A 140,964-nucleotide genomic window follows, 5' to 3' on the forward strand; every position below is an offset into this window, starting at 1 on the left:
GAGTTAAGTCCCTAGATTTCAATGACTTTATATCTCCAACCCTTCTGTTTTCTGCAGTGGCTCTTAACAGATGAATTTTCAAGGGTTAGCAGTGAACGGAGTTCAGTGACTGATCCCTTGGGAGTCTTTTCAGAATCTCAGCTCTTAACAGTGCATGGGTGTGTTTTTTGGTTGAATGGTTTTAGGTGTTCGGGTGTTTTCCTTTGTTTTGCTGTGTTTTGCTTTTTTGTTTTGTTTTGAGGATTTTTGCCAGAAAGATACAGAGTAATTAATTGTACAGTTCATCAGTACAGCTGTGAGACTGAACAGTCAGGGTACACTTTATTATCCTTCCTCTAAGAGCAAAAACCTGTAAGCCTCAACTTCACTTTGCTTACTCCATCTACGTAAAGTCATTGCTTTCACTTCTGGGCTATTAAGGAATGCTGGAGTTTTATATTGGTGGAACATAGTATAAAGGTCCTTGATTCTTTTTGTATTTAAAATGTGAAAAATATTCTAAATGTTTTTATACTAACAGGTAGTTGCAATCTCTGATCATTATCTTTATGAACTTAAATGGTCTAATATAAAGAATTCTTTTGCTTTGATAGCTTTCATATTCTCTGATGAATAATGAAAAGCTGCTTACCAGAACTATTTATGACAGCAGAGCTGTAGTGAAAAATCTGACCCCTGGGACAGAATACATTTTTCAGTTATGGACAGTTAAAGGTTTGGATTCCTCTGTGGCTGTGGAGAAAAAAGTCATCACAAGTAAGGAAATACCTTATAAATTGTCCTTTTGAAAACCAGTATATGTTCAAAGACATTTAAATCATCATTTGTAACTGAAAAAGATCACAGAGCTCAAAATGAGACTTCAAATTTGGGAGGAAAATTGGGCTTCTTCTTGTGATAGTTGTTTAAATAGGAGCCTTGTACATGACTTGCTGAATTGAGGTTGAGGAGTCTAGACATGGCTGGAAATAGCTCTTTGAAAAAAGCTTCCAGTTCTAACAAAGTAATATCTTGCCAGAATAGCTTCCTATACTACTTTTATAATTACCTTGAATTTTGTTTACAATTGTTTTTGTATCTCCTAATTTCTTGCAAGTCCATGGTCTCAGATTGCAGTACTGCTCCTGTGCAAGGACACTGAATGTTTAAGACAGTAAGAGGAATTGTGCTTCAGAGAGCTTAACAAAGTCCAGAAACCAGTACCTTGCACTCATTTTCTGTCTCTGAGCAAACATGTATTTTCCAATGCTCCTGTGATACAACATAAAAAAAGAGGTAAATTTATTTGTGGCATAAATTAGAAAAGATTTATATTAAATTCTGGGCTTCAAAAGCAGATAAAAAGAAGCTAGTTCTAATCAGAAAATCAATCAACTCCCAGATTTATAAATATGCATGTCACAGACCTCTTCTCTTTGATGGATGTTCTGTGGCGTTTGGACTATAAGTCCTTAACTCAGTTAATAGTCAAGGAGGCTCTGCACTTAGTTATTCAAAGATAAGTGAATCTCTGAAAAAAAAACCAGAACAAGTCCTGCAGATTCTTGTGAATGAAACATGCAGCAGAATATTCATTATCATGTTCCTGAAGATGCTTTTGTTCCTCAGATAAATATTTTCAAGAGAATTGTGGATGGGTCCTGAGTATGCCTAGATTATAGAAAGTATAATTTTATTGGTAAACCCTTAGGATTTTTTTCATGCTGAGTAATAGGCATATGTTAATTATTATTTTTCATAAAGCTTCAAGCAAGATAAACTAATTATGTTGGAGATTCACTTTTTAGGGGCAATGGAAACATTTTTCTTTCCCAAGCAGCTGTGCTACACAGATAAATGGAGATCTTATTAGTGAATTATCTGGGATTCTAGGAATCTTCATATCATAAAAAATACTATTTAAAAAAGAAAAAAGGGATAATCCCTGAGACTGTGCTATTTACTCTGTCCCTAAGTAAACAGATGAACAGTTTTCTAAAATTATGTGACATCTAATGTATTAGAAAACTTCAGAGTGACCAAAATCTCTACTTGTGCTTACAAAGTGTTCCATTCTCATCCTGTTGTACCAGTGAGCAATGTTACTGTTCTTAGAGAAGACCTCATAAAATTGAAATTTTCTTCCATAGATTTCGTTATGTACACAGGAGGTACATCCCCAGGTTTTATTTACCCTGTGCAACATAGTGGCACTGTTTTCTATATATCCATACATAGAGTTCTAAAATTTATATACATATTTCATGGTGTTTTGAAGTCTCAAAACATTACTTTAGGTAAAAGCTACTTATTTTTAAAAGCTGCGATTGTCTTAGGTTTTAAGTACTAAGAATTAATCTTTTCTTTATTAATCTCAATAATTTTTACCATAGAACCTGCTGGGATGTGTGGTCTGAGATTAAAAATGGTAACTACTTCCTCTGCAACTGTAATGTGGAATCCAACCAAGACTAACTTCACTTCTTATAAAGCATCTTTATCCAACAACACCTTTATAGAAAAGTTCAGGATCCCAGGAACAGTGACAGACTTCAGTGTTACAGACCTGATAGCTGGGGGCATTTACAATTTCACACTGAGAAGACTAAAAGGAAATATTGAAGGATCTTCTGCTTCCCTTGAATTTGTAACAGGTCTGTATGGTTTCCTGCTTCCTCTGCCAGAGAATGGTGCCTGTCCCTAACAGTGCATGTTTATCATTGTGCATCTCGCTCAAAATTTCAGGAGAGCTTAGATGTAATAGTTTGCTGTCGTTGTGGGCATAACTTACCAAGCATATTATTTGTACTCTATTCAAGCTGCACGTAGGGATACCTGTCAGAAACATAATGTCTTTATCTGTGCTGCATTTCTTTTGACCATTTTTAGTATTTTGGATCTTATCCTGCAAAGAGATGCACACAAGATGAATTTTACCTTATAATTATTTCAGTAGTTATTTTTTACAATGGGTGAAGTTAAATGCATTTAGAAATGCTTGTAGAATTAAGATTTTAGATTGTAAACTACATTCAGAAATTTATTGTGGGTCTGTACAAAAAGACCTCTATATGCCTAAAATCCAGCTTTAATGGAAGTTGAGATTCATGCAAATAATAGGACTGATGAAAGCAGTAGGACTCTAAACTTATTAGAGTATATTAAAAGGAAGAACTTATGCTCTCAGTTAAACTTGCACAACTCCACATATATTACTAAGATTTTTTGTTCTGTTAGTGTTAAAACCATGAGTAAAAAACCCCATACATATAAGACAAATACAGATGGAAAGTAAAATCTGAAGTTAGTATTTGGATATATTAATATTTCCAATTATTTGATGAACTGGAGTTATCTGTTTGAAACAATTATGCAACTTTGTATAGTCTGTGTAAAGGGTTCATCAAAGATACATAATCTTAGCGGACTTACAGCAAATAAGAAATGAATGGAAATCTTTCAGAGTTGAAGCTATACATTACTCAGGCTGCACAGTTTGATACCAATGTATAAACTACTAGAAGATTTAGTCTGAATTCAGAAGAACCATGTTAGAAAGGCAGACAGAGGACCGAGTGCAAGGGTGAATCTGAAATGAGGTGAAGAGCATCACTGACTGGGCTTGCTCTGAGAGATGAGCATGGGGAAAGCTGATAGTTATATGTGAATTCTAAAGTAGAAAGAAAACAGATGAACACAGCCAGAGATTGTAGAGATGAATAAATTATACAGTCTTATATGTAGATGACATTTTAATGATCTCCTGAAGAATTTAAAATCTTAATTTTTCATTCATTATTGATTATGAGGCTTAGAGTGAATAATATGCTACATTAAAGTACACTAATTTAAAGATGCATTTAAAAGTGGAAGAAAATGTGATGTTGTGACATGAGCAGGTGGATATTTGGCTTTAATAAAAGGAGTAGACTACCCACATTTTGGGATCTTAACTGAGTAGAGTTCAGGAATTACTGGGATTCCAAATACATGAAATGTATAAAATAGTTACCAGCCCTGTGGCAAGCAGCAGGGCAAACACTAGCTATATCTTGAATTTCAACTGTAGCAGTAGTTATGTCAGCAGTAGTGCTAAGATTAAGGCTGAGGGCAGCAGAAAGCCCAGGACTGTGCAGAGATTTTGTTGTTAACTGAACACTGTGCAGAGACACTTGAGCTTGCTCTCTGTGAACGAGCACCCAGCACAGCTGAGAGGCCATAGACCAAATCCCAGGGGTAGTGTAGCAACCATAGGATCACATGCTGCCATATCCAGACTAATCCCTTGCATAGCAAGTAAACTCTTCTTTGATGCTTTTCTGTTCAGTTGTAACTACTAATATATTTTAAATGGAGCTATTTAAGTGAAAGTCTTTTATTCCACAATTCTCTTTCAGAACCTGCAAAACCAGAAAGTCTGAAATTCTTCAATGTTTCATCTCATTATTTTTCACTGTATTGGAGACTACCGTATGGACTTGTAGACAGATTTCATGTGGCTCTTGCTCCTGATCATGCTTCTGTTGTTATCCTAGATCTGGGAGTTAGGGAGTATCAAGTAAGTGCTTTTATTACAGGACTTGCAGGGCTGGCTTTTCCTTATGTGCTGTGCTGATGAGGAATTCAAGCTTTCCTCCTTAGCTGTTTAATGCATATATGAATGTGAAAGTATTAATGAAAAATTGGTGGGATGGGAGCAAATTTCAGCACCCAGAGTTTGCTGCCTAACAACAGGTAGTGAACTTACTGGCTTTTTAAAGCCTACTAGAAGGACACAGACCGTCATCCAAGGATTCATGAATAGTTTAAAGAGGGAAGGGCAGAGCTATTGAGTAGTACAGACTCATTAATTGTGTACTTGCCAGGAGGATCTCTGCTTAAATCATTAATGCAGGCAACATTTCACTGCTAAGCTATCCAAAAGATATAGGAGCACTTTTTGATTCTGCTCTCTGGAACATATAATATTAACAGAAATAATGGTTGTTCTGGATGTTTTGCTTTTGTTTTTCATTGGAACTGCAAAGACACAGGTATTTTATATAATTTCTTGCTAAAAAAGTTAATAATTATGCTTACTGAAAAGGATGGGCTAGTTTAAGGGTCAAAAACTTGTTTTTCAGGGGTTTTTTTGTTCATTCTTTCAAAAAGGAGTTTTATAATGCTTCATATTTACTTTGATAATGATAATACAGAAAAACATCTATAGATTCATTGATAGGAGACTCTGGGATAAAATTAACTATTAATTTTATTGTTCTTCTATATTGAATGTTGCACACATCTTATGAAGGGTAGTTGACAGCAAAATACTGTATCTAACAGATGTAGAAATTTAGTTATGAATTGCTCAAAATTTCCTGTGGTTTTTTTGTGCCTTTTTTTTTTGGTTTTGTTTTTTTGTGGGGATATTTTCTGTTTGTTTGTTTTGGGTTTTTTTTGAGAAGAGAGGGATTCATTTTTGTGATTCTTCATAAAAGGCTTAAATAAAATGATGTCCTATTTCAGGCTGATTTTTCCAATACTGTTCCTGGAACAACATACAATGTTACAGTTTCTGCAGTTTCTTCGTCAGTCTATAGTTCACCTGCAAGTAGAACTGTGACAACAAATGTGACAAGTGAGTTAAAAATGACTCATAGAAATTTTTTTCATTTTTTAAACTATGCTTTCTTATATTTTTAATGTGCACAGTAATGTCCAAAAAATTCTAATCAGTTTTCAACAGCCATTAAAATTTTTCATCTTCTTTTATTATTTAAAAATATGCTGAATTGGAAGTGCTCTATGAGAGCTTAAAAATTTACAAGCTTTTGAAAAATTTTCTATTGTGTCATGTAGTAATATCCAGACTCTGATTTACACCTATAGTGGTACATAAAGAAATGTTCAGAGCTATTTCCAACAAAATGTAGCCAAAGCAGATGTGCTTTTTAAGAGAGCACACTTTAATTGAGTGCTAGAATATGTGAGATATTAAATTGGCATTAAACTCTGTTTTTAAACAAAGTTCTTGACCAATACATTTTTTTACATTCTTACAGAATAATGTTTCTGGTGTTTCAAAATTGACCTAATAATTTCTAACAGGACTGTAGCAAGAAAAAAAGATTTTTATTCAGCAGTACATCAGTTTTCAGTAGTTTTATGAGGCTATGCTGGCAGATGATTTAATTTCTCTGTAGAATCTGTGAATGTGTCTCCACTCTCATGAATCTTAATTAAAAATTGGTTTACATGTGTGTACTTGTGTGTGTGCATATGTGTGTGTGTGCACACATATATAATTTTTTTAAAATTTATTTTTAGATCCTGGGCCACCTGTGTTCCTTGCAGGTGAAAGAGTGGGTTCTGCTGGGATTTTGCTCTCATGGAACACACCCCTCTATCCAAATGGGAGAATTCTATCCTATATTGTTAAATATAAAGAAGTCTGCCCATGGATGCAAACAGCTTATACACAGGTCACAACAAAGCCAGACAGTTTGGAAGTCCTTCTCACCAGTCTTAACCCTGGAACAACTTATGAAATTATGGTAAAGGCTTGACAAACACCTTTCAGTATTTTGAATTCTGATTTATTGTAAATTGTGTGAGTTTATAATAGGTTCCTGTAGAGTTTTCTGAGGGACCATGTTATTTACTGTTGCCATATAACAAAATATATTAGCCAGATATTTTTTTAGTTGAGTTTATTTGAGTAGTGTTTTTAAAATCTGCTTAAAAATGTCCCAGTCAAACTTGCACTGAAATATACCTGCTTCTACTGATATTGGAATTAATATATGGCATTATGTGGTAAAACATAAGAAGAAAAGGGTAGAATTTTTGGGCACATCTAAATCCTTCTTTATCTTCGTAGAGATTTAATCTTTCAAATTACTGGTGTACTTTGCATATTACATGTAGGTTACTAAGTCATCTCAGCCTCTCAGCCAGATCCAAAAAAGCATGTCTTCCATATATAGAACTTGTTTGCACTGAGAATAGGCACTCCTGATCCATCTCTGAACTCTTCAACAATAGATGACTTCAGGTGGGCAGAAATTCACTTCTTCTCTCTTGGCAGTATTTGCCAAGCAATTATTTGTCTGCTTTACTCTTTCATAAGAACCTTGGAGAGGTTTCTCTTTTCAATACCAAGAATTTAATGAAATTATGTGTTGATTTGCTTCATTCCATTCTGTTGCCTTGAAGCTGCACATATGAGGTAGGGGTTTCCATGTCTGTCTGAATGCTAGTTTTGTTTCTGACCTCTTTCTACAAGAGCTACCTTGAGATGAGGTGATAAAAACAATGTTTAGGTAAGGACATAGTTTAAGATTTATATGGTATAATTTAAATACTGTCAGAATTTCCTGACTGCATGTCAACCTGTGAAGATCTTCAGTCAATTTCCTCAGCTATTGCAATTACTTCATCAGTTTCTAAGGATGTTTCAAGATTGTCCCTGTGAAGTGCAAGTAGGTGGAGTTGGCTGTAGTCATGGCGTGGGTGTGCATGTGTTTGTGTGGCTTAGGAAGGAGCTAGCCAGTGACACAGGTTCTTCTTGTCATCCTAGATTGTCTTTGATGCTACCTTGTATTCCTTTACGGTGTTTGTCTGTTGTAGCTTTGTCCTTTTGTTTAATCTTTACAGCGTTTGAAAAGCACGTTGTTTAGTGCCAAGAAGTGATTAGAGCAAGTTTCCCTTCCTGGCCTGAGGCCTTCTGTTTTCTTTTGTCCTTTGCTACTCTCTGTGCACTCATCTCTCACCATTGCTGTTGGAATTTTACTCATATTTACCTTTTGTTGTCCCTTTTACTTATTTTCAAAAAAATAAGTTAGAATTTCTTCCTCTTTATTTGTAAGTACTGGATGCCATGGCCCATCACTGAATTGAATTGTCACCAAACCCTATATTGCAGAGCAAATGACATTGTTGTTTTGTTCATCCTCATAAATTTTACCAAAGTTTTGATATATTGCTCTTCTGTGGGAAGACTTGTCCATGATTGTGAGCACTGAAGCATTTCCATCATAAAGTGCATCTACACTCTCCCTGACCTATTGCCTTTCTGCAAAAAGTTATGCTTTCCTTGGGGTTCTGCTTTGAGTAAGGTTGACCTGCTCTCACTAGCCTACAGGAGACAGAGAAATAAAAGGCAGCCTGTTCTCCTTTTTACCCCTTTAAATTATAGCAAGTAAAATAGGAATGCAGAATCTGGAGTAAGTGTATTGTGGTAAGAAAAAGGAGTGTTACTGATGTTATTCTTGTTGTGGATTTTTGCATAAAATAGGGACCAATAAAATAGGGATCCTCTTTTCATGTGTGGATATTCATATGTGGTTTTCTCAAATTCTTATGCTGCTACATACTTTTTCCCTTTTATTTTTTTATATTTAAACATTGAGTATAAATTATACAACATGACTATAAAGGGCATGTTCATCTCTATATTTATGGTTTAAAAGCTAAAAGCTCTATCTCTGTGTATCCTTAGGATTTTCATATTCCCTGAAACTGTATATATTGTAGATTTTCTAATGTGGATCCTTTTTGTTTTTTCCTGTAGGTTGCTGCTGAGAACAGTGCTGGTATTGGAGTGTTTAGTGATCCTTTCCTTTTCCAGACTGCAGAAAGTGGTAAATTTAATAAAGCTGTCAATTATTTTGATTAAATTTGTTCTAATTTGTTCAAATAAATTTCCATGATGAATTTCATACTTGAACAAATTTCAATGCATTTAGAACAAAATCCTTAGTCTTATTCTGTCACTCAGTGACAAAGTTTCATTTAGTTCTATTTGCTAACAATGCCATTTAGGGCGTGCCCATAGGGGTGGTTGTACACAAAGTCTGTTTTTCTTGGAGTTTTTCTATGCTAGTTTCTAGGTAGGCAGCTTCCAGAAAGCAAGGTATTAGCAGAGCACAACTACCTATCAAGTGGATCCATCTGTTGTTGCCTGCAACAATTCTAGGAGACAGACTTTGTTGTGGGATCATCTCTGCCATTGTCTGCTAAGTCAATCTGTATTTGTTTAGTGATGGATTCTAAGAACTTCAGCACAGAATGTATTTTATTAAATTTTTATGCATTGATTCTGAAGGTAAAAAAAATCTGAAATGAAAATTTGATTTGGTGGTTTGATTTGGAAAGTTTGATTGTGCAAACTCAAACATAGTCTGAGTTTGCACAATTTTTACTAATTTAGTGTTTGTGGTCTTGCTTGTGCTCCAGGAGCAGTGTGCCTTGGCTGATGAGCTTGTAGCAGTGCACCTGTGAACCAGCCTCAATGGAAAACAGAGCTTGTGCTGCCAAGGCAGTGACTGCCCATCTGGGTTTAGGCTGCTTTCTCTTTCTGTGCAAACTGCAGACTGAGATGTCTTTATTAATGGCAGAAACCATCACTCTGAACAAATAATGCAATAATTTATGAACCCAATATAAGGAGGAGTAGTAAACTTGCCACATGGATCTATGTGAGATCATTATTCTTTACTATTTGTGTGCTATTGATGGTAAAAAATCTTATTTCTGTGAGCTTTATTATTTACTCATGTTTGACAGAGGACAGCACTATCATTTCTCCATATGAGAACATGAGATTCTATTTTTTGAATAATTTCTATCTACATTTTTATTAAACCAAAAATGCTGCACTATAAATGTAATTGGAAGGTTTCTTCAAATTATAGGTGAGTTGTTTGTCATTGGTATAACATTTATACTTTTCTTTCTCAACTGTTTTTTTGTTCCAATTCTTGCTTTATGGCTAAGGAAAGCCAAACATCTTAATCAACATAAAAATGGGAAGTTTAAAGGGAGAAAGTTAGCCCGAAGATAAAATAATTTAAATATAAAGGTTGAATTTTGGGAGGAGGGGAAAAGAGGTGAAAGATGCGGAAGAGATTTAGCAAGACTGAAAGCACTAAATATGAGGCTTGGAGGAGCTGTCTCAATTCACCTGTGGAAGGTCTGTAATTGTGGAATGCCTTTTTTAAAAAGACTGTGAAAAGACTTTTCTCCTTGGTACTACGACAGCTATAGCAGAACCTGCTGCTAACTCTGCCACATGTAGGCAGCACTAAGAAAGGGCCACAGGATTTTAATTCCCAGGAAATTTCAGCATATAAAATAGCATGTAAAATCTGATTTCAATGCTGCATCTCCTTCCTTTGTGCTGTGATTAATACTGATGCTCTGAAAAAGGCCACAGAAACTGTCACCGATACAAAGAGCAGCATTTATGCAGCAATAGTGAATATTCCAACTTAATTGAGTTACTTAAATCTATGTGCAGCAGAAAAGATGATGCAGGTAAAGTGAAATAAAACACACAGTGTTATCAAATGCTCTTAACCAGAAAAAAAAGAAAAAAAAGGCAACTTTTTTCTGTTTCTGGAACAGTAGATGACTTTCTTCTAAGAAGAAAATTTCTAAGTTGACCAAACCAATTACTACATACATAATGAGACTGAAATACTTATACTTCTCACTTAAACCAAATTGAAAAATAGCTGGTTGTAGATCAGCTACATTACATGTGTTTGTGAATGTTTTTTATGTGTTTGCTTCAGAATTTGGAAGCTAGAAATGGCATTTAAAAAAAAAAAGAAATATTTGCTACTTTTCAGTGCTGAGAAGAAAAGTTTGTCTCACTGCTTTTGTTTGTTTTGTTTTCAAGCTCCAGGTAAAGTAGTGAATCTCACAGTTGAAGCCTTAAATTCTTCAGCTGTAAATCTGATCTGGTTTCTCCCTCGGCAACCAAATGGAAAGATAACTAGTTTCAAGATTAGTGTGAAACATGCAAGAAGTGGAATTGTAGTGAAAGATGTCTTGGTTAAAGTAGAGGACCTTCTGTCTGGGAGGTTACCAGAATGTAATGTAAGTGCTATAAACCTTCTAAATTAGAAGTAGACTCAACCCACAGAATATAGTTTTACATTTAAAATTTGAGACTTAAAAATGTAGAGCTTTACTTTTCAGAAAGATTCAAAAACCTTACAGATTTGGTCCCAAGACAGGATAAAATGGATGAAGAAAAGCCTTTCTGTTCAAAGTAGTTTAAATTGAATACTTTTGCTTGAAAAGTTCAGTTTAATCAAAGTAAAAATGTTATGAAAGGTTAAGTTTGGCATCCTTTTAACAGAAAATAATGAAATAGAAAATTTCTGGTTTTTTCAGCTTTCAATTTTTATCTTTTTATTTTACACACAATTCAATTAGAAAAAACCCAAGAATTTAAATGGATTTTTTGTTCAGTGAAGACATACAGTATTGTTAATATCTTATTTTCTATATAGTATGATATTTTTGATATAGTGTGATATTTTTGTATTTTAGAAGTATGCTTTATTCTGTGTTGTACGTTTCAGTATATTTAAAATACTTCTTATACCAAAATAAAAACTGAACATGATTGGCAGAGTGATTTTCAAAAATAAGGTTGCAGTCTGAATTGTTCTTATTGTTGAATTCAGACCTGTAAACATTGAATCCTTTTGGAATTTCTTGAAGAAAATTCTCTCTTCTAGAATTTTTTTTCTCTTTTTCCTCCTTACTTTGAGCAAAGTTTAGCAGTTACAGAAATGTCAAAACGTCAAGTAACCAAACTTTTTTCCTTTGACCTTTTTAAAAAATTTCTTACACTTAGCGCTTTAAAGAAAAGTGCAATTTTAAATTGCATAAATTAACATAAATTTGGTTTCAGTTTTTATTTGAAAGATCATTTTAGGCATTGCAAAGGTTCCTAACACCAGGCTGGTTTAATTCAGCTCTGAGAAAGCAGGCTGCCACCTACTGAACCATAAGCATTGGTCACCACAATGCCTAGCAATTTTTCAGAGTTGTCTCCTGACACAATGGATTAAGAAACTCCTGTCTGGTTTTATCCATGATGTGTGCATATATGTATGTTATGCATGTGTGTGCACATACACACATACAACATATAGGTGATGCAAAAGGACCTCGCTAGGGAACGAGGTCTCTAGCGTTATTTCAAGACACAGACTGAATGCTGAAAATGGAAACTGGGAATAATTAAATGAATCCTAGAGAGATGCTTCTGTTTAGTCAGATTTGAGATCTAGAATAAGGCAGGAAATTTTAACACTGTCACTAAAAGGATGCACTAGCACAGTCTGCCTAAATTTGGAAACTGAAGTACAAAGACGAGAACCAGTTCAGAGTAATTTTTTTAAAAGATGGTCAGCCTTTTAAATCTATTTATTTACAATTGTTGATTATAGATGCACCTTATTATGTTTCTTATTTTTACTTATAGGATAAGAGTGAATCTTTTTTGTGGAGTACTACCACTCCTTCAACTACTTTTGGGAAATCCACAAGTCTTTCACAGACTACAGTGACACCAAGTGCAGAGGCAGCAAGTCAGATGAGCTCTGTTTGGAGTGAACCAATCAGCTTTGTTGTAACTAACCTCAGGCCATACACCACCTATCTTTTTGAAGTCTCTGCAGTTACCACTGAGGCAGGCTACATTGACAGTGCAATTGTCCGGACACCAGAATCAGGTATGTTAAATACATATCGCTCTAAAATGGCAGTAAAGTTCTCAGATTTGTGTGAAAAACTTCTTTCTGTTGCAAGATACTTCTGTCCTAATCTGTCTTTATCTGTATCATGCTTTTGTATTTTCATGATTACTTAATTTTACCTGATGGAAACAATTGAAAATGCATATATATTTATGTATCTAATAATGTACAGTGAGTGAGAGTTCACTTGTTGTTCGGAGTCAAAGATACCAAGAAACTCAGGACAGATCAAATTTTATGAAAAACTGAGGACAATTTAAGAACTGCTAATAATAGAATAATGGTAGAAGAATTGAAAATAAAGATGAAGGGTCATAACTGTCAGGCATAATATTGTAAAAGGATGTGTTTTGTGTACATAGAAATGCACTTTAGGCTTCTTTGCCTTTGTTGAGAAATACATTAATGAAGAAAACTCCTGTACTTATGTTGCCAATCTGCACCTATTGCAGAAAGTTGTTCAGTGTTGAAGAAATCTTTAAGCACCAGGTGAAGTTGATTTTTGATTACTTGCAATGCACTGAGAAGCTGGAATTGGAAGCAATGGTCCATGAGCAGCACTTTTATAATGGCTTAGGTAGTGGGAGCACTGTTAGCAGAGCTATACAAAAAAAGCATTCCAAAGGAGTGGTATTCTGGCTTTCTGTTTGCCAGTACATTATTCTTTTGCTTGATATGATTTGATGTTACTCAGTTCCCTTTCATACATACAAAATAGATAGCACTGTTCAGATAAAAAGAAATTTTATTTCCTCCTAGAAATGTTCAGTTGAATTGCTTTGATGGAATTTCAATAGCCTTAGTTTGCTGTTCTCTCAAGGGTTAATGAAATTTTTGTCAGTTTCTCTTCTAATGATTTCAGGGCTATTTTCCAGTTTATTTTTCACCTTTGTCTTTTAGAGATTATTTCCATTCTATCAACTCTCTTGATACCTTCCCTGAGAATTACCTTAAATTATAAATTAAGTAATTTAAATGATATACTTTTATGGCTGCCCTTCAGAATATTTCATGTTTATGTTTGAAATGAGTTGTCTGTTATGGGGTTCTTGGACATCCTAATATAAAGTATTTTATGTTCAAAGACTTTTCCAAATATTTTTTAAGTTCCAGAAGACCCACCACAGAATTTTGCCAAGAGCAACATTACAGCAAAGTCTTTCTCAGTAATGTGGGACCCACCGACCATAGTAACAGGGAAATTCAGTTACAGAGTTGAGCTGTATGGACCATCTGGTAAGTCAGAGTTGATGTTACCATTTCTTTTGATTTTTTTGTGATTATTTTCTTACACATTCTTTTGGGCCTGCCAATCAAAAGTGGATAGTCAAAAGCAGTCTTATAGATCCCTTTTTGGTATTATATGTTTTAATGGTTTGTAGATTAATTTTAAGGGAAAAGGAAGAGTATAAAGTTAAATTCACATTAGATGTTCCTAGGAATGGATAAAATCAACTTCTCCTCAGTCTTTCAGGAGATGCACAGGTTAAGCATAGCTGAATCACTGTGCTTATATATCTAAATCTTTACTTTTTTCTCTTTCTGTTAAAGATTTCTTGAGAATGTTCATTCTCATGCAGTATGCAATCAACACTTTAAGTCTGTTTTGATGTTTTTGCGTTTTTAAAAAACTCAGACATATATAAATACAGAAGTTATAGAACTGTCTGTAGTTAAGTAAGACATAAGCATAAGCTGCATTCTAATGTTTTTATGAGACCACACAGGAAAAGTAAGATGCATTTTTTAAAATCTCTTACTCTTAAAACTCACACCTCCTTGAAGTGGCTTGTTTGGTTGATTGGTGGATTGATTGGTTTGTTGTTTTATTCCCCATATATTCAGCATTATTCCACTAAAGTTGATTCTTGATTAGCCTTTCCCTGAACAAATTTGTCTTTTCATTTGTTCATCATACCAGAAAGTAGTCATGGGCTGTTTCTCTTTTAGACCTAAAATCTCTTTGTTTTTAATTCCAGGTCATGTTCTGGATAACAGTACAAAAGAGCTGAAGTTTGTGTTTAGTAACCTTGTGCCGTTTACAACCTATGATGTGTACGTCAGTGCTGAGACAAGCGCTGGGGTGGGGCCAAAGACCAACCTCACAGTTTTCACTCCTGCAGATGGTAAGCACAGAGAGGCAAAACAAATGGATTGAACATGATAAAGGGTTTCAGTTTACCCTTCAGAGCCTTTAAGGTACTTTACAAAGGAGAGAATGGATGTAAGAGCCCTACAGGAGAGGAAAAGAATTCAGCTGAATATTATTATGACATTTATTTCTTTGTTTTTGTTAAGTTCATACTCTGTCAGTACATTTATCCGCTATCAAAGTCCTTCAGAGATTGTGAAAGAAATGTAGTGTCTTTCTAACAAAAGTAATTAATTTTAGGTACAGTAATTAAGTTGCAGGGCCCCCTCTGCCCCGTTAGATGGCAGCAAGAGGAAAAGAAAGCGCAGCCCAGATTCTTGCTGCTGGCTCGTTCAGCCCCCTGTTCCGTATGAAATCTCCCCTTTGACTCATCCTCACCAAATCCAGGACCCGTCTATGATGGAGCCACCCTCAGCAGTGAGACAGGCCCCACATGGAGGGCTTGTCCCAGTACAAGTGGCTGGTTCTGCCTCTGAGCCCTCGGTCCTGTGGAATTGTGGTCCCCAATGGCCAACTCACCAGGCTGGAATCCTTGACTGCACGGAAATGCAGATTTATCTCACATATATGTGAGATTGTGCAGGACTCTTGGTCAGCATTTGAGGATGCATGTGGGAAAAATTGAGAGTTGCTATGTAATAGAGAGGAAGTTTCAAGATGGTTATTTCTGTCTTACTTTTATGCTGCACAACAAAAATTTAGAAAATCTCTGCCTCAGGGATTGCTGGCAGTGTTTCTTGTCAAGATGTAACACTGGGAGAAAAACTTATCTTTATTTATTTATCATATTTTTTCCTGAATGGTCTTCTTCAGGCAGCTCTCAGAGACAATTTCCAGAGATTACCTACCTGAGTACAGGTGCTCATCTTTTGTTGAAATGCACTGACAGAAGCCAAAGGGAATTTTGGTGGGTTTGGGGTAATTTTAGCATAACACAGAGTGTCTTATTTTAATGCCAAATCTAAAAATCCTCCTTATATAAGCAATTTCAAAAATGTCTTTTATTGATGTGTATTAGGAAAAAAAAATCTTTTTGTATCAAATCTGAATATCATTCTATTGAATATAAATGTATTTTACCTCTGGCAGTCCTATGGAAGTTACAATATAATTTAGACTGAAATTTTAATGAAAAAATTATAGAAATTATGTAATTTCTATCTATTTTATATATATATATATTTACACACCTCTATAAAATATATAATATAAATAAAATTATATAAACCTAAATAAAATTATATAAACCTTTTTTAAAAGGGAAATTAACAAGCTGTATCACATTAATTTTTTCCACAGCTTTTTTACTTGATTCTTCTATGGCTTTGATGATTTTAGAGCTAACCTTTTATTTTCAAGAATACTTAAGAGTACATATAGGAAAATAGCAAAGGCCTGCTTGATTCCAACCAAGTAGACCTCAGTAGAGCAATCCTGGTTTACATCATATTAGTCTCTGACCATACTCATACATGTCTTATGTGTTTAAAAAAGTCTGCATATTTTTAGAACTGTAACTTGTTTGCTAAGAGAACACGTGAAGTAAGGCTCTACCCTGCACAGGATCAACTCAAAAGATAAGGCTGTGAAATTGGATTGTCTATTGTACTTTGTATACAGTGCTGAAAAACCTTGTAAAAATCCCAAGTGTTTAATGAACTGAAATTTCTGCTTGGAAATTTAGTCCCAGGTGCTGTATCAGATTTACAACTAGCAGAAGTGGAAGCCACATATATAAAAATTACATGGAGAAAGCCGCAACAACCAAATGGAATCATTACCCAGTACAGAGTTAAAGTACATGTGCAGGCAACACTCGCCACTCTGGAAAACACTGTTCTTGGAGACAAAAATAAGGTATTATTTTCTTTTTTTTAATATGGATTTTATGTTAGATTAAATTTGCTCTCTGCCTTATCTGACATTTACAGAATGAGCTAGCTCCTACTGATAAGTTGTCAGTTTTTTTAAAAGCCATCTTCCTCAGTCCACTCTCTTTCTCTGACTGGCTTTCAAAACGATTCCAGTAATACTGCTTCCACAACATGAAAAATTAAATCATTCTGATAAAATGATCCAGCTGCTGAAGGCAGGAAGCCACAGCCCACAGTCCTTGGGTTCTTTGCAGGCCAGGGTGGCCAGACTATTAAGAGTAAAGAATTGGGTGCCTACACTGATACACAGCCATTCAGTCAAACCTCTAGAAGACATGGGTATGAACCCTCTGAATTCAGCAGAAGTATCCAAATGCTAGCTAAGTGTTTTACTAGCAAGGCAGACAGGCTTAGACATTTCTGCCTCCTTTTGTATCCTTAAATTCATGTGTGTGATGCTACATGCTTAACTCCATGCTGTGGTTGCATAGTAGGGATATCTGTGCACATCTATGGGATCATATCTCTGAGGGGACTTAGGCTGTCAATCAGTCTAGCTTCTGGATTTTGGGTGCTGATGTGCTTTATGTGCTTAGAGCATCTCTGAGTATGCAGCACGGAACTGCAGACCCCTGGCAAATGTTCAGCTCAGGATTTAATTCTTTCTGGGTAGGGCTTTTTGGGCTGAATTTTGGAAACAGGTGCCCAAAGTCTGCATAATTCCTTATTTTTTCAGGCAGTGATGTCTTTCACTGGATCTGGATCTAAGTTTTTGATGTAGGGCTCAAGTTCACTTTCAAGTTGAATGATATACATTAAATAGAGCCCTGGAGTCAAATGTTAAATAAGGAGCAAGGGGAAAAAAATTAGGATAAAGATCCATTCATTAAACCAGACAGGCATCCTTGGAAAAGGAAAGCATATAACTCTGTAATTAAAGATTGTATCATAGTCCAGACACAAAAAATTAAAATATTGTGCACAAAAATGTTTTGGTGATGGAATTTCCTAATTTTTGAGTTCTTAGTGCAGTATCATTGCTGCTTTATTATAATTTATAGAATGTATTTTTCTAATTAAAACACAAAGCAAGTAATAAACAACCTTGCTTTATCTAGAACCGTGCTTAGAGCAGCTACAGGGCTTGAACTGACAGACTCACTGTGCTAATGGTACTCAAAAACCAATAGCAATAAAAAGCTGTTGTCTTATATGTGGAAAATCCTCAGAACCAAAAAGAATTTCCATGTGGCCTACTATTTTGCTATAAAATGCTGGTGAAGATGAATCATGCACAGTTTTTACCTCCTGGTACTTAGGTGAGATTGGTGCTCTGTCTGTGCCTGTGGCTAATGTACCTCACGTTAAAGGAGTAAAAATATGGCTTTGCCCTTTCTCTGCCCAGAGTCCTTAGGGAAAGGACTAATGTGTATTAGTTACATCACTGTAAAAACATGTCTTTCTGGCAATGAGGTGGGCCATATGTGTGAGTGGGGAGTGTTCCAGATGACAGCAGAACAATTCAGAGATACTTGAGTCCTGGATCTGGTCCCAGATTTTGAAGGGGCATGAAGATCTGGTACTAACACACCATTTTGTACCTATGCTTTAGCCTCTCTCTCTTTTCTGCTTTTGTTTCTCCTCTCTTTGTTGTTGTTGCTGCACTTATATCTGCTGCCATCCCTTTCCAACATTTTTTTTTTTGCATCTTCTGTCTTATGGGCCCCTATATCACGTTGCCTCCCCTACACTCTCCCTTTTCATATATATACACCCTTATTTTTCTTTCCCCTTTTTTTCATCAGCTTCTGGTTTTCTCCCTCTCCTCTTATTCCCTCTCAGAGATTTAGTCAGCCTGCTAATCCTTTCCCTGAGGGACTGGAAGGATCATCTGAAGTCCTTGTGTTTTCAATGCCTGCTGCCTTCTTTCAGGAGATAGTACAAATAAAATCTCCCAAGTTCAAATGTATATGTATTCAATATAGCTCTAAAATTATAGCTGTAAAATTAAAGGCCTTACTTTAAAATTGCCACATTATTATAAAATACATATTTTAAGAATTGTTTTTAATAAAAAAAATTGGTGGTGTTTGATTAAACAATAACCAGAATGAAATGTTGTAGGCTACTGGCACCTGAACATTTTTATGACAAAGCTTATATTTTAAAAATTATTCTAATGACCAATAATGTTTGTATGCTAAAATTTATATAGTATTTATCTGCATGTACAAACGTACAAGCATCATTTCTATATTATATATAAATTCAATTATATAATTTAATGATGACTAGGTTTGTGCTTTATTTTTATATTTCTAAATTATAGCATCTGATTGACTCTTTGGAACCATACACAATAAATGAAAATATCCAACTTTCTTCTACCCCTTGGAATTCAATGGAGGCAGACAATGATTTATATGAAGGTTCAGCTGAAATGTTTTCCAGCATTCAGACAGCTTCCCCAGTAATATTTACAAGTGTATCTGGTGATAATTTGCCTGATATAAATGGAGCTACAGAACTACATTCTGCTTTGGGTAAGATATTTTAGGATGTTTTTCTACCTGCTTCTTTGTGCTGAAGGACCCCAATCACTGTCCCAGATATGATCTTTAGCACATGGTTCAAGCAAATTATAAATGGGTCATTTGCTGGAGTCAGATTTTTTTACTACCAAATAACCTTCTGAAGCAAATGGGAATGCCACACAGGCAGGAACCAGCCCCTTGTCACCCAGCTGACCTTCTTCCTAGTGAAAGGAGCACCCGAGAGCCATCAGCCAAGCTGCATAGACAATCGGTTATTACAGTTGCCAAAGCAGGTGTGATTGTCAGGGATTAACATATCTCCAAGCCCTTCAGAGACCTTGATTTTTCTAAGCCTTTTGACTAATAGGTTTTCAAATGTCAGTGAAGGTAAATAGGTCAAAAAGTTACAACTTTGCTGTATGGGTTACAAACAGGTGGAGATGACCCCGTGACATGGTGATGTCGTTAGTGAGGACACTTGTTCTGTATTATCAATGGACCACTGTTTCTTTACCAAGTATGGATATTTACAAATCATTAAGCAGCCCTCAGCTGACAGGCAGGGATTTCAAATATCACTCAAAGTTTTTACAGTGTTTTGGACAGTGGGGAGAAAATATAGGTTTTGTTTTTTAAAAAATGATTTAATTAAGTCACTGAATTCATCTATATGTACCAGTGTCTAAAACCAGAATTTAATCCTTTATTTTAAACGACAGTGGATATTTTCTGTGCTATGTTAACCCTGAAGAATCTTCTTTGTTGTACACAGGAAATGTACAGCATTTTAAATGTAAATCTTCTTTTTATGGCCTCATTCAGTTTGAGGTATTGAGTTGCTAAAAGATGTCTGTGCTGCTGAAAATTTATTTCAGCAGTGTCTCTTGTGATCTACCATCCAAGTATTGTTTTATAGGAGTTATTATAGTAGTTAAAGCTGTTGACAGCCAAATTTTCAACAGCTGATGTTTTTTCAATGCCCTTATTTTAATGCCCTTCTCACTGAATTCTGAGCCTGATATTCAGGTATGTGAAGTGCCCACACCTTTTCATGTTGCACTGGCATAATGACTATTTTTTAGCAGATGGTTTTGGTTAACACAGTTGGATTGTGGCTGACTTTGAACTTTGAGTGCACCAAACTCTCTTTGTGGGCATGCATGGCTTCATCATTCTACTGACCACAACTCTTCTGGTAAAAATACCAGCGTGAAGGGATCTGTGAAGGCAGCCTTTCCAAGTGTTGTTGTTCTAGCACCATTGGGAGAGCAAGGAAGATGGAATTTGTCTTTCTTGATTGAAACTATTTAAAACCCCTCAAAAGCTCCATCAGTCTAGGAACCATTGCTCTGAAATCACTGGAGAGACTAGACCTTATACAAAAGTACCCTTTCCTAGCTTCTAGACGATTACTCACAAAACCTCACATTTCTACTCATTTCACCTAAGCCTACCTATCTATTGTACACATGAAAAGGGACTCTCCTTTGGGGAGTTAAAAGGTTGAATGCAGACTTTTCTTTTTATTTTTATAATTGACATGTAAATCAATTCTTTGAGAATAAAATAGTTCCAGGTTGCCATGCCAAAGTGAGTTTAGAATGAATAAGAAATAAAATTACTTTATGAGTAAGCAACAATTTCTCTCTATTGACTCATAGATATTCAATATAACATCGACATTTTGGCTGAAGAACTGTCTTATGTTATAAAGGGCCTCACACCTTTCACAGATTACACAATTAGTGTGTCTGCTTTCACTGCTGTTGGAGAAGGACCACCATCAGTTCTTACAGTCAGGACAAGTGAACAAGGTAAACTGAAACTGGTATTACCAAAGTTGACATATATTAATTACTTATTTCACTGAATGTTTGAATTTTTTTACTTATTTGTTTACTTACTGTATTTCTTGTGTTTTTAAGTCCCAAGCTCAGTACAAAATATATTTTACAAGAATATTAGCTCCTCCTCTGTCTTGCTGTATTGGGATCCTCCAGCAAATCCTAATGGGAAAATCACTCATTATACTGTTTATGCCATGGAACTGGATACAAAAAGAGCATTTCATGAAACAACTTCAAACAACAGCTTACTTATGACAGGTACAGTGTCATTTAATTAAAAAAATATAAAAATTTAAACTTGCAAGTAAATTTTACAAACTTATTTTTTCTAATTTTATATTGTAGCTTTTTGAAATATATGTGGATCAAATCTCACACATTCACACACGTCCACACACACACAACAAAACTGTAAAATGTAAAAACAAGGTTGGGACACTACTCAGACTTGTCTACTGTGGAGGAATATGTAGGGTATGTGAGGTGGGAGAAGAGGGCTGGTTAAGATAAACAGTAATTTTTTAAATGGTACAAGCAGTTATCTGTGAAATGGATTTCTCCTTGGAATATTTGCCTCAGTCTCCTGTTTCCCCATAGGAAAATATTCCTAAATCAAGTCTTTTTCAGATTTACGGTTTTTTTCACAGTATTTATCTGACATCAGTAACAATTTTCTTATTTTAAGGTAGTATTCTTTATAGTAATTGAAGCAAACACATTCTAATAGAGTTTCACTTATCATTGATGCTAATCAGAATAATGCATACTGATTAAACCCCCATATTTGGATGTTCATATATGCATCCTTTGACATACTTGACAAATTCTTTAGGCTATTTATGGGGTTGAAGCTGCCTGACTTACTTCAAAATCTGCTGATTTAACTGCATACTTGTTTGACTGTCACCAAATAAACAGTATTGTACATATTGTTTTAACATGTATCAAAAACTCTCAGAACAGTATCCAGTACTATAGTTTTATAGGTAGCTATGAGAAAAGAAGTCAACAGTCTTGCTATGAAGTTAAGAGTCAAGATGTTTTAAATTAATCTTTTCAGGTTTAAAAAAGTACACAGATTATAAAATGAGAGTCGCAGCCTCTACCGCAGTTGGAGAAAGCGCTTTGTCTGAAGAGAATGAGGTGTTTGTGCGAACCCCTGAGGACGGTAATACACTGTTTGCAATGATTTATTTTCTGTACTGAAGTTTGTGTCTGTTCAAAAAAAAGACTAGCACACACAAAAAAAGGGGGAACAAAGTGTATAGATAAAACCAATGTTGAAATTATTAGTCTTCTATCAGGCAGTGACTTCATTCAGATAATTTTTAGGTAAGTGCTAAAAAAATAGTAATGAAAGCTGCGGCATGACCTGCAATCAACTAATTTCAAATGTGATAGACAAATGGAAGGAAAGCTGCAGAGCTGAGGCTCCCTCTCTCAAAACAATGTCCCTAGCACTCATCTAAATAATAATCTTTGTGATTCCATTTTGTTGTCTTTTTCTTTTTATCATGTGTAAATTAGGTTGGTTTTGAAGCATATGGGCATTTCAACAATTCAGAGACCATATTTCTATTTGTAGGCAAAGATGCTGATAAAGTGAAGATTTTTTTAATGCTGAATATAATAAGCAGTTGTTTTTGTATAGGTTTTAATAATTTTAGGACTGCTCAATAATTTTAATGTCAGGTCTAATACTACATTATAAAGATTTTTGAATCCTCCTTTCTTACTTGCAAGGCAGTTTCAACCCATGAAGGCACTGGGGCAAGAGCTGGAGTTGTCATTGGCTTCTGCAAAGAAAACATGGGAATTTGATTTGCAGAGCAGGGCCATGAATGTTAGTCTTTTCTTGTTTGCATCAAGTTTGTATTTTCACTGGTTTCAGCAGTTATTTCCAGGTTTACTGAAGTAATCCAGAGGGTGGTTTCCCAATTTTCATTTATGTCTATCATTTTCAAATGTACTATAATACAAGAAAAATAATTGAGTGTCAATAAAGGAGAGAAAACAACTACAGGATTAAAAATCATGGGTATTTTGGTAGCTTAGGTGACTTGAATAACCACACAAAATATCAGATTAAATGCTGAAACTTAAAATAGTTGCTAATCTTTTAAAAAATTATATTCTCCCATGCTTTCAGTATTTTTACAGAGGAAAGGCATATCACAAGAGAAGAAAATTACTTATATCAGTATTTTTCTCTCTGAAAGCTTACAATCCCTTGCCTGAGAGTGTTAAAGAAATTTTTCTTAGTAGAGTTTCTCTGTTCAGAGCCAACAGCCAGCTGTTCATTCATTCATAAAAGAGCCATGCAGAGCTTGAGGAAACTAGTGAGAAACCCACCGAGAATTCTTGCCTTTTTATAAGGCTATCCATAATTGTTTATCTTCTTCTTCTTGTTTAGCTTTCCTGAAGTAATTCAGGCTGAGATTCATGTGTCCTAATTTTAGCCCAGAAACAGAAATTTGTTTGACTCTTGAAAGGAGAGATGCCTCCAAATAAAAGATTCACTACAACTGTCTTAGATAACTTGCATTAGGATGGAAGAAACTAGGCTGTTGCATTTAAATATTTTACCATGCCAGATAAATGGCAAAATACATTTAAATTAAAAATTAATCTTCTTCACATGGGAAATATTCATGTGGGCAGTCTTGTCATCCAGAGAGCAGTGATCTGTTACAGTTAACACTTTCATGTGCTCAGAAATCAGGAATGAAAATGATTTGTGGGACCTTTTAGGCAAAAATATTCATAATGAATTCTGAAATATCTTCAAATGGATATTTGTACAAAAACTGAATCCTATGATCCTGAGTAGGTAGTATATTTTCATATTGATTTTACAGATTATTTCAGGGGTAAAGTGGTGAAGCCTTCAGAGGAATCAAAATTGACATTCAGAGCTGATTTTATTCATAAGTGCAGCCCACTCACTTCTTCAACACTTCCAAGCCTTATTAGCACACTGGAGTCACATGAGCTCATACATTGCCAATAGATTTAACCACACACCACCCTGGAGCTGGACTTGCTTAGTGCATGACCTTCACACCAGAGTGTGCAAGATTTACACAGGGTTCTCTAAATGGAATTTAGTTACTCTGCATGGAGGCCCTCTCTTGGTTCAATAGTTGATTAAGTACTAAGGGTGGTTATTTTCAAAGAAAGCAGAGGACATTAATCCAAGTTTAAAGAACTAAATATGAGGAAGACAATGAGAGGATTTGAAGGACCAGTCTGCATGAGACTAGTAGAGAGAAGAAATTTTTTTTCATAATAAGTGCAGTTTCAGATAGATTTAGAAGTGGATGAGAAAAGAAATTCCAGAAAAGCTAAAGTGTCATAATGCAAAAAGATGCCTAATTTTATGGGTAAAAAAGAGACATATCCAAATTAACTAAGGTAAAAAGTGGAAAGGCTTTGAGAACAAAATTGAGAAAATGAGCGTAGCTCTTTTGTTACAGTTAGGATCCAACGCCAGGATCCAATAGGTTTATGATGTCAGCTCTGTATTCTTTATTTGAAAAGGTTTTTTCTGATTTTTGTGTTGCAGAACCAGATTCCCCACCTCAAAACTTAGAATTAATAAATGTAACTGCAACAGAAATAAATCTGAGATGGTCACCACCTGAGCAGCCTAATGGTCTCATAACTCACTACGAAGTTCTGTACAGCGATTCCAACAATTTTTTTATTAAAAATGCCTCATCTACAAGTATATCACTAAGTGAAATGAAGCCATATACTCTCTACAACATCTCAGTAAGAGCATTCACCAGACTTGGCTATGGGAATCAGTCATCTTTTCCGCTTCTGGTCAGAACTTCTGAAACTGGTGAGTACTTTTTAAAGAATGAAAAATTTTGACAAGAAGTTGCTTCATGATAACCTTTGATGTCCAGGAGATAAGTTTCAATAATTTAAAAAGTATTTTCTTACTTTGCCAGGCAGTGAGTTTGAATCCCATTTTTCTCTTTTCTATACAAAGCAAAAGAGCAAGGCCAGGTGCTTGGTAAGGGATGGGGAGCCAAGAGCCCCGGGGTTCCTGGGCCAGATGAGCAGAGGTGTCACTAGCCAGGACTTGTCTCACCACCCTACTGCAAAGCGCATGGAGCAGGCAAGGTGCGGCAGCCAGGGCCAGTCTGGAGTGCCGAACACCTCCTGCTGATGCAGCGGGTCTGAGGTCAAGCCAGGAAAGAAATTTCACAGGTTCAGTGACAATAACCAAGGCAGACAGAGCCCAGTGCCAGTGAGGCAGGCCTGCAGTGGGGGAGCCAAGCTGAGGCTGGGCTGCCCTGTCAGGCAGGGACTGGATCAGTGGGACCATGGCCAAGTGCAGCCATGACAGTGATGAAGATGAATTAAGATGATTTCTATATTTTTTTTTTAAGACTTTGTTGGTATTGTGTGTGTGTAAGTGTTTTTGATCTTCAAATTCAACCTCTTTAAAAATGTATTTCATTAAAAAAATAGGATACAAATCTGAGTCTGTTTAATTGAAACTGGTTTATAAGAATTCTTTCCAAATCAATGAAACGGACTGAAATCTTCTAATTTTTTTTCTTTTAGTTCCTGCTTCTGCACCAGAAAACATAACCTATAGGAACATCTCATCCATGGAAATCGAATTATCATTTTTTCCACCATCCATTCCCAACGGAATCATACAGACCTACACAATATATCTCGTGAGGACTAATGGGACTGAGCAAAGAGTTATAAACACTACCCTTCTGACACTACGTATTGCAGGCCAGTATATAATGATCTGGAACTTAGGGCAACTGAGTTTTTCTGGGAAGTGTGCAACAGACAGAGATATCTTAGTTCATTGGTTGGACCTGATCCTTCTTGCCCTTACAGAAAGTTTTTTGCTCCCTGTCATAAAAAAATAACTTGTGTCCTGTCATAATGTGGTGAAATGGGCCTCAAATGGTGGATTCTAACATAAATTTCATTGTATTTTAGATGGTTAAAGTACAAGGAACTTCAATATCATTGTAACAAAGGAAACCCTCAAGTCACCTGCATATCTTTCTGATCTTATTCTGGATAAAAAAATTCCTTTTCCACTCAGCTTTGAATCTTTTCCTAAGTTCTGTCATTATTGCTGAGGTGTGGCACAGCAATTAATGCTGGGAGCTCAGTACCCTCACTGCTACATTTTCAGACTGCAGCCAAGGACAAACTGCAAAGCATTCTAGGAATATGAAGTATAAACTGGTAATTAGGGCTTTGACCCTTCTTTTGCCAAGATTTTGGTGTTCCAAGCTTTCCCAATGCTTATTTCAGTCTCTAATGACACAGATCAGTGTGATAGGCTTATTCACCACTTCAAAAATACTTGCAATCCATTAAAAAACTAATTTGTTCCATTGAATCATTGTTTTATCGAATTATTCTTTTTTGTTTGTTTAGATTTAAATAAGTATACAGAATATACTGTAGAAGTGTCTGCTAGTACCACAATGGGAGAGGGCGTTCGTAGTTCACCTCTGCATGTACTAACTGAGGAAGATGGTAAGTCGGAACAGAAGTTTCAGTGCATCATTTTCTACCTGTATTCTTAATTTACTCTTAAACTTCATGTCAGATATTTTTAAGTCTTATGAATTTTTGTTGGAAGTTATATCTCTCCATTTCTATCTGTAACTATGTATCTACACACAAACATATTTATCTACCTATCCATCTATCTACCAATATATTTATCAGGACAAGCTGTATGAAATGCTGCAATTGCTGTGCCTGGACTTTTAATCTTACCAATATCTTATGAATCTGAAGTATCTTAATTTACTCATACTATTTTAATCTAATACATGACATGGTAGAATTATTCTATTTGCTTTTTCAGTCATGTGAGACCTGGGGAAAGGGAAAACCACAAAAATGCAGTTTGGATCGTCCAGGGACATTTCTGTGGGGTTTCTTGTATTATTCTAAGCAGATGCACGTACAGGTACACATAGATAGCTATGAAATTATTAGTAATATGAAAATGCCCAAAGTACATCATCTGTAGCACTGGACTTCCAAATTGAGCTGGGGCATGTGCAGGCTGAGGATAGAACACAGTTGTTGCAAACCCTGCTAATTTTTACAGTGGGTCACAAACCAGCAGAGGAACCTTAAAATTATGCTTGTACTTTCAGAACATGATGTTGTAGTGCAAAGTTATCATTGGTCACCTTTTGAGTTTCTGCAGGGGAATGCTGAAAAAAAATTCATAGCAAAAATCTTAACTTAGGTGCTGTGAGTGACATTTTGGAAAAGGCTGTGTCTGTTCCCCTCCTTTGCTTCAGTTGGAAATCTCTGGGAACATATCTAAAGGGGCATTGACACAAGCAACTCATCAGCCACACTGTCAGTAAAAAAACTTTGCTCAAGAGTTATTTTGCTGGAGCCGACTGAAAAGAGCTAGAATGGATAAATCAATTCTTTTAGCAGAGATTATTTTTATTTAGACAAATGTAGTTTCTATTCTTTAGAAAAAAAAAATTCCCTGAACAAGAATTGTAGAATTAACTAGACATGTCAAAAAGATGACACTTGCCATATGACAGATCTTTTATTGTATAGTCACTGAGGATAATATAACAAGTAAAACACAAAATACAGCTGTCAACATTTTTCACCAGTAAATACACTCACTGAATGCAGTGAACCTTTGTTCATGAAAAAATATAAAATAGTTTTTCTGTAATATAAGGAGTTATAAAACCTTTATGCCAACTTTCAAGATAGTGAAAGGAACAAGAAGTGAAAAACAACAATATTTATAATACACCACATGTTCCGTATTCACAGGAACACAGTGTTCCAAGGTTCAGACCAAATGTTTCATAGATTTGCTAATAGTTATGCTCATATTTTCAATTTTCATGCATGACTACAGCTATGACCTGAATTTTTAGTGCATGATGCTCTTTGGTTTAATTTGAGAAAAACAAATGTAATTCTAATATTACTTCATAGTGATGCATAGGTCCATGAATCAAGATGCAGATAAAGATTAATTTCTCAATAACATGCTGATAATAAAGCAGTATAATTTATGCATGCATTAGTTATTTGTCCTCAGTAAAATTAATAAGAACCTTTGAACAAAGACAAACGTGGTCTAACATTTTCATTTATTTACAATGTTTCCCTGCAGAGCTGGGGTATGGTGTCATCTAGGGATCATCTTAAAATTAATTTTAAGAATCTCAGTCAATGCCTACCTTTTCATTTGCCCTTGCAACACGTTAAATCTATGAATGTGGTCCTTGCTTGATGGAGTGAATAGATTTTACTGCTGTCTTCTATCCCACAATTTTATCATCTCTCAATGCCATGCTTATCCACTTTTCCACCTTTTGGCACTTCGTATAATTCTTTACAGCACATTCTTTTCCTCAGGGGAACTATTATGCTGTATTTTCATGTGTTCATATCTATAAAGCTCTTGCTTTTATTAGAAGGGGAAAAAAATTACAGCAATGTACTTGGGCAGTAGGTGAATCACTGTGACCTAGCCATTGCTCTGTTTTCTCATGAAGTACTTTTTCCATTGAATCACAGAAACAGATGTTCTAACAACACCATGCAAAATCTTCTTTTATCATCTGTCAGAAAAAGGAAAAGAAGCTGTGCCTTAACATTAGCGGATGGATACTGTACCAGTGTGGTACAAGGTTAACTTTCTATCACAAATAATTCAAAGCCTAATTAAGGATGCTGTGTATCCCACCGATCCTAGCTGTTTGACAAGGTGTTGTGTCCTATTCTCTCATTTTACAGCTCCAAGTTCTCCTCCACAAGCCCTCTCTGTAAAACAGTTGTTGGGTGTCACTGTGAAGTTGTCATGGAAACCTCCACTGGAGCCAAATGGAATTATCCTCTATTACACAGTTTGTGTCTGGTAAGATTTTTCTGGAAGTACTTCTGAGGATAAATGTTAATCTGTAACCTATCAGGAATGTTAGGTTTTTGTTACACAATATGCTGAATACATGTTTTGGTAGAACAAATATCCATCCAGCACTTAAAATACTGGACTTCTTTATATGAAAATTCAGACTAGCAAAAAAATGGGGGAAAAATTTCAGCATTTCATAAGCATTTCCAACATCTTTTTCCAAAGGTTATGCTATAGTAAGTGAACTCAGAATTAGACTAGAGCATGGTGCCTATTTCCATTATATTCTGATTAGGTCTGCTGCAAGGCAGGGTGCAAACCCATGCTGAATTGTCAAGGAGATTTGAAATAGGCTTAAAATAGAGAAATATTGCCTCCTGTTATAGACAGTGTGTAAGAGCCATGTTTAGAGTTTTTGTATGTACTATCAATTATGCCTACTGTTATATTTTGTATTTATTACATTCATAGCAAACACATATTTTTAACAGATAATTTTCATTTATTGTGTTCTAGTTTTTTCTATCTAACCATTTCTATTATTTTTTTTTAGTCCTGTCATATTTTTTCACCTTTACACAGGAATTTTGATACTTTAAAACTTGCAGTTGCTAGTTCCTATTCCTTGCAAAACATAGTTTGGTCTATCCATGTGACATCTCTTCAAAAATCTATAACTTCTACTGGAAGTGAAAATGGTTTTTATTGATCACTTTTAATATATTGCATTTATGTTTTACCATTTTATTGCCATTGCTAAGGTGCAGGAAGCAAATACTAAAGTGCATAAGACACGAACTAGATGTGCAAATCCTCAGTTTTTATGGACATACTGCTCTTGACCTTACATTATTTTATTTTTATTTGGGGTGGGGTTTGGCCTCAGTTACTACTTTTTTTTTAAAATTATAATTTCTAGTTAAGTTGATGATAAAGTGAAGAGGAGAAAGCTCTTCTTTCCAGAAAAGTTGAATTTTTCTTCTCTTGTTAGTTCTACTCTACGGGGAATGTCTGTTGCTCTTTAAAATAATGACTGTCCTCAAGCTAGGGAAGAGTTACTTTATGATAAGGGCTATGGTTTTGATGCACGCTATGTTCAAAGACTTGAGGTTATGCAACTTTGCATCCTTATGTTCCCTTATAACTTACTGCTTTTATTACTGTAAAAAAAGATTTAGACAGAATTATTTTAAAAAAGAAACAACTCTTAAATTATCCCTATTTCTAAATATTGCAATTAAGCAACCACATAACTTCTTGCTGTAAGCCTTGCCCCTATTCTTTTTGCTCTGTCTTGTCTTTCCTTACTATGCCATACCTAAATTTAGGCTTTAAGTATCATGTTAAGGCAAGGACATTGGAGAAAAACTCCCTTTGCCTTCAAAGGGGTCATAACTTCACTCCTTCCTTGGCAGGGAGCGAGGGGTGTGGAGGAAGGAGAATAATTTTAAGTATTTAAAAGAGTTGTCTATACAGTTTCATCAAATGCCTTGCAGGGGGAGATTTAACAAGGCAAATTGTCATGCCATATAGTTGCTGCTCTTGGGAGGTACTCAATATATTTTGGAGGAGACTGTTAATCCCAGTGCTTCTCAATGAAGCAGAAAGAAGAAGGTTACTACAATTGTTAAATAAATGTTCCTTCACTTCATTAAATATTTTGCAACAGTTATAGAGAATTTGGTAAGCTTCCTTTAGCTGATTTGGAACAAGAATACACAATCAATAGAATAGAAAGGGTGATGTTTGCAATGTTTTCAGTTATAGTTCATGGAATTTGTCAGAGGACAAGGTGATTTTGGGTGCTAGTAGATAGTAAAGCAAATTTCTTCTTTCCTTGAACCCAAAAACTCATACTCCTTTAATGTAATTTTTGAGTATTAAAGGTGCAATTAACAAAATTGCTGAACTTGTATGTAGCTATTGTTTTTTGACACTATCCTTTTCTGCAAATTTTTGTGAGATACTTATTGACTAGGTCTATTTGGAGGTATAGATTTTTAAGACAATATGGTACCTGTCTTTGTCAAGTGGAATTTTGCAATTTCTTAGAATCTGTGTTGTCTCCATTTTTGAAAAAAAAAAAAAAGTATTTTAAAACCTTATATTATTTTTTTCAGTAAAATTTCTTGGCATAACTTATTCTGCTAGGTACTTCCTCACTGTCTGCGAAGGCTGCACTCACTTTGATCAGTGTTTTCTTATTTTTATTGCAATCTTTGTAGTTTCTAAACAGAATCAACTTCCCTTGAAATACTTCAAGTTTTTTCTCTTCTTTCCGTGCCTGGTTGTGGAAATGTTTTTTGGCAACTCACATGTAAGAATGCAGTTACTCAGAGTAGAAATGTTCACAACACTAAGCTGTGGATTTTCTTCTTACTTAAATTATAACCAGATAGGTATTTCCATACTAAGAATACATTGGGCAAAGATCCAGGAAAAAATGCCCTTCTTTGTATAGAGTTTGATAACTGCAGCTGCAATCTCTTGTAAATTTTAGTGACTATTAAAAATGTCCGAAGTTTGGGAAAAATGTAAATGTTAACGTTCTCTGTTACCAAGAATGTTTCCCATGTCAAGTGACATTCCACTCAAAATCTGAGGGTTAGGAAGGATTTTTTCTTTCTTTCTTATACATTTTCTCATTTCAGTTGTTTTTTAATGTAATCTTATTTCAGATATATTAGATGGTGATCTTTGCTAATGGGACAGTCATTCAGTTATCAAAGGATGAAAGTCTAGTAATTTTGAATAATTTTTTATTTTTTTTAGTATTAGAACACATTGTCATTTGTGAAGAGTTTCACGGTGATTTCTGGAGCAAGATACTTGCTTTTAATTATCAAATTATCATCTCTGTATGAAATCCTATTAGAGACACAGGACACCTACTCATACAGAAATCTTTGAAGGAATGGAATGTTAGATTTTTATTTTCCTCCTATTTCTTTCTTAAAAGATTATGTTAACTTTACAAGGAATATAACACTTTGTGAATTCAAGTTAGCTCTTTCTGTACCTTATTTTACTTTCTGATAATCATTTCATACCTATGCTAATACCAGTGTTTTATTAATGTTACATCTTGCAGTCTTTCTAGGCGGGTTTTGACCTGACTGGAGTTCCATTCTGATCCTCTGCTACATTCCACCAGAATTAACTCAGCACCAGCTAATTCCTGTTCCATATCATCTTCTATTATTCCATTTATAACTTCAGCCTTCTGACCAATTTCACAGAGTCATAGTAGGGCATGCTCCCTGCTATAATCTTTTTATATTTCGCTATTCCTGTCCAGGGAGACAGTTTAGTTATGCCCTACTGTGTCCTTCCCAAGGGTAACACATAACCATTTGAAAGCAGTTAATAGATACAAATACTTCTCCTTAATATTTCATGTAACCATTGTCTTTGTTGATGTAATTAGCAACCATATTTCTGTGGGTTTTTGGGGTGTTATTTTTTTTAAGAAGCAACATGAAGAGCCCTACTGTGATGCCGTGGTACGAAAGTTAGTTTTTCACCATAAATGACAAAAATTTATCCTAGCCTCTTTTAAAAACCTAAATTACTTGTATTTAACACAATATTGCATTTTTCATTTTTGTTATAAATGCTGTAATTATATATAGAGAGAGAAATGATGTGTGTATATATAGAGAGAAATGGTGAATATGTATAACTAATAAAATAATTTTTCTTTAGGAATAAAATGTCAAAGAGGAGTGTAAATGTAACAGAAACATCACTGGAATTCACAGACCTAGAATATAACTGTGAGTATAGCGCTTACCTAACAGCAAGTACAAGATTTGGAGATGGCAACATAAAAAGTGATACTATAACATTCAGAACTTCTGAAGGAGGTAAGCTTATATACAGTATGAACCTTTATTTTCATTCAGCCTTAAAATTCTGTCAGCCTTTTTAAAGTTAATAAGTCCACTGAAGTAGAAGTGACATTTGACTTGTAAAAGACAGACATTCTACCTGTCTCTGTGCCTCTATCTTTGTGTATACATGTATCTCTGTGCCTCTATCTTTGTGTATACATGTATCTATGGCTCTATAAAATTATGATAGGTATCGCTACTAATTTACCGAGAAAAAAATATTTCTCTTTAGGACAGACAAGATCCAAATAATTTCTTTCTAAACTTTGAAATAATTAATATTATTTTTGTAATATATTTTAATGGATCCTTGCTTTAAGCAGCTGTGACACAATTTCTGATAGGGAAAATACTTCTTAGAATATCACTCTTAAGTCTGCAATATTTTTAATTTGAAAATGAACACTGTCAGTGTATATTTCATTTTAATTATTTTATACTTCCAACATGGAAAGTGACTTTTATATGATCATATGATATACTGGAAGTCATTTGGAAGTCATTCAGTTTAAGTTTTGTTTCTGGTTTTCCATCAATCATATTGCTATAATCTGTTGCAAAACAGATAGTATGCAGGCATACTTCAGAATCACCCTGCACAGATATCAGCAATTCCCCAATGCACAACCACTGGCAGGACAGCATCTATCTGAGCCATCCCTCCAAAATCTATCTACATCATCAGGTTGTAGATATTCACAGTTGCTGTTGAAACTGGTATGGGAATATAATTTTACTTTATTGGGACAGACTTTAGGGAACTGGTGCTGGGGTTCCCCCTCCAATTAATATTTTAATATTTTACACAAACTAGAGCAGCACAAAGCAAGAGAGATACATAACTCATAGTGTTCAGTACTCTACTGCAAGTTCTGTAGAGCACTTTCTTGGATGGTGAGAAATATGGATTTAAATTCTCCTAAGCTATCTTAAGGAATTGAATTTAACTCTCCTACATCACTGTGTTACTGAGACAAACCATATGCTGCTATTCTTTATAAATAGGAGAAGGGACTAATGGAAGAAGGCTTACAGAGGTATTTCTGCACATTTAATAGGATGAGAAAAGAGGAAAAAAGATAAATTATCATACTGTTCAAGCTTAAGTAACTTGTTCACCTACATGAGTTGGGAGCCTAAATTCTGTTTATAATCAGAGAGAAAGAGGCTTTAAATTTAGGTTTTGTGAAAAAAATCACTTTTTTCCCCCTACTAACTATATTTGCAGTATAGACACGTAACTCAGTCAACTTCCATGGCTACAAATTAGATTTTCTATGTGCACAAAGCAGTAAGTACAGGAAAAATTCTATAAGAAAAATCTTATCTGTTTAAAAATGCAGCTAAATACAAATATGATTGAAAAAATGTTTTAAAAATTCATTTCACATATACAGTTTTAGTTCATTATTTTGTGAAACAGTTTCTACACCATAATCAGAAATACATTTTATTTGCCATAGGATGTTGTAAAATCTACTACAGTGGATGAACCTCCGGTATTAAGTGTAAAAAACCTTGAGGTACAAAAGCTTAAATTTTGCTAAAATTAACATTTTTGCAGCACCAAGTGATCCACCAAAGGATGTTACATACAGAAACCTTTCTTCCACATCAATAATGCTATTCTGGTCTCCTCCTCAAAAGCCTAATGGAAATATACTGTACTACTCAGTTTATTTCAAAAACAACTCAGGAATATTCATACAGGTAAGCGTGTTTTTATATTCTTTTGTAGAAGTAAATTAAATGTTCTAATAATTACTTAAAGATGAAATCAGTTTTATAGTTATCAATAAATTGCTCTTTCATATTTCCTTCACTATGATGTAGATTTTAAACTTACAAAGACAGAAGTACATCTTGTAATCATATGTTTTACATTGTGCATCTCACTGAGCATTCATATCATGTAAGCATTAATGCCAATAGGTTTCGTGTAATATTCCATTATGCAAAGTTTATATGTACATATATATATATATGTACACATACACCTAATATACATACACACTTTACATATGTAGTGGATAGACTCAAGACCCACTACATGCATGGCACACCCCCAAGAGTGTTCTTTAAGTCTAATCTATCAATTTCAGTAAATTTCTGTTTCTGCTTTTACTTTTTAATACATAATGGTATAGTATTGAAAATATGGAGGTAATGTGAAAGTAAGGAATGCTTTTTTTTCATATTTTTCTTACTCTCAAAAGGAAATTACTGTTTAGTATATTGAAGCAAAGATTGTTATTCTGAAGTTAAAGCTTAAAAGACAAAATCCTGTAAATAATATTTTGGAGATATATTTTAATTTAATTTTTTTTCCTGATGCTGCTTTCATCCCTAATTATGCACTCCACTTATTAATTGTATATAGTCTTTTTATTCTACTTTCTGTGAATATCTTATAGTACAGAAATATAATAAGAGAAATAAGCCTCCTTTACAGTTTTTGGGTCACAAGTTTTACACACATGGAAGAAAAACAAGAAATATAAATTCATTTAGAAAATTATGGAAAACAACCTTGACTGCATAAATTTATGATCAAGATATATTTAGGGTGAGGTATGCACGTTTTTGAGGATAACTAGAAAAAATATTCACAAATGTTAGACATAGCTGTGAGTGAATAATTGCTGACATACTTCAGTGTATACACGTCTCTGACTTGTGTGCAAGTATGTAGTTGCTGGGCTCTGCATAGTTTCAGGTGCAAGCAGGACTGTGCCATGAATTCACATTCTGATGAGATTAAAATCAGGGCTACAGTTCAGATCAAAGACTCTGTTTGTGCACACTGCTATGGCAACAGCTTTTTTCTTAAATCTCTTTAAGAGATTTAAGAGGTAAAGTTGACAAATTTAAGATTTAAGTGGAAAAACTTTACATCAGTGCATCACCTGAACCAGCCCATCCTATGAAGGACACTTCAAGCAATTTTAGAGGAGGACTATGGACTTGGACTATTCCTGCCTCTAGGAAGGTGTAACTCTGAGATGAATGAGTAAGGCAAAGCTGACACACTGAGAGAGGGAGAGAAAGAGAGAGGGAGATAAAACCCCCCAAGATGTGCCCAGGATTCTGGAAATAAAGGAAGAAGATAGGGAAGACGGAGCACAGTAGCATTGGCCCAGGAAGGTGAGGGTCCAGTTTTATTATCGTGTGATCTAGTTAGGCCAGGAAATGATGGTGGCACAAGTGAAAGTTAATGCTGCTTTGGCGTATTTTGTGTTGTCAGGACAAAAGGGCTGACATTAGTTCTGTCAACTACTGCTGACAGTAGTTTTACCTCTGTGTGTGGAACCTACCATTTCCATCCTTTTGACTTTGATTTCTATTCCATCTCTCTGCCCTCAGAAGATAAGTTTCAGCTGCTGTTGCATCTGTCTCTTACTGCCCTTGGGATATGAGCATTAATCTCTCAAATAATGATCAAATCTTAATCTGTCTACTCCCTTTAACTCCTTATGCCCTTCACATCGTGTCTGCTCACTGTTTGTCTCGGCACCTACCAAATCTACACTACAGTCCTAATCTGCATTCCTATGGATGCAAGACAGATTTCAAACAGGTGAAAAAAAGCCAGCTCATTTCTGTCAGGTATTTTATATTACTCCTTTTACAACAGAGAAATGCATGTGTGAAAGTCAGCCTGATGTGTGACTATATATATATATATATATGTATATGATATATACAGACTGTTGTAAGCTGCATGAGTATGCATACATATAGCTTACAGCTTTCTGTAACTTAGAACTATAACCATGTAATTGCAGGGTCTGCTGCTAAGTTTTGTATTGCACATATTTGGAAAGAAAGAATCCTTGGCTGAAATACTCTGTGTCAAAGCCACCATTCTGATTATATTTAACCAAACTGTACTTTCAGTTGGAGAAATTAAACAGGAGAATTGAAAAAGTGGGTGATCTTTTCACATTTCAAATTTTCACATTGCAGGCAGCCATTCTCTACCAGTCTTTGCATCTTTGTCAGGACATAATGCCAGAGGTCCAAGTCTTAAAGCATAACTTCTAGATGCCTGAATAAACACACTTGCTGAAGAATATCAAGCAAATTAATATTTCCCAATGCTCTCATAATCTGAAATAGATACAGAAGTCATACTAAACTATTGTGTTGTCTCAATTTATCACTGTCTGTGCTATTCTGTTGTCTCAATTTATCACTTCTCACACATTCTCAAAATGCTCAGGCATATTAAAACCTAATCAACATAAACCACTGACTATTAATATGTTAAAACTAGGAAGTTAGTAGTTGCATAGTGAAGCATTTTGTTTAGGGAAAAAATGACCAAATACAAAAAAAGACCTGAGATAAAAGATACAGTTTACTCCCTGACATGATGCAGAAATTTGAGTTTTCTGTCAAAAAGGGAAAATTTATGTACCCTCTTCAGTCAGAAAAATAATGTATAGTTTCTTTGCTTTACTGGTCTACATGAAAAATAACACTGCAGCTGTCTAGTCAGAAGGCCTGGGTTGCTCAGACCCAAGGTTCAAGACGAGAATAGCAGAAGGAAATATTTAGTGATGGAGATTAGATTTAAGGATTTTGGTAGATGAGTGGACTGTTTCTATGGGGATGCTGACAGTTGTAAAAGAAAATGTGTCAGAGAGGGTGGAATGGCTGGTAGCCAACTAGAATAAACCATCACCTGCATTAGGCTAAGTTCCAGTTCAGCATTATCTTTCCTCTTCTGCTGTCATAGGCCTAGGGAAAATGCTACTTCATGGTGTATACACCCTGTCCCAGTGCAGTAAAGATCTGACATGTATGCTGACAAAGAGTGCTTCCTTCACAGATGACATGACACTGTACCTCTTCCTCACCTCACGTCTCTGTGACACTGCCGGGTTCCTACAGTTTAAGATTTCACTGTTTGCAATAGCAGCTTTGCAAGTTTTGCTCCACGATGCCTTGCCTGGTGCTTGAAGCAATCATAGTGTCCATATTCTCAGTCCTATCCACGAACTAAATCAAAGACTCAATGGAAGTAACTTTCTCATGGCTAAATATGAATCTATGAAAGATATCATTGGCTTGAATGAACTCCCTTATTCAATCTCTATATATTTCTGTTTTGATTAGCAAGAAAGTGGAAAGGTGCTAATTACAAACATAAATATATGCTTCAATAAATTTCCCCAGTGTAGGAATTTCAGTACAGATGAAAGCTGTCCTGCTCTGACAGACCAGAAAGGGGAACCAGGGGCAAGGACTGAAAAAAAGCCCATGATCCTTCTAGCAACTGAATATCTGACCCAAATCATCCAACCTCTACCTGAAGCCAAGCAAAATGGATATGACTGGATACAGTTCAGAGTGAAATTCAACTTGGTCTACCCCTGGGATCCAGACAAGGGGTGCAAACGATGTACTATAGTACTTAACAATCAAACATTTTCTTCACCTGTATGACTAAAGTAGGGATAAAAAGGGGAACGTCTCTACAATACACCGCAAATTTTTAAAAAGTTGGTCTCAGAATGGTACAGCAGACAAAATGCAATAACTTCACTTAGGTTTTTAATGGAACATTGAATATTCCACTCCTTGAAGGATGATTTGGATAAGCCTTCACAGTATCACCACTCTCACCTGATTCCCAGAGGCAAGTAAGTGATCCTCTGACTCACAACAAGAATGCAATAGAATGAACCTAAAAAAGAAAACAGAACAGAAGTAAAAGCTTAACAGTGAAGAAGAGCATCACCATGTTTTCCTTATACAGCCAACTACAGCTTTATGTCACTGGAAATGTCTGCCACTTCCTGAGGTGAAGAAGATACTGGTTTCTGCTGACACTTTCATGGCTTGAGTGTATTGCTTACACTTAGCTGCTTTTAATAATCTGATACTTTGCTATGTCAAAACTTCTTTCATGTATGGATGAAGAAAGGGACAGAAGGAAGAATTTCTTCAGCTGTAGCCAAAGATCCTAAGCTGCTTGCTTTCATCTACAGCCACAGTTAATTGTAAAACTTCCTAAAGTGTTCTATCCCCAGGGTACAATTAGTACAAGTTTCATCTTTTCTCGGTTTGTACCCACACAGCTCTTCCTGCTCACTATTACTCTTAATTATGTGCTCCTTTTTTTTCCTGATATTTTGGAATTTACCTAATATTTTTGCCTAATATTTTGTCATATCAGTAGTTAGAGATATCTCCTTGGGGTCCTCACTGTAAAGAAACTACATCTTAAAATAGTTTTTGTTGACCCACCAAAACCCTGTTATTCATGTTGGTTCACTGAGTCCTTAACTGCCAGACAGCTGCCTAAATTGTAAAGGCCTTTTTAAACTAAGAGTTGAATTTTCAGCTGTTCATATCAATAAACTCCCATTAAATCTAGGATCAAAGCTTGATGTGGTAGCCTTGACATTTTTACCTTAAAACTCAGGTAATTATTTAAGGTCTTATTTTAAAACAAATCTGATTATTACATGTTGTTATAAATTATTAACTTTTGCTAACAATAATAATAATAGTAACAAAAAGAGGATATTAGAATGCTTCCTCTGGGCCAGATGATGTTTTATGTCATACCCTGCTTGAGTATCAGTGTTTAACTAAATACCTTAGAATCTGATCCACTGTTTCCTGTATCTTAACTTACCAAATATAACACAAAGCTCTTTCCAGGCTTTTTCAGTTAGGTGTGCAGCTAGTATGAAATTCAAACTACTTCTAGAAAAAAGTCATATATTAAGGTGGAATTTTTTTTGTATTTTGACTGATGTTGACTTAACTTAGTCTATTGGGCAAAACTAACAGTGTGTTTATCGTCATTTAATGAGTGGATACTCACACATTAAAAAAAAAAAATTATACTCGCAATTTGTGCAGCTTCTGTTCTGCATTCAAAACAAAGGCTTAAGTTTTCATTGCCAAACTGTTTACTTATTTATGTTATGTCAGTACTAGTGACTGCAGGCAAAACTAGGTCTTCAAATACAGATCTAAAAGTCTCAGGGAAAGTAATGAGAGTGTCATCTATAGTTTTCTGCAAAAATAAAAATATTTTGCTCATACAAAAATTGGTGAAGTGTTGCATGAGATATATAAATTGATATGTGACAGACATTACTGACAGACATAAAGATTACATACTGAACTATCAGTTTGCACAGTATGGATTCAACTGTGGAATAAAGCATATCAGGGTGACTTCTTCAATAAGAACTTTCCTTATGAGAAATGTAATCAATTTTTCAGTGTGCAGTTTTAGCATTCCTGTGCTTATATGTGGTATTTCTAAATTTCAATACCCAAATATTTTTGTTGCCTTTCTCTTGCTTTAGTAAGTTTGCTCTTACAGCCTCTGTTTTTCAGAAAAAAAATTTCCTTGAAAGCTAACTTGCCTTTTAAATTGGAGGGTGTGGATTTGATCTAACACCAAAAATAGGGGCCAGATGAAATAGCTGGAATTCATCAGGAGGTTGGACAAAATCCATCTCATCCTGAAAATATTTCTGTGTAGAAAAGTTAGGATTTCTTTGGTCCTGAGAAGTCCTGCCCATGCCATTTGCTCAATAGGGCAATGTGGCTGCTGGAGAGAAATGCTACTGGCTCTTTGAATCAGCACTGAAGATTTGACTTGCTACCCAATGCTTGAGCTGAATATGCTGATGGGCTAAATGACTTCTCAACAATTTTCAAACCATGAACCAAACTGTGTTGGATCATCTAAGTCAGGTTCCTGTAAATCAGTGGATGATTCAACACATTCAACTTCAACTGATTTGAACTTATGTGGTGTAGCTGAACTTACATAAATAATAGCCTTTATATTTTGTCTTTTCATCTTCCAAAATTGTTGATTCTAAATAGGAATGGCCTCCTTAGAGGTGCTGATCTGAGCACTAACTTGCTGTTGTAGTCACAGTATTAATTTTTTTATATAGTTCAAAAGACACTGGGACTGGGATCTTCTCCTATTCTTTCTGTAGCAAGTAACTGCACAGAGGAAAAAAAAATTCTGTTCATGCCTTCAGTTTAACATGAGTCCACTCACTATAGACATTTCCTTAGAGATAATGGCATGATGTTACTGCAAGGGACAACTAGCAAAAGGAACAGCTCATCAAGGGGTGAGGTGAGATCTCTGCCACTGAAAGATTTAAGTTCAAAATCTACTCTCATAAAAATAGATTAAAGAGAGAGACGTCCTTTTATTTGATTAACAATGATCAGCCAAGGCATGTGTGGTTCATATAATCTATAAACAATTAGAAGATGCTGGGTTTTTTGTTAATTTTCTTGATGAAATATGGATAAACATACTGCAATATTACAGTTTTAATCTCTGAATTGGCATTCAACAATTACAAACAATAGAAGAAGCCAATCATGTACTCTGTAGTACTTACAAGGGGTATAAATAGACATCATAAAATCAAGTATCTCAGAAAAAATCAGTACTCATTAGGAGTCAAAGCATAGGCTTATGTCTTCTGAGTGCTATGGTGAATCATGTCTGCTGCTGGTGGTGGTGATGGCTAAATGGGGAACTAGAAAAAGAAATCAATGAATAAAAAGCATTTTATGTGGTAACATTTTCTTTTATTTCTCTCTTTAGAATTTCACAAGTTATGGTAATGACAGCAATGTCAGTGTAGTGCTGGATGACTTGGCAAAATACAGCCATTACACTTTGTGGTTAACTGCAAGCACAGCATTTGGAGATGGAAACAAAACCAGTGAAAAAATAGATGTGTATACAGATCAAGACAGTAAGTTAATAACTTTTTTAGTGCTCATTGTATATCAGGGTTTTTATTAAATATTTATTAAATATTGTCTAACTTAAAAGTTAGTTTACTGTTATGATGGCAAAGTTAAAAAAATACCATTAAATGTAGTTTTTGATGCTGCAATATTTATCTTTGCAAGGAAGGCATTTTGATCTGAGTCTTTCAAACTCTAGAGCACAGAGAACATGGAGCACAAGCCTCTGTGGATACAAGCAATAAAATTATTGTCTTAAGCTTTCATTAAGACTCTTTTCCTAAACAAATTTAACAGAAATGATTATTCATATATACCTTCAACCATTTTGCTTTTGATATTGAAACACAAATTATTTTTAAAAGTTGTAAAAAATATTGCAACTGACTCTTTCAGATTAATTATATTTGAGCAGTTATTTCTGGTTGGGGTTTGGATGTTTTATTACTGTAATCCATGCATTTAATTTTTTGCTTATTATCTCTCATAGTCCCAGAAGGTTTTGTTGAAAATCTGATCTATCAAAACATTTCCTCATCTTCTGTAAATGTAAGCTGGCTTCCACCATCCCAGCCAAATGGCTTAGTCTTCTTTCATGTTTCTCTAAGTTTAATGCAACTGGGAACCAGTAAGATATTATCTTTCCTTACTTACAACACAAGCATAATTTTTGATGATCTGGAGAAATACACTGATTACATTCTGAAAATCACACCAGCCACTGATAAAGGATCTTCTGAACGGCATACTCTGAGTCTTCACATAAGAACTGATGAAGACGGTAAGACTTTTTATTAATTCCTAAAGAAATTATTAAAAAACCCAAATAGCTTTCTGAAAGAAAAAAAGGGTTTATTTTTCTTGTTTCACTGAGTGTTTTTGTAATACAGTGACACAAACAACTGCTGTACATTTCTATTTTAAGACTGTGAAATAGAATTTTTCATTTCATATTTTTCTGAAATTATAGTTGTTTTTCTCTTTCTTATTTCTTCATATAGTCCCAGAATCAGCACCTGTAATGAAAACATTTTCAAATCTCTCAACTACCTCAGTTATGCTTTCATGGGACCCTCCTGTTAAGCCAAATGGTATTATAATACATTATGATTTAAATTTGTTTGGGCCAGAAAGGAATAGCTCATTCTCTACTACCAATAATTTTATCATTTTGGAAGATCTTCTGCCATTCACATTGTACAGCATTTATGCAGCTGCCAGAACAATAAAAGGACCTGGTCCCTCTGCTGTGCTTCAGTTCTACACAGATGAGTCAGGTGAGCAAATTCAATTGTAAACAACTTCAAAATACCAGCTCTATTACAGCATCCATCTTAGATCTGAGCATCAGACCTGTTGATATGGATTAATATTCCATTGGTCTGTGAGTGAAGAGCTTTCAGGCAAAGGAAGCACTGCAAGGCAGGTGTTTCCTGAGGGCTCCTCCTCCTGCCACAGGGCACAAGAGGAGGTCACATTCTGCACAGGAATACAAAAATAACCCCATAAAGAAATATCTTTTGCCTTTGGAATGTGTTATGGTTTGCAAAGTGTCAGAGATTTTGAAGCAAACAAGAGTACCTTTCTCTTCATCCCCCATGTAATTGAAAAATGATAAAACATGGAAATATTTCTGACACATTCACACAGTTCTCCTGTACATGGACCTCCTCTCCCCTGCATGGTAAATTACACATCTTTTAAATGTATGATGAGTTGTGGTCCATATATTGTCAGAGGAAGTAAAGTGTATTGCATTCCTGTTATATATGTAATGTGACTTCTGAGAAATGTCTTAGTTCTGACAGCAGGGATGTTTAAGTGATTAATAGATTTGTTAGATCTCCAAGAAGATCCCTTGCTGACTAAACATGTATTCTGGATTAATTGAATTTGTTTCATGTCAAAGAGGAAGAAAAAAGATTGAAATAGAAATGAAGTACTGTTAGCTTGAGTTCAGATACAAATGTTAACAAAAGTGCCTATGTTCTCCTGCATGTACTGTTTTGCCTGGAGTATTTGTCATTTGGTACTCAATAGAATTTCTCTTTTGCAGTGCCATTAGCTCCACCCCAGAATTTGACCATTATCAACTACACCGCAGATTCTGTGTGGCTAAAATGGGATCCAAGTCCTCAGTCAAATGGTGTTATTATGAGATATAATTTTAAGATTTATCAAAACAACACTGAAAAACTGGGTTTTTGGGTATGTTTATAATTAAGAGTGTATAATCTTTTAAAGTATTTTTTCATGCTTTAGGAAAAAAAGATATGGCAAATATTTTAAATGTCTCTTATGCTCCTAGAATTTTGAAGTGCCTATAAATTCCTATTTGCTAAGACAGTTTATTTTCCTTCCCACTGTACCTGTAATTCAATTGTTCAAATTAAACAGGAAAAATAGTTTGGTTTTAACGTGCTTTGGGCTTCTAATGTTTCACTGACAGTGAGGTTTATTACTCCTACTTGGTCCTTTAGTGTAAGCTTGATGTTAGAAAATGACAGAAGTTAATTGCTTTGCGGCTACCTTTGTTTAACTATTTAGTACCTATGGACTTTCAAGATTCAAAAATTTTTACTACCTTAAAAAATAGTAAAAAACTGTCAAGAGGTCTTCATTTAAAAAAATATCAAAGAATAAGAACTGAGTAAGTTGTAACTGAAGTAGATACTACATAAATGTTCAGGGCCAGGCTGGGTGAAGCTCTGAGTAACCCAGTCTTATGGAAGATTCCCTGCTCACAGTATGGGGGTTGGAACTGGATGGTCTTTAAAGGCACCCTCCAACCCAAACCATTCTATGAATCTATAATTTTATGATACGCAAAATTTTAAAAAGGCTTAAATCTGATTGCTTGGGTGGCCTCAAGGAATGTTCCATGAACTGCAAAGGCAGCAAGCTGAGGTCAGGACTGCATCTCAAGCTTGGAAACTATATAGTGAGCCCTGTTCATCTGAGATACTTGTAAAAGCTGCAGGAAAAGACAATGCTCCAGTGAAGTCTGCTGTTATTCCCCATTGTGGGAGGAAGTTTCTTCCATAATGCCTGAAGGCCACTATGAGCATGTGAAAGAGAAACAGTGGATTCTACAGCCAGCTACTTTTGGGAACACATTCTTAGGGTAGTTTCATAGAAACCACCAAAGATCTGTAAGGAAGTAGAAGGTGAGAGGGGTTAATGTGAAGCTGGAGATAGTTTTCAGTATTTGAGAGCTACTCAGATTGGAAGACACAAAACTATGGCTGTAAATTTTCTGTTCATTTCAGTAGGTTCAAGGTGAAGGCTACAATGTTTCTAGAGATTAATTGTGTACTAATAATATTTCCTTCCTTAAGAACATTTCAGGTTCAAACCATGAGGCAAACATTGTTGGATTAGAACCATACAGCCCCTATTTTATCAGTGTCTCTGCGTTTACCAAGCTTGGGAATGGCAATCAGTTCAGTAATGCTGTCCACTTTACAACGATGGAATCAGGTTAGATATGACTTTTTATAAGCTGCAGTTCTGGCAGTTTTAAATACATTTCTATTTGTTTTCCTTGTATGATTGAACAAAAGTCTTCCTCTTCTCTCCAAAGAAAATATAACCTAACACTAACTCATTGTCTCTTGCCTGTGTAGCGCTGATTCACATTCCTATTGTAGACTAGGTTTGAAGTCTGATTTCGGAAGTGTAGAATTAAAAATGTCCTCATCTGAAATGAGAGGCTTACATGGCTACTATAAATCTTTTAATAGCAACACAGATAAAGGGAAGAAAATTAGATAGGTATCAGTCTTTGCAGATCAAAGCAATAATTCAGATCCCTGTGAAAATAACTGAAACATTAGCAGTATCAAATGCAGCTGGATAAAAGATTGGCAAATGAACTGGAAATTATATTAGACAAATAGAAATTTTTAAACTTCTTTTTTTTCTTTTTAGAATTTATTTTAGGAAGGAAGCTAGCCACTAAAATACATAATATTCACTAAAGAGAACCCGTGGGTTTGTGAAACTGGCCATTGTGCAAAACCAGTTTTGCACAACAAAACTCCTTTTCCAGGTCAGAGCAACCCCTAGGCTCTGTAAGAGCTGTCAGTGCCAGGGAACAAGCATGGGTTAGGGGACTCCCAGGGTCCTCTACACTGTTAGCAAAGGGAGGAGACCCCAAAATAAAAAGATCCCATATGATGACTACATGTCTGCTAGGATCATGCTTCCAGTGAAGACACTTTCCAGAACTAGTAGAGTTTCTGGGGAAGAGTTTTGCAGTTTATTGTACCAGAGTTACAACACCGTCAGAAATCTGGACCATCACTGAGGTGTTTCAGTTTGTCTGTTGGACTCGGGCAGCTGAAGGTGGTCCTCCTCAAAAGCCATGGTCATCCATCAGTTGTTTCATTTCATCACTGACATTCCATACTTGTGTTACTTTCTTTATTTCTCTTTAACCAGTTGTTCATAAATAATTGGTCTATTTTCAAAGTGATTGTAGTTTTTTCTACCTTCATTCATTTTTATGAGCATTTAAAAAAATCTTTTGCTACAACCAGCAAATAGATGGGAAACAATAAATTGAAAGAATTGTTATGAAAGCTCTGAAATCTGCCCAGTGACTTCTGTACAGAGAAAAGTGTAGAAGGGCCTGAAAGAACTAAGTCTGACAGATATATAAGAAAACAAATAAGGAACTTCTACTGTTGATGCTGTTGCTATGTATATGGAGTAGGTACATAGAGTATGTATACTGTGTATTTATAGTACACTGTGTTTAAAAACACATGGGGGAAATATGAGCAAAAAGTTGTGTTGAGGAAACAAAACTGAAGCCCACAACTAGGAAGAAGCCAGATAGATGCCCTCTTCTCTCGCAAGTACTAACATGAGTCACATTCATAGTAGTTGGAAAGGAACCATCTAACAAGGACAAAGCCATAGTTTTGCTCTTTCAATGTGTTTTTTTATTAATGTCTGACACTGCAGTGTTTGACTCTTGCTATGAACACCGTGTCTGCTTCTCTAATGATACTGCTGTGTGATTACAGTTTTAGTTGCATGTGCATGTTAATCTTTGGTGCCTGTGTGTCCTTTAAGTGCCAGATGCTGTACAGAACATTCGCTGTATCGCCACGAGTTGGCAATCGATCCTAGTGCAGTGGGACCCTCCTGCTTCTGCCAACGGCATAATTACACATTACATCATAGCAGTCGAAGGAAATTCTATAAATTTTTCATCTTCTGGTACACTGCATACTTTCAGAAATCTGCTTTCCAACGTTACTTATCAAATTAAAATAAAAGCTGCAACATCTGCTGGTGAGGGTGAAGAGCAGATATGCAATGCCAGTACACTTCCAGAGAAAGGTAAATAATTATTCAAGTAATTTTTTTGTTTAATTTAAATGATGACTATGAAACAAGCAGGCATGGAAAAACTGCTTCAATACAGGCAGTTAAATCATTCTGTTGTTTAAATTTCTTGCTAATAAGGAATGAAGAGAAACAGGGCTTCTTCTTTGTCCTGTTATAGAACACACCTAGGGATGAGAATAAATTGCCATTTTAAAAGCACAGTGCGAACATCTTTTTCTATGTGAGTTTGAATAGTTACTTTGTTCATTTAGATTGCTGTATAATATCTGCTTTGTTCCTAGAGTATTTATCATATTTGAGACTCTGTGTCTGAAAAAGTTTTTGGGAGTGAAATTTTTGTTGTTTTGCTTTTGATAACTGGCAGTGGCATGAATTCAATGGCAATAAAGCTGTTCAGAATTCAGGAAATTGAGAAGAATTTAGCCTCTACAAGCAAACTTTGTAATAACTTTTCATGGGTAGGATTTTTTAAAGGAAGAACTAAAATTGTGACCTAAATCCAAAGAAAAATATAGACAGGTTTTCTGGCATTGAAATGAAAAATTGTTACCCAAAGTCTGTCTTCCTTTTTCTCTCCACACACACACTTCACACTTCACCTAATCTTGGCAGTGCTTTCACTTGACATGTGGAACATGGAGATGATATTCTATGCAAAATAGAATTAGTTCCATGTGAATAGCTGTGTACCTATCTTCTAAACTGAAAGTGGAGAGGAGCTCAAATCTGAATCCAGGAAGCACAGGCCTGTTTCAGTCCTCCAGTCAGGGATAATTGTTACTCTTGAGACTATTTCTTGGGATTTTTTTCTTCTTTTGTGATAGTTAAATATAAAAATAAAAAACATTATGTTAAGCGAGAAACATCCAGATAAGATTTCATGTTTCTTCTAAATTACAGGATAAATAATTGCATTTAGCTCTTTTTTTGTGTTATCTTAAGTGAGATCAATTTATGCAATGGAGTTGAGGAGGTCTCTATTTCAGAAAAGCTGAGTAATTAGAAAACACAGGGGTGGGATGGAGGAGTGCTACTGTACCCCAGAGGCTTAGAAACCAAACCTAGCTTTTGTAATACTTTATTACTAAGTTTTTGAATAACTTTAAAGATGAGTTGCAGCACTTGTATATACTTCAACAGAAAGACTGAATTTTCTCAGATCTGTCAAATAAAATAAACACAAGACTCTGTGTCAGGAGCAGGGTTTTGGTTCAGAACGACAAATGAAGGGAAGCAGCTCGGCTGTGCAGACTTGAGTCAGACATTGCACTTGGGGGAGCTCAGACTTACCCTTACTCTTAGATTCCCTGTTGCTAGCTTCCTGAGTGGCATGCACCTCCACTGGATCCCTCCTGTGGATCCCTCCACAAAGCCTTGGTCTCCCATTATGAGCTTTGATTTCCAAATTTCTTAAAATTAGACTTGTGGATGTGCATGTCTGAATTAATCTAGACCTCGTCTGTGTTGTCAGCTGAACTACTGCTGCTTTGGTTCCAGATCAAATGGATGAGCTCCAAATGAAGACAAGCCCCTTGCTGGCATATTTTGGCCGGCATTGTGAAAATAGCCAGGGTTGTACTTTGATGACTGCCCCTCCTCATGATACAGTCTATCCCACTAAAGCCTGGCCACATCTGTTATTTGAACTATGATGTGGCACATTCATACACATTTCTGATGAAAATTTTCTGCCTAAATTGGCTTCCTTGTCAACAGTTCCCCTACAAATGCTGCCAGTTTGTGATCCCTGATAGTCCCCTTCTGTCCAGAGCCTTGGCAATTTGAGACTTATGCCTGGTTCATCTGTCCTCTGGTTTGCTCAGAAACTTCTGTTCATCAGCAGGGCTCAAAATCCAATTTTGAAAAGGCAAAGGCATTGTTTAAGTATTAGACATGAGCATACTCTTACTCAACGTTTTACGGTGTTGGCTAGAAATAATGTAGTGAGCTGAGCTGCTGTGCTCAATGTTAGATACGTGTTCCTGCATTTCTGGACATTTCACAAATGCAGTCAGAACACTCAAAGCTTTCTTTTACACCGTGGCTGCTGAGGAGCCAACTCTCAGAGCCAGAGCAAGACTGAACCTGGGCATGGAGTCCAGACTTGGAGATAGCTGCCTAGGAGGGATGTTACTCTGTGGTAACAGAGGAGAACAGGAGACTTCCTTGGATCTTGGAGGATGGGGGAAAGGCTTCTAGTGGTGTTAAAGAAGCCTGACACCTGAGAAAGTTAATTGTTGGGATTTCTGAGAAATTTGGGAGTGGATATTAATTAGTCTTTGAGGAAAGACTGAGAAAGCTATGGATTAAGACTGGTAGTGTCCTGTGGTCCATGTTATAAGGAGTTGTGCTAGCAAGGAGAAAAAAACCCCACTTTATTACACTCTTTATTTTGTAGCATTTGTTTCATGTGTCTTATCACTAGGAGCTTTCCTAAGTGAAGGATTTATACTACAACACATGTGCTTTTTGCCACAAGCTCTGCACTGACCCTTTCTTGCTTCGTTGTTGCTTAGTCATATTTACAGCAAACTAGTTATTATTAGGACATTTCCTTAGCTGTGTGTTTGAATGAATTGTTTTGTAGTGACTGGATACTAGGAATTGGAGATTCATGGATGGGAATGGAAACAGTTTTATAGCTGTTGTCAGCTTCTTATTTATGGTGGTCTAAGATTAGTCACAGAATATGTAGCCAGCACTGAGTCACTGACAATGCATTTATTTCTGACATAAAGTGAAATCGAATTTGGCTCAGTGTCTCACTGCAGAGCATTTGACCTTTAAATTCTTGGCAAGATTGTTTGCCTTTTTTGAGGTAAATTTGTTCATATCTGGGTACAATTGAACATCAATCATGAAACTTAAATTTATGAGAAGATTAGTAGTGTTTTTTGTCTAATCTAGCTCCATTGTCATGGTAAACCACCTTTGCTAGGTTGCAGTATGTTATAAAAGCTGTCAGCTTTGTAGTGGTAGTGTTAGTTTGTGATTAAATACATTATAAGGGATATGAAAGATAATATACTATACATACACATGCATAAATGAGTTAGGATTTTATGACTGAATATATATCCTTGGATTATTTTCAAGATAATGCACTTACTAAAATGAAATTTCATTAAGGGTAAAAGAATTTTTAGCAGCAAGAGACAGCCATTAAACAGTAGGAAACTTCTCCAAAAGGCACACTAAAGCTGTGAATATTCAGTTAACTCACAAATCTGGGACAATTGTAACAGTCATTCAGTTTACAATAAAAATAGAACAATTAAAAAACCACTTGAGGTATGCAAAGCTTGAATAATAAAAAGAAAACTGCTTCTGCTGTAAAGTTTTTCATTTAGATTTTGCTTTATAGACTTTTCACTGTTTTCTGAGAATATTAATCCTATTGATTGCAGTACTAAGACACAGAGAGTAATTTCCCCACTTCTCCCCCTTACTGCTAGTCATACCTGATATTACACCTGAACACAGTCTAAGAAGAGGTTGAGGCCCCCACTGTACTCTGGTGACAGTCCTTACCATTTGTTTTCTGCTAAACAGAGATGCATTCATGATGACTTGCATTTAAAAGAAATATGGCTAGAAATTTGCCCAAGAAGCACTTTTTCATTTAAACTGGGCTTCATTTTCCAGGCCATTAACTTGTAGCTTTACACAGAAGTATGCCTTCTAAATAAAGAAGAGCAGTGCCTAAAGGAATTGGTGATGGCAAAATTTCTCAGGTCTTTTGGTGTGGGAGTGGCAAATTAGCATCATCTTTTGTTATATGTGCACAAAATGTCTTTACACTCTGCACTCGAAAGGTTCTGGATTTGTATCTCCAGTATGCAGGTTCCCACTGGGAAATGTGGGCTTTTTTAATCTTTATGCTTTTGAGAAGCACAAAGCATAGCAAGAGCTTAAAGCCTTCTTCACATCCAAGGAAATGCTGTTTCCTTCACCATAAATCCTTTTCTCAGGATTTGGCAGTTCATGACAGCTCTGAACCGGAGTTACATGATTTTCCTCATTATGTAGTGAAGAAAATGACAGATGACCATGATGCACTGGAAGAATATTTAAACCCATGCCCTCAAGGGGTTCTTAGGGCTGCAAGTAGGATGTGCAGTGCAGATGATTTGCCCTGGTAATCCTGAGGGATCAGCCTGCTGAAGAGCCTCTGTATTGGAAATGGCAGAGCTTCAGTGTCCCCTGTCACTAAGGCAGAAAAGGGTGGTGTGTTTCACGTGTTCAACCCCTGCTGCAAGTTCACATTTTGAAATTGTATTAAAGTAAAATCATCCAAAAATTTCAGAGTGAATTCTTTGAAACATTTCTTTCCAAGATGGCTAATTTTTTTCCCAGATGTAATTTTCTTTATGTAATTTGGACTTTACATCTTATGATTAGTTGTCTGGTCCAAATTTAAGTTGATGGCTTTGAGGCTGATGGGAAATCTTCACTAGAAAAATGCAGTATCACTTGGTTGCTGCCAATGAAATTGTACTGGTGTGATTTTTATAAGAAGGTTGATAAATTAGATTATTCATATAGCATAGGATAAAGGAATTTCTGTACTTTTTGTAGGGACTAGGTCAACTCTGCATTACTATATAAGAAATGGTGGCATATATGTACAAAACTGACATGTATACCATCTACAGGTCAAATACAAATGTTTACTGAATAGCAGACAATGTTTTAGTTTAATGGAAAGCTGAACATTTAAGACTTGAGTACAGGTAGATTTTCATTACTCTTTTTAGCTTAAAGTAGTGCATTTCTCTCTAGATTTGCATGATTTTATTTTTCAGTACTTAGATCCCACAGTTGGACACTGAGTTTTCTAATGTGCTAAGCACAGAGAAACGTGGTCCATAGAGGCTCTTTTAAGACGTGCTCTCAACTGTGCAATTTCCTTTAAAGCATGTCTGATAATGTCAGTCCCAAGTCATGGGAAAAATATTCTACAGTTTTTTACATTTTTATGTTAGCAAAATAATTTGAGTCCTATTCATGATGTACTTATTCATACTGAGCAGGACTTTGTATCATGATGACTCCTCCTGAAGTAAGCATTCTGTACTAAATTAGTATTTAGTATGATCAGGGTTATCAGCTTAACCCATGGAACTCATTTGTGTCACTAAGCTTTCAAAATGTAATAGAGATAGTCAGTAAGAATATTTCTTTTCAGTTATTTCTATATTCTGAAGACTTTTTTTGCTGTTTGCCCACTACTGTCGGTTCTACTTTGTTCTTCACTTTCCTCCTATTGATGCTCTTAATACCAACAGACTTCTAGGCTGCCGCAGTCCTTTTAATCCAAACTCCAGCTACCAGCAGCTGTTCTGTAGGCAGGCTTTTTTTTATTAACTTTGTTAGGAACTATGCCATATCATATTACTGTCTTCTGTTCATGGCCTGTGCAGCTGTAGTTGTTGCTTTCTACAAAAGTCTCCACAGAACGCCATAATCTCTCTTTTCTCAGTAGATTTGTGTTCGTGTCCTTTGCTGCCCTCAGGTTATCTTTGCATTGTGAATAAGGTGTTTTCTACCACGTGTTTTTTGTTAGTTTAAACCAGTTCTGCTGGCCAATTTTAACTTGATACGAGTCTTTCCACTGTGCTAGTGCTTTTTCTACCAAGAATTTCCTTATATTTATGTTATCAAATAAAAACTTACTCCAGAGCAGTCCACCAGCTACAATTCTTCTACAATTAGAATTGTAGCCAGACAAGCATAGGGCTGAGATCTGCCAAACTAACTTCTATTTAGGTGTTTAACTTTCTGTCAACTTCAGTGAGAGTTCAGGCATGTAAATAGGTTTTAGGAACTTAATATCCCATGCGGATCTGATTTCAGTGACTTTGCATTGAAATTTAGGCATCATATGAACAATGGGAGATGAATCTGAAAATACCTCATTCCTCTTCCATTCCAGAAACTGAATTCACCAGCATTTCATGGTTAGCCTCTCTGCCAGCTCCCTGGCTGGCTTTCAAAAGCTGAATTAGAAGCTATTAAATGGAAAATTAGGTGGAGTACATTGCACCAAATGTTTCAGACTTAGAAAAACTCCCTACTCCCAGAGATAGTTGAATTATAGTAAACATAATACAATAGGGAAAGACTGTGAGATATGTGATGAGACTTGAGGGATCCTATGTATGATTCTTGGGAAATTTAAACTTGGAATTAGGACGAGAATTTCCACTAGCCAATCAGAAAACAGTCCTCAGCAATTAGTTTCTTACAATACCACAATCATAACCTTTCTCATGCCCTTTCTTTCTGTGCACCTTTCTGGAAATTTGGATTAATAATACAATTCCCATGAGGTACATATCAAATTGTCAGTGTATAAGAATCAATAATAAGTCTTTATACAGTTCCAATGTAACCTGAAATAATATTTGAAAAATATGCAGTTTCTGGCTTTCATAATTTTTAGTGTGAACAGTGATCACTTCATCATAGTTAAGTCATGTTTAGAAAATTTAGACAAGCTGCATGATTACTCTAGGAAGCATGGAATGGTTTGTTCAAATCAGTACCATCTGTGGAGAGAAAAAGTTGGGGGAATTTTAGTCATTCTTGAGGAATGGAAATCTGATTCTCCATGCTAGAGTAATTGTAATCCTCTTTGTATCTGTAACCCAATAGCATAGCAGTCTTGAAATTGTCTCTGAACGCAATCACCAAGTTCAAGAGACACTGTGCCACTGGGTGTCACTGCTCTTCACTGGGGCCCTAGGACCAAACGTCTTTGATCTGCTCCAGTTTCAGGTCACATCTTTTCATTTGTTCCAATGAGTGATTACATTTATGTTTGATTTGCCTAGGTAAGGAAGGAGACAAAGTTAGCTTGATTTTAAAGTGACTAACATTTAAGGCTCTGATTCCATTTTAAAGGTCTGTCTAGGGAATGAGAGAGAAAATTTTACTGTGAATTCTGCTGACTGACTCTTGATTTTTAGGTTAGAAATATTTTGTTTATATAGGTCTTCATAAACTGGAAAAAAGACAACAGAAAATAGTTATCCAAGCTTTTGTGTGAAAGAAGAAATGCTTGTCAGATTGTCTGCTATCAGGATACCTGCAAGTTTATCTTTTAAAAAAGTTGTTTTCATGTAGTGTTACTGGGATAATCCCAGGTGTTACCTTCAGCCTTCTGAAGATAATATGTATGGGCATCTTCAGCAGTCAGTTGGAAAAAGGGCAGATAGAAAGAGAAACATCATTTCTCCACCGTCCATTCTTCCCCCACTTTCAGTGAGTTTGTCTCTTTTCCAAATACAAGGAAGACTCATAGAGGCTGGATTTATTAGAATTTTGTTAGTCTACCAGAGAGCCCACAAATCAAAGCCACTACCATTTTGCCTCATACAATTTCTAGTTCTGTGAAAGCCAAGCGTCTTTTCCTTCTTTACTGCAAAATTGCTAACACTTGGTTATTTTTGATGTCATCATGCATGTTGAAAATAAGGGAACCGGGTACTCTCCTTAAGAAGGAAAGGCCTCCATGGTGTCTAGACCATGGGCATTGCTCTTCCTTTGTCTGTGACCAGCCTCTTTAACCTGCCTTATTTTAGGTGCAGAGACTGCAGCTGAGCCAGCCAGGGCTTAACCAGCTGCACATTTCAGCAAGTGAAAGTATATATTTCCACCTTCCTACTAACACCCAGCAACTAACCAGTTACTATCTGCTTTATGACAAACCCTAGTATCTGTATTGCTATGTAGCCCAATAGCAGTTTTCTATTCTATCCCACATTTTATCATTATCATATTTGAGTGTATAAGAAGTCAAATTTTTGCAGTATCTTAACAGCATACATTACAACAGAATAGAAGACTTATGGAAGAAAAATACAGGTATTTTCTACTAACCATGTAGTATTTCTCTGCCTTTTTTCCATAAAGTAGTAGTCAAACTAGGACATTTCTTGTAATTTACAAAAATAGCTAATACAGCTTATATAGTTTTTATATCAATATTGCAGTTATTTTTTGAAAGGGGGTAAATTAAGTATTACATCCCCAAATCTGAGCAAGCAAGAATGGTGCTGCACGTTTTGATATTTTTTCCTACTTTCTGCACTTATCTTCATGCTAATAGCAGCAGAGAAAAACAACTTTAATTTTGATAGCATGGAGTATAATGATGGAAGTTGTCTTTAGAAAAGATTTTTTTAATATAGTTTGGTTTTGTTCTGTGTCTGGTTAGTGTGTAGCAAGATGGGGGCCTATGGGGCTGTTGCATGTTGGGGTGCTTGGTACTTGTGCGTGACAGCTCAGTGGAAGAACAAGAGATGGCCCATGGTTCTCTGCCTACTCTCTCTCCTGCAGACTCCATCTGCTTTGGGTTCATTTGAAGGGATTTTAATTTCTCAACGTTTTCATCAACACATCTTTGTCTTATTCAGAATTTATATTTCTTGTTAAATATCCATATTTAGTGGAGAAGTTTTATCTTATTATATTGTGATAATTTTAATAAACAAATTGTTGCAGACAAAATCAAACATCAGATATTCCCCTAGGGCTGAAAGAAAAGAAAAAGGAGTGTTTTCTCTTCCCCAGTAACGTTGGTCTGGGATCCTTCTCCTCTTTATGTAAGCCTTGGGATTTCTTCAGTTTCAGTTTGAGGATGTATCATGTGTTTTTCTTTTACCAGTGATACCTCTTCCCCCAAAGACTCTAAAGCACTCTTTAAAGCTATGTGCACACAATGATTTCTGAGCTGATTTTTCTGCACAGTTTTTTGCCATAGAGAGTATTAGTATTATCTTACAGAGTCTTAGAGATAATATTAGCTTTCTCTATGACTATGTGATATAGCACAAAACCATATGTTCAACTGCTCTGTGAAATCTGGGAGCACGCTGCTGACTCAATATAGACAGGGTAAATGCGTGTACATGCATATGTATGTGCATAAATGCACTGCTTCTGTCTCATGGATCTGAATATAACTTCATACAAATAAGTGGAAGAAAAGTTTGTGGGAAGCTTATTTTATCTTTTATTCAGCTCTTTCTCTTAATGTTCTTGTAAAGCACTTCTATAATGCCAGAGAAACATATTGCATGTATTGATACTTTTCATTCAGAAGGTGAAACGGGAGATTTACAAAACTTACCTTGATGTGTTGTGTGAGGATTTCGTATATTAGCAAGAGAGAAGGAGATACATGAGTATTTCTAAATGAGGGCTGAAGAACCTCAGTTAGAACCCACAGTAAAACATGCTATGGGTTTTAGCATAGAAAAATAACTTTGTGTAATATTCCCTCCATTAGTTGAGACAGTGCCCCAAAAGTAGCAATAGAAATGTAACATCTCTCTAAACTGGTTCTACATCCCATGCCTGCAAGAATTTTTTTCTTTATTTAAAAAGCCATAGTTAACATATGCTACCTAAATATGTACACTGTGATTTATGCCATTGGAAGTATTGCTTCTTAAACATATTAATTTGAATCTTGATCTTTAGATATGCTTATTAAAATATGTTTTCAACAGTGGATAAAAGTCGTATAGTTGCAATCACTTTTCATTCAAATTAAGGTCTCTTACAAGTGTTTTAATCTATAGTTCCTAGTGCACCCAGAGATATAGTATTTTCCAATGTGCAATCAACAAGTGTGACCTTGCACTGGAGATCACCAAAATCTATCCTTGGCTACTTTCAAAACTACAAGATTACCACACAGCTACAATCCATCCACTGCAGTGACTGGGAGGCTATGGAATGTATTGAATATGAGATGCATCAGTATTTATATGAAAATGTCATGGATGACTGGATAGAAGACACAGTGTATGAACTGAAAAAATACAGATGGTACAGATTTGCTGTTGCTGCCAGTACAAATGCTGGTTATGGCAGTTCTTCACCTTGGATTTCAACTCAAACCCTTCCTGGCTGTAAGTACGGATATGTGATGTTCATTTAAATGACAAGAAATCTTGTTGAAGTTATTTCTTCATAGACCTACAATACTGGTGAAGTCAATAAGGATTTATAGCAACTCTTGACCTACTATATATATATATACATATGTGTATATAAAATATAAATTGTGTGGTAGGTATACATACCTAATACTGACTGATATTTCAATGTATTTTGTGTACTCTTTTATATTTACCGCTTATCCAACAGTATTTCAATCCTCAGCTGTACTACATGTGTAGACTTGGTAAGTCTGAATTTTTGCTGGTATGAGTTGATATGCCATTTTTCAGTACAATTTCACCTGTGGAGTGTGCCAATGAAAAAATTATTCTTTAAATTCTTTGACTAAAAGTCTGTTCATTAAGTTGTAAAACTTTCCTGAAATGCTGTTGTGTGCTTTTGGCAATGGAATTTAAGCAATAGTTTCTGAGGGATTAAGATTTCTTTCTAAAACCATATCCACCTACAGAGGTTACTAATCAGAGTAGCCATGAAACATGTACAGGATTGCCTTGACATATCTTAGAACTCTCATGCCTCTGCTGAGGACTTAAATTTCCAAGTAAGAGAAGAGGTAGTTGTCATAAATAAGTCAGCACAAAATATTGGAGAGAAGGGGACATGAAACATAAATTATTTAGGCGGTTGTCATGGGAATATACGATCTTCCCTACCAGTTTGCAGCTATCCTAGGACAGAGAATACCTGAGATCTGGCCTCTGTAGAACAACTGAGAATCACCAAGGATAGTCTGACTCAATCAGAGCTCTTTTAGTAATTTCCCCTTTCAAAATAATAATAATAATAATAATAATAATAATAATAATAATAATAATAATAATATAGCTACCAGGTGCTTAAAGAGCTGTGTACCAAGGACTACTCAGTGGTCCAGATATTTGCCTTGTCCCACTCAGGTTTTTATAATCATGTGATGTGTGGACACTGTGATAGTAAACATCATCACAACCTGATTTTTTATAAAGCTCAGAAGTAGTCCTTTGGATTGAGAAGTGCTGGAATTAGCTGCAGAGTCATTCTCATGTGCACTTACTTTCTTTGTCTGGCATCTCATGGGGAAGCTCTGCCTGTAAATCAGCGCAACATTTTGAATTAAGGGAAAGAAAAACCCAGCAAACCCAAACGGAGCAGAAAATAGATAACAGAAGTCCTCCACAACTTGAGCAACTCTTGAGCCATCAGCTCTGGGGAGATTTCTTACTATTAAAATGATAGAACTCAGCTGCTGATGCATGCAAATACTTAAAAAAAATTGTTGCGGAGTTAAAAAAATGTAAGGGATTTAAACTGGAAGGGGAAGCAGATAATGAAAACACATATAATTGCATACAGTTAGGATGCTTTTTATGATTTCCTCTTCAGAGAGTGATGATTTGGTTTAAGAGAGAGCTACTTTCCTATCCAGCCCCACTGAGAAGATGGTAGATCAAAGTATAACCATCTCAATAGACTGCATGAGCCCTTTCCATTCCAATTCAGTGCTATTCTCAGCAGCAGGTCCTCTGTGTGTTCTATTAGATGGTTTACAAGTGGTGGGGTAGAAAGTATAAAGCTTCCACCATTCTTCCAGCCCAGTGTCTGGGGCTGCTGGCCTGTATCTGTGGTGATGGAAGTAGGCAGCAATGAATTTCCTGGGAGTTAGGCTGGTGACACATCAGGAGATAAGCTGCCTATAAAACACACTGCTGTGGAGTCAAGGCAGCATGGCACTATTCCAAACGTCATGTCTGGGCACTGGTCTTTTTCTGGGGTAATGGCAATCAGCTGAGGAGGAAAATGAAGACAAAGGTGACATGACACATCTGGGTAGGCAGCTGGCAGCTCTGTCGTGCTTCAGCAGTGCTAGGAGCCTCCATGAGCACTGGCTGATCTTTAGCAAGGGCAGGTTTCTAGGTACCCCATACTTCTCAAAGCCTAGTTTTTAGAATTGCTGTTAAAAACCCCCTCAGTTCTGCTCTTTCTTTTGCAAAGGCTACAGCCTATAGCAGGAAAGAGCAATTCAGAATGCACCAAGCAGAATCAGCACTCTGGGCAGCCTTGTAACAGAAAACAGGTGTTGATCTCCCTCTTCTTTCCCTCATGAACAGGGCCAAGCATCCTCTGGATTAGCCTGCTGATACACAGCCAATGTACTTGGTCTGTTAGGGCTTAAGAGTGCTTAGCTGCTATGTAAAATACCCTGAGTACTTAGCCCATAAAATCAATGGGAGTTGTGTTTGCAAATTTGAGGGCAGAAGTTAGGCACTGTTTCACTTGGTTTTCAAGAAGTGCCTCTGTAAGACATTGTTCTACCAAAGGTAAAGTTACTTTTGTTGTGAAATAATAGTTAAAGGATTTTTTCTTCATAATTCATTGAGTTCTCAGAAATTTGTGTTTCTCTCAAGCCTAAAGAAAATATCCACCTATCATATTCAGAAGGTTATTTATAATCATATTCAAGAGGAGCATATAAGGTGAAAACTGTTAGACTCATTTCCCAGAATATAAAGAGAAGAAACCTCAAGAGCAGCAGAAATTACATAAAATAATTCCTAAATGTTTTTTATGAGTTCTGAGGATTTGATTGTTGTGCTAAAGCAGAAATACCTAATAATTCTGACTATCCAGGGTGTAAGGTGAGGATCTTAGCTGTTTTTTTCAGTTGTTCATTATGAAGAATAATGTAAGGCTATAGGAATTAGTTTCAAGATTCTCTAACTTATTTGCAAGTCTCAAACAAAAAGTAATGTCAGTGTTCTGTATTGAGAGTGGTTATAGAGGTACTCTGTGAAAATACTATGGATTGTTCATGCAGCCCAGTTCTCACATCACACAGAAAAACTATACAGCCTTCCATCCTGCAGATTAATCTCACAGGAATTGTCTTACTGTCTCATAAAGTAGTGTGATGGCACCATTATTACTTAGCTGATTGATTGCCCAAGAGCCAAATCTATTCTACAAGATTAAATATTTCCATCATAACTTAGATTTATATAGTTACCAGCACAGAAGATCACAGCATTGTATCACAGTAAGGGAAAGGGCAAGAAATGTTTTCCATAGCTATGGAAACTTTGTTCCCTCACCCCTACACTTACCCCAAGTTTCACTATTACATTTATGAGGAGAACAAGATTGGCTGAACTTAGGTTTTCTGAGAGAAAAGTAATCGTGGAGGGTGCTAGTGGAAAATGAATGACAGTGAGATCACTGACCTCATTTTGGATCTCATACAGTTACACAATGCAATGCTTTTTGGTAAACTGCCAAGTCCCCTAATGCCAGGATACACTGAGGTACAAAGGAAAATCCCAGATGTTTGAATGTCCCATCAAGGCCAGGACATACAAGCATGGGGCAGAGGGTTATGCTTTTCTTTTCAGCGCCTTCTTTTCCAATCCCTGCTGATACCCAGTTGCTTGGTACTATTAAAGAAATGTTTCTGTGTGATGAAAAGTAATGAGATTTCACATCTTGTTATGTGTTCCTTCTTCTGGAAAGCTTTGCCTGGGAGAATGTGTTTCTTTTTGTTACATTTCCTCAAAAGTAAACATTTGAAAATAATTATGGGCTAATATAAAATATAACTGCTCAAAACTACATAAAAATAACCTAGATGATTAAAAATTAAATAACTGAAGCACACACTTTATTTTTGCTGGAGAAAGGAAAAAAGGACCTGATCCTAATCAAACTGGCAAGCATGAATTTCTGTTATAAAACTGGAGTATTCAGTCTTATTTTTGAAGATTATGCTAAATGATGGGCTATCCAGACTTATCTTCAAACTAACACACTTAACTGCTGCCTTAGCATCAGGACACAGATGGATGGGAAAGATGACCCTGACCTCCATAAGACCCACATTCCTGTGCAAGGATAGAAGCATGATAATCAGGAAATGATGGTTATTAGTTACAGAAAATGCATTATTGTGAAAACCAGGAGAAAAGTGCTTATGAGAGGAAGTGATTGGATTATGGGGGAATGAGAGAATAAGACTAGGTCATTTCTCCAGAGTAAATTGCTGTGATTTATAAGAGAAAGGGGGTAGTGATATCATGGCTTCATACTGACCAGATTCATTTCACAAACAAACCTAAATCAGAATGCGGCAGTCATCCACTGAATCAAACACAGATTAAAAAAAGATGTTTTTTGTAAGACATAATACATGTCAGACACCTTTCATTTTCTGGTTTTCTCCCCAGTTATACATGTAGTTTCAGAAAATATTTCTACATTTCAGTATGATTTGGTTAATGTCTGATATCTTACTTTGCATAATGAAAATAAACCATGTATTAATATTTAGACAAGTAACTTAAATACAGCATACTCATTCAGAATTTTCTTGCAAATATCTACAAATACATCAAATATAAACTGCATATGGAAATTAACCATATAAGTAACTGCAGACTGTATAATTTGTAGATGAGATTATTTCACACCATCTAATGCATAACTGCAGAGTCCATTAGTTCTATAAAAAACAATGGAAAATGGTCTTTGGAAAATTGGTTTGTATGAAAACTAAGGCCCAAGAAGCTATATATATATGTGTATATATATATATATATATATATATATATAGTTTTATACTGTTTTTCAGAAATTTCCTTTTGCAATAAAGCTGATAAATATCATTGCCATAGTTACTAGAAGCATTGTTTACACTGAAAGGCTGTTTGGTAACAAGCCTGACATGCATTACCTGAAAAATAGAATTTTTGCTTATTCTAATTTTCAGGGACAACGCTTTCCTTTGTATTTTGTTTTAATTTTTGTAGCTCTCCACTTGACAGCCAGCCTGCTCTGAGCACTCTCCTCTTTTGCCACCCCCCATGTGCACTCACAGTTCATTCAGTTACACTCCATTCATTTGTTCCATGCTCTTCAGTATTTTTGGGGACTGCTTCCAATGGTTGAATTTGATCCTGCCTATAAAGTCTTGTATATTCCTGCTAATCCCAGCACGGGAATCTAATTCCTGTATCCAACATCCCAAATTCATTTTAGTACCTTACCTAATCCCAAATATTTCTCTTTTATTCTGCAACGATGGTGCCAAATTTTCACCTTCATAGTGCAAAATTTTATTATTTTCCTCATTAATCTTTCACACATAACTGCAACAGCTACATACTTCTTTCCATGTTCTTTTCTTTTTCCTACCCTGTTCTTCCTGAAGAACTAAGTAGCTTCTTACATCCTCCAATTTTTTTTCCTCATTTAGCCCTCTTACCTAATGATTAAATAGTGGAAAACTACATATTTATGTGTTAATCTTGTTTGAGAAAAGAGGCTGCATCTTCTGATTAGCATAGCTTTGATCACTTTAGTAATTTTTTATAATATACTGTTGACTGATATGGATATTTTTGTGGTAGATTGAAAAGAAGGCACAATGAAGTTAAGTTGTGGAAACATGCACAAATACCTTTTTGTTTTTTACCAGGCTGCTCAGTGATACTTTCCACAGTTGTCTTTTTTTTGTTGTGCATCCAAAAGCAAGGCACCCTGGAGCCAAGTTCTGTGATTATCTACAAATCTGTTGTCATTCTATTCCAAATTTAATTTCCCTGAAATTTAAATGGTTTTTATGAAAAAATAATACAATTTGCTGAGAATTGCTGAGTTGTTATTATGATTTCATAAATTTCGTGTTCATGAATAAGAAATAACTAGGTTAATTCACATATCACCTCAACAAATGGAAATTTTAGGGAAATCTCATTTCTTAATGTGAGCATTCTTGCCCACTTGCAATTCTTACCACTTCTTTTGTTTGGGTTTTCTGTATTTTCTCAGTATGCTAAGAACAAATTGAAAGGAAATGCAGAAAATTATTTCTACTTCTACTTTCTGATACTACTGGAAATTTTTTCTAGCATTCAGAATTTGATGTCTTTTCACAATTTCTTGTTCTTGGAATGATTCATTTGACATAAACAAATATATTATACTTGACTATTTCTATAAATATTTGCATATATTATGCTTGTGTCATGTGAAATACCTATAAAGAACTTGTATTTAAATAACCCCATAATCTCAATTTGAAATGAAGTTGTAGGCAGTCCATACTCTAGAAAAATTGCAGTGGTTATAATGAAAGATGTATTTCTAAATCACATGGTGTGACTTACATATGAAAAAAAGAGAAAAATTATAGTTATTTAAGAAGTGTGCAATCTTAATTGTGAGGTAAAGTTTTATTTTCAAACCTCTACTGGACATTAAAATTATACTGGGTTATTTTTTGTGCACTTTGTTGGCCATGATTCATTCACATATACTTTTTTTTTATCTACAGCTCCAGATGGTCCTCCAGAAAATGTGACTGTTTTAGCTACATCTCCTCACAGTATTAATGTCAGCTGGAGTGAACCTGCCGTCATTACAGGACCAATGAGCTACCTCATAGATGTTACCTCAGTAAGGCAACCCTGTTTTACTCAGTGCTTATACAGATGGTTGGGGATATCAATACCACAGCAACAGAAATGACACTACAGACATAAGTGGGTTGAAAACCATTCAAGTGTGTCTATTTCCACAGAAATTCCACATAAGAATTAATTGTACATTTATTCATTTATTAATAGGAGATAAAATCATTGGTTCATATTAAAAATGTGCTTTTTAAAAATATTTTTAAAAATAAGAGACCTTGGAGGGAAAAAAGTGTATCTATAAATGTACACAGGAGAATAGTAGTTGAGCTTTGCGGAAGTGGACCTCTTTTTAGCCATAATGACTTTTTCTTCTTCAGAGGAAGGAAAGGCTCATCACAATGATTTTACAAACCAAAGTGGAGAGCCTAGCAGAAGGAAATGACTTGTACTATGTTACACAGCGCCAGAGGGCAAACTTTAAAGTCAAGCTAGATTTCCCACTTTGCACTTGGTGCTCTGTCCATCAGATTAGTCCTATTTTGGTAGCACAGTAATAACACTTCTTTCTCCTTATCTTTATAACCAAAAAAAGCTGACATAAGAGGAAAACTCTGGTGGCTCTTCTCTTTTCATCCTCTACTGCACTTACAAAACTCCTTAAACCCACCATTAATAAATCCCATTTCCTGCCCTGTGGCAAGATAGGGATCTTTCGAAGTTCAAGACCATGAGAAGTAGAATATAAGTTCCATGTTCTGCCAGGAATTATACAGACAGGGCTGTAAGTGAAAATAAGAAGTAGCTTACCAGATGTTACCTAAGCAAAGTTGCTGTTTACAGTTTCAAAAATTTTGAATCGTTCTGTTTGATAGTAGGAAAAAATATTTAAAGTCTACTTCAAACTATTTAAGGCCTTTAAACACAAAGTTAAGTTTTCTGAGAAGAGAGTAAGACTATGTGTGTATACTTAATTTTTCTGAATCTGTCATAAGGATTACTGATCTGCTAATATATTAATGCTGAGCTATTTCTGCTATCAAAATGTCTAAGGATATTAGTAAAAAAAACCCAAATATTTTTAAGCTACTCAGAAAAGTTACAAGGGAGAGTAATGTGTAGTCCCGTAATCTTCTCTTCCTCTAAGTTCATTGTACAACATGCAGAGAGAAATCTGCTCAGTTCTGAACAGGCTTAGTGCAGCAATAGAATGGCAGGATGAAGGATGTATGACAAGGGGAGGACTTACAGGGATGATTATTTGGCCCAAAGGGTAGGTCACTAAAAACTACATAGCAAGTTTTATTTCCTCTCTAATAAAGTAAGAGAAGACTTCTTCCTTGTAAAAAATTCCTGTCATTTTTGACTAAGCAGCATTTTAGTGCATCAGCAGGAGAACATTTCATGGTTTTTATAAACTTAAAAATTAAGTTTTCAAAACTTGAATTTTTTGAGACTTAATATTTTATCAATTTGCATTGAAACGATTTCCTCTCTGCCTGATTATTCCAAAGTTATCAATGATATCATCTCAATCTACAATCTAAAAATACTATAAACACATTATCAATGTAAATTATAATAAAATTCCTGAAGGAAGATGATCTATGGAATGTTCTGTGTAAACCTGCCAGCATTTTAAAGGAACTTAAAAAACTGTTTTAAATCTTCAGTTTGCAGGACCAGTTTTTACAAAGTGAATTTTTGGGGGTTTTTTCAAAGTATATTTAAGATAACCAGGTTTATGTTTATGGATTCCCTGTAATTAGATGTTGTCAGTCTAATGACTGGCACTACAGGTGCCAGTTCTGGCAAATTTTAGTAGACAAACCTCTTTCTTCCTAAATATCCGTAAAGCTGTCCCAATATTTTTCAGTGACATTTTTAGTATATATTTTATTGTTCCAGTGGGAAAGTTTTATAAGACTCCAAATTCCACAAACTTCCAGTATGTGTAATTTTACTTGTTCTTATTCTCAGCTGAGTATCCTTAAATATTTATAAAAACAGCATAATGGAACAGAATAATTCAGATTTCTCCTCTGTTATATACTAAAAGTTTATGATTAGTATTCATAACTGAATAGGAATATTAGGATTCTGCTTAAATTACTAGGATGTGCCTTGCAGCTTTAAGGATCAGAAAAGCTAAAAACTACTCCATTATTTTTCCTCATAGTCATGTTTTAGTTTGTTGTACTATAATTCTGAATGAGTACTTCTGAATAAAATATTCCTGGAAATATGTAAGGAAAATAGAACTTAACCATTAAAATTCATGGAGAATAGAAATAAATTTAATGATGTAGTGCTGTGATTGTACTTTAGCTGTTGGATAAATATTTATATGCCAGATTCTTGATAGTCAGAAAGAAGAAAATGTTTCAGCTCTTGATGGCCATCCCAGGAAATGAATGTCTGTGTAATTCATCAGAAAGTTTAGTTCAGGTTAATTCTCAGTGGGGATATATGCCTATCTGTCAAATAAATGGTATGCTTGAGCTGTTCTAATGTTTTATCAGCTGCATTTAATACAGATTTTGTTCAGTGGGAAAACTACTGTACAGCTACCTAATTCTCTTTTCAAATTACACACTGAAGAAACAATAATAAAAACATTATTAACTGAAGCAGTGGGAATATACATAAATACAATTCTGTAATTGATACTTGATGAAAGACTAGAAAAGCACCCATTTTTTCCTTTTTGTTGTTTTTGAAGATACCCTTAGAAGTGATTAATTGGATATAAAGTCCAACACAGGAGATTTTTCTACAGAACTACTGATTATTTGAGATGTAAAGATCAGAGGTATCCACAATGTAATTCAACCTGTAGCCTGCTCTAACACAGAAACAAGTGTACCTAAAATATTCCTCAAAAATTATTCATCGTTTTTTTCATATAATATCCAGTGCTGAAAATTGCTCAGCAACCCTCAACATATTATTTTACCTGATAACTAGATTCCTAGTCATGGCTTTAGTTACATTTTTAGGTATATCAATGCAGATTGTGTAATTTTTATTTCTATTTGGTTCTTGGGTAAGTAAAATTTCTATTTGTATTTTTGTGAACACTGTAAACAGTGGCTTATCTTCAGTTTATTAACACTTTTTTTATATTTTAAAGTTATTACTAGGTCTCCTATAGTCCACCCATTTTTAGAATGAACCTTGGATCTTTCCAGGTTCCTGCTGGGAGAATTAATCCTTCCCAATTGTCTCATAAGAAAGAGCTTCTATGAATATATCCAAAGAAGAATTGCACCTTCCAATGTTGCATCAACATTATATATTGCTGCCCAACTTCCTAATTGTATTCCAAACAATCTTCTGATATATAGATGCTCATCTTCTGGATCTTTGCCTAGTTTGATGCCTGTTTCAGGTCACCATAATTGCCTTGGCCCAGGGTCTCCAAATTGGTTCATGTTTGGTTGGTGTGAGACAGCACCAACCAAAGAGCCCATTCCCTTAAGCACAAACTACATGAAGTGCCAGAAAGGAGCACATGGGTTAGATGGGATTGTATTCCCCAGCACAGCTTTGTACACTTGGGATCCAGAGACTCCTTGTGAACCCTTCTATATAACTAGTTAGGGAAGTGGAAGAATAAAACTTTATTAAGATATCCAAATAATAATTTCCTGCTTTTGCTGTTTCAAGCCTTGTAACAATTTTTTTTTTTTAACTGTTTTTTACAGGTGGATAATGACAACTACAAAGCTCAGTTTTTGAAGACGAATGAGGAGGATAAAATCTTAGAAATTTCTGATTTGAAAGCATTTACAAGGTATTCTGTAGTGATCATTGCCTTCACAGGGGATGTTAATGCTGCACTCCTAGAAGGCAAGCCTAGTTCCCCTGTAATTGTCTCCACTTTTGAAGCAGGTTTGTAATATTTTTTCTACTTTATACAGATCAAAATTCACAGTTTTTCTTTAATTTGGCAAATACATGAGGACTTTAAACACAATGTGGGCTTTTAATACAGAGTTGTTCTCACAATATTTTTTCTTTAATATTTAAAAAGTTGTCAGACAACAAAAAAGGGATGGTTATAAATACTAAGATTTACCTTCAGTTATGCTGGATCCTATCTTGCTCCACGTAAAATTTGGCTTTGTGGAGCACAGCCAACTAGATTACTTCTATGGGTAATGAAGAGAGAGGTTCTGTCTATACATTACCATGTGTATATGAGAACCTGTCTTAGTCAGGGGTGACTCCTTTGTGGAGGTACCTGTTAAGAGACTACTGAAAACTTCACACAACACCCTTGGTTTTGGTGCAAAATTTAAACATTAAAAATTAGGTGAAGTGAATCCTACCATTTATAAGTGGTATCTGTGCAGACTTGAGGACATTATCTGTGTATTCTCTGTGGAAGGAAGTTGCTAGTGAAGGCCCATAGGAAACTTTGCTTGAGTTAGCTCTTCCACAGATTCTAAACAATCTGGAGTCTGAGCTAGATATTAAGGTGACAAAAGTAGATAATGCTATTAAGTTAGTTCAGAGAAATAAAACTGAGAAATGAGATGTTAAAGAAAAGTAGACAGCATTTGCATTTGCTTAGAAAGCTATAAATAGTACAGAAATATAAATATGTACATGGGGAAAACTTAGTCCTAACTTTACATACATAGATCATGGTTATCGTCTGTCTACTCTCTTTGCTGTTTTTGAATTGTTTTCCATTGTTTAAACCAGAAAACAAGCAAAACACTAAAAATATTTTCTCAAGAGGTATTGATGTTCTGTTTCATTCTAACGAAATATTATCTGTGTATAAAGCATAATTACCTTATCTCTAGAGGGTCTGCTGCAGAACAACTTTTTAGTTACATACTCAGGTTAATGTCAGATTTAAATGTACTACAAAGTGACTTTATTTATCATTTATCTTTCCTTTGATGTATGAAAATCCAAGGTCCCTATTGAAATCATACTATATGCATATGATATGTATGTGTATAGATATAGATATAGATATAGATATAGATATAGATATAGATATAAATATCTCCAATAAAAGATAAATTCTAATTATTTCATTACCTATTTCTATGCCTGGAAGATCATATGCTGTTGTGCTGTGGAAAAAGATGTGGCTATGTGGTAGCTGGGTCTATTCTGAGACAGACAGCATCCTGTGGTGCCTTTTCTGGTAGCTCTTTTCCTTATATCAGTATGTGATACATTAGGAGGTGCAGTAAAATTGGAGACGAACAGGTTTATTTTTTTCCATCTCATTTCATCTGGTTTGTACAGCTTAGCATATGGCTTAGTCAGGACCAGTTGACACAGACTTACTGCAGAGAAGCCTCAGTAAGCATTTGTTGGCTGGTATAAAAAACCTGGGAAATAGGACGACTGCATCTAAATCCTTGACTGAGGGAATGTGTTTACCTTCCATTGCTTGATTTCACTATTTAGAGGTCACGCCACATACTTGTCTTCTCAGGTAAAGCAATAAATATTTAGCTGCCTGGAAAGAATGTTACAGCCTTTTCCTTCAGATAGGGACATTGGGAAAATGATTTATACCTCTGCTGTCTTAAGAATAAGCTACTGGAATCAGCATTTGGCAAGATACTGCCTCCAGGAAAAATGCATGTTGTGCTTGTGTCTGGGTGTCAGTTAGTGGAAAAATTTTCCCAAAGATTTAGTTGTGAAAAGCAGAGACCCTTAGGAGCACAGTGGCTTGTTTATATGTTGGGAGAGAGCTTGCTGTTAACAGAGGAATACTCTGCTGTTTTCAGAAAGGAATACTCACTGACTTGTGCTTCTTGCTTGTCAACTTGTGCAAGGATTTGTCAACCCCAGATGTGTTTTGAGGTATAATGATGCTTTCAGGCTTTTTAAATAGATAATCAGGAAAAAAAATTCTGAGTAACCACTACTGTTATCTAATCATTATTTTAAAAGTTTGTAGCATTCAGTGGCATCATTAGGAAGAGGATTTCAGTAGATATTTGACTTTTTATTGTGTTTATGATACAATAAGTATTTATTGTGTTTATATGCAATAAGTATTTGAGAATTTTTAATACAACCCAGAAAATATCAATGAAATAATACTGATATACAAAAAATATAATTTTAATTTTTCAGATTGTACTGTAATAGTAGTAAACTGATTAAGTGAGTCATTGAAATATTTATTTCAGTGCCTGAAGACCCACCTAACAACATAACTTTTCAGAAGATACCAGATGAAGTAACAAAATTCCAAGTAACATTTGTGCCACCATCTGAACCAAATGGAAATATTCAAGTGTATCAAGCTATGGTTTACAATGAAGATGACCCTGCTGCCATCCAGATCCACAACCTTAGTGTCATTAAAAAAAAAGATCAGTCAGTCACTGCCATGATAGAAGGACTAAAAGGAGGACATACCTATAATGTCAGCGTAAGAACTGATATATTTTTTGGGCAAGGAGGGGGGAGTATTTCTTTTTCTTTGATATAAGTGTAAGATTAGTTTGAAACTTTGGCTGAATATGAGATTTTCATGCCAAGAATGTTAGCTGGGGTGCAAAGAGAGGCAAGTGTGAGGAACATGGGGAGAAATGAACAGGACAGAGCAAGTGGGAGCAGAATGCATCACTGGTTTGGATGACCAGTTCATGTAGCAAAGCAATTTGTGACACATAGTCACAAGCACAAGACTAAATGTCTCTCTTAATTCCAGTACTGGCATTGCTCACTGGACATGAAAGGTCCAGTTCTGCAAGGAGAGCTTGCTAGAAGTATGTGCATGAAGTACTTTCAAATAGTCAGAGACTGGGACATGGGAGGAGGAAAGATTATCCTTTAAGTGAACTTGCTTGCTCTTTTTCTGAGAGCTACACTATAAGCAAGGAAGTGTTACCACATTTAGGATTTCAAAGCAATATAAAGTAAGTTCTAGCCTAGTGTGAATGACAAAAGGAGTGTTTCAGCATTTATTGTTGCTACAGATATATCCAGAATTGTGAAATATGAAGCTATTACAATACTCATTAAAACAAATGTTTGTTTTTTTAAGGTGTATGCAATTAATGGTGCTGGTGCAGGGCCAAAAATTCAATTGAAAATAACCATGGATATCAAAGGTATGTCCCATAAAGTATGCTGTATCTGAAATCTCTATAAATTCTGAAGAAATTGCTCTTCCACCTGTGATTACACAGCTGTGTGCCTTGAGCTAGTATTTAGGGGATGCATAATGTAGGAACAGGAATGTATCATTGATCCCCTTGAATTGTAGTGTTCAGTTTTGCTGATCATTTGCTATTTGTATCAGAAGCATACTGTCAAACACATGCAGACTCATTGAAATAATCATATCAAGTTCAATATTTTAATCACTATCAGCAAACAGCTTAGGATATGACATAGGAATAGCTAAGTATGCAGTACCACAGTTGTCACAGTTATTGATTGATATTAATTGAAAAATTAAAATCACTCTTTTTATTGTTTTTTCTTTTAATTGAAAATTATATATGTAGGCATTTATCAGAATATAGTTTTTAGAGGCTTAAGACAGTAAGTGAAACATTAAGTTGTCCCTGAAAATATGTTGGATGGAGATTTTTTTTGCATAACTCAGCTGTGTGCCTTAACAACGTACCTCCAGTGAAAATATTGTAAAACAGAACTCTGTGGTATATCTTTTCTTAAAAACAGAACCTCCAAGGCCCAAAAAGAAACCAGCACCAGTTTATGATACCAATGGAGCATTACTTGTCACAGATACAACAATTACAATCAGAATGCCAATATGTTATTACAGTGATGATCATGGCCCTATCAAGAAGATACAAGTTCTTGTTGTGGAAGCTGGAGGTAGAGTTTAATAAATTCCCTTGAAAACTCTTTTCAGGTTCAGGCTGTTTGTCTTTTTAATTTGTTTCTTGGATTTCAGTAATTTCATTTTAGAAGACAGACAACAAAGTCACTTCTGCTGTGGCAACAGCACTAAGGGCACACAATACCTGTGGGCTGGGTACTGGATTCTGGGAATGCTTTCCAGTGAAGTGTTTTCCATGCTGTTTGAAGCCACCAATATTATTCAGTCCCTAATTTTATCACTACAGTTCTTTATTTTCTGTTTCATTGAAAACCACCCCAGCATTTCACATTTGTGAGTATAAATAAATATGAGAATTTTGGGGTTTGGCAAGGTTATTCTTCTGTTGCTATTAGTGTTGCCTGTAAAGGAATGCAGCCATGTGCAGTTGATATTTCCATTTCATTATGGGGGCAGAGAGTTATATAAATCCCCTCTGCACACTGTGGGTAAGAATGTTTATTCCCTTGTATGGGCTGATGAACATTTACGTGTGTGAACAGTGCTGTGAAACCTTTTGAGTAATTGCTTACCAATGTGAGTGGGAGTTTTATGATAGGACAGCTCATGGTCAGGCTTACTTTACCTAAGAAGGACAGACTCCAGGTATTTAAATACCCTATTTTACTTGGTTTCAAAGGATAGAAGCAAAGTATGCACATTAAGTGAACGCACCTTAAGTGTCTCACCTTCTTCTGAATTTTGAATTTTAGCACTAATGCTAATGACACTTAGTTCGTAACTATTGCAGTGAAGAGTCTCTTGAACTGAAAGATAAATTAATACCATGCTAAGCCACATTGTGAAGATTTTTCTCATGAGCTGCTGGGTACTATCCATGTATGGATATCTAGTAATTTAATTGTGAAATAATCCTTTGCTAGCTAGCTAGCCATGCTCAGTTTCAAAGTCGAGTGTCTTGTGCAAATAATATCCTCTACAGGCAGAACTGCTGTGTGAAATTGCCCCTCAGTTTTTCTAGTTGTGATTTAGTTGGCTTACTCAGAGTTAACAAAACATGGATAGTGTGGATAGTAAGGAAATTTGGGTTTAAGTGGAAATTCAGTTATAGGCTTATTTGTGTAAATTGCACCAACAGCATGCTAAGCTCTTAAAAATAAATTTCCTATGTAACTTCTTTAATTGCAGTCCGGTTAGAATGTAAATTGTATCTATTATTTCTTTTCTTGACAACAGCTCAGCATGATGGGAATGTTACCAAGTGGTATGATGCCTACTTCAACAGACCAAGGCCATATTTTACAAATGAAGGTTTTCCAAACCCACCATGCATAGAAGGAAAAGAAGACCTGAGTGGGAAAGAAGAGATATATGTCATAGGTGCTGATACTACATGTCTGATACCAGGCAGTCAAGACAAAATATGCAATGGCCCACTGAAACCAAGAAGGCAGTACCTGTAAGTACATTTGTCTTCATGTTTGTCCAAAAGAAAGATTTAAGTATAATATCGATTTATGCAAATTCTCAAAACATATAGTTAAATTAGAAAAGGAGGAAAACTGATCATCATATGTATCTAATTTTAATTTTTGCCTGAGTCTAGATATGGGAGACAATTTTTTTACAAAATTTTCAAGCAAAAAAAGATGCTTATTGAGTTCTTAAATTAAATAAATCCAAATTTGAGATAAGTAATTCACACTGGAATTTTTTATACATTTAAGATTTTGACACACTTCTTGCTGTCTTTCATAATGTCACTTTTGCAGGTGGAAAATGATTTAAAATTATGTTATACTAAACTTAAATGTATTTTTTTAGTTTGTAAGTGAAACCATACTTAAGAAAATGCACATCAACTTTATTTCATTACTTCTCCTGGTTTTCTTTCACAGATTTAAGTTCAGAGCAACGAACATTAAAGGGCAGTTTACAGATTCTGACTATTCTGACCCTGTCAAAACATTGGGTAAGAAGACTGTAATTTACTAAAGTATTTCTCTAAAGTCTACACAATTCCATCTTTCTTTTTAATACAGTGGTTTCCACGAAGTCTATAATCTCTATGTTGTTGGATGCAGTTTAACTAGAATGACTGAAGAAATATATCCATTGCCTTGTATGTCCTTTTGAGGTAGTCAAGGGATTCTACAGCCTGGACTGTTAAATGAAGAGGCATTATTGACAAAGTTTGTTTGCAGAGATTCAATTTTACCAGTACAAATGTTGCCAGGATAGTTCATCTTGTTTTGCAAACTGCCAGTAGCTGTTCTGTTTGTGCTGTTTCCTTCTGTGTTGTATGTGGAACAAGTACTGGATGCATGACAAATTGACTGGGTGCCCTGGACCAAGGAATGGTGGATGAATGGAGTTCATCTGGCTGGCAGCTGGTCCCTAGTGGAATTCTCCAGGGCTCAGTATTTGGCCATTCCTGTTTAATGTCCCTGTTGATGACCTGGCTGAGGAGATCTAGGACACCCTCAGTCACTTTGCAGATAACACAAGTTCAGCAGGAGTGTTGATCTGCTGGAGGGCAGGAAGGCTCTGCAGAGGGCTCTGGGCAGGCTGGATCAGTAGGCCAAGGCCAACTGGATGAGGTTCAATAAGGCCAAGTACTGGGTCCTACACTTGGGTCCCAACAACCCCATGCAGTGCTACAGCCTGGGGACAGAATGATGCCCAAGGGATAAAGCAGCTGGGGGTGCTGGGCAACAGCAGCCTAACATGAGCCAGCTGTGCCCAGGTGGCAAGAAGGCCAATGGCATCCTGGCCTGGATCAGCAATAGTGTGGCCAGCAGGACCAGGTACAAGTATTGTCCCCCTGTACTTGACACTAGTGAGGTCACACCTTCAGTCCTGTGCCCAGTTCTGAGCTCCTCAGTACAACAAACATTGAGGTGCTGGACCATGATCAGGGAAAGGCAATGGAGCTGATGAAGGGTCTGGAGCACAAGTCCTGTGAGGAGCAGCTGAGGGAGCTGGGGTCATTTAGGCTGGAGAAAAGGAAGCTCAGGAGAGACCTTATCACTCTCTACCTCAAAGAAGGTTGTGGCAAGATAGGTGTCGAACTCTCCTCCCCAGTAACAATCAACAGGACAAGAGGAAAGGTGGTGACAGGGGAGGTTTAGGTCAGATATAAGGAAAAATTTCTTCACAGAAATAGTGCTAAGATTTGAGCAGGCTGCCAAGGAAAGTGGTAGTCACTATCACTGGAGGTGTTCAAAAGATTTGTAGATGTGGCACTTAGGAACTAGATTTCTGGTGGCCTTGGCAGTGCTGGGTTAGCAATAGGACTTGATGATCTTAAAGGTCTTTTCAAATCTAAATGATTCTATTATTATATTCCAGTGAGCTTAATGGCAGGTCATTTGAGGGCATGAGCCTTTAGCCCCTTCATCCTTTAGATATAGAAAAAGGTCTATATTAATTAATAAATTAATATTGTCTAATAGGATCCATCTGGTTCTAAAGTCACTAGAAAATAGGCCAGCAGTTATTTCGTTGGAAATCAAACATAATTCCTTCTTGGCCAAGTTGATATACCCTCAAAACTGGGAATGGCATCTCTTGTAGCAGATTGCAATAAGATCTGTTAGTTCTTTTAATATATTTGTAAGTCAAAAACTTACTTAGCTCAGCCTTAGCCCTGACTTTCTGAAAATGGATATCAAGACAACTGGATGACTACCCAGAAGAATTTTAGTGGGCACATATTTTTCATTTGGCATTCATCTTCTGTGATATGAGCTCCCTTATTCATCTAATCAATTTTAAGAATTTGTTACATGATCTGATACTGAAGACCCTGAAATGCTAATTCATTACCTGAATAATCTGAAAGGATCTGGTACTATTTCTCCAGCCCAGAATGCTTTGGAAAGTGCAACATATAAGTTGTCTCTATATGTTCTGAGTTTAAAAGTTTTAAGCAAATGAAGCAAATATTTTTACCAGTAGGAGAAAGACAGTGTGTCCAATCAGGGAAAACAAATTTACTGGGAATGAGTCCAACTGTATCCCATCCTCTGGGTAATTTTCTCCTTTCTAACAGAAAAATCCGCAATACTTAGTGGCAGGGAGATAGTGTAATTCATTGCCTTATGTATTGTTACTGAAAACTTGCAACATTTTCTACCTTGTACACGATAAATAAGCAAGATCTGTTTGTATGCTGAATAAAATGCAGCTGGGAAAAAAAACCAAAAAAGGGATAAATTCCCCAGCTAGGAGGAGAAATGGGTCTCCTCATACCCATCCAATGCCTTCTATGCTAAACTTTAACATCAAGCCCTGCTTTTTAAGGCCAGATTACAGCATACTTTTGTCTGGTCTTAGCTTCTAAATTTCAGAGCTTCTAAATTTCATTGTAATTCCATCTTATGTGGAATAGATAATCAAAAGCTCTTCGAAAGCTGTCTTACAAGTGTTGGGAAATCAACATCAAGTTGATATATCACAAGTGATGCAGCAACTGCAGTTGAATGGTCCTGAAGATAGAGCACTCTCTTGACACATGGCATGAGGAATCTTGCCCAAGAGTTTCCTTAGACAAGATGCTTGGTTATAGGAACTTCCAGATTGCTCTAGAAACATAATTCAGAAAAGATGCCAAAAAGTCAGCTTTTATAAATCTTTGCAACCCAATTACTTCTACTGCACTCAAAACATCAGCTGCTCTCCAGGAGAAATTTATGCTGCCTGGAATCCAAATTGCAATTTTATTTTAAATCAGATAGCTTCTTTAATAATAATCTTTAATAATAATGTAGGTTTCCAACATTATACTTTCATTTTATGAGCTGAAACATTAATTTAAATTCTGCCAGATGTATTCATACCAGTTCAAAAAATCCTACATTGCTCTGGTTTCTACATCTACTGATATAAAAAATCTTTGATTTGGAAAATAAGCAAGTTAATCTTTTGGTGCAATTTAATATTATGTGTTTGAAACAGAAAAAAATATAGAAAATCTTGAGAAATCATTTTGTGAGACATGTCAGATGCTCTTGTAGATAATAGGAATTTTGTTAGGGAGGAACACTGAAGCAGAAGTCACGGAAATATACAGCTGCTGCAATGTTTTTTAATTATAGTAAAGGATGCATTTTAATAGGGTGCCCACCCATCCAATCATATTTGTTGTACCACAACCTTCTTTTGACCTGGAGAGGGGGAGTTTCTTCTTCACAATCCATGACTCTCATTGGAAAGTTATTGTCCATGCTACAATGAAAGGTCAGCATTTTTCCATAAGATAATTAAGGTACAGTGATAAATACTGTTTAAACTTGTAATACATTAAGGCAGCTTGTAACCTTTTTGTATACTCCATTGGTTTTGTAGATCACTCTGGGGCAACTGGTAGTTCTGTGTAAGTGTATCTTTTCCATGTTAAATATAAAGCTGATGAGACAGGAAATAATCAAAATGGGATTTCCTGACACTGTCTTTTGTGTAGAAACTGACCTTAAGGTATTTTATTATTGCAAATTTTTATCATCATGTATTGAGTGCAGTACTTCAGAATTATACATCATGATATTCTCTATTTTGTCTCCTTTTCCATGCCCATGATTATCTCTACAGACATTCCTATAAAGATATGTTTAGTCCTCCCCTGTTGCAAAGAAGCATGAGAAAATGTGGGGTTTTAATTCTTGGTTGGCATCCTATCAGCAATGTTTTGTTTAATAACATTTGCATTTTTTGGATTAATGTTAATTGCACATTTTAACATAGACTTCAATGTGCAGTGCAAAATAGATATAACTTTTGTAGAGGTTTCTTTGGATATTCTTCTCTTCTTTCACTTTGCTAACACTTTTGCCTTATCACTGTGAAAAGTGAGTGGCAGGAATTTTTCATTCCTTTTCTCATTGAAATATTTTTGTATGTACTTGGTTTTCTATCCTATTATCTTAAACTAATATTAAACTTTTTCTTTGTAATGTCCAGTGTTGCATCTAAAATTTTACTAATGCAGTGGAAGGATTGTTTCAGATGTTTTTCAAACTATACTGAATTCTGTTGTCTGTCACTTCATACAGGCCTGATATTGCTTATTCATGTTCGTGTCAGTCTATAATAATCTTGCACTTTCTTCTGATAAATTTCTAAGTAGCCTACTGCTTCCTATGCTGTATTATTGTAGCTGATTATTCCTGCCTACATGTAGAACCATGCACTTGTTCTTACAAAAGTTTATCCTACTGTTTTAAGGTGACTTCTTCTGATAAATCAGGATCATTTTGAATTTTAATCACATTCTCTTGTGTACATCAGTCCAGATCATTTGCAATATACTCTCAAATCCAAAAGTCATCCAAAAAGCCAAGACTATGGTGTTTCTCAGTGTGTCCTTGGGAGAATGTCATTCCTTGTCTGGGGAATAGTTTCATATGGCAGGAAGCAGTACATTTTCTCCTTCGCCTTGAGGCTAAACAGGACCTAAGTTTTTCTACAGTGGACCATCAAGTGGAGGTGAATGTCAATAAAAGGGAACAATACCAGCAGTAGAATTCCCTTGCTTTTCTTATTTTCACTGTTGTCTAAGAGAAAAAGAGGGTGAGTTTCATTTGAGGTACAGGATTACAGGAAGGGTGGGAAATTAAATGAGCCCCAGAAATTTAGCATTATAGAAGTTCAGAAAGAGATCTAGAAACTACTAAGCTAAATAGTTTATCAATTTTTGAATGAGCTTTCATTCTCACCTGGAAGGACTGATTAGAATACTAACACCTTTACTTTGCTATCATAGAGGCCTTTATGATTGCTTTTGATCTACTACTGGTGGTTATTCCTAAAAATATCACCAATTCTCACATAAACCAGGAGCATGAGTCATTGGTCAGTGAGGCAGATTAATCCAGAAAGTTCAGATCTCATCATTAGTTCAGTTCTTTCAGCACCCTTAAAATACCTCCAAAAATAGTATGTTTTACTTTGTGTCTGTGAGTGGCAGCTGCAGGTCTCGTTTGTTTAGAGTTGTGTCTCCCTTTTCCAGTTGAGGAGCTGGAGCAGTCCTGCACAGAGACTGAAGCAGGAGCTGAACTCAGGCCAGTGCTCAGACTGATGTTACTGCAGTATAGACTGACCTTAACCTGTTCAGCAGGCAAAACTGAAAAACACCAGGCAACACCTGCACATACAGCTGTATTAAGATAATGTGTTGGATAGATCAGCAATGCTTAGGAACCCTTACATAAACTCTTTCTGGTTTTGTTATACTTTTCTTTCTGAAGCAGCTCTTCAACAAGCATAACATGGGTGCAGTTATACAGAGACTGAAAGGGTCTTTCATTATTCCCTAATTTCATATTGTCAGAAATTTAAAAATTCCAAAGAATCTATGATATATTAGCTTTCTGCTTTCTGTTGCAGGTGAAGGACTGACAGGAAGGTCTGTAGAAGTTGTCCTTGCTGTTACTTTGTGTATAATTTCAGTTGTTCTTTTGGTGGCTGCAGTATATGCTTTTGCAAGGTGAGATTTATACATTCTTGCCATAGCTGGTTTGAAAACACTCAAAAATGGTTTAAAGAAGAGTTGAAACTGTCCTATAAGTGCAACTAATCTGTAATTACAAAATGTATTGATTTTTTGGTTGGGTGGTTGTTTTTTTATGTAGAACTTTAGGGAGAGAGAACTCACAAAAATTGAGTCTAGTGAGGGTAACCTCCCTAGATGAAGGAAATTCAACTTCTACAGAGGGTAAATCAGAGTGGTGGCCTTTCTTAACCTTTCAGAGCCACTTCTCTATTGACAGATCAGAGTGTCAGCTGGTTGTAGTTATTATGATGGCTAATACTATCTACAGCTGGGTATGAAGTAAATATTTCAATTATATTTTCTGTTTTCCTAATAAATGTATCAGTTAAATACATTGAGTTCTCACATGGGGAACATAAATTGAGTTTTAATTCAAGTAGTGAACAAAATAGCCATGTAAAGAAGCAGGATGTGTACTGCACACATGGTGCTGGTTTTCTCATTCATCAGTTCTGTTCTTACTCAGCTGCATTATTCAGGCATTACCAAAGAATTTATGTAGGAAAACTAAAAGAATACATCATGTAGATTCTTTCCTCTGAATTTTAGGCAACATAAATTTGACTAAATTACACCGTTATGAGGGGGACAACAAAAAAAGCCAAGGAAGGATTCTTGGCAACCATTTTTCAGTTTCAGCTTGTCAAATCAAAGCATTGACATATGTGTCCTTCAACATTTTGCATGTGTATTTTTCACTGTTATTTTCCATTTAGAATTCGGCAAAAGCAAAAAGAGGGAGGCACATACTCCCCACGAGATGCTGAAATTATTGACACAAAATTCAAACTGGATCAGCTGATCACAGTGGCAGACCTGGAGCTGAAGGATGAGAGATTTACACGGTAAGCATACTCCTTAGGCAACACAGTAGCCCAAAGGGTCTGTAGCCATGACCCCTTTCTGACCTTTGCTTGTTTGGAAGTGTTTGTGCTGTTCTTATTTACACAGGTCACTGAGATCCTTTTTCAAAGAATGACCTCCATCCTCAAGACACTTCTCACTAGCTTTTAGAAAATCACTTAATCTTAAGCCCTTTTTACAACAAGATAAAAATCTAAGTGCAAATCACTGTTTAATTGTTAGCCAAAGAAAGGTTACATGTTTTAAACATGCAGAATTCTGAGTGGTTTTAATGGCCCAATTTTTTGTTTAGGCTGCAAAATTGCACAAGCTTTCTGAAACAGCCAGACTCCTGGAAGTCCCTGACAACTAATTCAAGAACAAATCAACTAGCTCAAGAGCAAATCTGTCATTGTTAATTGACATTTTGAAAACATTTGTCTTTTTTGAAAAAGGGATTGGCATAACATCTGGGTTTCTGTGGAGCTCAGCACACTGGCTATCCTAAAATCTACTCATTTAAGGTTCATGCAGCAATTCACATTTTGTACCTGACAAGTAATCTTGTCACAGATATTTATTAGAAGAATTGCTTTTTGAGTTCCAGAAATGTTGATATTATTCAACAAATAAATATACAATGATGATTATAATATAAATATAATGGTGATATCAATAATATGTGACATCCAACTGTGTTAGAAATATTTGGTGAACATTCTTCACCTGTCTGTATTTTCCCTGCTGTCTCACAGATGAAACACTGTGGTAGGCAGCCTCCTTAAAGATGAGAAGCCTAAAATAGTCTTGCCCTAGTAGCTAAATATCCTACTGTTGCAGAACTAGGAATAGCTGGAAGATGAAAGGTTGTAGCTGTTGACCTGGGGTTTTTGTGTATGTCTGTGTGTGGCACAGAGTAAGTTGATTGCATGTACAAACCTGTTCAAAATAGAGCACACAAGAATGGCTGCTGGTGACAGATGAGAAAACATACTGGGAATCATCTGGAACTCATTGATGTAAGGGCTGGGGTATGTCCTGTGCGGGGCACTTGCTCAGATAGCAGAATTTAGTACTGCTAATAACAGTGCAAAGCATCCTCTGAAGGCAGAACCATTGCCAATGCACTGCAGTAACTGTGCTTCAGATAAATTATCTCCATGGATTTACAAAATTACCTTGTTTCCACATTGTTAGCTGAATAAGAATAGTACTAATGTTGTTTATGTACTAAAATGTTAATGGATTTTACTTCCAGATACTCTTCATTTTTCTTTAGACGCAAGGAGATTTTTGTCATCCAGTAAGTTCTTGTATTATTGAAGCAACATGGTGTGTTTTCCATTCTCTCCTCTTAACCTGTGTGTTATCATACTATATCAAATGATATAGCTAATCAGAATGAAGCATCAATCTTTGCAGATATTCTAATGGCAAACAATGGTATTTTTTTCATGAAATCATGTATATTGTTAGTCCCTGATGTTGAATTATAGGGCTCCCACAACTATTTTCAAATAAATCAGGGTAATTTTTAAATGGAAATTATAACACAGTATGGCAATATAGCCCTGGTATAAACAACCTATCCTTGAAACAAAGGCAGTGTAAATGTGACATAAGAAACATGCTGTTTCTTTTCTTTGGAAGTTAGGATATATATACTTAAGAGAAATTTGGTGTTTTCTCAACTTTCTTTTGTACTCACACTGCAGCTGTTTCATACTATGTTCCTGCAATCTCAGCAACATACCCACACAGTCAAATCCTTTGTTGGTTTGCAGATACCATTCTGCCACTTTTCTGTCTGAATTATCTGTATTTGAAATTTTTATAGTCTCAAACTCTAAAGGGTAATTGAAAACTATAATATTTCATACTTATGTACACTTCATTATGTGATTTATGCACAGCAAGACCTTTACTGGATAGTGCTTCAGCAGTTTTAGTTACATCACCCTTATTTTAATGAGTTGGTCTCACTTTTGGGTTTGCAATTTGTCAAGTCCTTCCATCTCTATTTTCCTCTTCCCTCTTTCCAACTGTCCTTTAATGGCCAAAAGCAAAGACTTTCTGCTTCTGTCATTGTAAGGCACAGGATGGAGCTGTTAAAATTTTGGATTATTATTTTTCAAACTGCAGCGGCACTGAACCCACAGCAGGCTCCTTGCCCTAGTCCTGTGCTGAACATTATGACAAACTGATGAAGTATAGGCACTAATTGAGAGCTCCTCAGGACAGGATTCATTACATCTTTTCATCTGGAAGACAGAAAATGTGCCCCAAGGAACTCTCCTAGATAACATACATATAGTAATGAGGGGCAGGATGTGCTTTATCCATCAAAAATTCTTTAGTTTATTTTGGCTTTTGTTTTTTGGAGCCTCTAAGAACCTTTCACTATGTGTAATATTCTGTTCTGGTAAAGTCAATGACAAGAAGGGACATTTTAGGTGTCTCCAGTGCTGTCTATAATATAGTTAATCTTTCCTGGTAATGATGAGTTGTAACAGAGAGCTGGCAGAAGCATGGCAGCAGTACCAAGGCAGCTTACTGCAAAACCTAATGACTGGAATGTTTTTGTTTCCTGTTTTTAGACTTCCACAGTTGCACCATAAAATAACTTTTGTACCTGTTGGGGAACAGCTATGCTGAAGTCAATCCCAGTCCCAGATCTTGACCTGATCATTCTCATGATTTGTGGCTAAAGCAGTGACATGTCAGCATGTTTAGTTACAGTATTTAATGCTGATGACTGCAGTCCAACCTTCACAAATTTCCCATGTGTTTGGGATGGGCATCACTGATCTGCACTACCTACATTGGCTGCATTTAGGCAGCTGTCTCAGCTGTGTTTGCAGTGCTTGCTGTGTCGCAGTTCGTGGCATCTTGCAAGTGTATGAGAAGGGCACAGATGGGCAGATTCCTTTTCCAGACTGGCATGTTTGTATTTTTCAGGCAGCAGAAAATCAACTGAAATCTGGTCCAGCTTCACCCTGAAAGGACAATGGGGAGTTTGTTTGAAAAGCCTAGGTGAAAACAGGACAATATAGATTTATTCTCACTAGCTACTAATCACTCCATTCAGTGCTCATTTGAAGGGGGTATTTTGGAAAACAGGTTTTTTGTCACTACTCTGACATTATATTATTCAGCTACTATAAATCAATAAAGGCACACACTTGCAGCTGACAGAGTTCATCCATTGAATTAAAATACTCTAGACTGCTCCATGAGATCCCTCTTGCCTGTCTCTCATCCATTGTCTCCTCAGACATTCTCTCATACTTGGTGGATTGCAGCTTACGATCATGGCTCATATTCTCAGAAAATTTTGCAGCTGGTATTTCATGAGAAAAACAATAAATTAGAAAAAAATTTATTTTCTGTATGAATATGACTGTAAATACTTTTCATCATTCTTAGATCAAAAATTCAACAGCTTGAAGCTCAGCAAATGTTCAGTATAGGTTAATCAAAACATTATATTTCACACATTTTTGTAATTTTTTAATATGAAGTATTTTGCACTGTAAAAGTCAATTTGAGTAGGAAAAGAGAAATTTAAAAGTGCCAAGCATTGCATTTTGACAATTTTGAAACTTTTTTGTGGGTAATTTTTTTTTTTTTTTTGGACCAGGAAATTAAAAGAAAATCAGTATTAGTCTTTTAAAATTATAAAAATCATTAAAAATATTATTGACTAACTTCAGTGGCTCAAATTACTAATACTAGCTAGTACATATACACTCACTCTCAACAAGTCTTTCTTAAGCATTTGAGCAATTGGATGTAGTTTTAGAGGGCATGCAGGGAATTAAGTCCTACAGAATTTAGTGGAAAATGAGATCTTCTTTATGAATCCCAAATGCTAACTTTGAATGTTTGGGACACACATTGCATTCCATGATGGTGGAGATGGTGTGAGACAACAGTAAAAAACAACCTTGTTCAAAGCATACATAGCCCATCACTCTAAACTGGATTAAACACTGTTTCGTTAAAATCACTGAATATACATATACTGGATGCACTCATCTACTGGATGCACTCATCACTTGCCTGACTTAGAACAGGTCCACAGGGTTTGCCAAGTCACTCTTCAAAGCAGACACTAATCTTCTGTGAATAAACTCTATCCCTAAATTTTCAGTGTGTGCCAGATTTGGTGAGATACAAGTTACTCCTCCCTGTTCCAGGTGCTTACTTAGGAGACAACTTCTCTGGGACCCTACTTTTGCAGTGGTTTCCACAGCAAGGATGAAGCCATTTAGATCCCTGTCTTTTAAAAATCTGTCCTTGAGAAGTTGAACCTTGTGGTTGATCATTTTAGGCTTTTGTTTCACTCTGTGTGAGACGGTTTGTCAAGAAAGTGAGGTCAGAAGGAATATTTCTGCATGACAGCCACTGTAGCCCCTGCAAATACTAGGTAATTAGAACTCCTTATGGAAAAGTGTTGTAAAGAAAAGGACTGTCTGATCTCATCTTTCCTATATACTACGCATTCAGTGGGTGTCTATATTTGAGGTAACAGTTTTGCACACATATTTATTTCTATAGACCAGCTTGATACTTGGTGTAGACAGACCTGTCTTCCTTTGAGTAGGAATAGGCTTGGCTTCTGCCTTGTCTTTTTCTTTAACAGGTTTCCCTTTAGTAATTAGCTATCAAAAAGAGGCTTCCTGACGTTTGTGCTCCAGGAGAACAAGGTTTGTGAATCTATGTGTCCTGGTTCAATGGAAGAAATGAGCATGTGTTCTCTTTCCTTAGGCCTTTAATATGTAGGAAGGGTTAAGCTCAATATTGCTCTCAATTAACTTGTTAAAAATTAGTTCCTCTGTTGGTCCTAGGAAGTGTCAGCGGTGCTTATGAGTTAAGCCTTTTGCCTACATAGTAATTTCTGTAGTTTTCTGGTTGGACGAAGTTTTAATTCCCTGTAGATTTCAGATGATTGACCCAGAGAGAAAGCTGAGTCTGTGTGACAATATGTCTTCAGTTATCACTGCCAACACAAATAAATGGCTTCTTTCTAGCTCTATCATATGTAATCTGAGTGGGATTCAGATTTTTGATAGTCTTCAAAAAAACCCCACACATGAAACAATACACTGTTTTAAAAGAAAATCAGATTTAATGCTATAAAGCATTCTTTATCTTAGAGAATGTTTTTCTTTCCTCGTATCAAAGTCAGGCAAATGGGAATCTGAAATGGTCCAGCTGAAATAAGGACATTTTCAACTTCATGGCTTGATTCTGAATTGTGCTCATCAAGATCTAGTGATATTTATATTTTTAACTTTTGTACAAAACACTGGGAAATCTGGAGAACAAGATTACATACAGATTTGTAATCTTGTTCATTTGTTCATTAACAAAATACTGTAAGATTATTACTATGTATTCCAAGTCAAGACACATAGAAAAAAATACTATTTTTTTAAGCCTAAGGATGTTGAAACTGAGAATTGCTGGAAGTCTTTAGTGAGAAATTCATCCCTTCTGAAGGTCCTTACACAGCAAAACCAATGCCTTTGCCACAGTCAGACAAGTTAGACATTAACTTTCCTATAAGCACTTTAAAGTAAATCATCTTATGAGCTGCCAAGCTACTGCTATGTGCACTTGCTACTGACAAAAGTGTGACAGTTCAGTAGTTCTAAAAATCACTTAAATTCCTACAGATAGGTTAAAATATCAAACCATAGATCCCTTGCTTCTTAAAAAAACCCTTATACTGTTGGATCCATGTACCTTCAGCCCTGAAACACTGAATTACCTACCTGGATTGATTATGCACAGCACAGAAATAATTTTAATTTCCTAATGACCAAACTGCATTTTCTTACTGCAAATTATATGCAGTAAGCCCCTCATTGTTAAAAATGTGAGAGGAGAGTATTTGAAAAATTACTGGAATGTCAAGTGGGACATGACTTTTTTCTGTTGTTCTGTGGTGAAGATAGGTGAATTCAAGGGAAAAAGAAGTGGAACTTGCCTTCAAAGTCTGCTTATAATTTTGACCCCCCCAAAAGAGCCTACAAATGCTTCTGTTCTAGTCAAAGACAAATACTTATTTGTGTGCAGTACTTTGGTACAGCTATTGAAAGTCCTTATTTTTGTTAAGAAACTTTAGTTCTATAATGTTGCCCATATTACTAGAAGGTAGTTTCATCTACCACATAATGCAAACAACTTATGTGATACAATGAGCCCAAGCTACATGTCTAAACATTCTGAATAAATAGAGTGGCATGCTTTCTTATCTTATTGCCTTCTTTTTCACTCTAAAGCTGTCCTTCAGTTGTCCTTCATATTAAGCACCTTTATTTCTGTAAATACTTTTAACTCCAGTGAGACTGATCTAGTGAGGCTTTCATAGCCAATTTGCTTTGTTTCAGGATAACTGCTCTAAAAACATATGTACCACGAAGGCATTCTTCATAGCTTTGAAATTAAATTCCCTGATGCTTAAGAATAAATTATTCAACAATTGCATTAATTTCATTTTATTATCGCAATTAAAATTTAAATAATTAATAACCATTTAATAAACTATTTTTAAAGCAATTTTTCTTTTTCTACTAAAATTATGGCAGCAATACAGTAGACTTTGTACTATAGAACATTTTTTGTAATATTTTCTGTAAGGATGTATATTTGGAGGAACAGACATATAAAACGGGCAGTCAGAGTTTTTTGAAGGAGTGGGTTATCTTTAAAACTGAATTATTACAAACTTTTTTACTTGGTCATTTAAACAAGCTTTCTGAGTCTGAGTGCTCAAAATTTGGTTTCTAAATCCATTCAGAGGCAATTTTGACCAAGTTTCAAGGCCATCTGAAAGTCCTCTGAGTATAGATGCTCATGTTTCACCTTCATGAAACCTGCTGTGAGATCAAGTTAAATATTTAATATGTATCACAGTTTTAAAAATTGACATATACAAAACCAGCCATGAACATGTGAAAAATGAAGATAAAACCAGGACACTAATTTTTAAAATCTTTAGAAAACAACCACAGCTGTGGTTTCTGTAGGGGCACACCAGTATCATGACTCATCTGTGACTCATTTTAGATATCTGCTTCAAATGAGATGAAATTACACCTATTTCTCCTCATTGATTATAAAAGAAATCTAGAGTGACTGAGAAGTAGGCGTCTGTGTTCAGTCAGATTGATCCTACCCTGATGCTCTGAAATGGCCCTTAGGAGAATGACATTGGGTCAAGAATGCAAAATGAAGCCTGTCAATGTGTGTAGTGGTGTGCAGCAAGTATGGGTTTCTCAGGGCCATATGAGGCCAGAGAACTGTAAGTGATCTAAAGAAAATGACAGAAACTGTAACTACGTAATTCATATCTGCTGATACCTGAGATAAGAAGTAATAAAGACAATCTCCCAAGGTATCTGAATTTGAATCCATAAGGGAAACCAATCTTTAGGTACGTGGTATTTAATCTAGAACCTATTAAAATGCACAACATTGGTTAACTCTCAGCTTGCTACATTTAACAAAGATCTCTATTTCAGGTTGCTTAGTTATAGAAAATCCATCAAGTAAGTTTACTAAAGATTTTTATGTTATGTGTTCATTGGTGAGTCTCAATGTGTGGTTCCTTCCTCAATGTTAGAAAAAAGCTCCAAGCTGCGTATAAATCATAAAAGCATGACTAATTGCATGGTAACTGGAGAAATGCTTTCTCTCTCTCTGGGGTGAAGCCTGCATGTCTGTGTTTTAGCTTGGGAAGTAATACAGGGTTATTTAAACTCCTCAGGATTTAAAAACCATGTCATTATGAGAATGAGGTCACTGCAATATTTTATATGTCTAAAACCTTGCAATGTGTAAAATGTTTTCTGTCTGACAAAGAAATATTATGTACCTTAGAATGCAATTATAAATTTACAAATTTACTTTAATGTCAAAACCTCGCTTGAAAAGCTGTTACCTATAAAAACAATCACAGTCTACAGTACTGTTAACATTAGCAAAACCAAAAATGTTGTGAGGGGGAACAACAAGGGGATAAAATGTTTCTCTTTTAAGTGATTGAAAAGAAATCAAATAAGCATGCTGTAAGCAATTTCTAATTTTCTGCCTATAAGTATCATTTTTCATTGAACTGGAAAATATTGTTTATTAATAAAGTACAGTTATATAACAAGAATGACAAAGATATTCCCTATGGGTTTCTAATTCTTCTGTCTACTTTCAGGCCAATAAGCAAGAAATCCTTTCTGCAACACGTTGAAGAGCTTTGCACAAACAACAACCTAAAGTTTCAGGAAGAATTTTCGGTATGTTGCTAGCAGTTGTCACAACATCGCAAGACCTTCAGTCGTTTCATGTGTCACATTTCATGTTCATTTTAAGCAGGCAAGGCCATGAAGGACTCTGGCCTTGATAATCAATACCCAATTACCAGGTTGATTGTTTAGAAAGTAACAGTACACTGATTTGGATTCTGCAGCCTATACTACAACCTGGTCAGAATTATTCACCTTAGTGTCAGCCAAAGATGATCTTCTTTAGTCTCCAACATTTCAAGACCACCATATTTATGTTTTTACATATCTAGTGTTGCATATTTAGGTTATCTAAGAGCAAGTTAGGAGTTTTCTAACATATACACTGCTATAAATAGGTTTGTTTTCCTGAGTGTTGATGACTCCAAAAGGAGAGTTAATGTACATTCTGTAAAATTTTCAGGCCTCAGTCATACTGCCATGAAACTCAGGAATGTTTTTCTTTCATAGATTTTGGTGCAGAAAGTCAAAGGTTTGTACATGGTACTTTGGCTTTTGTTCCTCTACACGTAATAGGGCATATTTCTTATGCTCTTGAGAACAGCTTCCAAATGAATAGTCTCCATTTCCTTACATGAGCAGATGAACACAGACAGCCTGCATTTCTGAAAGGGGCCTCAGTCTCAAAATATACATTACAGATAATATAATACATGTATAATTCCAAATTTAAATCTCAAAGTTTTCACTATTTTCATTAAGTAATATTTTATGGCTATCATATTTTTTCTCAACAATAACTTTTTGTTATTTCAGAATCTCTATCATCATTATCTTTCTTAACACATACAGTCGTTTGCCAAAAAAAAAATTGTCAGTGTCCAGTGACTTTATTATTTTATAAATTTACCATGAATAATTTACCAGTTGGATTAACAAAAATGAAGACTTAACAATTGGCTTTTCTTTTGCTAGATTATTATATTTCAGTTTCCAAGGAAGCACTAACAAAAGTGTATAAATATTAATGGTATTACCTACAGGTTTTTTTGTTATGCTCATTAGGTAAAATTGTTCTGGATTTAATGATAAAAAGCACCATAAAATTCTCAGAGCAATAAAGTAGAAGTGCTATTTCGCTTGACCAAAAAATGATTATAGTTACATTATGCATGACTGAACAGATGAAAAGTTTCAATATCAGTAACACTTTACATATTAACATTCATTACTAGAAGGTCTCTAGTATTACTTTCTTTAGGTGCAACCCACATTGGCTAAGCCTTATTGCATTGCAACAGCTTAAATCTTAAACAATAGGGTTTTATCAAACCACAGTCTGCAATCTGCTTAAAATTTAGAGAAATACAAGAAGCTGAGGTCTCCTTCAAATAATGTATATAGTCAACCTATAATAGATAGTTTTATATGTCATTTAAGTTTTCAGTCTTTTTACTCTCCGACCTTCAGCTGCCATGTTTCAGAGTGTAGTAATATCTTCCCAAATGACTTGTCCAAGGTCAGGCAGAATTTGAAGGTATGTTCAGTCCCTCAAAATGAGTCTATCTATTTTTTTTGTAGCACATGTTTTAACAGATAAACAATAGGATTGGCAGCACACTTGAAATTATATTGGTAATGACAATGCTCAGGAACAAGCAGTGCATGCAATAAACAAGAAGACCTCATGATTTGCGTTGTTTTTATCCACATGCATAATCCTACTTTTACATAAATGACTTGACTTGAGGGTCCTGCAATGTGTGTAGGAAAGATTAGCTAAGATATAAACCCTTGAACATGATGTAAACTCATATCTGGAGCACATAACTAAGTGATGAAACTGGAACAAGTTTCCTGTGGAAGCTGTGAATGCCCTATCCCTAGAAGTGGCCAAGCCCAGGTTAGAGGGGGCTTTGAGCAATCAGACCTGGTGGAAGATTGTCCATGGCAACATGGGGTTGGACTAGATTATGTTCATGTCCCTTGCAACTCAAATTGATCTTTGATCTATGGTTAAATGAACAGCATAGTGCTGAGCTTGCCTGGGCTCTCTGTCTGTCTTTGGAAGAGTAAATTCAAGATTACTGGGAATGGAATATGAGAATGTGATAATTTACACTAATAAACTGCTAGTATATTCCCTGTGTTGGATTTGGACTGTTTCACCTAACAGTCTTCCTGGACAGTTCCATGATATGCTTTGGTAGACTAGGGATAATTTACAATGGGCAGTTTGTGGACAAAAAATATGGTTTGGAGTTTTCCAGCATAAATGTGAGTCTTTCTATTTCACTTACTCTTGTAATCCATGGACATTCCCAGTTTCATCTAATTTGCCTGACTGACCAAACTTCAGTGCCAGGACATCTTCAGGGGCCAATCTTGGTTCGATCATGCTGAACAGGACCTGTGTGTAAATGTGATGAGAAGGGAATCTGAACTTCAGAATGGACCTGGATCCATTTATTGTCAGAAAAGACAAGATTAAAGAAACCATAGGGAGCCAAAGTAACTAATGATGGGCATCACCTCATCGCTATTCAAACTTGCAGCTACTTCCAGCTTTCCAGCTGATTCCTGTGTCTCTCAATATATTTGGGAACTTATGCTTTTCTAATAACTGCCAAATTACTGAAACAGAAATACTTGTATAATATTTGATTTATGATAAGTTCTGCTCATGAGTAAAAAAACTGAAGTCCTTCAAAGAGTCACCAGTAACACAAATGTACTACAGTAAACAAAATGCAAATGTTTTATTTCAAAGTTTTATGAGTTTGCAAAGAAACATGGTTTCTGTGACAAGTTGTTACTGAGTCTGGGAACCCAAATACTCTTCCCCTAAATATGAAAATAATAGATAAGACTGAAATCCCTATTAATGCAGAGAATTGGTATGAGGCCTTTGAGCATTTGTTTGGTTATAGAAGCATCCTTATGAAAATAATAAGATTTGCTTCTCTATTTCCTCTCTACTACAAAGTGCTGTATAAGGGTGCTACTTCTACAGTAGTTAAGTGGCAAGCTAAAATTCAGTGGAGTGAGGCAAATGAGGGAAGTTAAAGTTCACGTGACACGGGATTCCATGGCCCAAAACATTATTCAAAATAGGCATTTTGTGTATGTACTTCCTTTGTGAAAATATTCCATGACAGAAACTTTATGGGAGAGTTTCAGCTTTTTGAATGAGAGGAATTTTAACATCTTCACCTTTGACTGTGTTTTACACACCAGGATGACAAAATATTTGAATTAACAATGAGAAAAAAGGACTGAAATAAAACAGTCCTGGTTTTCCATTTTTCATTTCCTCTCTTATTTATTTGCTAGTAGATTCCCATTAAATTTTATTCATAAAAGACAGACTGCCTCAAATACCTTGGCAAAAGGGCATAATTAATACTGAGCCTCATAGTAAGGCTTTCTGCCCAACTTTTGGAAGTAGCCCATGCAGACGGTAACTGCTAATTTTAAAAGACAAATTTGAAGGGATTTCAGCAAAATTTTGTATTGTTCTCATTCAAAGCAAAAAGTAGACTCTTAATTTATAACATAGATAGATAGATAGATAGATAGATAGATAGATAGATAGATATAAAAAACAGACTTGTGAATAACATTTGTCAAACAAAGAAAAATTCTATTGAAATTAACAATGTATTTAGAATTCTGGATTTTCTGTATCTTCTATTCTCTTAACACCAAAGTCATCACTTTAACACATTTTCTTCATTAACAAGGTCTGAAACTGTCGCCACTCTTTTAACCAACTTTGTAAATTATACCTGTTAATGCACACAAACATCCCCATCAAATAAGTTCCTCAGCATGAATGATTTATCCATCTCTGTTCTGCAGTAATAGAACAAATGGCTAGTTATGAAGCTGCAGTACAACCCAAAATAGCTCTTCCCACCCCTTTCACAAACAGTCCCAAGAAGAATAATTAATTGCCAGTTGCCTCAACTTAATTGAATTCTCATTAGTTCTCATGCTGTACCACAAACACTCGCAAACTACAGCAGTCAGGAAAAGGCATTATTCGACTGAGTCAGTAGGGCATGGTAACCAAGCATGTGACTTCATGAAAAAAAATAAGAAAACTACAAAAGGTGATAGACTGACTTTATCCAGGCTTTTAAAGGTGAAAGTTCATGTAAGCTTAATTGTTCAAGTTGACAGCATTGTCTGCAGTACTGCATCTAATTTTGCTGATTTAACTGGGGTTGACAGTGGGGCGGGAAGCTCTGTAATGCTTCCAGCTGTACTTAGAAATGCACTGTTGCAAAACTGTGGAGTTTTTCTACTTACTGGATGATTGTGCCATATCTTAAAGTCAAGTGGAAAAGTTTTCCAATAAACATTTATTCCTTTGCAGGAACTTCCCAAGTTTCTTGAAGACCTTGCTTCAACAGATGCTGATCTGCCTTGGAACAAGTCTAAGAATCGTTTCCCAAACATAAAGCCATGTATGTGTGTTTACTGACCAACTCCTCCATTTTGCTCTTTACTTTCAATAGTGTAACAGATATTTGGAATGCAAGTGTATTTTTGTTTGATCTGTCTTTGAAATAGCAGCACAATCAAGTCCACATTATGAAATCATTTTCTGTCAAGTAATCCGTCTTTACTTCGTGGGTTTTTTTAAAGACAGTTTTATTTGCAAGTAGCTTTTAACTTGCTCTCACAAGCTTTAATATGCAGGTGCAAGAAACTGTAGCCTCAATAGTTTCTTGGCTTTGTAATTCAAGCCATGGAGCAAACTCTTTAAAATTCTTCCTCATTGGTTTTTTTCCCCCCCTTTAGTAAGAAGTAATTTTTTAAACATATAAAATCCACATGTTTGTGCATTCAGCTACCTCAGGAGTCTGGATTTGCTTTCTTGTGGGTATGTGTACATGTGCTACAAAGGTTCCACAGAAGATCAGAGTGACTGTATGATAACTTATAAGCCCAGGCTAGATATTATCACAGGAGACAGGAGTCTGTCTTTCTATACTCAACACTGCTTCATTTTTCAGTTAATAAGACAAGAAATGTCATTATTATTTTAGGCATTAGCTGTGATGTGAGATGGAGTGCATAGCATTCCTTGGTTAATAATGCTACATTCTGTGCTATTTACTTTTCAGAGCAGCTGTTCCTGCTATCTGCTGCCTTGTTCAAGACATATTCTAAGTCACAGTCACTAAAAATTTATCTTCATGACAGACAATAAGGCATAAACAGATATGTTTCATAAATATTTAACTTTGTATTCTAATGTTCTTTACTAAGTTGAAGACCAAACACCAAAATTCTGGTCTTACACACATGTTATATTTCTTGGATTTTGTAATTTCTGCACATGTGCTGCAGGACCAAATCAGAAACCCTAAACATTTTACTTTGTTTTTTTTTTTTAAAATAATGACTTAACCTTATGTTTAAAAACCCCCAAAACTATATAAAAGTGCCAGAATCTGGCTCAGTGACCTGGGCAGCAAGTAAATGGAAAAAACTCTCAGATCCCTGACCCTGCCCTCTTATTCACACAGAAGTTGCGTGTGCTAGGACAGCATGGCTTGGAGTACACAGACTCCTTTTAGGTACAGAATCCTCCCATACATACATCAAATTGGAGGTTTTGGCTCATTCACCACTTAAATTAAAAAGTATTATCTACAGCATGTCTGGAACATTGAAGAAAGACCATACAGTAATGGAAAAAGGTTAAATTACCTTTGTAATTTGTGTTCAACTCCATCAAATATTGTTACTGCTAACAAAAGTATTTTTGTTTTCTTAGCTCTCCAGGAACACTTTTTTACATGTTTTATGGTTTTTGAACCAATCTTTTAGTTAACTAGACTTTACTTCCATGATAGATAATAACAACAGAGTAAAGCTGATGCCTGATGCTGGTATTCCTGGATCTGACTACATTAATGCCAGCTATATGTCTGTAAGTAGAAAGTCTCTCACATTTTTACTGTATTTGTTTTCTGGTAGAAGAGTAAAAAAACAACTTGCAACAAAAAACAGGATTCTAATTTTTCTTTCATTCACTACAGCCACTGTTGCCATGACATTGTTCAGGTAACTCCTGTGGCACTAAAAATGGCAAGTTAAAAAGATATATATCCCATTTTCATTGCTGAGCAATGATTTCCAAAAATAATCAAAACTGTGTCCACCAAGTTGCTTTTTATAACTTATTTCATACCATTTTCATAAAAGGCAACAGTGGAACTCCCACTGAGGTAAATTGTTTAGATAGGTGTTATTTGGTATCTTGATTCAACAAGAATCAAGAGTTAAAGTTGTTGTATATGAATAGGACAATGCAAAGATAAATGAACTGGAAACTTTCATAGAAATGGCTAACAGTTATGGCATGCTTCTTATTATTTTGTGAAAGTTATGATGGAGGAAAATAAAAGTAGGCTTCTTGAAGAAGAAAGTAATACTATATTTTTCATCCTCATCTTTCTTCACAAACTTTCCCATTTTCTTATTGTGTGCTCAGTAAATCCTTCATCTATATTTTCATCTCATTTTTGTCCTGTTGAAGCTCAAAGTGGGAATTATAGTTATGCATCAAATCTCTTCTAGCACTGGCTGGTGATCTCACATGAGATCAAGACTTGATTTACATTAAAGACTTTTCAAACATGTAGTGAGACATGCAGAGTGTAGTCAAAACAGACAGCACAAAGGAAAGTGGAAATGGTTATTTGCAGGTAACTAAGAGACATTACAGAGAATAAGCAGTAGAGCTAAGATCTTTCTTTGAGCAAACGTTCCCACTATGTCTTTGTTCTGAGAGTTAGCAGATAGGAAGAACCATGCCACTTGATGCTGGGACTGCACAGAATGGCTAAGGAAAGCAGAGGCATCTTGGAGCATGGTCTAGTCTTTACCCTTCCTGCCACTGACAGGCCAAGGCTTAGGAAAGGAACACTAACAGCGACTTCCAAAAAGCTGCAGCAAAAGCCAGGTACAGAGTGTTACCTGCTGAGATTTTGCTTGTGTGCATACATTTTGGATGAACATTCATCAGTGAATAGACAATTCCAATGTTATGGTTTCTCAAGGCTAAAGTTTCACCCTTTATATGCTCTCACTTTTCGTGTTTGTTGATGTATAAATATATGATTGCATATAGCTGTAAACATGCAATATGTATGTGTATTTACATATCTAATTACCTAGGCCTGTTTACATATGCATGCTTCTCCTCTTCATAAAGGGAGGAAAAGAGAAGTCTTGTACTTAGTTTTAACAAATGGGAACTCTGCCGCTACTTCGACTTTCATTGGTTAAACAAAGTCAGTAACTGAACTGTGAGCTTTGCATCCCTGAATTACAGTTTCTCACCTCACTCTTAAACTAAGGAGGATTAACATACTTTCCCACTGCCACCTGTTCTTTATATTATAGATGGAGTAAGTAACAAGCAGCTGTGAATTATAGGGCCATAATTCCAACAAGAAGCTTTGGTGGTGCTATAAACCACTGTGTCAGTTGTTTTGAGCAATAAGCAGAACACTGTGATATTATAAACTGCAGGTTCTACACCATAAATTTATTGCTGTTATTGCTATTGTTGTTATTTTTGACTTTGTGTAGTACATAATAGTTCCTGTAGGTGTACTTCTTTTCTATGAGGAACCAGATCCATGTCAAACCATGCACTCAGAGCATCTATAGATTTTTTCAATAAACTTCCTTCTTCCCAAGTTTTACACAAATTTATAAATTAACCAAAGAGCAAAAGCCAACACTAAAATAAAAGTCAACACCTTCAGTAGGTTTCTTGAAGACCTTTAATTGGAGATCATTTATTTCAATGAGCTTCAGCCCCAAGCAGATCTCAGACAATCAGCAAAGAACAAGGTCATTAGTGTGTGTATTACTTGCACTGGCTCTCAGACTGCTCCTTAGTTGTTTCCCTGGCTCCAATGCTCCTTAGCACTATTTGATTCTCCTGTGTTGGCCACCTCTTGATTCAGTTCTTGGTGGCCTCTAGCTGGATCTGCAGTAAGTATAATATGAAGGCTTAGATACTTTTAAATGGGAAATGATGACCTGATGTCCCTGTAATATCTCTGCTACATGCATTTCTATTACCATGGCACTTCCCACACTATAGTAGAGTATTGGTTCATAACTGGACTACCAAAAAAAGCCATTTCTCTTTTAGCTTTCCAAGGCAGCCTGCCGTGCAGTGACTACTGAGGCATAAGCCAATTCGCTTAGTAGGTCTGACAAGATTTTAGCCTTAGGCATGGCAGATACAGGCACAACTATGATTCACATGCAAACTCTTTTGTTTCCTTGCCAACCATTATGTATTAAACATTTTCTCTTTCTTAGGGCTATTTATGTCCAAACGAGTTTATTGCAACTCAGGGACCATTACCAGGAACAGTGGGTGATTTCTGGAGAATGGTGTGGGAGACAAGAGCTAAAACACTTGTGATGCTCACACAATGTTTTGAAAAAGGACGTGTAAGTTACCAGTGAACTGATTAAAAGCATTTGACATAATTGGAAATTCTGTATGTAGTTTCTGTCAAGATTGTAACATGATAATTGTTAATTACTTAGTAATCATCTCTCTGCAGATAAGATGTCACCAGTACTGGCCAGAAGATAATAAACCAGTGACTGTGTTTGGGGATATAGTGATTACTAAATTGATGGAAGATATTCAAATAGACTGGACCATCAGAGACCTAAAAATTGAAAGGGTAAGCCAGCGCTGGAAGTTGATAGAAAAAAATTCATCCAACACCGGAAAGAACATCAGATATGCTACTTCCCACCCAACTACTTCCTCAATATTCTTCTTTTAATCTTTTAGTGCATATGCATTGCACTGCCTGGTTGTCCTGTATTTTATTTTCATTCATGTTTTATTTCCTGAGAATTTTTGTCACAAAGAGCTCAGATATTTATCCAATATGCTATGAAGGGCCTATTAAGGTTACTGAACTGGTGGGAGGTGAAGTTTCTACTTGGACACATTGGTGTCTGTTCTAGAAAGGAGTAATCTTAACCATTCTGAGATCAGACAAATCCCTTTGAATGCATCCCTCTCAGATTAAAGGGCGAGATTCTCTGGTGCAGCTGTTTTGCATTGTACCACCAGCCATTGGCCTCCACCCCCAGAAGATTCACCCAATATGAATGAGAATCATCAGTATTACTCCTACTCTTTGTGCTGGGAAGGAGGAGCAGGGTACAGCAGAGATCTTCACCTTTGTCATGACCCCACAACTACAGTTTTCATGTATTGGAAAAATATAACCCAGTATTAACTTGGAGCAGCAGATTAACTGCTGCTCCAAGTTAATACTGGGTTATATTTTTCCAATACAAAAAGCAATCTGGGACTAAAGACCCAAAATTAAGTCAGTTTTCTTTTGCACTCCGAGAATTGATCAGTGTTGAAAGTAGTGCAGCCAGATCCTAGGACCTGAATTTGGCTGTGCTAATGCAGGCATTACCATCCTGTGGCATATGCTTGTGACAAAGGGCACACAGCAGGTGAGGGCTGGTCTCAGCAGTCAGCCCATAGGGATATGCTGTGCACATAGTACAGAGAAATGGAACATTTAAAAATGACTGAGAGAAGACAAACGTTTTTTTCTGCGAAAAATAGAACATGGATAAGCAAGACTGGAAAAAAAACTATTTAGAATAAAAATGAATTCCAGTGAAATGCCAAGTCACTAGTGTTAACAAGGATGAGGCTGAAAAGAAGATAATCTGAATTGACTGAGTGATCCATTTACTGTAGCTGAACCACCCTGCACAAGAAGCTATGCCCTTTATAAGCAGGTCATTAAATTTGCTGTATTGCTGGTTTTAAGATTGTACGTCCTTTCACAAATGAGTGAATGCTTGATGATCTCCCAGTGAAGATAAAAAGCATATGTGAGGCAAATAAGTCAAAATCATTCCCATTGTGAATTTCTCTTGCATTTTTATGTTGATCAGTTTAAAAATATTAGTACAACTGCAAAGTAGTTACTACACATAATTGTTTGCCATTGTTCAGTATTTCCTACAGTATAAAAGAAGCAAATTATTGGTTCAAAAGCAATTTGAAAAAATAGAAACTGGTTCATTACACAACAGTTGATCAAACTGTGGTACTCCTTGCTGCAGGATATTGTGAAGGCTAAAAACTTACAGGGATTCAAAAAATCTATATAAATTAGTGAAAGAAAATATTGATGAGTACTATTAAATTCCCATTTACTGTCTCTCACTGAGGCAGTTCACAAGTCACAAACTATTAAGAATGGAAGGGATACTTTAGGGAACTACAGCTACATTGTTGTCGTGTTTTATAATGCTCCCTAACATTTTTTCTTGACTGCTGTTGGAAAGAGCATATTGATGAAGACAGGCCTTTGGCATGATCCTGTTCTTTCATTTTTTACAACCTTCAAAAGTAATCTTTTGAAGTATTAGATCATAACCTCTTTTTTGTGGTTACTGTTGCTGCTGCTCTCATTGAGAGAGCATGAAAGAAAATATATCTGTGTCCACCCAGTCTGTGTGTTTCCCTTTACTGCATTAGATCAGTCTTAGTGTGGTTGCTTTTTCCTGAACAAATTTGTCATCCCAACTCACTAAATTTCTAAATAAGCCATAGAAATTTCAACCTGCAATCTACAAATTATAGATAAAATGACTAAAGTCAAATGAAGAGTGAAGACACTAGACTGAAAACACTAATATTTCCTGAAAGATGGACTTGATGTCATCCCTCAAAAAATGTGCCAGAATTTCTGTACACAGCAAATTATCCCTTCGTGCCAGTAATCTTATAAATATTAGGTGATTCTAACTTTATTTTTTATGTGAAAATCCTGAGAAGGTTACATGTACCTTACTGACCCTTCTATAGCATTTATTCAGTAAAACCTGCATTATTATGTATTTTTCAGCATGGAGACTGCATGATGGTGCGGCAGTGTAACTTCACTTCTTGGCCAGAACATGGAGTCCCTGAAACAACTGCACCATTTATCCATTTTGTAAAACTCATCCGTGCAAGTCGAGCACACGATAACACACCGATGGTGGTGCACTGCAGGTAAGTACATCCACCGAATCATCATTTGGTAGTTTTGAATCTCAAGGGCATAATGATGCACAGGGAAGTTGCCAGAAGAACATCCATGGAGACTGAGTGCACAGATATGGTTCTAAGATGGACAGCAGTGAACGTTTCTCTAGCAGTCCTTCTTACTCCTTTCTAGAAGGTAAAACACCGTTGTCTATTCTGCCATTTATGGAAATCCATTGAGGTGATGTCAGGGAAATAATTGCTCCAAAATTTACCATTAAGTACTGCTGGATTTTTCTCCATTTTTCTCTTTAATCATAAGAAGAGGAATACCAAATGACATGTATTGGTTTAAATTACTTCTATTATAATTAGAGCTCCTCTTAAGAAGCAAGTATTAAAAATATATTTTAAATGTATATGTCGCATATCGTAAGGAAGAAACTATTTGAAGCCACTGAGAATGCCAAATAGAAATAAGGGTTTGCATAGGCCAGATTTCAAACTTGGATGCCTGTAAACAGTTAAAACCTATATTTAGGCTCTTAAATAAATGGTCTGGTGGTTAAAGGTGTTCAGTTGTCGTAGTTTCCACTGGTTTCATTAACACCTTTCTGTTTCAAAGGGTAAGTGTGTGGGGTGGCCTAAGTCTTAAGGAAACCAATGAGTTTGACCTGCATTTTGTGCAGGTCAGTGTTCCCACTGAATGTGTGGGCATGCTCCATAAAAGGGATCTGAACTCATAGGTCTGCTACTGAGCCTTTGCCCCATTCTCACTTGGTGTGGGTCTGGAAATAGGTGGAAGGGAAAAATGGCTCTGATGCTACAAATCTTTTCCACTTTATCATGTATGGGAGTTCTTATTATTTGTCCTCAGCATCCTATGGGTGTCACCCACAAAGGGTAGTAAAGCCTTACTCATTTAATATTGCTGTCTTTGATGAACATTTCCCTCTAATGCAAGGGCCAGAGAGACTATGACAGTGGAGAACAACACAGTCTTCATGTTTTTAGGACACCTATATTCTGTGGGAACTCTTTGCCAGGAACTCTATATTCTTTTCAGAAGGGAGATAAGTAAAGGGGCCAGCATGGTCCTGATACTCCCCCTGTGCTCAAATTCCTGATGGTTATAAAGCATTACTGTGTATTCTCATATCCAGCAAACTCATTCATTACTTTTTCCTCATTAGATATTGCAAACTCAAGAGCTCTGCTATACATCTTGATTATCTGCAGTAATATACCCTGCATTTATTACACCAGTTGCAGAGAAGTCTGATAGTCATTTGGAAACAATCCTATTCATTATAAGACCCTGAAATAAAACACTACCTACCAGCATGTCTTGCACACTCATCCTCCTTTTAAAAGCATTTTATTTTAATTTTTTTTGCTAGATCCCATGTTATTTTGTCTCAAATACTAAAAGTATTACAGAATCCCAGTGCGATTTCACAAAATCTTGTGATTTTTTTTCCCTCTCATTTAATAAGCTCTAGAAAACTCACAGAAAAGCTGTAAGATCTTTTTTCTTTTTCCACTCAAACAGGTTTGGGTCATATGAACATATAAATGAGTAATATCTCATTTATCTGATGAAAATGAGAAATCAAAAATTATGAAAATGTGAAATCAAAATTAGAAAATGGCTTAAATACAGATTTCACTTGATCCAATTCAGAAAGAAATTCACAAGATGTAAATACTGAAAAAAAAATTAGGTTTTGTTTGAAGAGTTTTTCTTTTCACAATAAACAATTTATCCAGAATATTCTAAGAAAATGCTGAAAGCATTAACATAAAAGCTTTATTTTATCTTGTTTATCATGTTTGCAGTGCTGGTGTTGGAAGAACAGGTGTTTATATTGCACTTGACCATTTAACCCAACATGTAAATGACCATGATTTTGTGGATATCTACGGACTTGTAGCTGAGCTAAGAACTGAAAGGATGTGTATGGTACAAAACCTGGTAAGACTTACCCATTCTGTTTTCCTATTGTTGAAAAATTAGTCATCTCTTCACATGATCTCCAAAACAGGACTATAAAGCTAATAACAATCTTCTGTATAATACATTTTCTACCAAAACCTGCTTTTATTTATTTTAAGCACTGTGGAAGTATAATGTCTGTGTCTACCTAAGTGCACTTAGCCAGAAAAGTCTTGACAAATGCTGAAAATAGTGCTATTTATTTTTAAACCTAAATTATAATTTCTCACTCTCTACTTAATTTGAGTTAATTTACTTCTTTAGTGTATTTTTTTTTGTGCATGCATGTGTGGCATAGTCCACCAAACTTTAAAATATTCATTTACCTTTGAACTCATTATTAATTCCTTGATTCTTTTTCAATCACTTCAAATAAAATAGTACATATGGATGGATTTAATCACAGATTTCAAATTGTTCAAAATCAATTGTGGGTTTTGGGTCTAGAAAAAGTAAGTTTCTAGCAGACTTATTTTGTATGGACAGTAGTCAGTGAAGGAAGTCAGGAAGATTTCCTTCTGCTGTATCTGGAATTCTGAGTACATGTAAAGAAATAATATTAGAATTTAAAGCTGATCCTAAATGCCCAGTGGAACAGAAAGCAGCTTTGTTTGGATAAGGCTTCTGGCATAAGTCTCCTGCTGGCCAGATCTAACCCAGGGCAGCCTGAAGCTTTAGAGTCTACAGCATGACTTACCAACTTCTCAGTATGGATGAGTTATTTCAGGATGAACTTCCACATGGCTGATGGATTTAAATTGATTTTAATACAAGGAGACTTGCTCCATTTGGAATGAAATTCTGCTATTCCAAATCACATCAGAATATGTAAAAAGTGAGTCAGAATACACAAAGCAGGTAGTCCTTCTTCAGAAGATTTTATGGAACATTCTGGTGATATTCTGACATGATGTATCTTGTAAGGTGCAGTCTGGATACCATGTGCTCTAAATTTTCCCTTTTGAATTTTTGATGCAACTAAGCAATTGCCAGTACTTTCTTGTGATGATGCATTCTGGGAATACTTTTGGTTCTTGTTTTACTTTTTTAACTAGAAGTAGAATCATCTAGAAATAAATCAAAGGCTGGAGGCCAATTTAATGGGAGCACTCACAAAAAAAATCTTGAAACAGTGAGATATTCAATAATATCATTTTACGTTTTTAAAACGTACATCATTTTTCTGTATCTCTTCATTTGAATGTTTTGGCAGGGGCTAGGAAAAGGTGTGCCAAAATGCAGTACAAGATGATGGCGTCAGAGTTCAGATTTTCTAACAAATTAAGTATCCATCTGTATGCTAGCTGCAAAATTCTGAGATAGCCTGTTCTCTGTCCAGGTCATTTCTAGCTCATATTTGCAAGACTACAAAAGTCAGATCAGCAACAGAACTTGCCCAAAGGGAATCAATCTTGTAAAGTTTTATGGTAGATTCGAAAGTCAAGCTGTTTGAGAATTCTCTTATAAAACACTGTTGAGTTGCCTATTAATCAGCTTTTATGTGATCAGCACATAAGATATAAAAGAGAGGAGCAATTCCTTCCCAGAACTCAGTATAGAAATCCCTCAGTCAAACTGTCTTTAAGATCTATGAGTAAGATAAATAAAAGCTGATTGCTCCTAGACCTGTATTTTGCTTGTTTATAGTTTCAAAATAGTAAATAATATTCCTTTTGTTAACAAAGTCACAATATGTTACTGTAACCAATGGATGAGAATAGTTAAGACTGTCATTGTTTCTAACTGAGAAAATATCTAGTTAGACATAAATAACCCAGGTAGCCTGCTTCACTCTCCCCTGGCAAACCCAGAAAGATTTTTATTGCTACATCATTAGAAGTTGCTGTATGACTGCCAGAGATTACAGAGCTTTCAGAGGCTGCATTCTGAACTGGAATAACCAATCTAAACTCCTCTGAAATTTAAGACCTTCATTCTAGAAATCCATTCTTGTTCAGCAGACATTTCAAAGTTTATCTTCTTGCCAAGTACAAGTGCTGGTTTGAAGTAATGTCATGCATTTATTTCACTAAGAAAGTTATAGCAAGGTGTAATGGTGCTGCATGCTTCAGAGGACGTGTGAAAAGCTGTTTTAATTACCCACAGTTCTGGAGCTGCGGCAGTAACTCTTACCTATGTAAGCAAATTTCTCTCATATATCTGAGACACTTGAATTGCAAATTCATGGCTGTTCTGAAACAAAATAGCAATTATTGAGCCAAAAAGTTACATAAATATTTTTACCTGTGCAAAAGTCAAGAGCATGATTTTGGTGCAGATATTCTAAATCCATCTCGACAAGGTCCTGGGCAAAATGTTTTAGCTGACCCAGCTTGAGCAGTGGGTTGTTGCACCAGGTGGTCTCAAGAGGTCTCTTCCAATCTGAATGTACCTGGCTTATTTTCTACATCTACATATACAACACTCGTCCTACGTGAATATATATTTAATCCATTTATAATATTTCTATCTATTTTCATTCCTTTATTTCATTCTTACTTTGCCTTATTTTGTTTTCTTCTTTTCAGAATTTATGTCCTTAAAAGTATCAAATTAACTTTAGTTGCTTGCTCTTTGTGTTGTCTTATGTTAAAAATGAGGCTTGGGAAGTATCACACTGGGTTGATTTGCTCCTAGCACTGGTGCAAGCTCATAGAACATATAGGTTTAGTTTTACTTGAATTTCTGCATTTGAGTGCACCCTGCTGGTTTTCTCTATGGTAGAAAGAGGAAATTTTTCTTATCTGGATATTACATTCATGTGGTTCAGTTTCTTCAGCCTGCATCTCGTGGCAAAATGTCTTTTCATATTAAAAACATTCACAGAAAATTGTGGAGTAGTCTATTAGTCTCAGAAATGGTCAGTCTAATTTAATATATTTTACTGTTCATAAGGATTAATGTGTTTTGGCAAATTTAAAGCATTATGTTTCATAATAATTGAAATCAGATTGCGCATATATAATATGGTCACTCACCAAAGTACTGAGATTGCTGAGTTAAACTGCAGTTACTTTGGGATATTCTAGGTGTTATAGAAAAAGATAAAGGCTTTTTGGTATTACAAGTAGATTTTTCTTCTAATCAAGCATCTTTAAATTCACATTTTGCAGGCACAATATATATTTTTACATCAATGTGTATTGGATCTGTTGACAACCAAGGGAAGTGGTCAGCCCTTATGTTTTGTAAATTATTCAGCATTGCAAAAGATGGACTCTCTGGATGCCATGGAAGGTAAGGAGATACAGACTCTGTCCAAATTATCTTTTGACAGCAGGTGCAATGACTTTTCCAGACTAACAAGCAGCAAAAAAGTCCTTTGACATGCATTTGTTGCTTTAAAGTATAAATATCTAGCCTTTTGCTGCTCTTTATTCCCCCTCACAATAATGGTCATTGTTAAATTTTCCCCACGTTTTTCCATGCAAGATCTTATAAATTCAGTGAAAAACAGTTATCTGCCACAAGTTACTATTTGTTTACAAGGTAGGCTAATTTAATATATCTGTTTATTCTGCAGGTGATGTGGAGCTTGAATGGGAAGAAACAACCATGTAAATACTAGGAGTAAATATTACAGAAAAGGAGATTTTGAAAATCAAAGTAATATTTTTCTAAGCACAGGGGCCAAAGTGAATTCCCCTATTTTGTTGATTAAAGGAAACACAAATGATTGAGACATCTTTTCTTCTATCAATGTGCCTTCATAAATAAGTTAAAGTATTTTATTCAGAACACTGACCAATAATGGTTTGGAGTACTTTTGCACAGACTGCACTTCTGGTGTTATATAAATAGTGCATTCAGTATGTATTTAAAGTGTATTTGAACACATTCCTTTTTTCTAAACTGTCTTTGTAAAAGAAAAATGAGCCAAATAGGATGTAAAAATTTAATATTTCCATTGAACCTACTTTGATGTGAATTTGCTGTGTTCTGTGTGTTTTGGTTTTAAGTAAAAGCTAAGGTTTCTTTACTCATTCTTGATAGATTGGCTTCAGTGTTGTCAGTTCTTGCAGATTAATTCCAAGACCATCACAATGATCTTTACCTAACAGTATGTTCTTGTGTTTTGAATATTTTTTTTACAAGTGGTAGTACATCAGCTCATGATCCTGAACAGCTGAAGAGTCACCTTCTGACATGGGGAGGATTATTCAGCTTTTACACAGCACACAGTAGCTCTTCAGGGACACTTGGGGCTATTTAAACTATTTTATAATCAGCAGGTTGGGTTTTTTTAAATACATAATGATGATTGCATATGTTCTGTGCAGAAAAAAAGTGTTTTACATTCCTGCTACTTTTTCAAGCAGATAAAACAAAGTAAAACTATAAATCTATTATCTGTTATAGTGAATGCTAGATTGACTTATGTAATAGAATGCTTCAAATTCATTCACCTTTCTTGAATATAACACCATTCAGCATTTTGAAAGGTTGCTCAAAATTTAGTATCAATGTATTTTTATAATATGATTGTCAAGTAAAAATGTTTTTGCACCTTCCTCAGATTTGGGAAATCTCTGCAGACACTGAAAATTATGGGAGCTAATATCTAGAGATTTAATAAGAGAAAACATCTTCCACTCCTAATGATGATGATATGATGATTATTGGTATTATTGTAAATAGATCTGAAACAGGAATGAGAGAGGCAGGAAGCTTGTATCTGAGAATAAAAGCAAAAATTAGTAGATTAGGAAGACCAGAGAGATAATGAAACTGTGTGCCCTGGTTTTACATGGAAGTGGCAGTATTCAATTGATATTATTGGGTGGAAGGGTGGATTGCTAAGTTTTTCTCAGGTAAAGAAATGTGTCATCATTTTGAATAACAACGAAACTGTGACCTTAATAAGAGATGCAAAACATAATAGCAAAGAGACTTTGGAACTGCCATCTTATATATTGTGTTTAGACAGAAGAAGTCAAAAGCTGTCTTGTTGAGGCATCAAGCTCAGGGAAATCAGACAAAACTCTTTAGAACCCTGAAATATGTATGTGAGGGGCTGTTCTTGTGTGCACACACTCTGAACAGAATAGCCAGTGAACAAAGATTTCCATTTCTTCACTGTGGCTTCCAGACAGAAAATGATATGCAGAAGGTAACATGGTATTTTCTCAGAACTAAACCACGGTGTTTTTAGAAACTGGCAAGAATGGAACAGTGAAGACCCTTTGTAATTTTGCAGAAAGTGCCAAATATCTAAAATGAAAATTCAAAAACAGCATTTAAGGAGGTAGAAGTGTTCTACAGAGATATTTGGGCAATCTGTCTTTTAGGAAGATCAACGGTATTGTAAACATCACCTGTCAGGCTAAAAAGAAAACAATGCCTTTTAAAGCTTGATTGGGGGAGAGAGAGGTGATGTCCACAGCTGTTCAAGTCTCTGGCAAAGCATTCGGTGCAGCTCTAGTTTCATTTGGTTCCTATGAAACATGTGTTCTTCATTTATTATACATGTACTTTAAAGTATTCTGACAAATTGCTTATAGGGACTTACAGATGTTTTTCATGATTTGTGGTTGTACTTGGTAGCAGTACAGGGAGCACTGTGATAAATTGACATTATAGAGTCATAACCTTGTATAGTCTTATATCCACAATGGTGGAATATCTGCAGGGAAAACAGCCTTATGCAACTCAGAGATGCAACTCCAGAAGTTCTAAATGTACTTAAGGGTCCTCTGGCTTTTATAAAATACTTGATGGTGAAGATTCTATACACTCCTTTAGGGGACCTGCCTATAATTACACTGTGGCTTACACTGCATCAGGAAAAAGCTTGCCTGACAGAAAGTGGGACTCCCTTTTCTCTATGAGAAGCAATTCAGGTACTTTTCTGTGCAATTTGACATAAGCAATCTGATATATGCTACCTTGATGCATTTGCATTTTCTCCAGGGTAAAAGATAATATTCAGCATGAACTGGCCACAGTTCATAAGGTACGTGGTCAGGGAAAGAAGTATCTCCCAGCAATTCTCTCCGAGTACTGGTTCTTAGTAGTTTGAACCTTCCTGTGTGTCTGCCAATGCTTTACAGGGATAGAGGAGCATCCATATATCAAGAAATTACTCAAGATCTCAGTTCAGTTATGAAAGAAGAATTTGCACATAGTCTCTTGTCTTCCATCCCTCCTTCCCTTTGGAAATGACCCTTCCCTATGGTGGTGCAACTGACAGCACCACAGAGCTGGAGTCAAGCAGAATTTGTCCAACTGCTATTTTAAAAATATATTTATATATATGAAGCAGCCCATCCATTCATTTTTAATGTCACCACTCCATTTTCTACAAATTCTTGGCACTACTAATATAGCAAGAGTGTACTCTGCCAAAATTAGAAGTTGAATGAACAAAAATTGGTGAAAAAACCCCAGAAATTCTACAGGATGATTGAAATTAGGTCACACTGTATTAAATTATCTGGGAAATTTCTAGAGACTAAGATATCTCTATACAGAGAAGAAGCAATATTTTTACATATCTGTATTTATAGCCAGTTCTACTGGACAAGAAACTACTGTCAGGGTCCTTAAAATACTGGCTTGTTCTCTTCACAAAGGTAACAGAAAGACAGCAGAGCATTAAGTTCTTGTTGAATTTTAAGCACTTCTTATACTATTAAAAGAGTTGATAAAGAGAATTGTGAGTTCAATTGCGATTTTACTGCATATATGGAGCTATTCAGTAATTTAATTCCTTAACATTATGTGAAAGATTATTAATGTGAATTAATCTGTATAGTACCATCTATATATTGCTGCAGTATGGAGTATGATCATAAGCAGTTACTAAGAAAAACAGCAAAGAACAATGAGTCAATCATATTTCATACTAAGGTAGAATGACAGGGAGCTTTCTTGGTTGCAAACAGAAATTGAAAAACAACCTAGATGTGGATATGAATTTGATGAGATTCAGGATACAATGCCCTGTGAAGTCTGTGAACAGAGGAGATTTTTTCTGAAAACAAAATTTGAGAAGTACCTGTTTTAGAGGGCTACACGTGTGAAACATAACGCAAGATCAATGTCTGTACATGGAAATATTCAGTAAAAATAGATACAAAATAATTTTTCTTTTAAGACATGACAAATATTTAATTAGCCACTGGTTTAGAGAATATACACATGGTAATAATGAATTCAGGGTTGTTTTATAACTAAGTTATCTGCCCATTCATTGCTGCAATGCATTGAATACAATAGACTGTAACTGGAAACCACTGACACATAGCACTGAATATGTCTTTGTTGGTTTTGATTTTAAGGAAATGAGTCAGAGAAAATGTGCTGAAACGTGATGCTCTGTTTCAACCTTTTCTCTGTCACTGTTGTGTCACCATTATACGGTGTCAAAAAAACCCAATTCCTCCCAGCATTGTTCTCTATGTTCTCTTCTCTTTTATAGTGTTGTGTTTATTATCTGTATGTGACTACATAAGAAGGAATTGCAAACAGCAGTATGGGTCATCTGAATTCCAGTACTGCAGGTAGTGGTCTCACAGGTGTGATCTTACTGCAAACCTTCCCTCTGTCTCTCTCCCATGAGTTGGTTTCCAGATGGCATCATGGAATATCAGCCATGGTTTTGCTCTGACTCCTGTTCAATACATTTTCTGCCCTGTCCTCTCTGTGGCTATGATTACCAGGCAAGTGCAAATCTGCTTCTGTGGTTGCAGAGATGAGCTATGTTGTCAGCAGCACATCTTTGCAGCATCAGCTCTGTTTACAATTGTAAGGGTAAGCTGATTTCCTATCCAGAAGTTCCCCTTAGTGCTAAAATAAATTCTGGTATGAATTTTAGTACTGGTCATTGTTCAGTGTAAGCTGAAGAAAGAAGGATGGATTCAGTGTTTGATATTTTGCATGGAGATTCTCTTTTCCCAATAACTTTTCCCAAACAACGCTGAACTAATTACTAATTTTGTTTCTTCTCACAGCTCCCTTATCATGTAGGCCTTTCTGAGATTCTATGTAAACAAAACTGAAAATCAATGGCTTTTCACATATTTCATATATCCCACATCATCAGGCAGCTTGCAATGAAGCTGTGAGTCTGTATTTCAGTTGAAAGACAACATTTAGAAGGTTTCAGATATATTTGGATCATCTTACTCTGCTTGTTGATTGGTGTTACCAGGGTGATCTTTTTGTAGGATGACAGCTGCACCCAGCCATCTACTGTAATAATGAATAAACTGTTCCAGTACTCCTCACAGTCAGTGCTGTGAGAGCTGGGGGAAGTTTTACAAGGTTGTTCCCAAAATATTTTGAAGGAGATGGAGTTCTGTATGATATAAAAAGCATGCTTGGATACTGGAAACCCAATATGCAGCTAAAGCTGTACCATTCACAGTTGCATTCCATGAAGCCTGCTGAGCAGGGGGTGTGTCCTGGAGCACACAGAGCATATTTGGGACAATATAACGACCTGAGTAATGCATGCTGCAGGGAACTCTTGCCATCCATGCAGGAATGAACTTAGATAAGATTTACCATAACATGCCCCTGGTTTACTTGGAAAACACAAATGCAGGTAACACCCATTATGGCAGCTGGTGACATCCTTTGTGATTCAACTTAGTGTGAGGAACAAAGGACTCTATTTAGTAAATTCTTTCAGTAATCTTAAATATAGAAACAAATACTTTGACACTACAAGTGTAGAACATGGACAGACAGTATATAGACAAGGAAGATTTTCTTCCATTCATGGAGGCACAAGCTTAAAACTAATAAAACCTGTATGTCCTTCTCTTCCCCCCAGTCTGCTATCTGCATGTGCTACAAGTTGGGAATAATATTCATTCACAAAATAACATTATTTCACTTTTAATTTGATTCCCGTATGGCTAATCCCTTTCCCAGAATCCAGAACAAAGCAGTTACAGAACTGTGCCTTTTCATCTATCTACCTTCTCTTTGGATTCACAATAGCTCCATCTAACTAGTTTTCTTACAGAATTCTACTAATTCTCTGTCAGTATTAGAGAGACAATACACAGAGTGTGAATCTGGGCTGGCATATTGTGCACAGAATCCTTTACTGAGCTGCACTAACACAGCTCTGCACTCCACTCCTGGGCAAGGAATCGACCTGAGGAGAGTGGCTGCCTAGCATGTAATCCTACTTCCTTGGAGAACAAGATAGTTATCTGACAATGCACTGTCCCATTCAGGGAGTCTAGAAAATGTTCTCAAAGCTGCCTGAATTTATATTTAGGAGTTTCATCCAAATCTTTCTCTGCTAAGGATGAACAAGAACATTCAGGTCATGGTCGTCATTGTCAGCAACCCATCTTCGTTGTTTAGGACACCAAGAAGCAAACCTCTTGTTTAACTGGTATTAATAGTACTTTTAACTTATAAAGACCTACTGTCTTCTTCATGGTTTGCACTTAAATTTTGACACATTTCTGCCCTTTGTGTCTTTATTTTTTTTTCTCTTTTAAAGTGGGGATTTGGAGAAATTACTTTTAAATAGTTACAGGTTGTCTTAGGAAAACAGTGAGCTGTCCTGATAAAACAGCCACTAGGAGGATTCTTTGATAAAAAATGTTCTATCATAATGGCCAGTTTATTGCAATTCCTAAAAGATACTCCTACACCCTGTAATGTGGACGTTATTGTAAGAAAACATATCTATTAAATATTCTGTACATCAAAAGTATTACTGAATGGTCAAGAAGGCAGATACATTAATCACTTCTTGATTTTCCCTTTGTTTTTGCCCTCCCAGTTCCTAATATCCTATCTTGGCACTCCAAAGCAGGTTTTGGGGACATATCAGGTTGCTGGTTAATGATGATTAATGCATCAGCTATATTAATTCTGTCAAAATTTAATGAGACAAACATTCCCCTCCTGCATGCTGGTGTGCCCTCTCTAAAACCAGAAGGGATCCCTGGCATCACTACCAGTTGGTGCTGGCAGTCAGAAGAAGATGGTTCTCTGCTAATGTGGGAGAAAATCTTTTCTTAGTTCTAAGTTTTCATGGACTTTGCATGTCTGAAAGAGATGACTTAATTTTTGTATAAAAATACCTGTCAAACCTTTTTTCCTACCAATTATCTGTCCTATGTATTTGTACTTGAAAGCTCTGGGGGAAACGAGTTTCTCCCAAAATGTCTTTGTGCACCTTCTGTGACAACTAAAAATACCATCAAAGTAATAAATTCCTTCTCCATCCCAACCAAACAAATGGCCAGAAGATTGTTAGGGGTCACTATGGATGGCATCACTGCAACACAGTGCTCGTGAAAGCTTTGCTTAGCTTTCATCATCCCTTCAGTTCTTGCCTTGACAAGGAAGAACTGTGGCAGGCAGTGGCTCCCAAGATGAAGGGCATTAACTAAGAGAGATTTTCCATGGAACTAACTTCATCTTTCTGGAAAGATTCCAAATTTGCACTTCAGGAATAAAGCAGGTAGTTATCAACCAAGGCATCTTCCTTCTTTTTCAGTGTTTGGGAAAAAATCTCCCAGCTCTGTCTCTGGAATACTAGAAAAATTACAAAAATTACAAGAATTAACTGAAGATCACTTTTTCTAGCTTGTGATCATTGTTACAATATATCACATCCACACATCCTTTATTATGTAACATGCACAAGCAGCTACTCAAGCTCTGGAAACTAAAAGCAAATCTAAATCAGTCATGTCAGGTGTGACAAGCTCTTTTTGTGACCATTAAGTCTTGAATCTACAGAAGCAATTGATTCTGATTTCAAAAACAAGCTCTGAGCTCTCATATTATCTGGTTCTCCAAAACAAAAAAGAAAGTTCAGTAGTGTTGTTAAATAGACTTTGTGAAACAGAATTTCTCAAACAGCTGAAAGAAGAAGAAAGCTTCTATTGAGATAAAACTAACAAAAAGTTTCAAAATAGACAGCTGGTGAAAATTCCAGAAGGATTTAAAACTTAGACATGAGCTTGAAAAAACATGTCAATTGGGCCAATATCTGTATGAAAAGAACCTTGTACTTAGCAAAAGTACATTGAATGATGTACTTGAAATACATGTATTAAAATGCTTAGGAGAAAAAAATACTGCATTAATTATATACAGAAATACTATATTCTATTGATATCCAGCATCCTGTGATGTTTTTCTTTTTCCCGAGAGAGAAATTCCAGATAAAAGTCAGAGTTTGGGGTTTTGATGAACTTGGCTAAGGGGTTCATCTTAAAGGGTTCATCTTTCAAATATGTAAATCTATGAGCAAGACTTTATGGTGTCATTTCTAAGCAAATACAAATCAAATTAAATTTTGTTTTCTATTACAATTTCTATTTTTAAACAAGTCTTAGTTATCTATATAGGACATTTTCAATCACATTAAGGAAATCAATACAGTATATACTGTAGAAGAACTACATACAGTTCTTTCTGGAGAAGGACTGCAAGAATAATTTTAGGCTCTGTATTTCAGCAGAGGCTAACCTTGTGCTGCTCACAGGTCACACACAATTCAAATGAAGTTCCATGCCAGAGACACAGCACATGACTGGCAGCGAGGGTCTGCTGGCATTGCTGGGTAATCCAAGCCCTGCCTTTGGGAGGAAGTGAGTCAGGGGAAGCTGCTGAGGCCAACAGCATCAGAATAGCCCAGGCACTCAGCCCAGTCATGTCCCACAATGAAGCAGTGAGCTCACAGGACAGCCAAAGCCATCTATTGCATTCCAGCCCTTCCAAATGAGTGCTCCTCTCCTGCTTCTCTGTGCACCAGAAACACTGGTGGCTCTTGGGCACAGGAAGTTTTGAAGTTTTCAGTGTACAGACCAGGTAGATTACAATTTGCTTCATATTTCATGCATGGACTCTTTTTTGTTTGTTTGTCTGAAGGTCAAAAAGAAAGGTATTAAGAAAGGAGCAACAAAGTAAATAGGAGTGGGGTTGTGTTCGAGAATTTCAAGGACATTTAAATGTTACAGATGTTACAGTGCTTAACTGTTGGGCAGAATCCTTAGCTGACAGGTAAGTGGCCAAACTCAAAGCACAGAGAAAACCAGCAACTCAAAAAAGGAATTCTCAGAAATTATGAATGAGACTTAGGACAAAACAAGGACTGATGATGTAGATAAAAACTGTTGTCTAATTCAGCTGGAATTGCCAATTCTGATTTCCCATTCTAAAAAAAGTTCAGAAGTAAACCACTAGGCTTTTATCTTAAGCACTCAAACAATACACTGATTTACTTTCATCCTCTTCTTGATTCAGAACAGGGAACTGTTTATCCTTGTTTATCACATCTCAGGAAATCATCACACCAGGGAATCACTCATGCACTATCTGTCTTTTCCCAGTAGTGCCATTTTCAAGTTTATTCAGATATTCCTTCAGAAAAGGATGTACCCTGAGGGGGGCAGGCTCTCACATGAAATGTGGAAGGAAGCTATTCAAAACTTGAAGTACAGTAATAAAAAAAATTACAGGAGCCTGGTTGGATCTTCTCCCTCCCCACAAGAGCACTGATATCTTGACTGCTTTTCTTCTTCTACCTTTAATGCTCCTCATTATCCACACGAAAAGAAAGTAGAATTCTTCATAATAAGGAACAATCATAACATATTGCATAGCAAAATAGGACAAAGAAAGGAATCTCATTGTCCCATAATCTGCATATTTTGCTTGAAGGCAGTGTCACTTCCAGCAGACATTGATTTGCTGCTTCTCTGCAGCCAAGCTATCTGGGATTTTCTTTCTATCAGGACACTGACATAAACTGCCTTGTTATAACTAATTGCAGCTATTTGTTTCCATCCACATAAACACCAGCAACAGTCTACTCTGTTCCTCTTTGCAGCAGTGTTTACTGTTTGCTTGATCACTGCCAGCACTTTCCCTTTACTTTTCTATACTCTTTATCACCACATTCATTCAACATTTACACAATGCTTCCAAGCACCTCATCATTCTTGTTAGCATTTCATCTTCCCATTCTGTGCTGTCTATAGTGGTACCAGCTGTATCAGTTTGGAGATGCAGAGCAGTCCCTGAAAATGGATAAGGAACTGCAGCTAAGTCTTCCCAGCCTGGAACAGGAGGGAAGGAGTACCTCATGTGCCTCTAACCTGTTTGTATGTCCTAGTGGGGTGTGTGGGGTTCCTTTCTGAACAGCATGACACATGTTCATCTTACCACTCACCGTAACTATCAGTTTCCTTCCCCTGTAGAATTACCACTTAGTTAGGTACTCAATTTGGATTTCTGCAGTGATCTTCCCCCCTGAAATGCTCATTTTGTGCCATTGTCCTCATCAAATTGAGGTCATGAAGAATTTGAAATCTACACAAGTCCTCCAAAAGGTGATAATTCAAGATCTCTCTGTGATATCTGAAAACTTGACAAGCATATTTTCAATTCAACCAGATGAGTTATAATTAAAACCAAAGTTCCTAGAGGAGCACTCTGGGAAGTCTCACATTCAAGACTTCTGCTTTGATGAGTTTACAAAGAGTTGAATATGTATATAAGTTTCATTACATAGTCTTCATTTTCATAGTGTTCGTATGAAGATGGCATGTGAAAATGAAGAAAAAACTTCATTTAAATAATTTCTGCTTAGTCTCCTTATATTCTGCTATATTTCTGCTTATTGCATAACATTTATCATGGCAGGACAAAAAAATCTATTTGGCACAGCTGAGTCTTAATGTCAACTCCATGTTGGCATTATTCGCCCCTTTGTATTCTTAGAGCTGTACACAAATATTGCATAATTTTTCAGTATTTTCACAGAAACTTAGGTTGGACTCCTCATCTACAAGTCCCATTCCTTCTGCTTCTGCTTTACATTTGTCCATCTATACTTCTCTGCAAGTTCACTCACCCACCAATTGTTCTCAAAAACGTCAGAAAATGGTAAAAATAATTTCAGGCAATTCTCTAATTACACTGAGGCCGAACCAGTTTTAGCATGTAAATTAATCTAATAATTTTACCTCTTGGTTTTTCTGTCCTGTCTTGACTTTTCTACTTTTGTTATCAGTGTTAATAATTTTGTTAACCAGCTAACTGCACTTCATTTTTTAATAGCATTTTTAATTGATAGAGGCATTAAGCCCAGCATCATCTCTAAATGGCCTTCTGTCTGTTTAGGTCTGCTTTGTTCTCTTGATACTGCAAATCAAACCTTAATAGAAGTTTCTCATTAATTTTTATGAGTTTTGATATTGATTTCTTGATTTGTCCTTTGCCTTTCTGATTCTGTCCTAACATGTCTATGCCTCCCTTTCTTTCCCAGCTTTTTTTCCCTGTGTTTCTTATGACTGCTGTTGCTCAGCTTTAGAACAGAGCATTAGAGCAATTTAGGCTGGAAAGGACCTGTGGAGGTCATCCAACCCAGGTCCATCTTCAGAGTTTGATCAGGTTACTCAGGGCCTTGGTATGTCAGGATGGCCATTTATCTTGTGCCTTCACTAAGAGGCAGTTACAGTCTATCAAGAATGACAAGTAAGTCCTGAGCTGCCACATAAAATGCCCTTGGCTAAGCTGTGTTTGAGTTTCAATCTAGAAAGTGTGTTCTGACTCCATCTGTTCCAGGCCAATATGTCAGCACATGAAAAATAATGCCCCTGACTGCTCTGCTGGGCCAACAGTGAGTGATTTCTGCATGCATCCAGAACATCATGTGTGGGATCTCAGTCTCTCAGAACTGGGGTGCAGGGTGAACAAGACTGCCCCTGGGGGGCTCGGGAGTCCTGGAATGTTGCCAGAAATGTCTGGTGGCTGGACTTTGATCCCACATGGGAGATGACATCAGTATGAGGACGGGAGGATTTCACTGGGGTGAGTGGTGAAGGGACAAGTTAATTGGAGTGTGAGATACAGGGTTTAAGATCCCTGTACAGGGGGGTCTAGAGAGGCAAGATGGAGGGATTGGGGCGTGCCCTTCTCCTTCTTCTTCTTCCTCTAGGCCTCCATTTTCTGTGGTGATGTTGGCACTTTGGGATTGGTCTTTACTAAAAGTACACTGGTTAATAAGGGTAGAGGGTATTGGAGAAAAATGATAAATATTGTATACGTAACTCCGGGTATAAAGATAGGTGGCCGCCCCAGGGGCTCTCAGTGTGTGCCCATGGCTGACTGCTGAGCAGAACTCTGTCAGGCCAAGAGAAAATCTTTTAGATAAGCAATTAATAAACACCGAGACCGAGAACAATTCTGAGGCTTCCTCTCGTCCTTTCGAACCCCGGGGGCCCAAGGCCATCTTTGGGCTTTTCCCAGACCATCTAGACAGCACCAAAATCCGACAATCATGTTTAGATACATCTGGAAATTTACTGATGAAAAATGCAGCAAATATACCTTTCCAGACATCTCTAAGGTCTTGCAGCAGCAAGGCCTGAAAGCACACATGAATTTAGGCACTCAAACTGGGGCACAGGCACATAAATCCCATGTGTGATCAGGCCCTTGATGGCATTAGTGCTAACTGGCATGTGCTAACTAACCTATGCACTCCCTGATGTCTCTTGGCAGCTCTGAGACCCTTCTCATGGTTAGTCCAAGACGGATTATCTATCTAGACTTCCCTTTGCTGGCTTGTCCTTTGGGACTTGATCCTGCAAGCCCTATCAGATGTAAGTAATTGCAAAAAATACTTTGGGAGGTGAGACACTTTTGGGATGTTCAGAAAGGGATTAGATAAATTGATGGGCAACATGTCTGTAAACAGATACTAACAGAACTGCAGGGATGTTCTCTGTAACACAGAAAGTTGGAAGAGTCACACTCATCCATTATTTCTGTAAGCTCACTGTGTCCAAGAGCAAGGATGTGGATGATGGGCACAGACTATAACGTGACTGGTGTGATGTCTGTGTCATATTTGCTAAAGGAAGCCATTTGGTTCAGACCAAGAGTTGCTATCACATATTAATTCTTATGGCAAAAGGCAATGTAAGGATGGCTGAGACTAGTCCTGTTGGAACCTGGATGTTGGAACCCTGGATGCTGAGAGTTTTAAACTTTCTGTGCTGAACGGCACAGACCCACAAAAAAAAAACCACTACAATTGACCTGAGGCTGTGGAGAAGGCTTCCAAAATTGATTAATAGCACTGAGATTATGGATGTGTAGTTGGTTAGAAGTATGGAATATCACAGGGTGGAAAACTTAGAGTTTGGGGTTTTAGAATATAGAAATAAATATGAAGAAACATAGAGAGGTTTTAGGGTAGAGGCAGGTTGTTCTTTTTTACCTTCTTCCTTCTTCTTCATGGGTTTGGCTGATATTTTGTAATTGAACAGAAACATCCCCATTGTGGGCTTCAAGGGATCAGTTATTGGGTTAAAAGGGAAAATAATCTAGGTGTCATTTCTTAATTAGATATTTTACTCTTAAAAGACCATGTAACAAGAGATAGTTAGCCATTTTGTGCCTATTAATGAAAGGCTGCAGAACTTATGGTTGTGAGGCTGTTCCACTGATGAGAAGTAATAAACACCTGAGTCTGAACATGAAATACCATCTCAAGTGCCTTCAATCCCAACCTCGAGAACCCACAAGTCCAGTCTGTTCTTCCCAGTGCTGCATTTCCTCAGGTACAACAGAAGATCTGACCTAGGATCTGACCATGAAGATCTGACCTAGGATTGCCACTGTGCTGAACCAATAGTGACACACTGGTCAAGCAGTGACATGCAGGACAACAAGAACTTGTCAAGTCGTATCATGCAATCTCTTTCAGAAATATCTGTTGGGCATTTCCTGTCTTCACCAGAGTTCAGCACAACTGTTTGTTGGGATCAGCAGTGTGCACTGACAGCTCAAGTGAAAAAGCCATTGGTCTAACTTGGACTCTTCAAATGAAAATAAATTCTGTTATCAGTGACTATAAAGTTGCAAATAAATCACAAAGAATTCACATTTTTACCCCAAGTATTTTTTAATAAAATAATTGCAAAGTACTTAAAACCAAAAGTTATCACAACCAGAAAGCTAATTCCTTCCAAGAACCTGGTACAGTTAATAAGATCACTCTATATCATGACTTACTTAGAATTTTTGGGGCATTGGAAAAGTCACATCAAGAAGTTCGAGTAACATTATCTCATTTACAACTCTCTATATATGTCAGTTTGAGTCACAGGCATTTCTATTGTTCTGTGCGTGCCTGCAGTTCTTGAATGTGCTGTAACTAAGGTGACTCAGTGACTTTTTTCAGAAATAAAAGCGTAGCTATAATTTCTTTTTTATTAGCTAGCTCTTGTTAGTCAGGAAAGAGAGAATTATTTGATCACATCAGGCAGTTTCTCTACTGATTGTAAAATTCTTGCCTGACTTTCAGTTCAGGGACATTGTGAGTACATATTTATCTTCTGTCAGAGGATATCAAATGTCTCAAGAAAGTGACTTTTTTTTTTCTAGTCTCGTATTTTCTCCTCTTACTTCAAATTCATGACTTCACAAACAGCTTAGAAGTTCCAAAAAATGCTAAGCAAGTCCATTATTAACTAAATTGGGACATAAATACAGTACTGAACAGCTGGAATTCTGGAAAATACTTTATGTGAAGTGTCACAAAATTCCTGGGACCATGGAAATGTCAAATTTGAGATGCTTGACTGAGAAAGCTCCACAATGAGAAGTGTTAATCCAAGCCTCTGCAGACTCTTTATTGTTTATAAACTGTTGCTGCTGCCTGTATAAAATCAACTTCAGCAAAGACACATCCTCTGTCTGAAAAGGCAGTTTAAATATCAGCACCCATGAGGCATTGATGGTGCTTGAGTGTGCTCATACACTGCTTTTCAGCCACTATAAAGAATAATACAATTTTTAAAGATGTGCCAATTGTGTGATCATTTAATAACTCCTTATTCCACTAAATTCTGGGGTCTAGCATCAGCTGGATCAAGACTATACATATATATATATAAAGTCCTTCTGTAAATTGATGTGACTTTTGGATCCAAATGGAGCAATCCTAGTGATCCAGAAGCTTCAGAGGGCCCTCTTCTCCAAAAGAAATTTCAGGTAATTAACTATTTATTAATTCATGGGCAGTCTTTCTTGGTAATTCCTCATTAATGACATTGAAACTTTGGATGCTGATTTCTAATTCTTTTGTACTAATGAAAAGTAATTTCCTTGGAAAAAAAACTGTAGGAAAAGTGCCTCTAAGGCTTCTCATAATTTCACTTTCTTTACCACAATGTCCTTGAGGGTTGTATATTGTGCAGGGTGGATTTCAGAGCTTAAAAGACGACAAAAGATTGAATCTCATCTCATTTATACAGTGGGCTTTTTCGAAGTCCAAAGAACTCAGCAGCTCACATTGAACCGAGCACGACTAGGCCACTATGTATGGAACTATCAAAATAGAATTAATTTACTATTGGTCATGTGGAGTTTATTTAGGAACTGCTAGTGCACAAAACTTAAGTATATTGTATTTTTTAGTTATTATAGTCATCAATAATCCTTTGAAGTAATAACTGTAAAGCTTACATTTCCAGGCAAACACTTGTATTAGTCTACTCTAATACATGAATGTTGGTCACAAATAATGACACTACAGGTTGACAGATTCTGTTATTAGCCAGCTGGTTTACACTTCACAAAATTTTTTTCTCACTTTTTCTCTGAGTCTAAGCATAGATATAATTTGACAGTTACCAGTTTCAAAACACAGATCTAAGATTACTTTTTCAGGGATTGTTTATCTAATCAGAACAGATTATGTGTTTCTTCTTCTAAACTTTTCCTTAGTGTTTAATTTTCTAGTAATTTCCCCAAAAACCACAACCAATACACCTCCTTAAAAAATCCACATGCATCAATTCAGGCGAAGCCTTATTTTGGGTGACTTTTTGCAGGTCAAGAGGGCATCTGGCAATCTTTTAGTCTGTGCCCTTTCTCTGAAATCTTGTCCAGAATAGTCTAGTGAAGAATTAAATACAAGCGGGTTTTCAGCATGATTTTTCGCAATCTGATTAGAATGAGAAGGGTAAGACCCATTTTGTTATACAGAAACTCTGAACACTATCCCACTTTCATTCCTGTCTTTGTTTGTAGTGCCAGATGAACTGCATGGGGAAAGAAGAGTATCAGCTCAGCCAAGGTTCTTTCCATACCTTGAGAAATGTCATGTTCTCTTTTAGTAGAGACCATTAGACTGCTTTGGATTTTGGAACATCACCAAGGTGTTTTAACATAGAACAGAAGTAGGCATCAGAGCCATTTACTTACTTCAAAAATCTCAAGAAATAGATTTGCAGATTTTCCTTTGTGTCACATACCCATGGAACATCAAGAAACTAAGCTAAACATCTAGATTCCAGTGAGCTTTAAATAACATGTTTTTTGAGCCTTCAAGAATACCAAAGCAAATGAAATCTTAGCATATAAACATGCAGAAGTTTTTAAGTGAAATTATGAGACACAAACAGAATACAGAGGAAAAGGAGTGCAGTACAGGTATTTCTTGGAGTGGCAGATCACAGGTAACCAACCTTGCATATAAGCATGTACCTTAAATGTCACACAGATGAATAACTGAGTGACCTTCACAGCCCAAAACAGTTTTGCAGCTGTGCAACAAGTTTCCGTAACAACAGGATGCAATATTCAAGGTCATTACTGCTATTTAATACAGTGCAAATTTCTTTCCAGATGACTTTATCTCAATAGCTTCTATTTTCCAAAAACAGCAGCTATTTTCTTTTTGAAAGTGAATCATTTGGCATAATCATTTCATGGTTTTCATTTCGCATAATCATTTGGCATAATTATTTTATGGTGATTCGCTGTTTTAAACAAACCCTATGTTATTGCTAAGGAGAGACTTTCCTACATTCATTACCCTCAGTGCATCTCCACAGCTTCCACTTCCAAGCCACTGTCATACCAGTTTTCCATTGGTCATGTGGAGTTTATTTGCAAAAATCCCTTGTGAGAGGCCTAGAACAGTAAGCTGCCACTTTTCCACAGTCTGAGCACCAAACTCTTTTTTTGTGGGGGTGTGATCAGCCTGTGCTGGATGCAGAGACTTGCTCTTCACATTCCTGTTTCTTCCTTTCACTTGCAGAGTTATGGTTTGACTATTGCCCTTTGGACTGAGATTAGGTTTAGATGTCACAGTCATCATGTTCAGGAACAACATGGTGTGAAAATGCATTTTACGCTTCCAACAGTCTGTAGTGTAAACAGACAAATCAGCATTCACTGTAAAAATAGCCTTTTGCCTAACTACAAAACACATGACAACAACAAGTGATTGCACAACGTGATGTGTCTTTTACTCAAGCCACATTTCATGTTCCCCGTGTTTTGCCCAATCACAAGTAGAAGACATCTGCCATTATTACTCCCTTTCTCCCTGCAAGAAATCCCTGCTTGTGGATAGAACCATGAAAAATGCTTGTCCCAGCCAGCAACAGTGCAATGGGCCTCCAGTTTCTGATAGGCACTCCCTCCTCCCCAGGAAAACGTCTTGTAGTAAAATAAATGTGTTTGTGCAGTGGTGACTATTTGTCACTGCAGCCCCTGACACAGGCATTAAAGCATCTGCCATTTAGAACTGTGTCTCATAACTGGCCAACATGAGAGCGGCAATGAAACCCTATCTCACCATATTGAACTGGAGAAGTCTGTTTAGTTAGCAAGGTTGCACCTCTCAGATACTAACAGGACCGTAACTGATATGAACACTAAAGTCCATATCCAATCAAAGGCAAACAGCAATAATTTGGAACAGCTATACAGTCAAGACCTCTGCAAATAAGAATTTTTAAATCTTCCCCTGCAAAGATTGTAAATTTCTACATAGTTGTCTTTTCCAGGTCTCTGCCTTTCTGGATCCCCAGCTCCAGAGCACATATTACACTGTTCACTACCCTATTTGCAAAACTTACATTTGAGGGATGGTTGCTGCCATGTGCTTTTAAATTAAAGTGTCACATACTTATAGACGAGCACTGGTATGTACAGTACACACACTTCCTCTGGTCAATTCCTAAATCTCCAGTGAGAATGCATGTGACATTGTGGGTATGCAAATAATATCAAACCCTTGGACAAGCAGAATTTGAACAGGGTCAAGTGAACAAAAAATTCTAGGTAAACAAAAGTCAGGTAAGTCTAACATCATGTATAAACTAAAATCAAGAATTAAAGCTGGGCTGCATTATTCCTACAGACCTCTGTGAAATTCATTTTAAGGCAAGAAGAGATAATGAAATTCAGCTAAGTGCTACTACATACTCCAAGCCATGAAGCTTGATATGCTTTGTTCCAGCAGCAGGAATTATTACTATTATTATTACTTCTGGAATGTCAGAAAGGTTCTTTTTGCTTAAATTTCCCATAGGTCATTGTCAGCATAAAAAATGCTGGTCCCTTGTAGAGCTTCCACTGCCCACACTTTGAAGAACACACGTGGAAAAGCTATAATCTCTATTTACCAAACACTTCTGTAATATTTTGTAGATTCAGGAATAGATACATGCTTTTTAACACACTACCAGTCTTTGGTGTGCCAACTCTCCCCTTACACATTTGTCAGCCATTTCAAACATCCTACAAAGCAGATGCTTAAAATATCCTTCTGAAGGGAAGGGAGGGATGAAGTTTCTAATCCTCAATTTACAATCCTTGGCATAATATTCTATTTCAGCAGCAAATCACAGTTCTCTAGCTGTTCCCTAAGAACTGTGACTACAAATGTCAGTGGATCATACAGGAGAGGCAGGTACAGATCTGTCTAACCTGGCAGTGCTGAGCACCCAGCATTCCCTTAACATTTCAGGGTCCCTTCCAGCTTAGTTTCTCATGAACAGAACCCAGGTGACACACCCTTGAGAGCACCCTGTTAGGAGAATGGAAAGTGCAGTAAGTCAGGGCTAGTCAGAGATTTCCTTGTCAAAGGCATTCCTGACAAAGTGAAACGAGAATGTAAACCCATCCTTGGTGAGTATCTGGGTGTACCTACAAACACATCATGAGAAATGACAATTAACCCTGTTTACAGCTTAGACTGGTGTCCTGACTATGTCACTGCACAGGCTGCAAGTGACAACAAAACATGGATAACAGTGCCAGTATTTCCAGACACACCACCTACCCTTACCTGAACAACCTGTTCAGGGTGAGAAAGCCTGTGTGAACTGGAATTGACAGAGAACACAAAAAGAGCAGTAGCCTAGAGGTTTTCAGTAGCAAAGAGGTTTTCAGTACTCTGAGTGGTTGTCTGGAGACAGTAATGAGGAGAGCATTTTTTTTTTTCTGTTCAGAAATTAGATTAGAAATGCCACAATTTTAAAAGCGTTATTTTTCCTGTGGGGAAAAAAAAAAGATGTTGGAAATAGCAATCAGTAGAAGATATAAAGTCAAATGTTAGAAGGATTTCAAAAACACGTTTAGAAGAATATAAACTGCTTGAAAAGGCAAAGGCAGAAAAACAACATCTTGTATTAACAATAAAATACTGAAAGTTTCTGTTAAGAAGGATGCTGCTGAGCACGAGTGTAAAAGGAAGAAGAGGAGTGTGGATAGAAAGATTTCCATTTCCAAAGTGTAGAAAAATTCTGAGAGGCCCAGTATGCCCACAGCTGGACCTACACTGGTAACCTGCACTACAAGAAGCAATTTAAGAATCATTACCCTGGTAGCCAAAGTATCTAGCCATCTCTCAAACCAAGTATTTGAGGTATGAGTAGAACAGGGCTATAATCAGGCCTGAAAATTCCACCTTCACCCAGGTGCCCTTTCACAGTGACACACAGCAATGGATAGGATGGATCCTCACTGATTACCAATGCCACTGCAATGAGGTGTTAAAGAGATCAAAGATTTAAAACACACTGTGCCTGTGCCTGGAAAAATCTTGAGAACAGTGAAGGAGTAAAAGGAGATATTTGGAATGGTATAAAGTGTTAAGTGAGTCCTAGCTGACAAAATACTTCTTAATAGTTCTGGACTAAATTTCTGCTTAAAACTTAAGGTGTAACAAGTGACCAGGGCAGTTACAGACTTATTAATCAACCACAATTATCCATAAAAATTGTAAGTGGCAAAGTGAATTTGGAGGGATCTAATTCCTGGAGGCCAGCTGTGACTTAAAATGCAGTGCGTCTGTCTTGTGTTTGGTCATCCTGATCACTCATTGAATTTACAACTCACTGACTTTCTGAAGTATTTCTTTGGCAAAGATAACAGACCTTGTAGACCAAATACAACACACCAGAGTTTTACTTGTATAAATACTGAAAGTGTATTTTCAGTAGAGCTACCATGCACAGAGGCATGAACAACTGAATAAAGAACTGGCTTCAGAGTAAGTTTTTCTGTGAGGTTCTACCAAGCCAACTGAAATTACAAGCAGTCTTCATTAGTGATCCTCCTTTCTATTCTATGTCCAGTTGTTCTTATTCACATGCTTTTATTTCCTCTTATGTCTTTGTGCTTATATCTAACATGATAAGGAATAAAAACCATGAAGAGAAAAAAAGCCCATACCAACTTTGAATCCTCCACTTCATTCAGTTTTGTAATGGAGAACATATCTCAGGATATTTTATTCATATGTGCTAGGGCTGTTTGCTGGCTGGGTTACATAAACCAAGGTGCTGCAATGGGAGATGCAGCAAAATTCAAGTTTCCTATATGATGGGGAATCTGACCGTTTTCATTCAAATGAAAATTTATTTACGGTTGTTAGGAGTTTTTCCCCTATCAGTTATTCCTACAAAGGACTAATTATGTTGAGCCCACATCACTGTGAGGAACTGGATCTGTTTACTCTGTCACTAAGTGCTGGGAAGAAAGAACATATTTTGTTTCCTGTTTAAAAAAAAAGAAATCTGTTGAAAGCAGCAGGAGCATCTGGCTCCTAAACTTACAGTTTCCCAACTTGCTGAGTTCACTTAAAGCTCTTGAAAGGACAACAACAACTTGGTAATTATCTTTCCCCTTTAAACTAAATTTTCATTTGTGCACCTTACCAGTAGACTGATCTCGTCTGTCTTGTTCCAAACATTCCCAGGGTAGTATTGAAGAAACAAAAGATTAAAAGGAAAAAAATGAGTGTAGTAAATGTGAGAAAAAAAAAAAAATTAAACACTGCACTTTTGGTTTGTGAAGTTTGGGTATTTTGGGGGTTTTTTTAGGGGGGTGGTTGTTTGTGTTTGGTTGGTTGGTTTTTGGTTTTGCTGCTTTGGGCTTTTTTATTATTACTACTATTAATGCTATGGGACAAAGACCCCTGTAATACCTGAGAGCATGTAAAGGAGCAGCTTTTCCATGGATAGTCAGCAAATTAAATCAGAGACACAACGGATGGGTAAAGGTCAACATTACATCCCTCTTTAAAGGTGGAAAATTAAATCACAGGAAAAGTAAGTGACTGGTCAAAGGTCAAACAGAAAGCAAGTTGCAGAACATGGAAACGGAGAAACAGTTTCTTATATTCAGTACAGTAACTGCCAGACTGCCTTTTCTTTAATCTGAAGAGGGAAAAAACCTCAGTGGTGGAATAGTATCAAAATTAGTTTTGCTGAGAACAGTGTGAATTTCTCTGTCTCATCCAAAACTGGATATTGTTCTGCCTCATTAAAGAAGAAATGAGATCCACTCCAACAACACTGACGTGGTGAAAACAAAACCACCACTACTCTTACTATTGAAGATTTTTGTACTCCAAAAAAATTGGTTTGCAGTTCTGGAGAAACAGTTGAGTCAATGATTAATTTAATTGTAGCTTTAGAAAAATAAACAATACCACCACACTTGCCTTCAGAAAGCTGAAGTTTGGAGCTACATTTGAGAGCTATGAGACCATTGCAGGTGCTTCATCTTCACATACTATTGTGTCTATAAAAAGCTTACACATGTGTATATACACACACAGAGAGGAATATACTTCGTTATCCACATAAATGTACATGTGCATGTGTGTGGGCATATAGACACAGGCACATATGCATATGCACCTATGTCTATTTACATAAACAGACATACATTACATGGTATTTCAAGAACACAAGGCAGTGCAGGAAAAGAGGCAAAGAGGTCATTCTCCCAATCCTCTCTCTTTATGTGAGACAGCTCCAGACATGATGTGACATTGCAGTATAAGCTAACAGAGAGTGGTCACAAGCTCCATTTCTGTCTCTGTGTCTGGGAAGCTCTCTATACCCTGCCAGCCCCAAGGGATTAAACTTCAATTACACCATATGCCTGGGCTTCGCTTGCCCTGAGCGGCGTCAAGGACAAGGGCTGCGCAGCGAGCCCCATCCCACTGTGACCCAGTCACCTGGAATCACTCCTGTCACCTCATGGGCAACGTGGGAAAGTTCACACTGACAGGCTAAGCCGAGGGGCACTATCTGTGGGTGCCTCATCATCGCAGCACAGCTCTGCCTTGGCAACCTTCCCCGTGTGTGCAGAGGAGCAGCGAGCTTGGCTCCCAACCTCGGGCTGCCCCGGGTGCCTTGGGTCACAGGAATGGCACGCAGGGGGAAGGTGGCGGGGGGGTGGAAATAGCAGGGGCTTCTACTGAAAATATTAACCCGTCTATTTGGAAAGGGATGGCTGCCTTTGAAACCTCTCCTGATACCTGTGTGCTCAGCCCCGGGCCGGGAGCGTGCGCCGGGGTGGGAGCGGTGGGCTGGGGAAGGGCTCCCCTGCCTTTGTCCCGCAGCCGGGCCCCGGGGCCGGGCACGCTGCTCCCGAGCGCACGGCACTTCGGGGGGCCGCGCACAGCTGCGTTGTACTTTTTCCCGCTTGTTTTTGGGGTTGTTTTGGTTTGGTTTTTATTTGTTTGTTTGTTTTAATTTTTTTTTCTAATTTGTCTCCCACCTCTCGTGTCCCCCCTCCCCCATCTAAATAGGAGATGTTCTCAGGACAGCGCCCAGGAGACTGACTGGAATCAGTTTTGGAGGGTGATACACCGCGACAGCTAAAAGTTGGATAGGGTTTCAGCAGCTCCTATATAAAGCAGGGGGGACTTATGTCACTGCACTAATTAAATTCCATCTGGGTTGTTCCTCGGGGTGTTTTTGAGATTGCCACCCAATTCAAGCAGGCAGAGAGGCCCAGGGACAGCATGATGGACCTTTTTGAAACTGGCTCCTATTTCTTCTACTTGGATGGGGAGAATGGAGCCCTGCAGCAGCTGGAGATGGCTGAGGGATCCCCGCTGTACCCAGGCAGCGATGGCACCTTGTCTCCGTGTCAGGACCAAATGCAGCCGGAGGCCGGCAGTGACAGCAGCGGAGAGGAGCATGTGCTGGCACCCCCGGGACTACAACCCCCTCACTTCCCCGGCCAGTGCTTGATCTGGGCTTGTAAAACTTGCAAGAGAAAGTCGGCCCCCACGGACAGACGGAAAGCAGCCACCCTGCGGGAGAGGAGAAGGCTGAAGAAGATCAACGAAGCCTTCGAGGCTCTGAAAAGGCGGACTGTGGCCAACCCCAACCAGAGGCTGCCCAAGGTGGAGATACTGAGGAGCGCCATCAGCTACATCGAGAGGCTGCAGGATCTCTTGCACAGGCTAGATCAGCAGGAGAAAATGCAGGAGATCGGGGGGGACCCCTTCAGCTTCAGCCCCAAGCAGGGAAATGTAAGCACGGCCGCTTGGCCCCTGCGCCGCCACGGCAGCGCCGCCGCGCCCGTCCCCTCCCTCCTCCGCCTCGGCAGGGCTGGCGGGCGCTCCCCGGGGAACCGGCCAGCCCTCACGGCTGCCGAGCTCCGCCGGCCCGGGCAGCCGCGGCCGCCCCACTAACACCCGTCCTCTCCTCTCCTCTCCCCGTGCCTCCCCGCTCCCGCCTGTGTGCCGCAGATCCCCAGCTCGGACTTCCTGAGCACCTGCAGCTCCGACTGGCAAAGCGTTTCCGACCATTCCCGAGCCCTAGGAGTCAGCCCCAAAGAAGGTAACTCGTCCCCGGCCCCGATTCCCGAGCCCCCTTGCCGAGCCCCGACAGCCGCGATCCCGGCGGTGCCGCTGCCCCGCTCCCGCCTGTGCCCGGGCTCTCGGCAGCCCCGGCGAGGAGCAGCGCTCTGCTCTGCTCTTTAATGCCTTCTCTCTCCTTGAGCAGGAGTCTCCGCTGTCGAGTCGTCGGCCTCCAGCAGCCTTCGCTGCCTCTCCTCAATAGTGGACAGTATTTCTTCCGACGATCCCAAACTGCCCAGCGCGGAGGAAGCGGTGGAGAAATAAACCGGGGTTTGTGGTAGTATATTTAACGGAGATGGAGCCTCTACCCTCTCTCCTCTAAACTAAGTAACGAAGCAAATTCACACAGTGGAAAGCCCAAGCAGGGCCCTTTTTAAAATCGAATCAAGGTACACCTACCCCAAAGAAAATGGCTCCCACCACTGACTCGAGTCAGACAGACTTCTCTCTTGCCTTTTTTTTTAACCCGAGTTTTGTTTTCTTTAACTTGTGTTGCATAAACCACCCTCCTTTTTTATTTTTAAGATACTTACCTGTGTACCGGTGATCCGCTTTGTCTGAGACTCACCGGGAAGTTCATTCCTGTCTGAGTGAAGCCCTTGGTTGCATTGCGTGTGAGTCATATTTAAAGAATCCCCGCCTCATTCGTTCCTGTAAATAATTTCAGTACCGTCTTTTCTTTTGTAAAAATAACATATATATTTAAATGGTGGAATGTGATATTGTATATAAGAACAGATGGATTTCTTGGATTGTAAAATAAAGCTCTTTGTGTTACAGTGTTTTCTTCCCGTCCTCTTAATTTCATAAAATAACCCGATCCCGGAGCTCAAACCTGCCACTGACCTCAGCCAATGAAGGCCTGAAGAGTCAGAGCCGTGTAGCAGAAGCACGACCCGTGTGACTGGAGGCAGGACACGGGACAGATTTTTCTTTCGGTTACCCCTCCCAAGGTTTCCCCTTCAGGGCCGCAGCCGCGGTGTGAATCACCAGGGTGTGAATCCCCCGTGTCTCCGTGGGCTCCCGGGCACGGGTGGGTGCCGGACAGGACCCGCCGCCCCTCCGGCCGCCCGCAGCGCGCCGCGGCCCCGTTCCCGCGGAACGCATGTCCCCCTGGAAAGCGATATTGCTCCCCTAAAATGCCCAACAGTGCCGCTCGAGGACCTTGCCAGGCAAAGATGCTTCGCTGGCCTTGCCCTGCACTTGAAAGGTGAGGTTCGAAAAGGGGCACGAAAGAAGATACCCCCGCCCGTCGTCCTCCCCACTCATCCCCCTGACCTCCTGCCCCGGTCTTGGAGCTGGGAGAGGCTCAGGGCGTCTCACCTTCTCCTCTCGGCACCGAGGGCTTGAACGCAGGGCTTCTCTGCGCCAAAACTGACGGGCCTGCTGCACTAATGGGGCAGCAACTCTCTGCGACAGGAGCCCGCTCCCTCTGGGGCTGGAGGGAGCCGTAGTTTCTTCCCAGGAAAGGTAACTCCCCTTGGCTTCCTTGAGCCTGAGGGAGAAGGGAATGGGGTCCTTCAGGGAGGAAAGAGTTAAGCGACCGAAAGGGTTTGGGGGTGGGGGGGTAACAGCATATGAAGCCTTTCACTCAGTGATGTAAAAAACCACAGCCTCTCTGAGGATGGTGAAACGGAGCTGCTCACAGTCAGAGCGTTACGGTTTGTAAAAGGTTGTACCTCCGGGAAGGGGCGACCACCAGGGATCGGCGCAGTCTGCCCCTGGCACACACACAGGGCCCGCCGAACAGCCCGCACAAGTAAACAGGACACTGCAACTCTACCGCGTGCGGTCTCCTCGCCAACTTTGGCCCTTGATTTATTCTTTGTTTCTGTTTTTTGAAAGGTCACAGTCGCGTTTCGGGAAGATCTCCCCCTTCCTGGCCATCAGGGGCACGGGTACATCGGTCTGAAGGGGAAGCTCTGGGTAGAGCCTGCCCGAGAGCTGGCGCTCCAATCCACCGTGCCTTCCTACCCCCCAGCCGAGTCTTTAAAGCAGTCATGTACAACCTCCAATTGCTCTCTAACGAGATACTCCCTTACAAAGACTAATTGCGGCGGGACAGGACAGTGTGGTGGGCACAGTGATGCAACACTTTCCCCATGTTTTTTCCTCCTCTCAAATTAAACCCCGTTGCCTCGGGGAACCCTCGGGCTCTTCAGAAAGCGGCGCGTCGGGGAGCGCGGGGCCCTGCGTGCCACCTCAGCGACCTGGCACGGGAGAGGAGACGCTGCAGCTCGCTTCTATGGCGAAGGCACTTGCCCAGTAAGAGAGTGTTTCAGATCGGGCTAGCAGCTCGTCGAATGTATTTCTAATTTGTTTCAACCCGGTTCCCGCCGAGTCCGCGGGAAGGGCTACACACGGTTCACACGGCGATCCGAGCCCCGCGGGACCCGCTGCCCGCATCAGGGCAGGAGCCGTGCTGAGCCACCCCTCAAGGCACAGACACCCCGGGGCACCGACTGCCACCTTCACCCGCAGCCGAGCAATCACCCCAACAAGCCGCCCGTCCGCCTGGCAGGACCCCCGCGGCAGCGGCTCCCCCAGCAGCAGGGTAACTTGAGCGACTGTTTGGAGTAAGTTTGCCTAAAGGAGAGTTTTTTCATTAAATAAAGAAAATACCTCCCGAAGAGACTCTCCGTGACCCCCGCGGCTGCAGCTGACATGCCGGGCTTCCCAGTGAAGGTCGTCAGTGTGTTTGCAATTAAAATGTTTGTGTTAGATATTAATAACGATAATCTTTACTTAAGTCCCCAGCCAAAGCAAACAGGGCCCTGGAATCATAAAATCAAAGGGCAATAACTGGGTAAAGACAAGAGGTTTGTGATTTAATGAAGTCTTTTTCCGGAGGGACCACGCACAAAGTCATCGCAGTTTTTACGCAAGTGCCCCTGCCGCTCCCTCCTCCCCTCTGCGGGCTGGAAATTCCAGGCTCAGCACAGCCTCCCTCGCCTGTACCTGCTCCGCTCCCTGGGAAGCAAACACCTGCTCGCTCCCTCAGCAGCGGCGGGATGCGGGGCTGCGCCGGCCCGCGGTGCGGGGTGCCCGGCCCGAGGTCCTGCGGGGCCGGGAGCGGTGGGAGGAAGGCGGGGGAAGGGGGAATGGGGTCCCTGTCTGCAGGGCTGCCCTGTTGACACCGCTTTCCTCTGAAGTGACGCGACCCAGCGTTTAAAGCCTTGTTTTGAGGTTTTTGGTTTTGTATTTTAGCTGGGATTTTTTTGTTGTTGTTGTTGTTTCGTTGGAGTTTTTAGGTTGGTTGGTTTTGGCTTTTATTTTGTGCATCTTTATTTTCCTCGGTGAAACCGCCCGCAATCCAGGGAGGGAAGCGGACAGCCAGCAGCAGGCTTAACTCATTCTCTGAACTCAGAGTCAAGGCGGTCAAGAGGCGACACAGCAACTATTTCCACGGGAAAATTCCTGCGTGGACCACTGCTGCTTTGTGGACCCCGCACGACTTTTCCACAGTTTCCGTCTTTCTGTGGAGAATGAGCGTAAGGGGCAGGGAGGGAGGAGGCTGAATAATTGAACCATGTGCTCGCAGGGACGCCCCTCCGATAGCAGGAACTAGCAACTTTTCCCAGTCTCAAGGCTGCTAAAACCCCCTCGTGTCCCTTTGATCTCTCCTGGGAGTCCCGGGGAGCCATCAGAGGCCAATGCCTTCTTCAGCTGTCCTCAATACAACTCCCTCTGGCAGGTACTAATGTGTTTACTTAGGTGCGCACGGTTCCCAGCGCTGGGGGGAACCAAACGTTTCTCACACGGCTGGAAGCGCCCGGCCCCGCCAGCCCGACTGGGAAACGATTTTGTGGTGGGGGCATGGCGGAGGAGATGCCGTGCCCACTCGGTGCCGCTGCCGGCGGGAGTCGGGCGGAGCGGCTCGGCACCGTGAGGTTTCGCGCTCTCCTCGCCCCGCACGGGCCCGCGGGTGCGCTCCGGGCAGCGGGCCGGGCACCGCGCAAAGGCGCTCCCAATGCCGGGGCTGGAGGTGCGCCCGGGGGGACCGCAAACACTTCTCACCCCCTCAGTCCCGTGACTTATGGCTTCGGTAGGATTTTCTGCTCTTAAATAGAAAGGTGTGGGACTTGGGAAAAGATGGCACGCTCTGCAGAAGGTGCCCACATTGGATGGAATCCCCCCAGGAATAGGTGCGGCACGGCGATTCCTGAGGAGTGGGGACGGCTGGGGTGAGGAGCACCATTTAAAGGGATCCTGGCACGTTCACCACTTTCTCTCTACCAGCCCACAGGAGCAGACGGTGTCTGATGCTAAGGCTGCTCCCGCTTTCCAGACTTGAGCCTCCTGAAATGCAGCACCATCCTCCCCCTTCCCCCACCCCGCCCTTCGCCAGCAGCCTCATTAGCCGGCCTTGCAGCGCGTGTTTTCTCCCCCCTTTCTTTAGTTCCACTCGCCTACTGCATTTTTGCAAATTTGTTTTGAGATCACTTTACCAGAGGAGCCGGGGGCTCCTTAAGGGATACTAATTACTGATTTTTTTTTCTTCCTGAGTGACAGGCCCTTCCATGGTTTCTTCTATTTCCCAAAAAATATTCAAGGAAAAGGGAATGATATTTTTTTCCCATCTCTTCAAATACTTTTGGGGAAAAGCACGTTTCTTAACAGCCCAGCTCCTCTGAGTTAAGAGTCAAATCTGCGAGCTAAAGCTGTGCATGCCAGGAGAGCGGGATTGAGGGGCCTGGCGTTGTGCACGGGGAGATCTACAGTGCATGCTTGGAGAGAACCCAAGCATGCACCAACCCAGAAAGGTGATCGGAACTGCAACCGGCACTTTAAAGATCAAGTTTATTTGTGCACGAAGCATAAATATGTAAACAGGTCTATTTTAGCCAGCGCGAACGCGGCAAATGAAATTGTGTGTGTTTGTCTATGTCTGTGTGTGTGCACGCCACAGCCCAGTGAAGAGTTCAAGTTACTGCTGAGCAGAACCCCTCCTGACTGGTGCTGTCTTAGGAAAACAGTACGGAACTGTCCTGTTTCAGATGTGGGCCAACAAAACAGCAACCTGCACCTCAGAGAGGCAGAAGCCTGAAATTCTGAGATTTCCCATTCTGTAACTTTACTCTTTTATCAACTCCCTGCTTTTCATACAGTACTCATTTCAAAGGGGCTCCCCGTGTTTACGGCCCCAAATAAACCAAAGCAGTGCAGATGTAGCCTTCCCCAGCTTTTAGATAATTTTGCAGCCTTTCATAGGAAGAAGGGTGTGTGCATGATTGCTTTTTAGGAAAAAAAATTAGCCTAAGAGTGGCAGTCTGCCTTTGGGGGTTCAGGGATGGTGGTAGCGGGGAAACAAGGATGGGTTCCCTCCAGCCCCAGCACAGGCCGCGCTGCTTGCCTTTCCCCGCCTTGCCCGTGCGGACCGGAGAGCTTCCCGGCCGTGTGCGCTGCCACAGGGCATCTCTCATCTCTCAGGATATGCTTCCCTACCGGCTTTGCTCACTTGGAGACAGGCGGCTCGCCGTGCCACCGCATCACCCCTTCCTGAAGAGAGGCTAACTGAAGGCGCCTTTTTCCTGGGCACAAAAGCCACCTCCATAGCGTTTGAACCGCTGCTGGGTCATTTGCTCTCCGTCTGACTTAGCCTAGGTCACATAATTTTATTCCCAGGTAGGGAAGGTTTCCTTTGCCTTCTCATAATATTTTCCTCAGCTACAAAAGCCACCTGGACGAAACCAAAGGATTCCTGCGCGTTAGCAAATGCCTGTTAAATGGCTTCATTACCACTCTAATGACCCTTGCACCGCTCCGCTCGGCTACTGCTGCGGCTGGGGCTCCGCAAGGCTTTTGTCCCCTTGTGTAAAGTTACTTAGGGATTGCGGGGTTAGAAATTTTACACTTCCAGGAGGGGTTTGTTGCACTGGCAGCTGGGACGCATCTGTAACGGTACAAGTTTGCCTGAAAGCAGAAAATTAGCAAGCCCAAGGCACTGCTTGATTGTTGTGTCCCTAGCAGCTCCAGGTCACAAGAGAAGGAGAAGGAATGGGAAAGGATTTGTCTCGGAGCAAACACATACACTTTTCTTTCGTGAGTACCTTCCCTTGTGATCCGATCCGGCAGCACTAATATCTGGTTTCCCTTCTCCTCGTCTCTCCTGGCCACAAGTAGCTGAGCATTGCCGTCCCTCAATCTGCAAATTTGAGCGGTTGGTGGCACAACTTTAATTACTGGATAAAGAGCTCCTCGAGATAAATAAACACAGGTCTAAGAAGAAGGTTATAATTTTTCAGGTTAGACCTGGATCACGGGATGTGGGAAATAAAAATGTGCAAGTGGACAGTATAGGTGTCCCTCCCAAGGAAACGTGTGATGGGAAACGGGAGATGTGCACACCGAGACGAGGAAGGGCTCTGTAGGAGCCACTGACAAGTGGTACGTGTGCGTCCACTGCCCCTCTGTCTCTTTCCATACCAAACTGCAAATTCACAGACTTGGTTGGAAATTCGGAGATGTCGCAATCAGTTCTTGGGAGGTCGTTCATAGAAAAGTGCCCATCTCTCGGCGCTCCAAAGGAGCGGTGCGGAGCAAATTGTCTCCTGGGGACTGGAGGGGGCTTGCCCAGACAGCTCCCGGCAGGGGCTGTGGTGGGATATGCTAATAAAGACTGGCCTCTGCGGACCAGCCTCCCTTTCCATGTATATATAAGGGCCCCCCGCATCAGCCGAAGGACACTTGGTCTCGGGTCCCTAATTACAGAGGAAATTGCCCCAGCGCGCTGCGGAGCGCCTCGCCGAGAGCCGGTCCCGTACTGACGCCTCCGCAGCAGGGATGGAGGTGATGGACAGCTGCAAGTTCTCCCCGTCCGAGCTCTTCTATGACAGCTCCTGCCTCTCCTCCCCGGAGGGCGAGTTCCCCGAGGATTTTGAGCCCAGGGATCTGCCTCCTTTCAGCGCCCACGAGCCCCCCGAGCCCGCCTGCTCCGAGGAAGAGGAGCATGTCCGAGCTCCCACTGGCCACCACCAAGCTGGTCACTGCCTCATGTGGGCTTGCAAAGCCTGCAAAAGAAAATCCACCACAATGGACCGAAGGAAGGCAGCCACCATGAGGGAGAGAAGGAGGCTGAAGAAAGTGAACCAGGCTTTTGAGACCCTGAAGAGATGCACCACTGCCAACCCCAACCAAAGACTCCCCAAAGTAGAGATCCTGCGAAACGCCATCAGATACATCGAGAGCCTCCAGGAGCTCTTGAGGGAACAGGTAGAAAACTACTATCACCTGCCGGGACAGAGTTGCTCCGAACCGACCAGCCCCACTTCCAGCTGCTCCGACGGGATGGTAAGACAGAGGCAGAGCCATGGGGCTGTGGGGACCCCAGGATAGCCCGCGGGCAGGTCACCCTCGGCCCAACGCCGTGGGACCAGTCCCATGGGTGTGGGACGGGCCGAACGCACCCGGACACCAGGAAAAGGCGGGCGGTTTGCCCTGGAACAGGCCCCTTCCCAGGTTTTCCGCTGGGCACGCAGCTGGGCTCTCCGGGGATGCATGGGGGGAGGTAGCGCTGTCTGAGGGAACCCTGCAGGGCTCCGGCCCCCGGGGTCCCCTCTGTTGTCCCTTAGCGCGGCCCTAGAGGGGTAAGGCTGGAGGAGATGGGGAAGGCGCTGCCCAGGGCTGGGGGCGGCTGCTTCGCTCCCTCCCCGCCGGCCTTTATGACTCTTTCCCGTCTCGGGGAGCGTCCCGCTGGCCCCTGGGCGGGGGCGGCAGGGCCGGCACTCGCCCCTCGCTGTCTTGCAGGCCGACTGTGGCAGCCCCGTTTGGTCGGCGAGAGGCAGCGGCTTCGACGCCGTCTACTGCGCCGAGATGGCTCACGGTAAGCGCGACTCGAGCGGCGCGGCCTGGGGGAAGAGGCGGGGCCCGGCCCCCGCGCTGCCCGAGGCGCTGGGGGGAGGCAGCGCGGCGCCCCGCGGTAACGCGCTGCCCTGCCCCGGCCCTCCCCTCGGCCCAGGGTACGCCGCCGATCAGAGCAGCGCCCTGTCCAGCCTGGACTGCCTCTCCAGCATCGTGGACCGTCTCTCCCCGGCGGAGGAACCAGGGCTGTCCCTCCGCGACGCCGACTCCCTCTCGCCCAGCGCCAGCATCGACTCGGGGCGGGAGACGCCCGGGACGCCGCTGCCCCGACGGACCTACCAGGCGCTATGAGGGGCCCGGGGGCCGGCACCCCGCGCCTGCCGCCGGGGCCGCCTCCTGCTAACGCTTCTCGGGCGAGAGGGGCGGCCCCGCAGCCCCTTGGGCCGCCGCTTCCCTCTGGGGCTGCAGGCAAAGCGCCTCGCCCGCCCCCGGCCAGGGATTTCCCGCACCTCTGCAGGGCGGGCAGGCCCCGGGGCTCGGGACACACGCGCTGCCCTGGAATCCCCGCTGCAAATAAAACGTGCTGTGAGAGAGCTGTCTGGCCGGCTGGTTCTTTAAGTGCATTCCCTGGCATGGGGGAGGGCAGCGAGGCTCGGCTGCGGGGCGCCCGCCAGCATCCATGCTGAGCCCCCCGCCAAGCTCGGGCTCCTGCCCGCGGGACACCCCCTCTTACCGCCCCCAGCACGGCGGTCCCCAGCCGGGACGTGGGGTGTCCTGCCGGGCTGGGCCCTGGGACCTCGTCTCTCCTTCCACCAGTGCGTACTATTCTGAGATCACTCATGGAGCAACAAAAACGTGGACGTTTAAATTCTCACACTATATCCTGTTCTGGGCAGAGTTTCCTTTATTTTCTGCAAAGTAAAATTACTATTTCACAGTCATATATTTCTATCCTCTCCTTCCTGCCTTCCCTTCCCATCCACCTCTGCAAAGCTCAAGTTTCGTTCACTGGGTATGAAGATGGACTGTGTATTCCAGAATTTGACTTTGAAATTGCGTGGTGACTCTGCTCCTAAAACCACTGTATGATCTAGCTCTGATGCTCTGCTGGGGAATTTTACTTGTTGCTCTGGCAGAGACAAATTTAGTAAAGTTAGTAAGAACAAACCACATGTATCTCTTTCATAAGACACAAGGTATATTTCACAATATTCAGAAAGCAATATGGATTTATTTGCTTCTAATTACTTTGGTCTTTTTGTCCAGGATGCAAATTCATTACTCTACATTTCTCTAGAAATAACCAGGTCAAATCTTCATGTGTTTTCAGATTTAACAAGTATTTCCTTCCAGGCACTAAATTAGATCTACCTACCATGAAAAATTTCCATAGTTTTGCACTCTTCTAGATATAATTCAAAACTTTCTTAGCCAACCCTCCCCATCCCCCCCCAAAAAAAAGAAAAAAAAAAAAGATGAGATGGAGAGATGGGCTCTGTCAGTTCATCCAGAAATGTTTCATATGATAAATACTCTGAGTGGGAAGGGATATATCCACCTCACTATTGTGGGATAAGGATGTATTTGCCATTTGTGTTTGTGTTGCTAGCACTCGGTGGCCAAGGGGCCTGGCAGTGGTATTTCACCTCTGATAAATCTTTCACTTGAACCCAGCCCAGCTGAGTCATGTCACCAAAAGTTATCATCTGACTGGCCTTTGGCAGCATCTCTGAACCAAAGATAAAAGAAGCTTTTGCTTAGGGATGGCTCTGTCCCTGTAGCACACTGAGGGTCTCTGTCAGAGAAAGTGAGGTGGCACCTGCCTTCCTGAGCCTGCAGCAGGGCAGCAGCAGGTGTGTGTCTGACACAGGGCAAGGCCAGCCCACCCTTTGTGCAAAGCCTCCCTCAAAATTACTTTCAGTCCTTGCCCATAGCCTCGAGGTAAGTGTTCTTTTCTTGCAGAATATTTCAGGAGGAGCCTTGACCAGAACGGGCTTTCTGTGTATACAGATATGTCTGAACTCATTAGGGACTAGAAGTGGTTTTGAACCCGAGTTGCAGTCATGCAGAGGTACAAACAAGGTATTCTCACACTCCTGTCACTGCAGATGCTTCAGCAGTATGCGAGTGCCTTAACACAGACATAGTCTTGCTTCTGGGGGATCACTTCCCAAGCCTTCTGTTCACAGGAATTCTTATGCAAGACTGTGAACATCTCTGGTTTTATTTCCTGGCTTCTCACACTCTGATGCAGTGTTGCAGTGTTCACTCCTCTCAATCAAAAAACCGTCCCAAGGATACTTCTTATGCCCAGGATTTAATAGAGTGCAGATGATTTGAAATGGTATTTTAAAGTGAGCTAAGCTAGAGAACTTTCAGCATTTCATTCTGCACAGTGCTGACCTTGGCAAGTGATCTCGGATGAAGTATGCAGAGTAACACTAGCAAATCACATGCTGGTAATGTACACCTCTCTTTGGCTGGCAGACATTTTAGGAGTCGCAAAAAGGTCAATACTTCTGAGAAGTAGATTTTCAGAGTGTGAGGAGAAGCATTCCGTCTGGGGGATGTTTGTCCATAGGCTCCCAAGTCCTACTGCAGGAGTTTACAACCTCTAGGTTTTGCTATACACATCTGGGAAACAAAAAATTGCAGTACACCTATGAAAAAACTCCCATGAGGCGAAAAGTGCAATAATCCTTGTAAGGAATGGAAGTGAACTCCATGAAACTGCCTTCAGTCTGTGGACTGGGGAGAACAAAAAGTCTGTTGGGAGATACACTGTTCTGGTCAGATTTTACACATTTCATATTAATATTAATAAGTGGAACTGAAAAGAAAGATTTTTATTCTATATGAAACATGTTCATTTAAGGAAGGCTGTGCCCAGAAATAAATAAGAAGATGATGTTCTAGAAAGTCTGAGCTCCACCTATCCCAACTCCTACTACTGATTGCTTAGGGCTCTGGGGCAGCATGTAGTGGCCTCACAGGCAGGTGGCAGGTGCAGGGATGCCTCATGGTGTCAGAATAATGAATATAACACACAAGGTGTGTTACAGCAAGTTTCTGACTGCCACTCACTGCAAGGAAGGGCATAATTCTGTACACTTTTTAGAATACAATAATGTTGTATTTTACCTCTGAAAACCATGCATATTTGGCTTAAATTATGACTGAGGGAGGCAACTGAGCTTTGGGGTTTTTTGTGTGTGAAGTCTCATGTATCTTTTGTTAATAAACCAAACAGAGATCTTTAGTGAACTAAATATTTTAAATTCAGATCAGAAGGGACATTTGTACATTGCAAAACTAACATAGAAACCTGGAAAAGATCTCTTAAATATAACATCAAGACAAAAATCCTGCTTTCCTAATGTTCAAATTTCTGGAGTTGCTTGTGTGGAAAACCACTCCTTTTGCCTGTAGGAAAAGATCAAACTCTTTCTTTTCCTGTGGTAAGGCTGAAAAGTGATACATTTTTAGTAATTAGTTCTTGGAGGATGAAGGGATCTTTATAGCACTTTTTGTAGTGCTTGTCTAAATATGCCTAGGAACATCTCAAATTCACAGCTACATTTCAGTGGAAAATCAGCATCTCTTCTTCCCAGTTCACCCTGCTTATCAGGAGCAGTCAGAGTTTACCACAGGAGGCAGCTCACCTCTTCCCACTGTAAACCTCCTCCCTCACTCCCTCCTTTCCTCCTCTTCTCCACCTTGTCCTCTGCAGAACCCTTGGCTCGCTCATCACTTCTCGCTGCTCCTCTCAGCTGGACCTTGGCGTGCTGGAGGACTCACAGCTGGCCAGCTGACTTCTGACCTTTGGCAGGTTCTGCATGGGGTATCAGCCTTACAGCTGGCCACAACTGCCCTCCTGGCAACTGAAGGCCTAATGAGCTTGGCCAGCTGGAGACTGGGCTGGAATCCTGCTGGCTGATTTGGCCCTGTGTGAGGGATTGAGGGGTTCAGCCCCAAAATGTGGAGGGAGTGAGCAGTGCATCTGTCTATGTGCTGCTGCCTCAGGGCATTAGAACCAGGCTTCTCCTACAGCCAGTTGGATTACTGGGATGACTAAAAAAACAGATAGCAGAGCTGGTTTCTCTCTCTCTTTTTTTTTTTTTTTTAAATGGAGTTTGCTGTTGAGTATTAGGTTTCATTAGTGACTATTACCCTTACTGCATCTCATGGTGTTCACTCTACAGAATCCAAGAAATACACCCATCCATCAGCCCAGGACTGGGCTGAGGGAGTTATTCCCCTTCCCAAACACAGTGGAATATATTGTCCCTTTATCTAGCAGGTGCCCCATTTTCCTGTCTCCAGAAGGTTATGCATCTTGGACACTTATCATGAAAAACATTGTACTGCTACTTTCTCAAAAGTCTCCTGCTTCCCACTCCCCTTACCAGCAGAAAGGCATCATTGATCCATGGAGTTAGTTTACTCCTTGAGCATTAGTAACCTTTATGAGCTGCCTGGCAATCTGCTGAAAAATGTTGCTGGCTATGATGCCAAAGGCATTGCTCATCTGTGCTTGAAAAAAGTGATACCATGATATATGAGGGTCAGCAGGCCCAGAGAGAGATCAGAAAGGTGCTTCAGTATCTGCATTAAATCAGGTGAATTTCGGTCTGACACTCTCTGAGAGGCCTTCAGACCTGGAGTAGCAGCAGAGAAAAAAATGTGCATTTTTTCTCATTATTTCTCTGATCTTCTGCAAATAAGCACTTTTGAACTGATACTATTTTCTGTTTAAAAATCCATATAACATGACTTGAAAAAGTAACTTTAAAAGCATTGACACCCCTTCTAGTTGGCTGGAGTAGAGTCAGTCAGTCATCTGGAGGTGGCTGCCTCTGCTCTGTCCTCACTGCCATGGTTCTGTCTCCTTTGGATAGCATCAAACTGATATTGGGAGCAGACACAACACTCACTTCTCCTCTGGGTCTATGCCTACCAAGAGCTGTCATTCTGAGCCTAGGACTCATACATTTCATTAATATTGTGTCTTGAGCAGATGGGAGTCCTTCTGGCCTTTTTTTCTCAGGTTTTATATAATGCTGTGAATGCCCAAATGGGAATAGTTTGAGTGTAAAACTTCTTCAAATGGATGAGCACCATCCTCTTGGATGCCTGCAGTAGTGAAGACTTACACAGCACCTAAATAGTAAGATTTGAGCTCATAGTGAGATTTGATCATGGTTAAATGGGGATTTTTCTGGGCCTCATCCTGAGTTTAACATTCACTCTCCTCTTCCTTGCAAACTTTGTGCAACTGTTTACCTGGTCACAGGTAGTGTGTGACCTCCAGTGAGGAGTTTGTTCCTGGGTGCAACTGGCCAAGGAAGACACATCCCATGAAGGTGCTTTATGTGGTGAGAAAGCAGATACCCCACTAATCTGAAGCTGTTTGATTGCTGGAACTATGGTGACTTAGCACTCAGACTAAAAGTGAGAAAGTGCCTATCTCATATTGGGAATTCCCTTTGGAAGACACACGTGGTGACAGAAAAAAGGGGAATCCTGCTG

General features: G+C 38.0%; 3 protein-coding genes across 3 annotated transcripts; all 3 read left to right on the forward strand.

The window, feature by feature from the left end:
* The first annotated feature begins 4,958 nt into the window (after nucleotides 1–4,958).
* Nucleotides 4,959–104,288, forward strand: PTPRQ (protein tyrosine phosphatase receptor type Q). The gene is made up of 45 exons (XM_054279589.1): nucleotides 4,959–5,012; nucleotides 5,488–5,599; nucleotides 6,289–6,515; nucleotides 8,534–8,603; nucleotides 10,646–10,845; nucleotides 12,248–12,497; nucleotides 13,629–13,757; nucleotides 14,501–14,647; nucleotides 16,358–16,530; nucleotides 18,877–19,090; nucleotides 20,743–20,895; nucleotides 21,007–21,186; nucleotides 21,989–22,096; nucleotides 24,494–24,775; nucleotides 25,510–25,692; nucleotides 26,359–26,460; nucleotides 28,726–28,846; nucleotides 32,549–32,709; nucleotides 34,301–34,446; nucleotides 41,348–41,501; nucleotides 41,987–42,277; nucleotides 42,498–42,773; nucleotides 43,553–43,704; nucleotides 44,835–44,976; nucleotides 46,579–46,848; nucleotides 56,448–56,780; nucleotides 63,134–63,255; nucleotides 66,920–67,106; nucleotides 69,386–69,630; nucleotides 70,249–70,315; nucleotides 70,893–71,051; nucleotides 72,253–72,475; nucleotides 72,915–72,988; nucleotides 78,403–78,502; nucleotides 79,285–79,413; nucleotides 86,944–86,970; nucleotides 87,630–87,711; nucleotides 92,042–92,132; nucleotides 93,531–93,607; nucleotides 96,022–96,156; nucleotides 96,273–96,398; nucleotides 98,610–98,758; nucleotides 100,571–100,706; nucleotides 103,841–103,964; nucleotides 104,251–104,288. The coding sequence occupies exons 1-45, from the start codon at nucleotides 4,959–4,961 to the stop codon at nucleotides 104,286–104,288; spliced, it is 6,921 nt and encodes a 2,306-aa protein (XP_054135564.1).
* Nucleotides 104,289–126,789: 22,501 nt separating this feature from the next.
* MYF6 (myogenic factor 6) lies at nucleotides 126,790–127,899 on the forward strand. The gene is made up of 3 exons (XM_054278602.1): nucleotides 126,790–127,305; nucleotides 127,525–127,615; nucleotides 127,781–127,899. Exons 1-3 carry the CDS (start codon nucleotides 126,790–126,792, stop codon nucleotides 127,897–127,899), a joined length of 726 nt encoding a protein of 241 aa, XP_054134577.1.
* Nucleotides 127,900–134,418: 6,519 nt separating this feature from the next.
* MYF5 (myogenic factor 5) lies at nucleotides 134,419–135,788 on the forward strand. Its single transcript, XM_054278900.1, has 3 exons — nucleotides 134,419–134,925; nucleotides 135,382–135,457; nucleotides 135,593–135,788. The coding sequence occupies exons 1-3, from the start codon at nucleotides 134,419–134,421 to the stop codon at nucleotides 135,784–135,786; spliced, it is 777 nt and encodes a 258-aa protein (XP_054134875.1). The 3' UTR covers nucleotides 135,787–135,788.
* Nucleotides 135,789–140,964: the final 5,176 nt, after the last annotated feature.

The sequence above is a fragment of the Melozone crissalis genome, unplaced genomic scaffold, assembly GCF_028551555.1.
Source record: "Melozone crissalis strain CALT ecotype California unplaced genomic scaffold, PUWL_Pcris_2 ptg000004l_1, whole genome shotgun sequence".
Classification (NCBI taxonomy): domain Eukaryota; kingdom Metazoa; phylum Chordata; class Aves; order Passeriformes; family Passerellidae; genus Melozone; species Melozone crissalis.

What these genes read in the sequence shown, in the direction of transcription:
- MYF6 (XM_054278602.1), top strand. Translation starts at nt 126,790, where the DNA reads ATGATGGACCTTTTTGAAACTGGCTCCTATTTCTTCTACTTGGATGGG. An exon ending in TCAGCCCCAAGCAGGGAAAT is followed by an intron (nt 127,306 to 127,524) that starts GTAAGCACGGCC and finishes TGTGTGCCGCAG; the next exon opens with ATCCCCAGCTCGGACTTCCT. An exon ending in AGGAGTCAGCCCCAAAGAAG is followed by an intron (nt 127,616 to 127,780) that starts GTAACTCGTCCC and finishes CTCCTTGAGCAG; the next exon opens with GAGTCTCCGCTGTCGAGTCG.
- MYF5 (XM_054278900.1), top strand. Translation starts at nt 134,419, where the DNA reads ATGGAGGTGATGGACAGCTGCAAGTTCTCCCCGTCCGAGCTCTTCTAT. An exon ending in CCAGCTGCTCCGACGGGATG is followed by an intron (nt 134,926 to 135,381) that starts GTAAGACAGAGG and finishes GCTGTCTTGCAG; the next exon opens with GCCGACTGTGGCAGCCCCGT. An exon ending in CTGCGCCGAGATGGCTCACG is followed by an intron (nt 135,458 to 135,592) that starts GTAAGCGCGACT and finishes CCCTCGGCCCAG; the next exon opens with GGTACGCCGCCGATCAGAGC.
- PTPRQ (XM_054279589.1), top strand. Translation starts at nt 4,959, where the DNA reads ATGGTTGTTCTGGATGTTTTGCTTTTGTTTTTCATTGGAACTGCAAAG. An exon ending in TGTGTATACAGATCAAGACA is followed by an intron (nt 41,502 to 41,986) that starts GTAAGTTAATAA and finishes TATCTCTCATAG; the next exon opens with TCCCAGAAGGTTTTGTTGAA. An exon ending in AGTTTCAGGAAGAATTTTCG is followed by an intron (nt 87,712 to 92,041) that starts GTATGTTGCTAG and finishes ATTCCTTTGCAG; the next exon opens with GAACTTCCCAAGTTTCTTGA.